The 144,179-nt window shown below is 43.8% G+C and overlaps 4 protein-coding genes across 8 annotated transcripts; 1 reads left to right on the top strand and 3 right to left on the bottom strand.

The window, feature by feature from the left end:
* Positions 1-38,302: 38,302 nt before the first annotated feature.
* LOC119649258 lies at positions 38,303-76,625 on the bottom strand. Of its 4 annotated transcripts, none has more exons than XM_038051344.1 (7): positions 76,262-76,625; positions 62,035-62,680; positions 61,820-61,923; positions 53,705-53,826; positions 53,464-53,631; positions 44,947-45,071; positions 38,303-38,993 (listed from the first exon to the last, which is right to left on the bottom strand). In XM_038051344.1, exons 2-7 carry the CDS (start codon positions 62,317-62,319, stop codon positions 38,406-38,408), a joined length of 1,392 nt encoding a protein of 463 aa, XP_037907272.1. In that variant the 5' UTR covers positions 62,320-62,680; positions 76,262-76,625; the 3' UTR covers positions 38,303-38,405. The 4 variants fall into 4 exon arrangements, with proteins under 4 accessions (XP_037907272.1, XP_037907270.1, XP_037907269.1 ...); XM_038051342.1 differs by having other exon boundaries at positions 53,464-53,635; positions 53,709-53,826; positions 76,236-76,624; XM_038051341.1 differs by having other exon boundaries at positions 53,464-53,635; positions 53,709-53,826; positions 76,262-76,624.
* Positions 76,626-86,442: 9,817 nt separating this feature from the next.
* LOC119648590 lies at positions 86,443-95,696 on the bottom strand. The gene is made up of 4 exons (XM_038050360.1): positions 95,399-95,696; positions 94,485-95,340; positions 86,926-87,068; positions 86,443-86,864 (listed from the first exon to the last, which is right to left on the bottom strand). Exons 1-4 carry the CDS (start codon positions 95,568-95,570, stop codon positions 86,443-86,445), a joined length of 1,593 nt encoding a protein of 530 aa, XP_037906288.1. The 5' UTR covers positions 95,571-95,696.
* Positions 95,691-123,226, bottom strand: LOC119650210. The gene is made up of 8 exons (XM_038052775.1): positions 122,886-123,226; positions 112,670-112,965; positions 105,261-105,377; positions 105,019-105,207; positions 104,532-104,913; positions 103,404-104,129; positions 96,035-96,520; positions 95,691-95,970 (listed from the first exon to the last, which is right to left on the bottom strand). The coding sequence occupies exons 1-8, from the start codon at positions 122,995-122,997 to the stop codon at positions 95,735-95,737; spliced, it is 2,544 nt and encodes an 847-aa protein (XP_037908703.1). The 5' UTR covers positions 122,998-123,226; the 3' UTR covers positions 95,691-95,734.
* Positions 123,227-127,978: 4,752 nt separating this feature from the next.
* LOC119648990 (leucine-rich repeat-containing protein 15) lies at positions 127,979-140,907 on the top strand. 2 transcript variants are annotated; one of them, XM_038050915.1, is made up of 7 exons: positions 127,979-128,468; positions 134,719-134,862; positions 135,121-135,431; positions 135,499-135,647; positions 135,738-135,997; positions 140,410-140,689; positions 140,773-140,893. In XM_038050915.1, exons 1-7 carry the CDS (start codon positions 128,035-128,037, stop codon positions 140,812-140,814), a joined length of 1,620 nt encoding a protein of 539 aa, XP_037906843.1. In that variant the 5' UTR covers positions 127,979-128,034; the 3' UTR covers positions 140,815-140,893. The 2 variants fall into 2 exon arrangements, with proteins under 2 accessions (XP_037906843.1, XP_037906842.1); XM_038050914.1 differs by having other exon boundaries at positions 140,410-140,907.
* Positions 140,908-144,179: the final 3,272 nt, after the last annotated feature.

Raw genomic sequence — 144,179 nt, 5'->3', positions numbered from 1 at the left:
AGGGTTGCAGCCAGTTATTATCAACTCAGTAATTAGTGGTCAAAGAAATATATTGGTCTGAACCTAAATTTCAAGAATATTTTCTCTTGTTCTCTTCTTACTCTTCTGGAAAGATTCTTTATTATCATATAAAACTTATTTCAACTGATATGTATTAGAAAATCTTTGTGGAAAGCATATGCTGCGATTGTCCAAGATTGCAATCTACCAAATTAACTTGGCACTTTGATATGGAAACAGACGAGAACAGCAATGGAAACTACATTTTTCTAAAATCATTGTAATCGCACTTAATTGTTGGAGATTAGAGCTTATATCCAAGTACATCTCTACTGGAAATAATATCTTTCGCGAAAATGAAATATTTGCAGTTTAGTACGCGCGCAATTTGGTAATTGAATAGAGAAAGTGAAAGTAAACTAGAAAAACTATTCTTTGCAAGTACTATCTCTAAGAAAATCAAAGATGAAGATGAATTTATCTAGCATCACTTCATAGTATAACTTGGTGATTCCGACCAGACGTGAAAGATAGCCGATTTGCTAAGATATTTTCGCCAATAATGGGAAAATTTTCCCACAATTTCCTACAATTCGTTTGAGTAGGCACATTATCTACATATGTTGTTTCCTCTTTTTATACATAACATTAACATTTTATAAATTCTCTCTCTCTCCTATAATTATGCAATTTTGAAGATCAATGGGGTTACCATATCTATCATATTTTGTATCAAAATTTATTTTTACTTGAATCACCTGAGAAACTTGTTTCAAAAAGGAAAATGACCATTTGGAATAATTTTTAATTAAAATAAGATTTCCATTTTCTAGCTTGTTTACGTGCAAGTCTTTATTTGGTTCAGTAGTTTTTTTATTCAAAAGTATATTCAGTTATTTTACAAACGACCGTCAAAAAAATGTATTTATTTAAATGTTTTGTGGTGACCAAAATTGTGATTAACTGGATGATCTGAACCAAAAATGTCGTTGGATTTAATTAACTAACATAAAATGACGGAGAGGTTAGATGGGTTTCGAAGGCTTAAAGCGGGTACATTTTTACGACTTTTTTTAAATATCCAATGAATTTTATTCAAACAGGTTATCATATAAAAGATTGAACATTTTGAAAATTCAGACATCGGCACCTTATCTCTTGCGACCCTTCAAAAATTTCTCTAGACGCTCTCAGGACAACTCATCATCATCATCATCATCAACGGCGCAACAACCGGTATCCGGTCTAGGCCTGCCTTAATAACGAATTCCAGGTGCATCAATTCGATATCCCTAAAAGCTGGCTAGCGTCCTGACCTACGCCATCGCTCCATCTTAGGCAGGGTCTGCCTCGTCTTCTTTTCCTACCATAGATATTGCCATTATAGACTTTACGGGTGGGATCATCCTCATCCATACGGATTAAGTGACCCACCCACCGTAACCTATTGAGCCGGATTTTATCCACAACTGGACGGTCATGGTATCGCTCATAGATTTCGACATTGTGTAGGCTACGGAATCGTCCATCCTCATGTAGGAGGCCAAAAATTCTTCGGAGGATTCTTCTCTCGAACACGGCCAAGGCTAGGAACCCAAGTTTCCGAGGAATACATGAGGACTGGCAAGATCATAGTCTTGTACAGTAAGAGCTTTGACCCTATGGTGAGACGTTTCGAGCGGAACAGTCTTTGTAAGCTGAAATAGGCTCTGTTGGCTGACAATAACCGTGCGCGGATTTCATCATCGTAGCTGTTATCGGTTGTTTTTCGACCCTAGATAAGAGAAATCATCAACGGTCTGAAAGTTGTAGTCACATATCTTTATTCTTCGCGTTTGACCAGTGCGGTTTGATGTTGTTGGTTGGTTCGTCTTCGGTGCTGACGTCGCCACCATATACTTTGTGTTGCCTTCATTGATGTGCAGCCCAACATCTCGCGCCAATCGCCGCCTGCTCGATCTGGATGAAGGCAGTTTGTACGTCGTGGGTGGTTCTTCCCATGATGTCGATATCGTCAGTATAGGCCAATAGTTGGGTGGACTTGAAGAGGATCGTACCTCTTGCATTTACATCAGCATCACGGATCACTTTCTCGAGGATCAAGTTAAAGAGGACGCATGATAGCGCCTCCCCTTGTCGTAGACCGTTGTTGATGTCGAATGGTCTTGCGAGTGATCCCGCTGCTTTTATCTGGCCTCGCACATTGGTCAGGGTCAGCCTAGTCAGTCTTATTAAATTCGTCGGGATACCGAATTCTCTCATGGCCGTGTACAGTTTTACCCTGGCTATGCTATCATAGGCGGCTTTAAAGTCGATGAACAGATGGTGCAACTGTTGTCCATATTCCAGCAGTTTTTCCATCGCTGATTTGCCTGGAGTGGAGCCTCACCAGTATGGGCCAATGATGTTCTGGGCGTATGGGGCTATGCGGCCTAGCAAGATAGTGGAGAATATCTTATAGATGGTACTCAGCAACGTGATACCTCTATAATTACTACACTGTGTGATATCTCCCTTTTTATATATGAGGCAGATAATGCCTCTTTGCCAGTCGCCAGGCATTGATTCGGTGTCCCATATCTTGAACACAAGTTGATGAACTGCTTGGTGTAATTGGTCGCCTCCATATTTAACCAATTCGGCTGTAATTCCATCGGCTCCTGGCGACTTATGATTTTTTAACCGATGAATTGCACGGGCCGTTTCTCCTAAACTTGGTGGTGGCAGTATTTGTCCGTCGGCTTCAGTTGGCGGGACCTCCAACTCACCGATGTTCTGGTTGTTCAGTAGCTCATCAAAGTACTCAACCCATCGCTCCAATATGCCCATTCTGTCGGAAATCAGATTTCCCTCTTTGTCTCGGCAGGATGAGCATCGAGGTGTATAAAGCTTCATCCTGCTGACTTGTTGGTAAAACTTCCGCCTACTGTGCCTGGTGCGGTTGCTCCCTGTACTTTTCTAGTTCACAGACTTGTTGGTTCTCCCAGGCTTCTTTTTTCCGTGTGTGAAGTCGTGTCTCCGCTCGACGGAGTTCGTGATAAGTCTCTGCGCGTGCCCGCGTTCTTTGAGAATGCAGCTCAACTATTGGCACTAAATTAATTTAGGATTAGACGCGCCATTCCTTAATGCGTGATCTATTAACGAAAGTCTCGTTTTCTGGTCAAAACTTCCCTATACCGGCCAATGTTTTCTTAATTCTGCGACGCAGAAAAGTATCAAGTAGGTAAATAAATAGGTAGGTAGTTATCACTGCGAATGAGAAGAAGAAAAAAAATAAATAATAACAAAACAGCTAGATAATGCGATAAATCCCAGCAAAAATAAGAAAAATACTAAGAAAGGAAAAGAAAAACGAGAGCAAAGGGGAAAAAGAAAAAATAATAGCCAAACAAAACCAAAAATGCAGTAAAAATGTACTCTGAGGACTCCCCCCTCCTTAAATATTAACTCCATATTCAACCCCCGCAGAACTCACGGATGACCAAAAAGCCATCCCAACCTCATAAATTTTTTTCATCTGTGTGCAGAAAACTTCCACACACAGTGTTTTTCCAAGAAGAGACAACAATCGAGTTGCTCCCCGCCGCAGAATATTAAATCAAAAGAACAAGCCAAAAAGGGAACGCGAGAATTCAATCTTCCTCGTCTGGAGTCAGCGAACAAAGTGAAGATGAATCATTGAGGACGGAACGGCACAGCATATAGCCGACTACCTCCGTATTCTATCAAGGATCCATCTCACCCATCACTTCATCCCTACGAAGAAGAAAGAATATTTAATTTTCTTCAAATTCTTAAACGAAGAGATAGCCGTTTCACATAAAGGTAGGGAAGGACACTCCTCAAAAGCTCGGACGGCAATACCTTTCAGCTTATAGCCGCAATGGCCCATAGATCCAGAGGCTTCTGGGAGGCAATCACCTACGGGACATTAAGTCGCAAGCAAACACAACAAACGACTAGCTCTTATGGTATTCTACCAAGGATAGGGCAGGAAACTCTATGTTACAAGGTGGGAAAGGAATTTGAGGCTTAGGAACACTTGTTTCCGGGGAAAAAGGCGTGAAACCTAAAACTAGAAATCTGAAGGCAAGTGTACGTGGAGCCTAGCCGGGAACAATATTGAGAATCTATTGATTCTCTATCCGACACCACCAAATGAAGTTGTGAGCCGGAATAGGCTATCTTCCACTTGATTCAGGAAACCTGCAAATAAGAAATTATGCCTGAATCCAGGAAATGTTGGGCCCCACTTTGGGCGCCATTTGTAATGATAAGTGTGATTATTGGAGATCAGGTCGATCATCCTGAGTGGCCGATAACGACCTAGAGGGCAGAGCTATCCCAAAAATCTAAACAAATTGGCTAAATTCACCGTGAAGGTCCGCCCACAAAGATTGAAGCTCCATCAAAGTGCTCGGTCGACACGTTCTTGCACGCCTCTGTACTAGCCAGGCTCGGGAATGTGGGGGGATCTTTTATATGAGGCACGGCCTCTGAGGTTCCCACCCTTCCTCGACATCCTCAAAGTGAATAACTGGCCTGAGGATGTCGAGGAAGGGTGGGAACCTCAGAGGCCGTGCCTCATACAAGATCTGAGGCGGAAGAGACAGCAATTGAGACGGTGATCCGTCGTGGATCTTCCCCTCCTTGATCGCGGCACTCGGGTCCGGAGACTTACGGCTCCACGCGCGCGGTCGAGCCGTTTTTGTTTTTTTTTTTCTTTTAATTTCCAATTTTAGTTCGTGTTCTGTTTGTCCTTCGATAGGCCGTCGCGAAATCCGTATTAATGTCGAGCTTAGGATCCGGTGCGGACCCACGCATCGGAATAGACACGCTGTTTTGAGTAATGAAGCGTGAGGGATCAAAGCGCTCAAAGGACCCCCCCCCCCACATTCCCGAGCCTAGCTAGCACAGAGGCGTGCAAGAACGTGTCGACCGAGCACTTTGATGGAGCTTCAATCTTTGTGGGCGGACCTTCACGGTCAATTTAGCCTATTTGTTTAGATTTTTGGGATAGCTCTGCCCTCTAGGTCGTTATCGGCCACTCAGGATGATCGACCTGATCTCCAATAATCACACTTATCATTACATATACTATAATTTTTAGTAATTGATTGCAAGTTCTTCTAGCACCAAGAAATTGCAGCAAGTTTAGTGGAAATCGCACTATTACTAACAAAGTTATGCCAAATTTGTTGCTTCCTTGCAAATTCAAGACTTTGAATGTCAATATCACCCGTCAATACGAACATATATTACATGATACGTTTTAATGGAACAAATACAGACTAAAAATTTCTTTACAAAAGAAATAAACAAAACCTGAAGAGTCTAGCTTTCGGTTTTCGTAATTTGGTGTGAACATACCTATTAATATAATGAATTAATTCTCTTGCCAGTTCGACGACTTCCTTCTTTTCTCCTCCTCCTGAACCCCGCAAAACATTAATTTAGGGAGATCCTCCAGAATAATGACCTTAGCATGTCAAAGAAGGGAGAGAACCTCAGAGGCCGTGCCTCAGTAAATATCTAAGGCAGAAGAAACAGGGATCGAGACTGTGATCTCCCCCCCTTCGATCGCGGCACTTGGGCCCAGAGATTTATGGCTCCACACGCGCGGTCAAACCGCCGTTTTTAAGGTTTTGTGTAAACACAAAACCTTATTAAAATCGGTTTACCGTCTGTCTGTCTGTCTGTCTGTCCGTCTGTCTGTCTGTCTGTCTGTCTGTCTGTCCGTCACACGCATTTTTCTCGGAAATGGTTGCAGCGATTGACACCAAATTTGGTAGAAAGGTGGGAACTGTGAACGCTCACGCATACAGCGAGCTACATCCTTTTGCGATGAATTTAAGGGGGGTCCCCATACATGCAAAAGAGGGGTGTAAATTTTTTTTTCATCAAATATAGTCATGTGATGAAAAAAAAAAAAAAAAAAAAAAAAAAAAAAAATTTACACCCCTCTTTGCATGTATGGGGACCCCCCTTAAATTCATCGCAAAAGGATGTAGCTCGCTGTATGCGTGAGCGTTCACAGTTCCCACCTTTCTACCAAATTTGGTGTCAATCGCTGCAACCATTTCCGAGAAAAATGCGTCATGTGGGCGGCCTGGTCTGATTATGCTTCAGGTTAAAGTTGCGTAATTAGGCAAGTCCTCACACGACCTCCGCGTGGTGGCCGCTGGAAACCGTCTTCGGGCGGGCCAAGAGTGTGTAGGGCCGGGCTGGGAGTAGGCCCATCCAACTGACGAGGATCTGCTTGTCTGCTGGTCATGTGTTAGGGGCAAGTAGATCTGGCGGGGGGATGGACTGAAGTAACAGCCCGGGGATCGTCCTCCCTGCATCGGAGAAGGTGCTAATAGGACCCCAAGCCAAGGTGGAACAGCATACGCCGAGGGCTGCGTGGCCAATGGGGAGCTTGGTCTTTAGTATGCGAACTCTGAATAACTTGGGCACCTTCAGTTTCAATTAAGACCCTTACCCTGGTGGCCGGGCCAGCCAGGGTGGACATTCTTCCCGGACTACTCGTGGGACCAAGACATGGACTCAATTAATAATAAAAAAACCAAAATGACGATAGAAGAGGAGGCGATGATGCCAGGCGCATCATCGGAGGACGAGCTGCTGGCCTCCAGCCAGGAGACAGTGGCCGTCGAGAGCAGTACACTCGGTGCCAGCCGTAGCACCGTTATGCTGAAACCAACCGCAGGGACCTCCCGGAGCGAGGCGTCAGACGGACTAGTGGATTCTAGCCTGGAATCCACTGCCGTCAGGCTGGGTGTAGCGAGTACCAGACATAGTACTCCTGACCCGAAGCCCTCAGCGTCGGGGGATCCCTCGAAAACGAAAACCGACAAGAATCGCCGGAAACCGGCTAAGAAGCGAAGGTCCACGGGTGTCCTGCTCAAGAGTCAGTACCAGAAGGCCATGCATATTCTCGGCAAGATTGCCAAGAATAAGGAGGCCGGTACTGTCGACGAGCGGGATGAAAAAGACCTCGCTAAATACCAGGCGATTGTTGATGAATACAACAGCAAACGCCGGGCTGACGAACAGAAGGCGAAGCCCATCGCTCTAAAACGTAACCGATCTCAAGACGAGGTCGAACAAGATAAAAAGCGGAGTAGAGTGGGCAAGAGCGCAGACGCCAAGCAACATACGAAGGAAATTGTTCAGCAACCGTCAGCCGGCGGGCCACGTACTGCGAAGACCTTCAGCGATGTGGCCAGGAGTCACTTATGGGTGGCGCTGGCGGATGGCAATTCTGCTAGCGGCAAACTAACGCTGGAGGTGTGGACCAGTGTTGAGGCTAGGCTGTCGGGCATGGTCTATGAACATCTCGTGGAAATCGGAGGCAAACACCCGGACTCACTCCCCACTTTGATTCATCTCATGTGGTCCGTGGGTTCCACGTAATAGCTTGCATGGACCAGTTCTCTAAGGACTTTCTAGGCTCGTGCGTCGCTAAGATCAGCGACGCTTGGGAGGGCGTTAAGCTCAAGACTATCCCTTACGACGAGATTCCCAGGAGACCGGTCGCTCGCATTTGGTTGCCGAAGATCCGCATGGAGAAGGACAAGCTGGTCCATTTCCTGCGCCTTCACAACCACGGGATTCCCATGGACGACTGGGTTGTTATAAAGGAGGAGGAACCTCAGATAAACAGCCAGCCCGTACTACTCCGCATAAACGAGGAGTGCCTGGAGGCACTGAAAAAGGCCGATTACAAAGTGTCGTTCGGAGTCAGGTATGCCAAAGTAAAAGTGTTCCGCTCCGCAAAACCGGACGACGACCTTGACCCAATCGACGCCGCCAACGAGCTGTTGGAGGAGATGACGATCGACGGTCCGACGGGGGCTGTCGAACCCACCACGAAAGCAGATCATGCTGAGGGTAACGCAGATAAATCTGCAGCACTCGAAGTGTGCCTCGGCTAATCTGCTCGTCTTCCTCTTAGAGGAAGACATCGACATCGCATTAATACAGGAGCCCTGGGTCGGAAGCGACCGAACCATCAAAGGGCTCCAAAACAAATATTTTAATCTATTCCACAGCACAGGAGACGCTGATCAGGCTAAACCTAGAGCATGTATTCTTGCGAGGAAGAGTCTGCACGCTTTTCTGTGCCCGGACCTGAGTTCCAGTGACCTAGTTGTGGTCAAGCTGGAGCAGGTGGGGGCAGAGAACGTGTATATTTCCTCGGCGTACATGGCTCACGACCGATCAGCTCCGCCACAAGAACTACAACATCTGATGAACACCATAACACCAAAGAAAGCCAACCTGCTGATAGGCTGCGACGCAAATGCAAGGCATACGCTTTGGGGCAGCTCTGAAATCAACGAAAGGGGTGAGTCATTCTTTGATTTTATTATTACTTCAAATTTATCGGTGTGTAACAGGGGCAGTACACCAACCTTTCATTTCCCCTGCTCGGAGAACTGTGACGGTTGGGAAGAGGTCCTTGATATCACCCTAATAACCAACAACGGGATTCTTAGGGTGGAGGACTGGAGAGTGTCTGACCAGAGATCCTTCTCTGACCACAGTTGGATACTCTTCAGTCTAGATCTCGCCGCAGAGGTCTCCAAGCCCTTTAGAGACCCCAGGAGGATCGACTGGAGAAAGTTTGGTCAGGTAATTAAGAACAAACTCTCCGGTGCGCAAATTGGTAAGATTGGCACGACAGACGAACTGGAGTCAAAGGTCGGGGCTCTGGAGAAGGCTTTTGATACCGCCTTCAAAGTCTCGTGCCCTGCTAAGTACAGCAAAAAGACCCTGCCACCGTGGTGGAACGAAGATCTCTCTAGTCTCAGGAAGTTGACCAGAGAAATCTTCAACATCTGCTACAGGCAAAAATACTGGCAGCCATACAAGGACTGCCTAAAGAAGTACAAGTCGGCCATCAGGACCGCCAAGAGGCGGTCTTGGCTAGACTATTGTCAGAACATTGAAAGCACTAGTGAATCCGCGAGGCTCAATAAGATTCTGTCCAAGGAACATAAGAGTCCATCCTTCCTTAAAAAGTCGGAAGGCTCCTGGACGGAATCTTCTAGTGAAACCTTGGAGCTGCTGGTGCAAACGCACTTTCCCTCCAGCGAGGAGGACTGTGAGTCAGAACCTCGCTTGGAGGGTTTGCGGCAACCCCAGCTGTGCGAGACTATCAAATCGGTAATTACCGGGGATAGGATCGGCTGGGCTATAAACAGCTTCTCCGCATACAAATCTCCGGGCCCAGATGGCATAATGCCAGTCATGCTACAGAAGCAGCAGGAAAGGGTTGTGCCGTGGCTTGTTGAGATTTACCGGAGCTGCATCACTTTAGGATACGTACCGCAGTCCTGGAGGCGCGCACGGGTGGTTTTCATACCGAAAGCGGGCAGGCGCGGTCATGAGTCCGCGAAGGACTTTCGACCAATCAGCCTGACCTCTTTCGTGCTGAAGACCCTAGAACGCGTCCTGGACATTCACTTAAGGACGATTATGGAGAGAACGCCTTTCTCTAAGTCCCAGCATGCCTACCTCAAAGGAAAATCCACAGAAACCGCCCTCCACGAGGTAATTGGCACGGTTGAGCGGTCGCTGCAGTACAAGCAGTATACCCTTGCTGCCTTCTTGGATATAGAAGGAGCCTTCAACAACGTCAGTACCAACGCCATCAAGGAAGCCTTGACCGGTATTGGATTGGAGGGGTATCTCACGCATTGGATTATATCCATGCTGAGTACCAGGATAATCCAATCCGATCTGGGAGGCAACCACTTGACCAGAGCTGTGAACAGAGGCACGCCCCAGGGTGGTGCTATCTCACCGGTGCTCTGGTTAATAGTAATGGACAAAATTTTACGTACATTAGACAGCAGCGGGGTGAAGGTGGTGGCGTATGCCGACGACTTGGTGATACTAGTATCTGGGATGTTTCTGTCCATTATGAGCGACATTATGGAAGGAGCGTTGCGAAAGGTGTGCCTGTGGGCCGCAAGATGCGGACTCAGCATAAACCCAACCAAAACGCAACTGATGCTATTCACCACCAAGACAAGGATACCTGAATTCCATCTACCACGGCTGAATGAACAAAGATTGGTTCTTTCCTCTAATGTGAAGTATTTGGGTGTAATCCTGGATCCTAAGCTAAATTGGAGGTTGAACATAGAACTGAGGGTTAAGAAGGCCTGTATAGCCTTCTATGCCTGTAAGAGAACCTTTGCCAGGAAATGGGGTCTCCAGCCGAGGATGGTTCTCTGGATGTACACCGCTGTAGTGCGTCCGATCCTGACGTACGGATCTATTGTATGGTGGCAGGCTTTGAAGAAGAAATACAATAGAACGAAGCTTAATAGGATTCAAAAAACCGCGTGTGCAGGTGCTACGGGGGCTCTGCAGTCTTGCCCGGCAGATGCTCTCAATGTACTCCTGCATCTCCTCCCCCTTGACCTCCACATCAAATATGTTGCAGCGGGCAGTGCCGTCAGACTACGTGAGTCCGGATGCTGGGCAGCGAAGTCCTACGGCCACAGCATCATTCTAGATGAAATACCTCGAGAAATCTGGGCATCCCCCACGGACTATGTCACACGCAAGCTGAACTTCACGAGAAACTTTGCTGTGGACCTTCCAACCAGGGCAAAGTGGAAGACCGGCGGCGTGTTGCAAGACTATGACACGGTATTCTTTACGGACGGATCAAAGATGGCCTATGGAGTCGGCGCGGGGGTTTTCTCGAATACACACGGTGTATCCAAGTCGTATGGTCTCCCAGGTTTCACCAGTGTATTCCAGGCGGAAGTACTGGCGATATTGGAAGTCTGTCGATGGCTGGAGCGTGATTCGAGTCCCAAGCGTAACATAGCCATTCTGACCGACAGCCAAGCGGCCATCAAGGCCTTGTACTCAACGACGACATCTTCCCGGTTGGTGGGGCAGTGCAGAGACACGCTCAACCATCTGGGCGGCACGCTCAAGATCACTCTCCTCTGGGTTCCCGGGCATAGGAACATAGAAGGGAATGAGCGGGCTGACGGATTGGCCAGGCAAGGCTCTGCTCTTGGCAGTCCCTCGGGGAACACAGTCGGTGTTCCGCTGGCGGCTGTCGGGGGCCGAGTCTACTCGCACTGCCTAGCAGCCGCGGGCCTAAGATGGCGAAGGCTTACAAGCTGTGCCAAATCAAGGAGAATTTGGCCCGCTTATAACATAGCCCGATGACGAGAGCTCCTGTGCCAGACGCGTGCAAATGCATTCAAGATTACGGCGGTCTGCACGGGGCACTGGCCCATAGGGGACCACGCCGCTAGGCTCGGCTTACCCTACAACTCGCATTGCCGAAGCTGCGGAGAAGGAAGGGAAACCCTCATGCACTTTCTCTGCGATTGCCCGGCTCTAGCTCGAGTCAGGCTGCGGACACTGGGTAAACCATTCTTTGGGGACCTCAGTGAGATTTCTAGTTACAGGGTCGGAGAGCTGCTTTCCTTCGTGAATGCTACGGGCTGGCTCTGAGGATCCGAGCCAGCTGGACTCCGCTTCCCTGTTCCTATAACAACAGTCACTGTCTTGGGAGTTTGTGGCATCAAAACGGCGCACCAAAGCGCTAATTGGGCTCCTCGGAGCGGCCACTGATACCTACCTACCTACCCATAGTCATGTGGGGTATCAAATTAAAGGTCTCGGTTAGTACTTTTCAAAGCCGGTCTTAGTTTTGACATTTGTTGGAAAGGTGGGGAGTGCGGGGGGTTGAAAGTGATCATTCCTTTAAGGGGGCCATTCTCAGAAATTACCAAACCGAAAAATCTGAAAAAAATCAGGAGGCTGCCACTATATGGTGCCTGGGCTCCGAAATCCTTCCATACTGATATCTGTACAAATAAAGTTAATAATAGTATATTGCTATAATTTCACTTCAAAACCCCCCTTAAGTTCATCCTAGCACCACGAAATGTCGCGACAATATAAGGTATAACATAGAGCAGGATCTTACCAAGTTTGGTGGAAATCGCACTATTACTAAAAAAGTTATAATACGTCAAAGTTGTTGCTTCTTTGCAAATTCAAGACTATGAATCTCAATATCATCCGAAAGTGGATATTCTCACATAATATATGCATATATTACGTGCTACATACTAAGAAATACACAAAACCTTTCGTACCTGAAGCGTCCAGCTTCCGGTTTCCCGACTTGTTTAGGTTTTTGCTCGCGTTTTGTCTTAACTCGTTAGGCTTACTTGAATCCCTATGTTCGTGCGGTTATTTTCATGATCCGGTGCTGACCCACACATCGGTATAGACACCTGAATTTTGTATAATGACACGTGAGAGAGAGCTAAACCCGCCCCCCCCCCCCCCCCCCCCCCCCCCTACACACATTCCCGGGCCAGACTAGCACAGTAGCGTGAAAATATGTATTAACCGAGCTTTAGTATTTGCAGGCAGACCTTCACGGTCAATTTCGCCAACTTTTTATGTTTCTGGGATAGCGCTTCCATCTAGGTCATCTTCGGCCACTCAGGATAGTCGTTTGGCTATCGCAATCCCCTTAATTTACTCTCTCTTGCCTCCTTGATGACCATCTTCAATAACCTGCCCTCAACAATGGTCCACACTTTTCCTATACGTGACTCGTAGCCACGTCGCTGAAGCGTTTCGCAGTGCTTATACCATCGGCTGGCCGTTGCTGTTTCACTGTTTGCAGAGGTGGCTTTATATCTAAGCCCTTGCACACTCGACTCCGTTGGCTTCGTGGTGTGACCTTGTTTTGAAATTCATTGGGCTTGAAGGCGGTTAGTTTCGCCTTCTTGTGGTTTCGAGTACGTTTCTTGTTGCATTTCCAATCGCATTGTTTTTAGCGAGGTCCATTTTATCTTGCTTGTCGACAGTTCTGACCTACTTATACTTTGCAATCTTGCAATCTTGGAATTAGAAGAAATGGTCTTCCGATGATGCGCCTGGTTGCACCACCCGTTCTTCTTCTACCATTGTGTATTTTTGTTTGTTGAGTCAATTTCTTGGTTTCACAAGGAATCCAGGAATAATGCAACTACCTCAGCCACCAGTGTAAGGCTCCTACAAGGTCCAAGGTATTCAGAGTCTGGATACGAAGTACGAGTAGGTGGTGTCCCCACCGTTCTATTTTTAATACACCCTTCGGCGTCGTTACTAGTGACGTTATAAGGTGTGACGTACTACGTGTGTAAACTTCATTTTCCAAGAAAATTGTAGCTTTAAACGCCATACGATCAAGCTACTTCTGCTACTAAGCAATTTAAAATACCTCCATAATGCCGGGTCAACGCACCGGAAAATTATCCAGCCTGTTTACATGCTACTCGCACCTAAGAGTCTGGCAGCCATTTTTGATAGTATGCTGGCTATTCTAAATCTGCCAATCATTAATTTTCAGTCGTGTCTATCAAAAACCAAATTGTTTATAATTTCGAAAAGTAGAATATTGTTAATTTCGTTAAAAATGTTCATTTCATGGGAGCTAAAAATGTATTTTGTTTAATTTTTTGAATGTTCGGCATTGACCTATTTACTTTCAAGCTTCTGAGTGCGTAAATAATTTTTTCTAATGTGCAATAAAAATAAATTAATTAATTAACATTATCTTCGGTTGATAATAATGTCAGCTTCGGACACCACTCAAATTTTTATTAGTCTCTATTTTATTGGCTTAATTTCCATTTAATTTTCCTCAAATCTACTTTTATTATAGATGCTTATTGGTATAAATGAATTATGGGTTAAATTGAAATTATGAATTTAATTAAGATCCATAAATGGTGCTGGGTTAGTTTTTACGGGCAGCAAAATAGGCCGCATTATTTTCATAATGGCTTTACTATAGGCAAATCCGGGAATCGGGTGGAACAAAGTGGTAGATTTCTCTGAAATAGCTGTTCAGTTCACAGTTTTTTGTTTGAGGTCATTGGCGCATCACCAAAGTTTTATGAGGAAAATCCTTAAAAATGAGAGCGTAACTATTTCAATTGCATTCTCACAGCGAACAAAGCAGGCATTTCTCAAATAGGTAAAGTCAACCTTGAGTAAAAAAATGTGCTTCCAGGAACTTTATTTCTTCTAAAATTGCTTGTTGAAAGGCCTCCCGCCATTTCGCTTTCGTGAATCTCAGAATATTTTCCAGATGCAGATAGTCCGGAGATCTTCGTTAAAGAAAACCTTGCCAAGATATTTTCGTTTGAGGTCTGAGAGGGCCGGGCAGAACCAAGCGAACCAGGCTGTCAGCCTTTTCGTTGCCAGCTATGTCCGGGTATCCTAGCACCCACATCACGAATGTTTCGTTCAGTCAGAAACTCCACACGTCGATGAAGATTATTGAGCTTGTAAGATATTACAGGGTCAATGAGGAGTAGAAGCTCGTGTCCATTTATCGATCATTCCAAATGAAAGAGGGGTAGATTTAATTGCTTCGAGTGTCGTGGTCGGCTTAGCACTCATTGCTCCAGTAGTACTTGGGCAACCGAACCTTTCTTGAAAAAATAAAAAAAAGCACCCTCCTTTCACATGTATTGGAGCCTCCTTAAACTTACCACATGGCGCTACTTGCTGGATGTAAAGGGATCAACAGACTACACGCTCCAACCACCTTTTGTAACAATTGGTCTAGCCGTTTCCGAATAAATCGGGTATGACAGACAGACTCGACTCTAATAAGGTTTTGTTTCACGCAAAACCTAAAAAGGCCTGGGGAGAAGTGGATTCTTCATGAATGGAATTTTAATATTTTACTCGAATTCTTCGAACTATTCTCGTTAACTATGACGTCAGCATCTTATTTGCATGGTTTAGTACGCAGTAAATTAGCACGACATTGAGAAGTTTGAATTGCTATAACTTTGACATTTATAGCCGGATTTCCATGAAACTTGGTATGCATATGTGCGATACTGTCCTCTATACCGATGCAAAATTAGAAAAATAGTACTCCCAGAATGATATTAAGGGGGTTTTCAGTCAATTTCTTAAAGTTGGTAATATACTATTAGTAAGTTTATTTGAGCAGATATCGGAGTAGGATATATTTTGAGATCTAGATGTCATATAAGTGTTTACACAAAACCTTAAAAAGAGCTGGAGAAAAGTCGATTTTTCATAAACGGGACTTCCATATTTCACGCGAATGTCAATTATTCTCACTAATTGTGGCCCCCCTTTAAACTCTAACAGCTTTGCCGTTTCGGAGAAAAGTGCCTGTGACAGATAGACAGACAGACAGACAGACACTGAATCGATGAACGTATTACACAAAACTTTAAAAATGGTATCGAAAAATCGTATGACCGCTATAATCGTTGTATCGCCCTCGGAGACGACCAATAAAATCAAATTTTATCAATATTTTTTTTCTATGTTAGGCTACGAAGTTTTTAGCCCTGCCTTGTCAAATATGAATCCTTCCTCTGGTGGTTTCAATTTTCTTCCACTCATTTTAAGCTCCAGCAACAGGTCGCCTTTCTGTGTTCATCTTATTCGCGCAATATTTCCACTCAGAGCAAACAGCGAGGTATCTGCTTTGTCGTTTCGCATGATCTTCGGGTATATAGGATCGCTGATTTTTATAGTAATGAGTCGGTCCGGCCTGGCTCTCTTTTGCAACCGTTTCTTGACTTCCACTGTAGTCCATTTAGAGCCTTCGGTGCCGTTAGTGTTTTTTTCCGCATGGCCAGATAAGTTTCTGCCTCCTGCCTTCCCAGATTGCGTCATCGTCGATTCCCCGTTTTTCAGGTTTTGTGTGAAACAAAACCTTATTAGAATCGATTCGATGTCTGTCTGTCCGTCTGTCTGTCTGTCTGTCTGTCACACCCGATTTATTCGGAAACGGCTGAACCGATTGTCACGAAAATTGGTAGGAGTATGTAATCTGCCGTTCCCTTTACATGCAGTAACTGACGCCATTTTGTGTTAAGTTTAAGGGGGGGCTCCCCATACATGTGAAAGGAGGGTGCAAAATTTTTTTTCATAAAATGTGGCCATGTGGGATATCAAATGAAAGGTCTCAATTAGTACTTTTCGAAACTGGTTCAATATTTGATATTGGGTGAAACATAGGGGAGTGAGGGCTCAAAATATGACCCCCAAAAAGTGTAACAGGTCTCGTTCTCAGAACCTATCCAACCGAAAAATCTGAAAAAAATCTCAATAGTGCATCTCTACGAAATCTAGGCCTCAAAATATATCCGGTTCCGATATCTGCACAAATAAAGTTAATAATAGTATATTTCCACATTTTAGAAATTTACCCGGCAACCCCCCTTATATTCATCGCAGAAGTACAAAATTTGACATGCGTATAATAAAGAACATAGTGCACAAGCTAGTCAAGTTTGAAGAAAATCCAACTATTATTGACAAAGTTATAGGGGGTAAAACTTTACGATTTTTTGTGAATTTCGGGCACTCTTCATGCATGACTGCATGACGTCATCATCACATACCAATTCGTCAATACCAGAACCAAATGAGTTCTTATGAATGGGGTCCCAAAGAATTATTTTGTTTTAGTTTTTTAGTCATTTGTATATGAATATCAACTGTGTATGTAGGTATATAGTATATGCGTGCTAATGAACTTTGTGGGTAGTGCCTAGTTCAAATAGATATAAGAAGTAAATCGGGAATATGGGTACGATAAATTTAGATACGTGCATATATGTGTACAGCAGGTAATAGGCAGTTTGTTTGTTTAGGGTGAGCGTGATATCTATGGCTCTAATATGAACGTATGTCTCGTAGTTTGGAAAAATATGAAGGATTTTGGATTTGTAGCTAATACGGATAGAAAAATTTGCGTTGAAATTTCTTACATAAGATGAACACAAAACCTTTATACCCGAAGCGCGAGCTTCCGGTATTCCGACTTGTTCTCTTTTGTAGTTGATTGGAGAAATTGCACCTCTACCTTAAGATCTCTTTCGGGCATTTCTGATCTGTCTTTATCACCTAAAAAACTTTTATGCCAAAGAGCTTTTTGAGAGGAGATGTCTGTAAAATATTAGGCGATGACGGCTTTACGGTTTCTTACCAGGACAGAGGCAAATCGTCAGACGCTGCCTCACCTCTGCCCTGGGAGCAGGGTGACCGAAGCGGCTCGCAGATGTTAAATGTTCTTTATATAATTCGCAGAACACAACATGACTCCAAATTATATTGAACGTAAATCCACCCTATTGACCAGAGCTTGGCCAGAGTTGAAAATATTTTTTTGAGAATTGCGGGGTCCTAAGTCCGCATCAACTTGATGTTGGAATCTTTCCCAGGTATGATATCAAAATCATACTTGCGGATTTTAACAGCCAAATAAGGACGGAGCCCGTATTCAGGCGATACGTTGGCTCCTATAGCTTACATAGGGATACTAATACAGGAATGCGGATTATTCAATTAGCAATGTCACACGAAATGGTTGTTGGAAGTACCTGGTTTGCGCGGAAAGCGTGCCACAAACAAATCTGGGCCTCTTCAAGCGGGACCACTTTCAACTGTTGATCGAACGTCGCCACCTCTCAGCCTTAATGAATGTCAGAACATATAGGGGGAGGGGGGGGGGCAATAAAGACTCGGATCACATCTTTTTGTCATGGGTGCTCTGGGCTAGAATAACAACACCTTCTAGAATCCCCTGTGACAATCAGGTGATCCCTCCGTAACACTTATACGGCTCTGGAGGTGAAGCATCATCAAATGTTCTTCACAATCACCTGAAGAAAGTTCTCATTGATACCACCATGAATATACTTGGCCCCAGTTGTAAAAAAAGTCGGAACGGCTGGTTCGACGATGAATATAAGTTAGCAACGGAGCGGAAGAATGCTGCATACCGGGTAATGTTGCATTCTCTCAGAGACTTATCACGAACTCCGTTGAGCGGAGAAGCGACTGCAGAAGACGGAAAAAGGAGAAAGGAAATTTGGGAGAACCAACAGATCTGTGAACTCGAAAAGTACAGAGAGCAACCGCACCAGGCGCGCAAGTTTTACCAACAAGTCAGCAGGATGAAGCCTTATACACCTCGATGCTCATTCTGCCGATGAGTTGATTATTTTGATGAGCTGCTCAACAACCAGAACATCTTTGAGGTGCAGGTCCCGCCAACTGAAGACGACAGACAAATGCTGCCACTACAAAGCATGGGAGAAACAGTCCGAGCAATTGATCCGCTTAAAAACCATAAGTCGTCAGGGGCCGATGGAATTACAGCCGAATTGGTTAAATATGAAGGTAACCAACTACGCCATGCGGTTCATTAACTGATGCTCACTCTGTGGGACAGTGAATCAATGCATCACGACTGGCAACGAAGCATAATTTGTCCCATACATCTATAAGATATTCTCCGATATCTTGCTAGGCAGGATAGTCCTATACGCCCAGAGGATTGTCGGCCCATACCAAAGAGGCTTCACCCCAGGTCAATCAGCAACAAATCTAGTTTTCTCTCCGTGGCAGGCGATGGAATATGGACATCAGTTGCACTATATTTTCATCGACTTTAAGGTGGCCTATGATATTATTATTATTTTGTTAAGGGAAAGTCGCACCGCGTCCTTGAAGAACTATTGTGCCCCTTTTACTGGTTATAGTGTACCTATTGATCATAGTATCTCAAGCAGGCCAGTAACCGTTAGGAACTTTAGTATGTTCCCCACTTCCAGAAGTTTCAGCTTTGCATCTGGTATTAAGTGTTCTCCCAGATGTATCGACCTACTTTGCACAAGTGCTGGACACTGTCCCAGGACGTGCATAGAGGTTTCGTCCTTCTCCTCACAGAACCTGCAGGCAGTGTCCGTAGATATCCCTAGCTTCCCTAGGTGGTAGTTCAGCCGACAATGACCAGTGAGAATTCCCACTATGATTCGGAGGTTCTTTTTGGTGAGGTTTAAGCAATCCTTTGTGCGCATGGGTTCGTATCCCCCAATAAGCACCCTGGACTGCTCCATCCCTGGTAGGCCCGCCCAATATAGTTCCCTCAACCGTTTTTCTTCGTTTCTTAGATTCATAGCCATGAAACCGTTTCCGATTCCACAGAAGGGTTCTGGCCCGTATAAAGGCATCCCTGCTCCCTTCTTGGCTAGTTCATCCGCTGCCTCATTGCCTTCCAGCCCAGCATGGCCTGGAACCCAAAGTATCCAGACCTTGTTGGACGAGCCGAGTGTATTCAGTCTCTCAAGGCATTCCCATACCAGTTTAGAGTTCACCTGGTTGGACCTAAGTGCCTTGATCGCTGCTTGGCTATCGGTGAGAATAGCTATGTTCTGCCCCCTGTAGTTCCTTTGCAGATTAAAGGAGGCACATTTGTCTATGGCGTAAATTTCCGCCTGGAATATGCTAGTGTACCTGCCCATTGGCTCAAAGTACATTTTCCTTGGACCAATGACACCGGCACCCGCTCCCTCTGCTGTGAGGGATCCGTCAGTGTACCAAGTAATCAGTTGCTGGTTTAAGCCGTATGTCACAGCCACGCTTTCCCAGTTTGTCTTGTTACTCCAACGTGTTTCAAACTTCTTATCGAAGTGAAACCTCGTTGTCATGTTGTCCCTCGGTATCAGTAATTCGGGATACCGCCTAGAAAGGATATCAATCTTCCTTCGATTTAGGCAGCTCCCCGCCTCACTCATACTGCCGGCCATCCTGAACATTGATCTCCTTGCCTGCATCTGTATGTGCAGATGGAGAGGGGCTAATCCCAGAAGGACCTCCGGGGATGCCGTTGGGCATGTCCTCATTGCCCCACTGATACACACGCAAGCCAGCCTTTGGAGCTTATGTAATTCCCTGGCTTGTGTGCTGAGTTGGGTTCTTTCTGCCCAGATTACCGCTCCATAGGTAATTATTGGTCTTACTATTGCAGTATATATCCAAAGTAGTATCTTCGGGCTACAACCCCATTTTTTTCCTGCTATGGATCTGCAAGTCATCAGAGCCCTCGTGGCTTTCCGACAAGTGTTTCCGACATGTGTCTTCCAGAGTAATTTTTGGTCTAGCGTGATTCCCAAGTATTTGACCTCTGTTTCTCGTTTCACCTCCATATCATGTAATGTTATGGCTTTCAGGTGATCCAGCTTACGCCTCCTAGTGATTGGTACTATGGTGGTTTTGGTTGGGTTGATCCGCAGTCCCACCTTCCTGCACCAGGCACTAGTAACCCTTAATCCAGTTTGGATTCTATCACATAGGGTATCTTCATATTTGCCCCTACAGATTAGAACAATGTCGTCCGCGTAGCCCTGGACTTGTATTCCAGTATTAGTTAACACGTCCAGGAGTTCATCCACTACCATACTCCACATCAGCGGCGATAGTACTCCGCCCTGTGGACAGCCTTGAGTGGTGTTCATGATAATAGAATTTGTACCTGTTTGTACCTCTATTTGCCTGCTTTCTAGCATTTTGCCCATCCAGAGTGCCAGGGTGTTTCCCACTCCTTTGCGGCTCAGGGCATCCTGTATCTCTGTGTGCGATGTGTTGTCGAATGCTCCTTCGATATCCAAAAACGCGCACAGTGCAATTTCTTTTGTTTCAATGGCGTCCCGTAGTACCTCTGTCAGCTGATACAGAGCAGTTTCAGTTGACCTTCCTGCCCGGTAAGCGTGTTGACAGTGATGTAAGGGATTACGCTTTAGAACGTTAGTTCTAATATAGTTGTCTATGACCTTCTCCACCGTTTTGAGTACGAACGATGTTAGGCAGATTGGTCTGAAAGATTTAGGGTGAAAAGGATCCTTTTTACCCGCCTTCGGAATAAAGACCACTTTTGCCCGTCTCCATGCCCTTGGTATGTAACCCAGTGCTATGCTCCCCCTTACCACCCTCAGAAGAGACTCTAGGATAATTCCTAGGCCCCTCTGGATAAGTGCAGGGAAAATGCCATCTGCTCCGGGAGATTTCATTGGTTGAAAGGTTCCCACTGCCCATCTTAGCCTAGCTTCTGAGCATACCTCTTTTGCTAGTTTCCAGCTCTCTTTCCTTCCCCTTTTATTCGTTGTTGGGGTGTCAGGCAGATTATTGTCGCCTGCCGCCGAGGGGTAGGACCCCGGGAAATGAGTTCTGAGAAGCAGGTGTACCCTGTCCTCCTCATTCTCGGTGAATGTCCCATCTTCCTTTTTCAAGCAGACAGAGGATATTCTCCCGTCTTTGGCTACAGCCTTGTACAGCCTAGTTGCTTCTGTGATCTGTTCAATCCCTTCACAGAATTCCCTAAAGCTGTTCCGTTTCGCTTCCCTGATGGCGTTGCTATACGCAGTCAGTGCATTTTTATACCTCCGCCAGTCCCCGGTTCGTTTTGCCCGGTTAAAGAGTTTTCGTACCTCCGTTCTCATTCTGGCTAAGTTTCTGTTCCACCATGGTACATCCCTTGATGACTTGACTGTCTTGGCCGGACAGCTGGCCTCATATGCGTCAATGACGATTGTGTTGAGGTCTTCCACCACCGTTTCTAATTCTAATTCGCTCCTGATGTCACCGCTCCCTTGAAGGTGGGCAATGTTGTTGCTCAGGTGCATTGTGTAGGATTCCCAATCCGTTCTCTTGGGATTCCTTATTATTCTTTTTATTTCGGAGTTACCCTCAATGTCGAATCTGATTATCCTGTGATCAGACATTGAGGGTTCATCCGACACCCTCCAATTCCTGACCATCCCGTTCATTAGGGTATTTCCTAGAGTTATATCTAGTACCTCTTGTCTGGTGCTGGTCACAAATGTTGGAGTGTTCCCTACGTTGTATATTTCTAACTTATTACTAAGAATAAATTCGAGAAGGTACTCACCTCTACGATTAGTGTCACTGCTTCCCCACACTACGTGGTGGGCGTTGGCATCGCAGCCGAGAAGAAGTGGTAACGCCCTCTCCTCGCAATACTCCGTCAGCTTTGCGACTTGTTCCGGTGGAGCCCGGCTCTCGTCTCCTGGGAAGTATCCCGATGCTACCACTACCTTTCGAGTGCTCCTCCCGGCTTCCAATGAGACTTGGATAGCCACAAGGTCCCCGGTTAAGAACTCTGAAAGACATATGTATTTTAGATTACGTTTGAGAATTATGCAAGCTCTTGGTTTTTCACAAGACGAGTCCCAAATTACCTGCATGTCTCCTCCTTGCAGACCGCGAATCTGCCCCCGGTACACCCAGGGCTCCTGAGCCAGCACTATTCCAATGTTCTCCTTGGAATTTGCCCTTGCAATCACTGCAGATGCAGCTCTCGCATGGTGGAGGTTTATCTGGGCTATCCTAGTGCTGGCCATTGGCTCCGTTATTGTTTGGAGCTCTTCTCCACTGTCGGAGTGTCACCCTCCTCCTCCGACATGGCGCTTTCCTGCGCGTCGCTGTCCACCCCGAGCCCTAGCAGTCCTAGGTCTAGGTCGTCCAGCTTCTGCTCTTCACTGGGCAGCAGGTCTATTTCCCTGGTTGATCCCGTTCTTTCCGCCTCTATGGCTTCCGCGACTTCTTCAGGGACCTCGGTAAGTTTTCCACCCGATGCCTCCTCCGAGGTCTCTTTCCTTGGCTTTTCCTTGTGCACATGCACGGGTATGTTGCCAAATCGGTAGTTGATATGACAACTCCGACGTTTAATTGCCTCTAGGGATCGGTCATCTACCCCGATCGTGAGGAGTTTACCCTTTCCCTCCACCTTGCTTCTGAAGACTCTCCATGGTCGAGTATGGAGATCTTCGTCCTGAGCAATTAGGAGTCTCATGAGGTCTTCTGTTACTATTGCCGCGGCCTTTGGGAGAAAAACTGTCACCATGTGGGCTCCTGGTATATCATCTCCAGCACATGTTGACAGTTCCACCCCTTCCCAGCCTGGCAATCTAGGAATTATGGTTCTGACCCATTCTGCGGTACCTTCCGTCGCGCAGTCCACCAGTATAAGGCCTGGTCGAAAGCGTATCCCGGTGAACACCAGTTTCGACGTCCATCCCTTGATCATCTGCTTGACGACCAGTTCTTCAATGGTTTCCTGTTCCTCCCGAGTGAGTATTTGCTCGGGAAACCTTTTTGGCAGTATGGCCAGCCGAATGCCCTTGACCGCACTAGCATAGCTAATGCCGGGCTTCCTGGGTCCTGCCTTCACTCCTGACCTGCCCGGGTTTTCTCCTCCCGTGGGTTCAGGTCTGGGTTTTTTGGGGGCATTCCCTTCATGCGGGCTGATCTCTGCTGCTCCCCGCTTTCTCGGCTCCGGTAGAGATGGCTTAGGTCTGTCCTGAGCCTTCTTAAGGGCCTCTTCTGGTTTCAGGCCTTCCTTCAGATAGCGCAGGTACCATTTAACCCCGGCGCCACTAAGACCTGTCTCCTTCCTGACGTCTGTTATATTTATCTCAGACGTGCTTTTGCTGGTCCCTGCTCTTTGAGCAGTGGTGTTCGTTGGCTGTAGTCCATGCAGTATACCAATGCTCACCTTGGATCCACTGCTTGACGTCCCAACTTCTCCCTTCTTGGGTGTAGTCACCTGGCTTTCAGTAATTCGGAGACGTGCCTCCACCTGATTAACCAGTTTTGGTGCGGTACGGGGCCCCGCTTTTTTGGTTTTTGTTTTTTTTTTTCCAATTTAGTACTCATTTGATTCCCACGAGTATGGGGGTTAAGAGGTCCGCCGTGCCATAGCCCCCCGTAGCACGGTAAGATCTAACTTACTCACTGAGGCGACCAGGTATCAGTGAGGCTCCGTTCGAATACAGTCAGTTACCCCCGACTGCAAACTATCCAATGGGCACGGTTCGCATGACACCCTGGATTGGGGGAGGTGTTTTTCGACTCCCCAGTCTAGATCCGTAGCGTTTTGTTAATAGTAGGGTCACCTCGTACAGGGTGTGGCTATCACCACTCACTAACGGTCTTGGTAGACGAGAGGCTTGGCCCCTGAAAAGGCACACACCGTCCCAGAGGAGAGACAACTCATCCTTAGACAAAGATAGGTTGGCCTCAGGGAGCTATGTTCCGCATCAGTCTATCCTGCAGTACACTGCTTGACCCCCCTATGATAGCATAGCCAGGGTAAAACTGAACACGACCATGAGAGAACTTGGTGTATGGACGAAATTGATAAGACATCATGGGGAAACGGCCCGAGATCTACAAACTCCCTTCATCCAGATCAAACAGGCATCGATTGGCGCGAGATCTTGGGCTGAATGTCAATGAAGGCCAGACGAAATACATAGTGGCAACGTCAGCACCAAAAACCAACCAACCAATAACATTAAATCGCACTGGATATCGTATCTTACTGAATATTTTAGTATAATCGTGAAGCTCGTTCCTTTTTGCTATCCATTAACATTGCATTGAACAGACTAAATTATATTAATCCATTTACGTTTTATTTTTCAGAACTATACGCATTTTTCACGCCCCCTCTAATAGGAGAATCGTTGACATTAGTTATACCAATATTCAAAGAAATCGTTCAAGTTTTATTCAAGCTACTGGATAAGTTCAATCTTCAAATGCAAAATTTAGAGTAAACCTCTTAACAGATAAAAAGCGAAGATGACTTCACGCTTTCGTACCAGGGCAGAGCCAACTCGTCAGAGACTGCCAGCAGCGTGACCGAAGCGGTTCGCCCACTTTATATAATTCGCAGAGCATGACATGACTACGAATTATATTGGGCCAAAGCTTGGCCAGAGTTGAAAATATTTTATTTGAGGGATCCTAACTCCGCATCCACTTGATCCCTCGTTTTGGCTCGGTACCCAAGCTTCATAAAATAAAAAGTAAAGACTGCTTCACGTGCCCTGGTATGAAATCGTGAAGCCGTCTCCGCTTTTTATTTTTGAAGCTTAGGTTGCTAAACCCAGGGGTCCGTGGACAAAAAAAAAGAGGAAATAAATTGCTCCCCATTTGGTCTGGTTGGACATCAAATGGATGCGGCCTTGTGATCCCTCAATCCTCAAAACAAAGTACCTCTAAATAGAATTTATATTCCATTTCAGATGTACTTCAGCAAACGATCTCTCAAGCAATTCTCGCATTTATGATAATAAAGCTGGATTCATACCAGATTCAGTTGTGAATATTATTGAAATGATATCACCTGGTAAAATATATATTTTCGAAAATAGTAAGAAAATATGTCCACATAAAGTTTTCATAATTTTCAGGATTAGTTACAAGGCCTAAGATGCTTGCCTTGGATTCTGCATATATTGAAGAGGAGAATTCAGGTAACTGGTCTTTATTTCGAATGCTAACGTACATGGTAAGTAGTTGTGTGGATGAGAACGAGTATTATCCTAGATTCTGTCATGACTTGCCTTTCCTTGGTGGTTTGGTAGTCAATTCCAGAAGAAACGCGTTGCCTTCGTCGTTTTCTTTACTTTGCATAGAACATCACTCGGGAACCGTTACCTGGCAAGGATGTTTATGAGTGTCCAGAATAGTCGAACCAGAGTTAGTGTCGAATTGGTTGGCTACCTCCTTCCTTACACTGTGCTTGTCCTTAAAGTCAAGAAGTGATAACAACCTTTCTTAACTCTGGTCCTTGTATAAAGCAGAACCTTATTAAAATCATTCCATGATCAGTCTCTCTCTCTGTCTCTATGTGCGACTGGCTGCCTTTTTGCTTTTTTCCAGAAACGGTTGCACCGAGTAACATAAAATTTTATATGATGATGATCGCCATGCTTATGCAACAATGAGTTGAACATGCAAAAGGTAGTGTACATTTTTTTTACCGAATATCGTTATATGGGAAAAGTCTATGTTAGTATTTTCGGAAGCCAGCTTAGTTTTGACGTCAATTCTAGAGAGGGGGAGCATGGGGGCTAGAAAATTATCGCTTATTTTACAGACCTATTCTCAGAAAGTACCCAATATTAGGCATTGAACCAGTTAGCATGGCTACAACGTTCGGGTAAGTGAATAGCTTCTTGAAAGTAATTCGATGATTCGGCATAACACCCAGGTATCTCCTACGTTTCCGCAATTGCTTCCTCTGCTAGATTAACCACTGAAGTGATAATATCTTTTAAACCCGTGTTATTCTTACAACCTTTTTATCTGCCTGATTTACAATCGAAAGCAGCATGTTGCATATAATGCGCTTCAAAAACTTTCCCAAGTCTAGTGAGACAATTGAGTAGCCCGAAAATAGCCCACCAGGTTATCTATCACTCTTTGATAGCAGCGTCAGTAGCTGTTTTTCCCACTTCTTTTTCTTCTTCTTCTTTTTCTTCAGCTTTTGTCCCGTTCACAAGCGGGGTCGGCTCATCGTGATCGGTTTCGCCATTTGGCTCTATCGAATGTCTGATCTGAGTGCAATCTCGCGGCTTTTAAATCCCCATCCTGCGTATCAAGTGCGTCATGCGTACACGTTGTGAATAATTACAGAGTTCACGACGGGCAGGAAAAAAATAGAAGTTCTTCTTCATTGGATATCGTCTTGGAAACCAAATTCGCAGCGGTGTACATTTCACGCTTTGTATAAAACTAGTCTGCGTACTGTTTGACATCACCTGTGGGCGTCGGTTTGGGGAGCCCTTTAGGTAGATCGAACATATCGCAACCACAGTAGATTTAGTTGTTGCTTCCTAAATATGCGTCACGAAATGGATGCTAACATCGGCTTTGAAAAGGAGAGTCGTCTGAGATAGTCGCTGTCATCGTCCATGTTGCTATTGAGTCTATTCGAGGGGAACAATGAATCAGCAATCACAAATTTAATACGGGTCCCTTCCGCGATTCGGCTGCCATTCAGCAGAATATTGATGAAAAATTCCTTTGTTCCTACGGCAGATGAAGTTGTCGCCCATGTCCCGAGAGGAAGTTACAAAGCCTGACTGGCTGTGGAAGCGTGGAGGCGAGTCGATGAACACAAGGAGCTGAGAGTTCAGTTCATGGTTGTACCTGGGATTATACGCGATGTGGTGGAACTCCGTTAGCATGAAAAAACACGAGAAATGTAGTGTAGCGTACGTGGCAAAAGAAATTCCACCACTGCGCTAGTGAGGGACACAAAGGCTACCGTAAATGGCAATGATCTCAGAGACTGAACTTCTCTATATTAACGGAAACACGAAAGTTTAAAATTTTCCAAAAGATTGGTCCATTTCCTCCAATTTTCTCAGCTCCAAGACCCCCCAACCTATATACCACCTTCCAGGACTTTTTTCCTCTAAGCTGGTGATCACGAATTTCGCTCCATTTCTTCAAATTGCCAATATTGCCGGAGAGTAGCCGTTTATCTATAATAACCGGATTTAGAAATCAGAGCAGACAGAACCGTATATAAAAGGGGTTGGTAAATATTGGATTTCAAAAGCTCAGCACTGCTTCAAAACACCAACTTTAGGGAACGAAACATTTTATTGCTTTCGTGAACACACTCATCGTAACTTTAAAAGGTTTCATTATTCATCTATGTCAATCATCTAGCAAGAATCGAGGCTATTATTTTACTGAGAATCTTAAATAGTTGTCGTCGCCGTGGTACTGTATCTGTCTCGCCTTCTTCTGGTTGTCCACCATCGCAGACACAGCCTCTTGGGCTTGGGGTGGTTGTTCGTCTTCGAGATCCTCCGCGGCAGTCTGGACAGCAGCGTTGTCCACCTTGTTGTCCACCTTGCTGTCCACCTTGCTGTCCTCCTGGTTGACCCCCTTGTTGTCGCGGTGGGGGCGGCCCCTCTTCTTCATCCTCATAATCTCCATTATTCACTTCAATGATTACTTGAGTACCGGGTCCATATTGGGGTTCTGCGAGGGAGTGAGCTTGGTAGGCGCAAGCAGCTAACACAAGGAAAACGAAAACCAACTTCATACTGAATTGTTCTATCTAGCTATCTAGCTAGTTAAAGCACTTGTTGCGACGAACTGTTATGAAAGTAAACGCTGACTGTGACTTATATATCTTTACGTTTTCGCCGTTAAAATTTGTTTTATAACGGAGTCACGACTGTATTTAGAGAAATGCCGCACAGGTTCATGAAGCAAAACTACAACATCATGGTTCAGGTAGTCTACATTTTGCATTCCGGAACTAGGGCCGCAGTGTCAGTCTACCCAAGCAAATTCTAAGATGCCTACTTCATGAATGAGTTCCTTATATATGTCGAAGTCATATAACTTAATATATGATGCTCCCGTTTATGCTTTTTTCGAAAGGAGAACCTGTTCTTACAAATGTTAAATTAATTTCCATTGCTTTCGCCAACATAACCCGCACAAAAATTTAAAAAATATGAGGTACAATAAGGTATTCACCCCCATCCTTCAAAACGCCACCTTATTTTGCCAAAGAAACAAAGAAGCAGAATCCGAATACTTTAAAAACATCAATGTATCCCTGAGAAAAAGATGCTATGGTCGTCTTACCCCACCGCCATTGCTGTCGGTTCTTGGTTACGAACTTCAACTACCCGAACGATTTTTCCACCAGCTTGCACTGCTCTATGCCAGATAGTTCTAGGGCAAGTGAGTTCCATTGCATAGCATAACCCCTAGTGGAGCTGTTGCTTATCTACTGTCATTCCCACCTTCTCATCAGCACATGTATTTGGGGGCATCCGGCCCGTCCACCAACCAATTTGTTCATTTGTTATTGTCTCAGGTTGCAGACCCTGATGACACGCCACAGACATGCACTGGTGAGACCTTAGACCGTTTGAGTCCTCCAGTGAAGGTCGCTTTCCATTCCTTATCCCTTCTAACAGGACGGAAGGAATAAGACTGAAGAAAAAGGAGGACGACGAGGAAGGAGTAAGACTGAGAACCTTCGTTTCGTTGGCAAATATCTCCAATCAAACATTTGACCAAAGTCATCAGCGTAGTCGAGGTGTTTGAAGGAAGATGTCATGGTCCCTTAACGCCCTCCACCTTCTCCAGACAAACCGGCATGAAAAACGGTACCTGGCCCGAGAAGAAAAAATATCGGTGACAGATTATAATACTAGCGGACTCTGCTCTGTAAATTCCTCAGAAATTTTACCTCTTCGTAGCATGTGAGATTTGTCGTTGTTAGTTTATCTGGAATGCACTTCCCGCGTAGAGCATTCCAAATACACTAAAGTTGCAGCTTTCAAAAGTTTTCTCCGAATTGAGGTGGAACAGAGATCTGAAACCCTCAACCCCTTCCGAAAAAATCCAAAGGAGGTTGATATGATCAGTACAGTTATATCCAGAGTCGAAACTAGCCTGTTCTTTTCGATCAAGCCTTGTAGGTGTTCTTTGATACGTTCCAAGAGTACGCAAATACAGCTCCAATTATCACACTCGAAGCAGGTACCTTTCTCCGCAATCTCAACGATCATCCCATTCCGAGAAACATCTCGAATTCCAGAATTGTATAAGTAGAAGTAGCAGGTCTGCAGAAATTGCAAGAACAACGATGACGACGATGAGCTGGTTGAGTTGATTCCAATTTTGATTGAAGGAGCAATCCGTATCCATGATACTATAGTTTAGTTAGTTTAGTTTAGTGGGGAACCCGCAGCTCAAAATACCCAGACCTTTGCTAGGCCCATTGTACTATCCTCGATCGAGATCGCCTATTCATCGGCCTCCCGCCGCGTTCGCAGACTTTCGCGAATCTGAGAAAATTCCCCAGAGGCAGAGAATGCACAGACTCGTCGTTGAAGAAAACCTTACCAAAGTATCTTCATCTGAGGTCTGAAGAGGCCGGGCAGCTGCATACGAAGTGTAGGGCCGTCTCTTCCTCCGAGACCACCACTCCGATTTTTTCCATGTGGTAATTTAAGAGGTAGTGTCCCGTTAAAAGCCCTACTAGGGTTTTCATGTCCCACTTCTTAAGGGACAACAAATATGCCGCCCCGGGTTCCTTCACAAAAATTTTCGGCCGCCGCCTCCCTTCAGAGTAGACTCGACAGTAGATGCCTAGATGCCAAAAGCTGGTTCTAGCACCACAATTGTGGATTCAGAACCTTGGTGAGCCAGACTGTCAGCTCAGCCTTATTACCAGCAATGTTTGAGTGACCCGGCACCCACATCAGGTTTTCCATGGCTGACCCGTCGGTGAAGATTATTAAATCTCCTTTTCTTTTGTTAATTACGACGGAGTATGTCTTTTCGAAAACGAAAAGAGCCACCTGATGTTTGCAAAGAAATTTGCGGATGGACGCATGACCGTATGATTGGCTGCCTTTCCACGCGCCAATGGTATCAAGGCTATTTACGTCGTTAGCTGCTTTCCGTTTTACCTCCAAATGGATTGGGAATAAGTTTAGAACAGCTTCGAGTCCCACGGTCGGCATACTAGTCATTGCCCCAGTAATACTTAGGCAACCGATCCTCCGAATCTGCATCAGCAGCTTCCCGCTGTTAGCAAAGTCCAGTCTCAGCTACCAGACGATGCGATTTTTGGTATTATCCCAGAAGATGGCGCTTCCACGTTAACTTGGAGTCAAGATGTACTGCGAAATATTTGACTGCTGCTAAATTTCTGCCCTTGCTAAGGTGGGTAGCGTGTAGCTGCCCCACTTGACGTTCCTAGTGAACATAACTAGTCCAGTTTTCCTAGCGTTCACCATGAGTTCATTACATGCGGTGTCGCATTCAGGCGATCACATACTGTGCCGGCAAACTTGCCGATAATTATTATGGCTAGATCATCCGCAAATACTTGTGCGAAGACTTTTGTGCCCTCGAGAAGCCGTAGCAAAGTGTTCATTACCAGGAGCCAACAGAGGATAGAGAACCCCTTCCAATTGGCAACCCCTAAAACACCCTCAATAGATTTCTGTCTGACCAATAAGTGGATCTTTCTCCACTCTAGCATGTGACGATTCCAACTGATGTTCATCAGTTCAGTGAATGAATTCCACGCTGTCTTGCCGCGTTACAAATCGCCGCGAATGAGGCATAATTGAACGCGCCTTCCATGTCCATAAATGTGCCTCAGGCGTATTCTTTATCGGACATTGCCTTTTTAATTTTTGCCGTTAGCTCATGTAGTGCTGTCTCCGTGGATTTGCCTTTCTGGTAGGCATGTTGCCTACATTGAAATAACCACTTAGGGATATATGTATCCCTTATGAACCGATCTACTAGTCTTTCCAGTTCTTTTAGCAGAAAGGAAGTTAGGCTGATCGGTCGGAAGCTTTTGGTGCCTATGTAGTTGGGTTTCCCTGAATATTACCTTCACATCACGCCAACTGGTTGGAATATAAACGAGTGCTAGCGCGGTATATATTCCGAATGTGTAGACTTAGTGCCTCTATTTCCTCTATTACTAGGACAGGAAAAATGCCATTCGGACCTGCAGACTTGTATCTATGGAACGAGTTAAGTGCCCATTTCACTCGTTCCAGTGGAACTACTTTGCATGCCAGAGTGCAATCTTCTGATTGAGGGATGTATGGGTCTGTCGGCCCCGAGATGAGATTTTGGATGCTGCCTGGGAAGTGCAAGCAAATGGTTGGCCATTTCCTAATCACTTTCTGTGTACTTCCCGCCCTGTAAACGTAGATAACCCAACTGCTAGCTACATTCTTTGACAAGGATCTGCTTTAGCTTTAAGGTTGCCCCAGGAGAATTGGTCTCATCGCAAAAGCGTCTCCTTGATGATCGTGCTTATGCTTGTTTCTAGAGCCTTTTGAATCTCTTTGTACTGAATCAAGCGATTGAATAAGACTTTGGAGTTCGATTGAGGAGCGTCTTTATCGTTCTCCCCTGTTTTCCCAAATCTGAGTTCCACCATGAGGTTTAACCTTCTTTGGCGCAACGAATGGACAGTTCTTTCGAAAGCTTCTGTCATACTGGTTGTTTTTTCAATTCCAGCAATGAATTTGATGCGTCTCCCAGGCATCCCTAGCATACATGGCGGGCGTTAACAACACAACCTGACATTATTCCCATACCTTTACTCTCTCACTGGTGGCAGTGGAATTTGAATCGTGATTTGACGTCGGATACCAGTCGACTCAGCTGTGAATGAGTACCTGAGTCAAATCAGGGTAATAATCTCGGGCGAGCGCAATGCTAACCACATTGCCTCTTACAATGTACTGTAGTGTACCGTTAAGGTCTTGAATGAAGTGCTCTAACACACTTCAAGGCCTTCCAATTGGATTGTTGCGCCAACGATTATCATTATTAATTGTGGTGTCACTATCACATAGGTCGGTAATCACTTTTTTCTTTCGAAACCACCCTATAGAAACGGGGTCTATCACTTCCGTTGACATACAACAAGTCAGCACGTCGGAAGTTTAAGCCCCTAATTTCCCCACCAACAACCCATGAATGTTGTACATGTCTTGCGGCTATTGATCCGCTACTTTAGAATGCTGCAAATCATGATACTGTAACTAGTCATTTCATCCATTTCACCGGATGTAATATGGTTGAAAACCGTGGTAAAGTGCTCCTTCCGTTCTTAAACTACTTATCATCATGGAGCTTCCTTCCCTCTTTCGCGCTGCAGTATACAATTCTGACCGTTACTATTTCTGGCAGCTTTTACTTCCATGGTCAGTGCGATGATAAATTCGTCTTTATCAAAGGAGCGCACTATGATGAACTTCCCGGGATTTCGTACAGTTTTGGAACTCGAAAGGGTCCTTGTGGCATCTGAGAAAAGAAGGTATTTTTAATGATGGCACCTGCCGTTTAATCAACGAAATAAGCGCCCCACTGCTGAACGCCAGCTGAATCATAAAAACGACCGGCGTTGAACTTGAAGGGTTGAATCTCTCCAATCTTGCGCGAAACAACGTATGCAGCACCTTACCGTGCGACCATTAGATAGTCATCCTTTTCGAAGTCGATGTCAGTATTTCTCTTGTTTCGCACATCTAAAAGACAACTATCATATTTACTGCAATGTAATCAGCCTTACTGCTCGTACGTTTCCAGTCAGTTGAGCCCCAAGTGACCTTATGGCAAGCGTTTTGCTCGAACAATGCGCCTCAAATAATAAGGTGGTGGTAAAGCAGACATTCAGAAACCGCCCCACTATTGCTACAATCGCCAGGACGGTGTTTCCCCATCACATGTTCAAGCAAAGTTTTTCCAGAGCACACCTTGATAATCATATCGCCCATCAATATCATAATGACGACTTGAGGAGATGTCTCTCGAACTGCATTCAGATGCTTATATGTTAAAAGGTTTTCTTGTCTACTGTATCGGAAACCTCGATTGGTGCGTAATACTGTTCTACCATAGCCTACAAAAGTCAACCCCTTTCAGCAGCCCTGATGAGACGAGTGGTTTTCACATCGAATTCAAGAGCAAGATGATGGGCATCATGAGCGCCCTTTTAATGGTTATAGAATGTCAATCAGGTCTATAGCCGACAGGAATTTTAATTTGTTCCCTATTTCCACATGTTGCAGCCTGACATCTGGTATTAAGTATTCTCACAGGTGCCATAATCTTTTTTCACAAATTCCGGAGACTGCTCCAAAGCAGATTTGGTCACTCTCTTCACAGAATATGCAGACAATGTCCGCAAATATCCGTAGCTATCCCAAGCGATAATTTAGTCTGTAATTACCAATGAGTACTTCTATTATGATCCTGGAATTCTTCTTGGTGAGATTTAAACAATCTTACGAACGCCTGGATTCATATCGCCCCATTAGCACCCTGGGTTGTTCCATCTCTGGTAAGTTCATTCAGTAGCATTTCTTCTACCGCTCCCCTTGATTCTTCAGCGTTATAGTCCACAAAAGGCTTCAGGTCTACATAGCGGCGACCATGCTCCTTTCCTGATCAGCTCATAACTATTCATTGCGTGCTAGCCCAGTGTGGCATGAAAACCAGAGTGTCCAGCCCGTATTGTGTGAGCCCAGCGTTCTCAGTCGACTGAGGTATTATTATAGCAGTTTAGAGTTCACCTAGTTGGACATAAGTGCCCTAATGACTGTCGTTCTAAATAACAATGTTCTGCCGGCTATAATTCATTTGGAGGTAGAAGATAGCACGTCTATCTATGGCATATATTTCTGCTTGAAATATATGTATTAGTGTGCCTACCCATTGGTGCAAAGTACTTTTTCGTTGGACCAATGACCCCGGCGACCGCTCCCTCTCTTGAGCATGACCTCATGGCCCCAGTGAGACACGCGATAATAATAATCGTTGGCGCAACAATCCAATTAGATCAGGGCTTTGAAATGTGTTATAACACTTTATTCAAAACCGTAACGGTGCACTACAGTACGCTGCAGGAAGCAGTGATTTAACTCAGGTACTCATTTACAGTTGAACCCACTGGTACCCGACGTCAAATCACGATTCAAATCCCACTGCCACCAGTGAGATTATTACCGCGACCTTCCGTACGAGAGCCTTGCTTTCTAACCACTCAGCTATCGGTCCACTCTTACAGCGCCGGGGTTGGTAATACATCTTACAATTCTGACGTCAAAATAGCCTCTTTTTGAGGCATCATAACTTTTTAGGCACCTCCCCATTTCCTCTCCGAGAGTTGGGTGTGAAAACTAATCCTTTATCTGTATGGTTACCATTCTCCAAACAAACAATTTACTCCTAAGCATCGCCCAAATACTTGGGAGTAATGATTGACAGAAGGCTCAACTTAACTTAACATATTGAGTGCGCCGCAATTAAAGCGTCTTCCATCGCTGCAACGATCTCCAGGATACTACCGAATATTCTTCTTTCTAGAGTAGTCAGCTCCGCGCTACTCTATACAGCTCCAGCTTGAGCAACTGTTCTGGATCAAAAGTAAACTGTAGAAAATTTGGAACGGCGTATCGGCTAAGTGCACTTCTGGTATTCAGTGCGTATCGGACAACATCAGGAGAAGCAGCGTATGTATTAGCAAGGATGCTCCCCATAGACATCTTGGCGAATGGAGGCCGGCGATTCAACGACAAAACGTATGCATCTGGGGAGTCTAGCGTATTTCGACGGCAGCTGCCACCAAAGGAATCTATCGAAGAATGACAAAAGAGATGGGACGAGTCGCACACTGGTCGATGGATATACCGCATTATTCCGAATATTCGGAGATGGTTTGAACGAAGCCATGGGGAACTAAGCTACGAGTTAACGCAATCCTTTATCTCGATTTGGTCATGTCGAGTCACCATGCTGCCCAAGATGTGATATACCGTGCACCGAACAATAATGGAAGCGCTCGCATACAGGCGCTTAACTCCCAAAAATATTGAGCTCATGCTGGATTCAATGGATGCTTGGATGCGTCCGAACGTCGGATGGTAACACGACATCCAGCCTGCTTTACACTAGCAAGAGTGCCGGCGAGAACACACCAGTAGTAAATATTGGAAGTGACCTATTCAAAAGCAGTAATAAAGTAATAAGATCCCCGAGTGCAAAGCCTGATAATGGTGATAAAATTAGGCAACGCGCCTCGGTGAAGGATGCAAGTAGTGAATCTGAGGAGATAGGAGGAGATGTCAATGTTCGTCATAAACCAAATACTGTTCCGCTCGAAACGTCTCACCATAGGGTCAAAGCTCTTATTGTACAAGACACTGATCTTGCCAGTCCTCATGTATTCCCCGGAAACTTGGATTCTTAGCAAGAAAAATTCCGAACTCTTGGCCGCGTTCAAGAGAAGCATCCTCCGAAGAACTTTTGGCCCCCTACATGATGATGGACGACTCCGCAGCCTACACAATGACGAAATCTATGAGCGATACCTTGACCGTCCGGTTGTGGATAACATCTTGAGAGTGATCCTGCTGCTTTTATCTGGCCTCGCACATTGGTCAGGGTCACTCTAGTCAGTCTTATTAATTTCGTCGGGATACCGAATTCTCTTATGGAGCAACTGTTGTCCATATTCCAACAATTTTTCCATCGCTTGCCGCACACGCTGATTTGCCTGGAGTCAAGCCTTTTTGGTATAGGCCAATGATGTTCTGGGCGTATGGGGCTATCCGACCTAGCAAGATAGAGGAGAATATCTTATAGATGGTACTCAGCAACGTGATACCTCTATAATTGCTGCACTGTGTGATATCTCCCTTTTTATGTATGAGACGGATAATGCCTCTTTGCCAATCGTCAGGCATTGATTAGCTGTCCCATACCTTGAGCACAAGTTGATGAACCACTTGGTGTAACTGGTCGCCTCAATATTTAACCAATTCGGCTGTAAGTCCATCGGCTCCTGGCTACTTATGATTTTTTAGCCGATGGATTGTACGGACTGTTTCTCCTAAACTTGTTGGTGGCAGTATTTGTCCGTCGTCTTCAGTTGGCGGGACCTTCAACTCGCCGATGTTCTGGTTGTTCAGTAGCTCATCAAAGTACTCAAACCATCGCTGCAATATGACCACTCTGTCGGAAATCATATTTCCCTTTTTGTCTGGGCAGGATGAGCATCGTGGTGTATGAGGCTTCATCCTGCTGACTTGTTGGTAAAACTTCTGCGCCTGGTGCGGTTGCTCCTTGTACTTTTCGAGTTCACAGACTTGTTGGTTCTCCCAGGCTTCCTTTTTCCGTGTGTGAAGTCGCTTCTCCGCTCGACGGAGTTCGTGATAAGTCCCTGCGCGTGCCGCGTTCTTTGAGAATGCAACATTACTCGGTATGCGGCATTCTTCCGTTCCGTTTCTAGCTTACATTCATCGTCAAACCAGCCGTTCCGACTCCTTTTGCGACTGAGGCCAAGTATGTTTGTGGCCGTATCCATGATAACGTTCTTCAGGTGGTTGTGAAGATCATTTGTTGATGCTTCATCTCCAGGTCCTCTGTTGACTGCTGTTATTGCGACATCCATTTCCCTCTTATAGGTGTCGAGGAAGACTGTGTTGTGGATGGCTTCAGTGTTCACTCTGATTGTCAGAGGGGATTCTAGGGGTGTTCTTATTCGAGCTCGGAACACCATGCCAACGAGATAATGGTCCGGGTCTATATTGGCCCCCTATATGTTCTGACATTCATCAAGTTTAAGAGCTGACGGCGTTCGATCACCACGTGGTCAATTTGGTTGAAAGTGGTCCTGTCTGGTGAGGCCCACGTATGTTGGTGGCCCGCTTTCCGCGCAAACCAGGTACTTCCAACAACCATTTCGTGCGATGCTGCTAACTGGATCATCCGCATTCCGTTATCATTTGTATTTTGATGTAAGCTATGGGAGACAACGTATTGCCTGAATATGGGCTCCGTCCCTATTTGGCTGTTAAAATCCCCAAGTATAACTTTGATATCATATCTGGGGGAGGCTTCGAGGGTATATTTCTAAACTTGCCTCGCAAACGCAGAGTACACAGCGGTTCGCTTATGTTTTCAAAGCCGATAACAGCAGATTTTTGGCTGACTAAGAAACCTACTCCGAGCACATGGTTTACTGGATGGCCACTATAATATATGGTGTAGCGGCTCTTCTCCAGGAGACCGGTCCCTGTCCAACGCATCTCCTCTAACGCTGTTATATCAGCCCTATATTGGGACAGGGTATTGGCTTCATCTCTGTACAGGGAGCGCGCGTTCCGTGAGAAAATGCGCAAATCGTTATTCCGTTGTCGTTGCCGGGTTCGTCGTTGTAAAATCCGTCCAGTCCGAGGCTCCTGTTGTGGCTTCGTAACAAGTTGTTTTCTCTCCCAACCTGGAGGACCAGTTGGTACAATTTGTCCCGATTTTAGGCGCGGGAGACTCGCCTTCATACTTCTCCGCTTTTCGTTAAGAAAGAGCTCCCAGCGGTCAGCACGTGGAGGTGGAGATAGGGTTTGGTAGTAGAGCTGTTGGTGTTGGTTCAGCAGGCATTTCCCAGGTTTTATGCTCCATGGTGGATACCAATCCACGTTTCGCCCTAGAACCTATATTTTGACCACCACCATCGGAAAAAGAGACTCACAGCCACCGATTTTTATAAGGTTAAAACCTTAAAATGGAAGATTAATTCAATATTTTGGAAATAACGTATCAAGTTCTAATAAAATCCGACCTTCAGAAGTCTAACGAGTGATGACAAACTGTGCTTTTGTTGACATTCGAAACATTCAATCAGTATTTAATGGGTTGCTAGGGTATAACGACCCAGACGAATTCCACTAAGCAAAATTGTGCAATTGGATAATGAACTTTAATAGAAAAAAGTGGAAAACAACATAGAAAACTTGACACGACCCATGTAAAAATGTTATGAAAGTTCGATGAACTAACAATTTTCCTAGTAATGACAATTATAAATGGAAGCAATGATTCAGCTGATTATATACGCGGTTTACTGCTTTTAAATGGAAAACGTGATGGCATATGTCTAAATATATTTTTGTTTATATACTTTGTTTACGTAAACATTCGATTATCGACTCCGAAAGTATAAATTCTTCCTCAAAGTTTCGTATTACAACATTCTCTTTTGGCAAATCCTTTATTAAATACAAATATGGCGAGGTTAGATCCACAAAAATACTTTATTGATTTCCAGATTACTTTAACAGAGAAAAATTAAAAATACGCAATATACTCCGAAATACTTCGCCAAGATCCTACCCTACTCACTGGAAGCTATGCCACATCGGCACTGACTTATTTCGAACGGTCATTACCGTCTGCCAATGGTCGAATGATTGTCCTGTTGTTCCAGCACCAATAAAGACGGTACCCAGGACAATTTTTCGACCCATTTTATTTTTCGTCGCGACCATTGTTTTTATCGAAACGTTATCCAAACTTGAGGAGTTGTTATTCAATGGCACATAAATTGTCGAAAAGCTGGGGTCCCACCGAGTGGATAAGGATGGCCGGAACATATCACATTTCCAGGAATTCACAAGGATGTTGTGCTCGAACACAGTAGTCTTCACGTAGATCTCGCCAGCTACACTTTCAAACTCCTCCTTGACTTTGATAGGACAGCGCATACGGGTAGTGGTAACTTTCAGGTGGAGCTCTTTTGGAGCTTTAGAGGTTTTCGACGTGATTTTTTTCTTCACTTCTGAGACCTTTGAAAGACTCCAATGCCTTTTAAGGCTTTCTTTTGAGTCGGTTTCAGCGGGTTTCTCTTCTGATGTCGATATGTTGTCAGGACATTCGTCGGAGATTTCAAGGATAATTTCGATCTGTCCTTTCGCCGATGTTGTGATCTGGAATTCGAAATTAACAGAATTAAATGTATGTACTCGAACAACGAATCGTCATCTATTATGTAAGAGGAAAGAAGTTAGAAATCTGTGGTTGGGTCCTTCAGAAATGCAATAATTATTGCGGGATGGTAGGCAACAAATACCACAACATAGTAATCTTTCCTTCTTGAATTTATTCTTCGCAATAAGTTAGAAATATACAACTTAGGGAACACTCCAACATTTATGACCAGCACCAGACAGGAGGTACTAGATATAACTCTAGGAAATCCCTAATGAACGGAATGGTCAGGAATTGGAGGGTGTCGGATGAACCCTCTATATCTGATCACAGGATAATCAGATTCGACATTGAGGGTAACTCCGAAATGGAAAGAATAATACGGAATCCCAGGAGAACGGATTGGGAATCCTACGCAACGCACTTGAACAACAACATTATCCACCTTCAAGGGGTCGGTGACATCAGGAGCGAAGTGGAATTAGAAACGGTAGTGGAAAACCTCAACACAATCGTCATTGACGCATATGAGACCAGCTGTCCGGCTAAGACAGTCAAGTCATCAAGGGATGTATCATGGTGGAACAAGAACCTAGCCAGGATGAGAACAGAGGCACGAAAACTCTTTAACCGGGCAAAACAAACCGGGGACTGGTAGAGGTATAAAAATGCACTGACTGTATAGCAACGCGATCAGGGAAGCGAAACAGAACAGCTTCAGGGAATTCTGTGAAGGGATTGAACAGATCACAGAAGCAACTAGGCTGTACAAGGCTGTAGCCAAAGACGGGAGAATATCCTCTGTCTGCTTGAAAAAGGAAGATGGGACATTCACCGAGAATGAGGAGGACAGGGTACACCTGCTTCTCAGAACTCATTTCCCGGGGTCCTACCCCTCGGCGGCAGGCGACAATAATCTGCCTGACACCCCAACAACGAATAAAAGGGGAAGGAAAGAGAGCTGGAAACTAGCAAAAGAGGTACGCTCAGAAGCTAGGCTAAGATGGGGAGTGGGAACTTTTAAACCAATGAAATCTCCCGGAGTAGATGGCATTTTCCCAGGGCTTATCCAAAGAGGCCTAGGAATTATCTTACAGTCTCTTCTGAGGGTGATAATGGGGACCATAGCACTGGGATACATACCAAGGGCATGGAGACGGACAAAAGTGGTCTTTATTCCAAAAGCGGGTAAAAAGGATCCTTTTCACCCTAAATCTTTCAGACCAATTTGCCTAACATCGTTCGTACTCAAAACGGCGGAGAAGGTCATAGACAACTATATTAGACTAACGTTCTAAAGCGTAATCCCCTACATCAATGTAGAGATGATGAAGAGGTGAGGTGAGACGGTCACTCTCAGCAAGAGTCGATCGCCACTTTTGTAAATGAGGATGATAAGAGCCTCTTTCCACAAACTAGGAAAATGATTCTCTTCAAGGTTCTTTTTGAAAATAATGGAGAGGGAGAAGGAAATAGACTGATCAGTTTTAATCGAAAAAAGGTTAGGAAGATGATCAGTGCCAACATCCACGTCAAGGTCGCCAACAAGGAATGGACTAAAGAAGAGGATATTAGAAGGTACGGGACAGCCACTCGTAGGAGAGAAGAATGGGTAGAAGGGGAAAACACATAGGAACACACAGGAAAAGTAGCGGCAGAATAAATAATAATGTGATTGGGAGGAGTTAAAAGAGAAGGTAGAGGCTATAACTGGGCGAGATTGGGGAAGTTGTGAATGTGAGACTAAAATGGTTTGAGGTTTCCGCCCTCAAGCGAGGCTTCAGTACTGTCCAGATATCAATTTTTGACCTTAAGTTTTGAATGGTTTCCCGAAAACAGCAACTTTTCCCAGCAGCAAGCTTTTGACGAAGTTTTTTGGAAGACTTCAGTGGCGAACCTGACTAGGTACGAACGCAGAGAGGAAGACGAGAAAGGAAGGTAATAAAAAAGGACATCTGATAAAATGGTGTAGAAGGTGCCATATGTTTGATCGTTACTGGTCGTTAATGGAGAGATAAGGAGCCAGGTGACTGTCGAGAGAGAGGGCTTCAAAATTCGCGTTACGAAAGTTGACTTGCAAGCTTGCGCAAAACAGAGAAGTAGTGTCTGGTGACCTGAGCATCAAACGTGAAAGCAGGATGAAGAACGTCAATAGCAACGTAAGAGGGAGCATAAAGGAATTGAAAAAAAGGACAACACAGAATAGTTGAAGGGGACAAGATCAAGAGCGCGATTTAAGTGATTTTCGGAAAGTTTAAGTTGGAGAGTGATTCGCCACAGAGGATGAAAGGAAGAGAGGGGATCAAAACGATTAGGACTTATGATAATCTGTCGGAGAAATCAGGGCACCGAAAAGGGAAGCTGAGGCAAGGAAAACATACACAGGATATCGTAAAGGGGTGTATATTTGGGAAACGACTCGCATGGGGGCAGAATCGCAGGTGCAAAAAAAGGAGGAAATCATGGCTTCGGTACGGAGTGGAGACTTAACAGCTATCAGGGCACCTCCGGCCGTTGACTTGCCAAGTGCAGCGCAGTCTCTGTCACAACGAAACACACAGAGTAATCTTCGAGGAGGGCGGAATCTGAAATCGGTTTATCCAACCAGGTTTCAGTAATGTAGACGACGTTTTGTTGGAATGCTAAGTAAGATGAATTAGAATTTAGACCACTTACATTTTAGTAAAAAAGCCTTATATTTTGAAAATCATTCAAGACAGAAGGGGGGGGGGGGAGCGCCTGAAATCTTCTGAAAGCTTGGTCTTTAGATAGTGTCCGGATGGCCCAGTGGATAGAGCGCTAGGCAGTCACACGGAAGTTTGCGGTTCAAATCTCATTAGTGACAGAGGGATTTGTATCGTGACTGGATGCTGGATACCAGGCGACTCAGCTGTGAATGAGTACGTGAGTTAAATCAGGGTAATAATCTTGGCGACGGCAATGCTGACTACATTGCCTCCTACAATGTACCGCAACGTACCATTACGATCTTAAATGAAGTGCTCTAACACGTTTCAAGGTCCAATTGGATTGTCGCGCCAACGATCATTACTATTATTGTTGGTCTTTTGATAAGGCTGATAGAAGCAGCAAAAAGGAAGGTTGGGCAATGGCGTCGAAGTCGTGGAGATATGTCACTTTGAAGGAAGTTATCACTCGATCGACAGAGGCATACTTCAGCAGCTTCACACACGAGGGAGGTGACGGAATTGAGTTAGTCTTCCCGAATAGTTTTTTTTTAGGAGAGACCGGGGGCAGGAGGCCAGGATGACGACAGGTGAGGTAGGCATCAACGCAGCTCTAAAGGAAGCGCGCGGAGGTTTCGGGTCAGCGGCAGCAGGACAAGTGTCAAAGCTACGTAGCACAGCCAATGACAATACATAAGCGAAAACTAAATAATGAACTCCGGTTTTAAGGTCACCCATCAGCTGACCGTGAAAAGACAAAGCTGTTTTTATCCCGATTCTGCAGATCGATGTATTTACGAATCGGGGAGGCAGTAAATGTAAGGAGGCAATAGGTGACATAGATTCTGTGGAAGCGACTCCAGAAGGAGACAAAATGCTCCTGGTCATCTTGTAGCATTGACATTGGAAAGCCCCGAGTAGTGAATCCGATGCAGTGCGATCTATCACCAAAGTCCGATCCCTACAAGACCATTTTACATTTCTTCTAATGCGGCTCAAATCTCGCCGGTTCTTTTTCGTCCTTAGGCTCAGAAACATTTCGCCTTTCTAGCCGCCGGAGCTGTTGTCTTTCGCAGTACTATTCCCTCTTTCACTAGTAGTTCCCCTATTTCAAGGAAGAGCTGCTGCAATGATCCACAGTTCAGGAATACTCAGCAGCGCAATTGAAAGATGGGTGACCAAGGAAGGGTTACTGTCCCAAACACCGACAGCACTCCGACATTCCGCCAGTATAACTACGATCTGAGCTTTTCTACGGAATTTTTAACGCAGGCCCATAGAAGGCAATGGAAAATTACACAGGAAACGATCGCCAATAAATTTTCTTTGAAGTAATGAACAGCTCTTCTCGATGTCAATGTCCAGCGAACATCTTTCAAGTTTCCGGAGACTTTGTCAAAAGAGGTATACAAAACATAAGACTCGGTCGCAAATAAAAGAGCCGCCACTGAATCACTAGTGGAACCCACGATGAGCGATATTGTAATAGTTTATGATGTGTTAGTGACCAAAAAGGGACCCTCTCACGGGTTATGTACTGACGGCCAATTGAAATCTCTAGCTCACGAGGGATTTGCCTCAAGCTTAGGCAGATTGCACAGCGTATGAGAAGCCTAAACGAGGAAATCCCTAAATTCACAAAACTGCGCAGAAAAACCTCCATTACGTAATCAATACTCAGCCAAAATGCAAGGCCTCGTGCAAGAACTTTTTCTGTCCGGGCTATCGAAGCCAACACTATCGACAAGGAGGGATTTACTGAAAACTACCTACTTTTCAATACGAACGAACTAGCTAAGGCATTTTTATCTATGGAGGCAAAAAAAGCACTGGAACGGAATGGTATCCTCAGCGTGCTGGAGCTTGTATTTAGACACAAACTAGACTTCCTACTCAGTGCGTATAACTCATATTTAACAAGTTTTCCCTCACATTGGAAGGCTAAGAACTCGTGCTGATGAGCAAAAGCAGATGAAATCCTGAGTTGCCGTCAACGTATCATTGTATGTTGGATATAACGGAAAAGATGCTTAAAAGGGTGATCAAACCAAGACCAGCTAATACGACGCGTCCTGCATTCGACTTGCCACCAAAACGGTATACGAAGCGCGATCGTCCGCGATGACTGGTTGAAAAGTAATCCAAATGGTCACATGAGTCTACTAATGAGAGTCGTGTTTCAGGCTCTTGCAAATATTGAAAAACTACTACTACTACCTACCGAAGAATGAACGCGTCATCAGGGCGGAGCGAATAAGGCTACAGTTGATATGTTTGATGCTCAATGTCGGAGGTCCCGCCCTTCTCTACGGTTCTGAAATGGAACCTGATATCCATCATTGAGTAGCGTCCGTTTGTTGCTCTGTTTAACAGCCCACGGTATTGTGTTAGCAGGAATTATTTTGACAATCTGCACGCGGCAAAGCGGATATATATATGTATGTCAAAAAGTTGAAGAAGAGCGAATTGAGAACTAGATATACCGTAGAACTGATCAGAAACGTGCGACTGCGTTTCAGGCGAAGGCAATACGAGACTTATTATTACCTAACTCAACTATTCAGCCGGCATGGATTTTTCAGTCTTATCTGACTGTAGTGGTAGACGATACCTACCACAAGGACAACGTACAAAGGAGAGAGGAGGAGGGGATCAGCTACCTCGAGATACATTCACACCACAATACAAAGTGAGGACATCTGAAACCGAGTGGAGGAAGAGATGGATAGGAAAAACACCCGCTGAGGCTTCCTGAACAACCGGTATCTGGTCTAGGCCTGCCTTGGTAAGAAACTCCAGACACCCGGGTTTTTCGCCGAGGTCCACCAATTCAATATCCCTAAAAGCTGTCTGGTGTCCTGAGCTACGCCATCGCGCCATCTCTGGCAAGGTCTGCCACGTCTTCTTCTTCTACCATAGATATTGCCCTTATAGACTTCTCGGCTGGATCATTCTCATCCATACGGATTAGGTGACTCGCCCACCGCAACCTGTTGAGCCGGATGTTATCCACAACCAGATGGTCGTGGTATCGTTCATAGATTTCATCGTTATGTAGTCTACGGAATCGTCCATCCTCATGTAGGGGGCCAAAAATTTGTTATACCTAGGGACTAGCAAGGTCATAGTATTGTATAGTAAGAGCGTTAAATACAAGAACGATAATGAAAGTAATTATGGATGGCCACAGAATTATAAACATGTGCATCAATGCGTCATATTAGTGAGTTGTGAAATAAATTTACTACAACTTGCAGTTACTTACATTCGACGATTTGACGGGAGTCGCAGTTAAGTCTTTCATTGGAAGCCATAGTTCGTCCGTGTAAAATTGGCCGGTTCGTGTATTTTCTTTGAAAATTTTGGGATCCAGAAAGCACGTGACTGTACCTGAATGAATGGAAAATGGTATTAGCAATCGCACAGGAAGCCGATTCACACACATATTTAGTGAAAAAAAATGCACCCTCCTTTTGCATGTACGCATGTATGAGAACTCTCACACAGTTCCCACCAAATTTGATGTCAATCGCTATAACCGTTTCCGAGAAAAATGCGTATGACAGATAGATAGACGGACAGTCTGACCTGTGAATCTCCCATCAGAGGCATCCCTTCGTGCGTATAAAGGAATACTCGGCGCATGCGTATGAATATATATTATACTTTCCCTTAAAAGGCTCAACTGCTGGTGGAAGAGTGATTTGCCTCATCTTCGGTTGGCGTGCCATCGACCATCGGGCCCAGACAGCAATGGATAGGTTTGGACAGAAGATGAAACAGAGACCTTACAAGGACGCTCGAAGAAATTTGGAGCTAGCTACACAACGAACCAAGAGGAACTGCTGCAAGCAATTCTGCGCTAAAGCAGAGGAGGGAGCGTGTTTGTAATGAGGAAATCAAAGGTCAGGCGACTCCACAAATTACATATCCCAATCTCCTACTGAAAATTATTCAGGGTTTGTTTCTTCAGCAGAGCTCAAACCGGTTAGATGTGGCTGTAACACCCCCAGTGACGACGAAAAAAGCACTGGAGATTTGCGGTAGGTTGGAAGACAACAAAGCACTGGGCTTCGATGTCATACCAAAAAAAGCCCTTAAGCTTGCCGCTAAGTCGAGGCCAAAAAATATATTTGTAGAGTTGTTTGAAGCATGTTTGGTGGATGGAATCTTTCCCAAGACATGGGAAAGACAAAGGCTAGTGTTGTTGCCTAAACCTTGTAAGCATCCTGGTGAACCATCTTTCTACAAAGCTATTGGACACTATGAGGAAAATGTTGGAGCGAATAATCTACAACGGTCTAGGAGTCTTATCAGAACGACAATTCGGCTTCCGTACGACTAGATCAACCGTCGACGCCATCAAACTGGTCTCTGGCTTGTCTGAAAATGCGATGCATGGAAGGGATGGCACTAGCAAGTATTGTGCAGTTTGTCATTTTTGAGGATGTCCCTTGCGATAGAGGTTCTGCGAGAGCACGGAAGAAAAAAGAGGGAGGAAGTCCTCAAAAATGACAAACTGGCCTGAGGATGTCAAGGAAGGGTGGGAGCCTCAAGAGCCGCGCCTCATACAAGATCTGAGGCGGAAGAGGCAATAATTGGGACTGTGATCCATCGTGGATCTTCCCCTCCTTGATCGCGGCACTCGGGTCTGGAGACTTACGGCTCCACGCGCGCGTTCGAACCGTTTTTTTTATTTTCCAATGTTAGTTCGCGTTCTGGTTGCTATTCGATAGGCCGTCGCGAATTCCCTAGTCTTGTCTATTTTGGAATCCGGTGCGGACCCACGCATCGGAATAGACACGTTGATTTTCGGTAGTAATGAAGCGTGAGGGATCAAAGCACTCAAAGGGCCCCCCCACATTCCCGAGTTTGGCTAGCACAGAGGCGTGTAAGAACGTGTCGACATAGCACTTTGATGGAGCTTCAATCTTTGCAGGCGGACCTTCACGGTCAACTTAGCCAATTTATTTAGGTTTCTGGGATTGCTCTGCCCTCCAGGTCGTTATCGGCCACTTAGGATGATCGCTCTGATCATTCTACCCAGCTAGTTCATTACAAATGGCGCCCAACGTGAGGCCAACATTTCCTGGATTCAGGCCTAATTTCTTATTTGCAGGTTTTCTGAATCAAGTGGAAGATAGCCTATTCCGGCTCACAACTTCGTTTGGTGGTTTTGGATAGAAAATTAATAGATTCTCAACATTGTTCCCGGCTAGGCTCCACGTACACTTGCCTTCAGATTTCTAGTTTTAGGTTTCACGCCTTTTTCCCCGGAAGCAAGTGTTCCTAAGCCTCAAATTCCTTTCCCACCTTCTAACATAGAGTTTCCTGCCCAATCCTTGGTAGAATACCATAAGAGCTAATCGTTTGTTGTGTTTGCTTGCGACTTAATGTCCCGTAGGTGATTGCCTTCCAGAAGCCTCTGGATCTACGGGCCTTTGCGGCTATAAGCTGAAAGGTATTGCCGTCCGAGCTTCTGAGGAGTGTCCTTCCCTACCTTTATGTAAAACGACTATCTCGACTATCTCTTCGTTTCAGCATTTGAAAAAAATAAATATTCTTTCTTCTTCGTAGGGGTGAAGTGACGGGTGAGATGAATCCTTGATGGAATACAGAGGTAGTCGGCTATATGCTGTGCCGTTCCGTCCTCAATGATTTATCTTCACTTTGCTCTCTGACTCCAAACGAGGAAGATTGAATTCTCGCGATACCTTTTTGCTTGTTTTTTTTTTATTTAATATTCTGCGACGGGGAGCAACTCGATTATTGTTTCTTCATGACCAAACACTGTGTGTGGAAGTTTTCTGCAGACAGATAAATCCATTTATTTCATTACAAATACTATAAAGAAGTGGTTGAAAGATGCAGGTGTTGCACTCGCGGAGGATAAACCAGAGGCAATGCTTATCACGAGGCGGCGTAAGGAATCTACTGCCCATATCAGAAACGGGAAGGATATCATCACTTCAAAATCAGCAATTAAATACTTCGGAGTGATGATAAATGCGAGACTGAATTTCAAGCAGCACTTAGAACATGTTTGCACCAAGACGTTCAATGTTAGTATGGCCCTGGCAAGGATGATTCAAAATGGTGCGTAGGCTAATTATAGCCAGAGTGGTCAGCTCTATACTGCTATACGCAGTGCCAATTTGGGCACCTGCATTACATATCGCATGCAATCTTCGAAAGTTGAACGCGGTTTATAGAAAAACCACCTTAAGAGTTGCTCTGATGGTCTGATTATAGAACCATCTCATACGAAGCGACCTATGCGGTAGCTGGAATAATGCAGCTCAACATTTTAGCCCATGAGATGACCCGATTCTTCCTCTGATAGACACATGAAAAACACCGAAAGGGAGGAATCGTTAAGTAGGTGGGAACAACGGTGGGAACGAGTGGAAAAGGATGAATGGACCCACAGATTAATTCCCAACATCAAGGTGTGAACGCAGAGAACGCATGTTGAGAAAAACTATGGTCTCATGCAGTTTCTTAGGAGACACGGCAGTTACCGTAAATACCTCTATAGGTTTAAACTGGTCAGTTCACCCCACTGAACTAGAATATAGTGAACGACATGACAGAGGCAAAGAAGGTGAGAAAGGCGCGGGGGGAAATAAGCGAAAGGGGAGGCTAAAGCCATGTCTACCTCGCGACGAAATACTTCGTGATGGTTCTGCGGGGCAGAGGATAGAAATTAGCGGGTGGTTTTAGTGGGGAAAAATCCCACACGCTGGTACATGAGTACCAGTGCTTTGGAAGCGTTCCACCACCGGAAAACAAAGAAAACAAGTCGGGAAACCGGAAGCTGAGCGCTTCAGGTATGAAAGGTTTTGTTTGCTTCCTGTGTGAGTATCTTTTAGAACTATCCCATTTGTACGTAGCCCGTTAAGAATATGCATTTAGCATGTCAGATTTAGTACTTCGGGTTGTAAATTTACACGGTAAAGACAACTTTGAGGTACTGTAACTTTGTTAGTAATAGTATGATTTTGATGAAAATTGGAGATAATATGCTTCATATCATAGTGTCCGGATAGCTCAGTGGTTAGAGCACTAGGCTGTCATACGGAAGGTCGCGGTTCAAATCTCACTGGTGGCAGTGGAATTTGCATCGTGATTTGACGTCGGATACCAGTCGACTCAGCTGTGAATGAGTACCTGAGTCAAATCAGGGTAATAATCTCGGGCGAGCGTAATGCTGACCACATTGCCTCCTACAGTGTACTGTAGTGTACCGTTACGGTCTTGAATGAAGTGCTCTAACACACTTCAAGGCCCTGATCCAATATGGATTGTTGCGCCAACGATTATTATTATTATGCTTCATATTATATTTTATACTGCTACCAGCTTTTATAACTCTGAGATAAACTTAAGGGGTGTTTTACTCAATTTTCCCAAAAATATGGTAATGTACTATTATTAACTTAGTTTGAAAAGATATCGAAATGGAGAGTATTTTGAAGCCTGGGCACCATATAGAGGCAGCTTCATGATTTTTTCAGATTTTTCGGTTGGGTAGTTTCTGAGAATGGCTCCGCTAAAGAAATTATCACTTGCACTCCCCGCCTTTTTAAAATCACAAAAGCTTCGAAAAGTACTACTTAAGACCTTTCAGTTGACATGACTATATTTGGTGAAAAAAAATTTTACATCCGCCTTTTACATGTGTGGGAGGCCAGGAGAGAGTAAGTCCCACGATCTACATAAGAAAATCGAGTCGTCACTGGGCAAAGTAGCTGAGGTAAAGATGAGCTAGGACTCAATGCTAATTAAATGCAAGGACCTGGATGAGATCACCACAAAAGCGGAGATCTGCGAGGCCTTAAGGGCTCAGCTTGGGCTAGATTCGATCCTTGAGTCCAATGTGATAAGGCTCCGAAAACCATATGTTGGTACTTAGACGGCCAAAATAGCCTTACCATTCGAAGCAGCAAAAAAGGCTATTACTGTTGGCGAAATACGCGTCGGCTGGGTCAGCTGTCGACTGCGAGAACAGATATCGCCAAACAGGTGTTTCAAATGCCTGGAATTTGGACACATCTCGAGAAACTGTTCAAGCAAGTACGATAGATCTAACCTGTGCCGAAAATGTGAGAAGAAGGGCATATCGCCAAAGAGTGCAATGCGAACCCTAAATGCCTGCTATGCAGAGAAACACAGGAGGGTGACGTCGATCATCTCACAGGCAGTTACAGATGTCCGGCGTTTAAAAAGGCGACTTCAGCTTTTCGTAAATGAAATTCCTACAGCTGAATTTCAACCATTGCCCGGCAGCTCAGCAGCTACTGTCTCAAAGTGTGCTGGAACATGAAATTGACGTTGCGATTATATGCGAATATTACAAAGACTTCCACAGTGGTGTCTTTGTATCAGACAGAAGCGGCAAAGCGGCAATCTGGACTTGCGGAAACCCAGCGATAAAAAATACGAACAATAGGATAGAAGACGGATTCACACGAGCGAAGGCAGGCAGCATTCATATATTCAGCTGCGCCGAGCCTCACACTAGATGAATTCGCATTGATTTTGGAAATATTAGCTTCCGAAGCAAGCGGCCACAACCCAATAATAATGGCTGGCGATTTGGGCCGAAGATTGGGGAAGTCGCGAAACAAATGCTAGAGGCCGCATATTGCTCGAAGTATTTTCACGTCTGAACGTTGTTCTGACAAATACTGGCGGCGTCAATACTTGTCGGAGACAGGATATGGGATCGGTGATAGACCTTACGTTTGTTAGCGATTTATTATCTAAGGATCTCCAATGGCAAGTGAGCGAGGAATATACGCACAGTGACCATTTGGCTATCATCTTCCAGATGGAGCGTACGACAGGAGCAAAGCGAATCAAGAACACTGCAATATCAAGTTGGACCTTCAAAAAACTTGATGAAGAAATGTTTGAGAGAATACTTCTGCAGGAAGCGATGCTGGTGGGAAATGCACGAGAAAAGGTGGCGCAGGTCCTTGAAAAGTTACAAAAAGCTTGTGACGCTTACATGCCTAGCCGCACGGTACTCAAAAAACGAATGCTCAACTTCTGGTGGAATGCCGAAATCCAAGAACTTCGTAAAGTTTACCTTAAAGCCAGAAGACACACCAACGTAGCAGCAACCGGTCTGAGTCTGAAGAGTTGCACAACCAATATAAGAAGGCGAGGAAAGAATTGCAAGCAGCGATCTCTAGATGCAAAACTGAACCCTTGAAGAGGTTATGCAAGGAAACGGACTTCGACCCATCGGGAGGTGCATACAAGGCAGTTATGGCAACAATCAAGGGAAAGCGCTCACCGCCGATCACCAACCCTGATTTGCTGCGGGAAATCATTAGCACTCTCTTCCCACAAGCTTCAAGTGAGTCGAACCTACCCACTGTCCAGGTTGATCCCGGTGAAATTCCCGAGGTAACCAAGAAAGAATTCCTGGAAGCCGTCAAGAAGATTGCCGAAAATAAAGCCCCAGGTTTAGACGGCATTCCGAATAAAGCACTGACAGTGGTCGTCGAGGCAGTTCCAAGGTGGTTCGCTGAAACATTTACGACATGCCTCATAGATGGGATTTTCCCGGAAGAGTGGAGGAAACAGGAGCTTATGCTAATCCCGATGCCAAATAAACCTTTGGATGATCCTTCGTCTTATAGACCTATATGCCTACTAAACTGCATCGGCAAACTTTTCAAACGGGTGATCTTCAATAGGCTTGTACTAATCATAGAAAAGGAGGGTGGTCTCTCAGACAGGCAATTCGGATTCCGAAAGGCAAAATCTACTGTCAACGTCATCAGCACAGCGACGGAAATTGCGGAAAAAACAATGGAGGCCAATCTTCCGGGGTAGTTACTCTCGACGTGAAGAATGCCTTTAATACGGCAAAATGGAGCAAAATAATTGCGGCAAATTGGGCACTCCTAAATATCTGTTGCACATAGTCAAGGAATTTCTCCGGGAGAGGATATTGTGTTACGATTCGGACGATGGACCTAAGACGTATACAACAACCTGCGGGGTTCCACAAGGATCAGTCCTCAGTCCTCTCCTGTGGATAATAATGTATGACGGAATTCTAAAGTTGCAACTACCCAAAGGAGTGACCATCATTGCCTTCGCAGACGATATCGGAGTAACTATCGTGGGACAAGACATTGATGAGATCGAGATACTCATAAAGGAGGCAGTTTTTGAAATCAGGTCTTGCTAGAGGAAGCCGGTCTGACACTCGCGGAGCATAAACCGAGGTAGTCTTGATTACCAAGCGAAGGAAGCAGACATCGATAAAGATCACGATTGGTGAACACATCATACAGTCGCAACCAACGCTTAAATACCTAAGAGTCATGGTTGACCAAAGACTGAAATTCAAGTCCCATCATTTAGCAACCAAGGCTTCCGGAGTGGCTACATTGTTGACAAGAATGCTACTAAATATAGGTGGTCCTAGGCAGAGCTGTCGGCTCCTGTTCTCGAATGTTGTTAGCTCCATCTTGCTTTATGCAGCTCCAGTCTGGGCATCGTCTTTGAAGGTAAAGCAAACAGAAGAAACATCGCAGCTGCATACCGATTGAGTGCATTGCGAACGTCATGCGCTTACCGTACAATTTCAGATGAAGCGGCTTGTGTGATAGCAGAGATGATCCCCATCGACATCTTGACGAACGAGGGTCGACGCCTCTATGACCCATCATATGCAATCGGCGAGTCCTATACGAATCGTGGGCAATTGGCACGAAGTGAATCTATTTTGGAATGGCAAAAAAGATGGGATGATTCACCTAAAGGACGCTAGACACACAGGATTATTCCAGATGTCTCTAAATGGATCAAGCGAAGACACGGTGAGGTTAGTTACCGCCTAACTCAATTCCTAAGCGGACACGGAGGGTACCGTGCATACCTTTATCGCTTCGGGCGTGACGACTCCCCGTATTGCCCGATATGCGTGATGATTCCGGAAGATGCGAAGCATGTTGTTTTTAACTGCCTGCGGTTCGCCGCACACAGACCGGAGGCGAAAATTGACGCCGGGGCACGGTTGACACCCGAGAATATCATAGACCACATGCTAGCCTCTGAAACATCTTGGAGGGCGGCACAATCCTCAGCAGATTGTGGATCGCCTTCAGAGGTTCAGAGGAAAGTTACAAATAACGACAGAAGCCGCAGTTCATAACTGATCCTGCCCCGCAATGTATTACCGAAATGGCAGTCCCGCGGAGTAAGCGAAGGAGAAGGAGGTGGTTTTAGTGAGTGAAAGTCTCACATAACCGTATGCAGGAGCCAGCGGTAGGTTTTGAACTCTTACACCTTCCAACGTATAAAAGGAAAAAAAAAACAAGGCAGACGGACAGACAGATATTGAACTGATTTTGATAAGGTTTTGTTTTGCAAACAAGTTCGGTTGACCACATTCAGTACGAATTGACCTTACAATCTACCTGTCGCTGAGCAAAGGACAAATTATATTTCAGTCAGCAATAGGCAGCGGCATGTCGGAAGTGTGGGAGTGAATCAATGCCGAAAAAAAGGCTAATAAAGATGGAACTTTATATTAATGACAAAAATTCACTCAATCATGGAGAATAACAATACACTCAATGCTATATATGTAAGTGATAAACCTACAGCAGAGGGACAAGCGCAAGCCAAGTAGAGACATCTATGGCGGAACAAGAATGTGAACCATAGCCCGGGAAGGAGAAGCTAACGCTGATTAATCCCGGCTGTGACATCTTCGAAAATGTTGGTAGTTTGACAGTTTAACAAAATCACTTACCGACATTCCTTTTCGATTCACTTGCTGTTAAAACCGCATTAGTTTCCTCTGTTTTTGGCACACTCTCCTTTTTCTTATCGTTACTAGACGAAGCAACCTTATTTTTTGGTATAAGACTATTGCTTTTTTCCTTCAAGGATCTATAAACGCCAGAGAAACGGTTGAAGCCTTGCTGAGTTTAAAAATAAAAAAACTATGTCATTATCAGAGTAAGGTAAAAAATGCTATGTGTATATCGTACTTACGCCTGCAGGTAGTTCCAATAATGCGTAAACAGTAAATACGAGGAATTGACCTTCGAAGAGTTTCTTTGGTAGCGGTTCATTTGGACTATATTCTTTGGTGTATCGTTTGATAGATGATCTGGAAATTAAAAAGAAAATATATTTTTAGCTAAGGGCACATAAAGGAAATTTTGATAAAAGAAACACCGAATACTAGCTGCTTGCTATACTACCAAGTGTAGAAATATTAGGATTTCATGTCACCTATTGCAACCCTTTCACGCCACCTATTATGACCACTTCACTGAATATTTCACCAAAATATGAATCCAAATTACGTTGGCATCCCATACGAAATATTATATTTAGGACCCCTAACAACTACACTTCGTAGATGGCAATATTATACCACATAGATACGTCCAATTATAATAAGACTAAGGCACTAAGTTGACGGCATATTGTTCACAATAAGCAAACTTTGCAGTCACTTCACTGAATCTCTCAACTAACACCTAATAAGTAAATAATGCATTGCGCATTGCACAAATGCACACGATTTTCAAAGCATGACCTAGTCTTTCCTCAATTTAGTCGTATATTTCTTGCTTGTACTCAGCCTCATCAAGTTGAAACTAGTTAGAATCCAAGAAATAGTACGCTACAATCACGGTGATATTTCAAACTTTACCCTTGCTTTTTTTTTCAAGTGAAAAAAATGATCTACGTTGAATTAATCATAACAATGAATATGCAGATTTACACCTCAAGATATTTGTTGATACCTTTTGAGCTGAATAAATTATATTTTTTCTGGTTATTAAAAAAAAAGCAATTCAAAGTTGTGGTTTTTCCAGATGATATGGCATTCTGAGCTAGCAGTAGGTAATCAACTACTACGATGTTCAATAAGTATCAATGTTTGGAAGCAGTTGGAGTTCATAACTGAAGCTAGGACTAACGTGTTTAACCATCTTTCAAACAATCTCATAGAAAGCTTCAAAATGACTCACAGGTTTTTGGTAGCTGTTTTTATTATGACTTTGAAGAATTATATCACCCAAATAAAGCTAGCCGAAAAGAATAAAAACAATCTTCGGTGAAAAAATCCATCTTAATTCCTAACACAGGCACCTTTTGATACTCCTTCCTCCTCTCCTCCTTCCTTCCTCTCAACCAAATAACCCAAACTGATTTTATAAAAAAATATTCCAAACTGATTTAATAAGAAAAATATGTTTTTTTGGAAGTGTTTGCCTGTGTCCTTGGGCCGTTGTGTAGGACCGTACCAGAAGCTAAAATACAAAATGAAAAATCTAGCGAAGAACACCTCAAAATTCCGGCTAGATGGCTACTCAATTGAGACCTCTCTTGCTTGAAATATTCAGGAAACCCCGTTTCTAAGATTCCCCAATTCGAACAAATGAACACTGATTTACTCGATTTAACCTGCAAAACTCAGCTCCCGACAAGCTGATTCTGCTAATCATCGGAAATCAAGCAACAGAACCTAAACCCTTCTTTCCTTGAAAAAGTTTTCATCATAGACTAAAATAATTTCATGCTGCATTTTTCGCAATTGCCTAGACCGATTCGCTAGGCAAAAATTTATTTACTAGCACGACAGCCTGGGCACATAAACGACGAGGAGGACAAAAGAAAAATTAAGTGAACATTTTGAAATTATTATGGAATTGAATAATGTTTAAATAGATTTAAGGTTTCGACGAATTTAAAGGCAAGAGTTTATGAAAACTTTAAAGTCAACGTTCATAAATGAATAACGTCGGAATTACCGGAAGCTGAGCACTTTAGATATAAAGGTATTGTATTTAACTTATGTGACGAACCTTCTATATACTTTTTTCTTTTCGCAGATGGCTATTAATTCTAAATATTTCTTCATATGTTTCCAATTAACGCCAGGTGTGGGAAAGTTGGCATGTATGTTGGGGTAAATCGGCATAACTTGACAATTATGTCATTTAAAGGTAAAGAAAAGTAGATATAGTTCGAGAAAAAACACTTCATTTCGAAATATAGTAAACAAGTCGGTAAACCGGAAGCTCGACGCTTCAGGTATAAAAGGTTTTGTGTTTCCCTATGTGAGGAGCATAACGCAGTTCCCCATTGGCTGATAGCATTGACTCGAGATATATAAATCGCTCAGTTCTGGCAATGGCAGTAACCTGCCCAGAACTGAGCGATTTAAATATTTCGGGTCAATGCTATCAGCCAATGGAAAACTGCGTAATGACAACCTGGATAAAGTGACATTCCGCAACTGGTGTTCTTTGTTATCGACGTATCAGCGCACGTCTCAAATCTAAAATTTATTGCAATATCGTCTCTCTGCCGCTCTCTATAGTTCTGAGTGTTGGTTGACTATAAAAAACAATGAACGGCGTCTTGCAGTAATGGAGAGATGTTGCATTACACTGGTGGCGTGTCACGTTTTGATCACGTCCGAAATGAGGATATCTGCGATATGGGGTTGCACCTATCGTGGAAAAACTGCGAGTGAGGCGTTTTCGATGGTGTGGTCACGTAATTCACGCTAACGAGAATTCTCTTACCAATATTGATCTGAACATCGAAGTCAACGGTAAGCAGCCAAAAAGCCGGCCGAAACAACGGTGGCTTGATACGCTGGATTCGGAGGCCTTTCATTTGATACCCTATACGACTATATCCGGTGATAAATTTTTTTGAATCCCCCTTTTGCATGTATGGGGAACCCCCCTTTAAACTCCACCTAATTTTATGCCACTCGCTGTATGCGTGGGATTTCATAGTTCCCATCTGCCCCCGAATTTCGTTTCGATCGGTTTAGTTTTGGAGAAAAGTGCGTGTGGTAGACAGACAGTAAATTGATTTTAATAAGGTTTTGTTTTACACAAAACCTTAATAAAAACAATTGAATACGAGTATTAAATATAATCAAAAACATGGTCTCTTCCTCTTATTTTCTGTTGATCTTTTCTTTTTTTATTTCTTTCAGCCGCCAGCAAGTTTCTGACTGGTGTGTCCGTTAAAAGTTCGGCTTTCTCCATTGTCTTCCACGATTAGACTCTTTTCTTGGCCCTGCTTTTGGTAATGGACATACTTCTTCAGGTGTTACAGAATGTGTAGACGTTGAAGGAAGTGCAGGAAAAGGATCATTTACTGATATCAAAGGGGGGCGATCAGTAACAGATGAAGTCATAAATTCAGAGTCATCGAATATGTCTGGATTGAAAGGAGGGAATCAAAGCAAATGGGAATGCAATGTTTACTATTGATGGAATTTGATCAATGGTCATTCTTTGTCCTGGAATGTTCCTTATCCAAGAGTCACAGGCAGAGTTAATATATTTTTTCATCGGCCCGAAAACACTCGTGTCCAAAGGAGGTTGTAACTTGTGGCTGCAGTGCGGAGGAAATGATAAAACCACAACCCCGCTTTCTTTGAACAAATCAAGAGCCTCAATAGACAAGTAGAGTTCTGATTATCAAGGAGAAGAAGAACTTGTTATATTGGAAAAATAAAGAAAGGGGGAGTCGTATTACATCCCGCTGAAATGCAAGCTTTCGGTGAAAGCCCAAAGTACACATCTGCAGCCGATTTTAAGTATTCAGACAACAGCAACTCTTGTTCTGGTGTAAATACCTGCAAGGAAATGGAAGCATAACCTAATAAGGTAGGTTAGTCAACTGTAAAATCACAATAAGTCTAACAGCTTATAGAATAGTCATCCGGATAGCTGAGTGGTTAGAGCACAAGGCTGTCGTACGGAAGGTCGCGGTTCAAATCTCACTGGTAGCAGTAGGTTTTGTATCGTGATTTGACGTCGAATACCAGTCGACTCGGCTGTGAATGAGTACCTGAGTCAAATCAGGGTAATAATCTCGGGCGAGCGCAATGCTGACCACATTGTCTCCGACAATATACTGTAGTGTACCGTAACGGTCTTGAATGAAGTGCTCTAACACACTTCAAGGCCCTGATCCAATATGGATTGTTGCGCCAACGATTATTATTATAGAATAGTGGCCAAGGACCGACTTCACACTATAGCGCCACAGAAGAAGAAGAATAGAGGATGCATATGTGTAGGTAGGTACTTGCAATTCTCGCAAGACGTATCCACAAGATAGAGATCAGGCTGCAAGAGTAGTTGCAGCATTGGATGTAGTAGCATTCCTTGAAATGAAGATCAAGGGCCTTCCGACATATTTGAACCTCCAAAAATTTTAATGACTGAGGGTTTCGTCTAGGGCAGAGACAACTCATCAGACGCTGCCTCACCTCTGCCCTGGGAGCAGCATCACCGAAAGTAGCAACAGATTTAAATGGCTCCTTTTTATATAATCGCCAACACGACAAGGATGCGAATTATATCCTACTTAAAACCGCCAGTACTTTAAGCCTGCTCATAATATGAATATTGAGGATTTTACAGTGATGACTGTTTTTATATTTTTTGAAGCTAATTCGCAAATATTATTTTGAACTAACTAAAGCGTTGTAAGTGCCATCAAGCGACAACTATTTGTATTGCAGGCCAAGGGAGCCATCTACTAATGGCGGGGTGAGCTCCTTCTCAAATTGGTGCAGCCAGCCATTAATAGAAGGCGGAATCAGGACCTTCCGAATACAATGAATTCATGTAGAATACAGAAATTTGATCTTCTATAAATTTGTTAGTAATAGTTGGATTCCATTCCAGAAACCCTATCTCCACCTCCACGTGGTGACCGCTGGGAGCTCTTTCTTAACGAAAAGCTGCAGACGGAGAAGGATGAAGGCGACTCTCCCGCGCCTAAAACCAGGAAAAATTGTACCAACTGGTCCTCCAGGTTGGAGGTTGGGTAGGGCTGACAACCCTACACGGAAAACCGATGTCACGAAGCCACGAAAAGAGCCTCGGGCAGGATGGACTTTACAACGACAAATCCGGCAACGACAACGGATTAATGATTTGCGCATTTTCCCATGGAACATGCGTTCCCTATACAGAGGTAAAGCTGATACCCTAGCCGATACCCTGTCCCAATATAGGGCTGATATAACAGCGTTACAAGAGATGTGATGGACAGGGACCGGTTTCCTGGAGAAGAGCCACTACACCATATATTATAGCGGTCATCCAGTAAACCATTTGCTCGGAGTAGGTTTCTTAGTCAGCCAAAAAAAGAAACCTGCTGTTATCGGCTTTGAAAACATATGCGAACGGCTATGCACTCTGCGCTTCCGTGGCAAGTTTAGAAATATAAGTCTCATCAACGTTCACGCCCCTACAAAGGAGACTGCAGAGTCGGAGAAGGATACCTTCTACGAGGCAGTAGAACGAACCCTCGAAGCCTGTCTAGATATGATATTAAAATCATATTTGGGGATTTTAACAGCCAAATAGGGAAGGAGCCCGTATTCAGACGATACGTTGGCTCCTATAGCTTACATGAAAAAACAAATGATAACGGACTGCGGATTATTCAATTAGCAGGGTCACACGAAATGGTTGGTGGAAGTACCTGGTTTGCGCGGAAAGCGGTCCACAAACATACGTGGGCCTCTCCAGACGGGATCACTTTCAACCAAATTGACCACGTGTTGATCGAACGCCGCCACTTCTCAGCCTTGATGAATGTCAGAACATAGAGGGGGCCAATATAGACTCGGATCACTATCTCGTTGGCATGGTACTCCGAGCTCGAATAACAATACCACCTAGAATCCCCTCTGACAATCAGGTGAGAGTGAACACTGAAGCCATCCACAACACAACCCTCCGCGACACCTATAAGAGGGAAATGGATGCCGCAATAACCGCAGTCAACAGAGGACCTGGAGATGAAGCATCAACAAATGATCTTCACAACCATCTGAAGAACGCTATTATTGATACGGCCACAAACATACTTGGCCCCAGCCGCAAAAGGAATCGGAACAGCTGGTTCGTCGATGAATGTAAGCTAGCAACGGAATGGAAGAATGCCGCATACCGAGTAATGTTGCATTCTCAAAAAACGCGGGCACGCGCAGAGACTTATCACGAACTCCGTCGAGCGGAGAAACGACTTCACACACGGAAAAAGGAAGCCTGGGAGAACCAACAAATCTGTGAACTCGAAAAGTACAGGGAGCAACCGCACCAGGCAACAAGTCAGCAGGATGAAGCCTTATACACCTCGATGCTCATCCTGCCGAGACAAAGAGGGAAATCTGATTTTCGTCAGCATATTAGAGCGATGGGTTGAGTACTTTGATGAGCTACTGAACAACCAGAACATCGGCGAGTTGGAGGTCCCGTCAACTGAAGACTACGGAGAAATATTGCCACCACTTAGTATAGGAGAAACAGTCTGTCCAATTCATCGGCTAAAAAATCATAAGTCGCCAGAAGCCGATGGAATTACAGCCGAATTGGTTAAATATGGAGGCGACCAGTTAAAACAAGTGGTTCATCAACTGATGCTCAAGATATGGAACAGCGCATCACAACGACGATTGACAACGAGGTATTATTTGTGTAATACATAAGAAGGGAGATATCACACAGTGCAGCAATTATAGCGGTATCACGTTGCTGAGTACCATTTATAAGATATTCTCCGCTATCTTGCTAGGCCGGACAGCCCAGAACATCATTGACCTGTACCAGAGAGGCTTCACTCCAGGCAAATCAGCAACAGATCAGATTTTCTCTGTGCGGAAAGCGATGGAAAAACTTTTGGAATATGGACAACAGTTGCACCATCTTTTCATCGATTCACCTATGACAGCATAGCCAGGGTAAAACTGTAGGCGGCCATGAGAGAATTCGGTATCCCAACGAGACTTATAAGACTGACTAGGCTGACCCGGATCAATGTGCGAGGCCAGATAAAAGCAGCAGGATCATTCACAATCGCATTCCACATCAACAACGGTCTACGACAAGGGAATGCGTCCTCTTTAACCTGGCCCTCGAGAAAGTGATCCGTGATGCTGAGGTAAATGCAAAAGGTACGATCCTTTTTAAGTCCACCTAATTACTGGCTTACGCTGACAATATTGATATTATGGGAAGAACAACCCAGCCTACCTTTATCCGGATCGAGAAGGAGGTGCGAGATTTCGGGCTGCACATTAATGAAGGCAAGACATGTAGTACTTCGTCTTGCGTTGTTGGCAGCCAACAGAGTCTATTTCAGCTTACAAAGGCTGTTCCGCTCGAAACGTCTCACCATAGGGTCAAAGCTCTTACTGTACAAGACAATGATCTTGCCAGTCATCATGTATTCCTCTGAAACTTGGGTTCTTAGCAAGAAAAATTGCGAACTCTTGGCCGCGTTCGAGAGAAGAATCCTCCGAAAAATGTTTGGCCCCTACATGAGGATGGACGATTGCGTAGCCTACACAATGACTAAATCTATGAGCGATACCATGACCGTCCGGTTGTGGATAAAATCCGGCTCAATAGGTTATGGTGGGCGGGTCGCTTAGTCCGTATGGATCAGGATGATCCCACCCGGAAAGTCTGTAAGGGCAATATCTATGGTAGAAAAAGAAGACGAGGCAGACCCTGCCTAAAATGGAGCGATGGCGCAGGTCAGGACACCAGACAGCTTTTAGGGATATCGAATTGGTGGACCTCGGCGTAAAACCGGGATGTCTGAAGTTCCTTATTAAGGCAGGCCTAGACTGTATACCAGTTGTTGCGCCGTTTATGATGATGATCTCATAAAATTTAAGTTTATTCGCAGCATTTTCAGTTCAGTGAAAAGTATCTCAAATCAACCCAACTTCGCAAATATTCACCCTTCTTACTCCTAGGAAAATTTCACTATACGATTTATAGGTTTAGCTAAAGTAATTATATTTCTTCTGAGTACCGCCTCAAATCATTAGTCACCCCTCGCGGTTGATTGGAAAGGAAAATTTCATCGGTTCAAAAAAATGTACACGCAGTCATTTTTATTAAAAACCGGGAAATATCTTCCGATTCTGGTTTTCCTCAAAAAAGATTGCATTTATATCTAAGCTGATTAAAGTTCCAATGGAATTTCCGACCTTGCCCATCACACATTCAAACCTATTGACCTTGTGTAGTAGCTATCGCTAAACTGAATTTAATTTGTATCTAAATTTCCGTATGGGCTGTACTTACTTTGTTTCAGAACCCATTGGGAACTTGAAGTTCTCGTTGAATTTCGGCCACGTGCAAGTTTGTATTGTGCTCTCGTAACGAGTCGACCCAGGGAAGACTTTCACCTGAAAACAGAAACATAACCATTGGAACTCACTGGAAGGAAATCCGTTAAGCCGATTGATTTGTTTTTACTAGAACTTAGTAAGGAACTGAGGCTCCACTGTTGATGTTACCTTGATAACGTACCCCTGAACTGTTTTCAATCCGAATAACGAGGGCAGATGCCGAGCGCCAATAAGATGCACGTTGAGCTCGGGTATTCCATTCGAGTACTTGTTGGATTCGCCACTGGCACCATCGCTGACCTGGGCCCCATTAGCCCTGCATGGGCCCGGATCAAGGGTCAGCTGAAAACCCACCTCCGGCTCGAGGCTGACCGAATGTCTGTTGTCGTACCGACCTCCAGACGCCCGGTGGCCCGGCAGTAATGACTTCAATTTGTTCAATGAAAATGACATCTTGTTCGTGGGTATCCAATACGAGCCACTTTCGATTTTTAGGTTTTCCGATTCCGATTCCGAATCCAAGCGTCCGCCAGCCGTTCGCGTATTGTCTTCTAATTTGTAAACTTAAAGCGTCACAGTGACTACGCTATGCTCACATTGTTCTAGCGCGGCCTTAGTACTACTTAAACCGCCACACTCACTGTCGAATACTAAGTAGTGCGGTCACGATTTTGCACTGTGCTTAATTCTTAACCCCACGGCGGTCGTACATCGATTCTAGTCACTGGTATCTATTGGATGCGGATCCCCAACCACTCAGTCTACGGATTTAGGTGTGTTTCCTATTGAGACTTTCAGTGAATGTCTTCTAGGCCTGTAAGACGAAAGATACACAAGATAAGGCACAGCAAATAATAAATTAAGAATGATTCGTTTTAACAATGATTAGCGTCATTAAGCTATCGTCGTCGATTGCAAAATGCACGAACTTCTTATTGAGAAAACACTCGAGGAAAATTTCATGAATTCAGCTCGAAAATTGAGGGTGAATTTAAGCTTATTGACTAATTCTGGTATGTTAAATGAAATGAATTATTCGGTTGTAATCAGTGTCAATTAAGATATATTTCCCCTTACGCCTAAAAGAGATTCTGATGTCCATCTGACGAAAAAATTTTGAAGCAACTGGGACCTCAGTTGGATTTTTATGATGAGAAACTGTCTTGTCTACATGTGACAATTTACAGTTGTTAAAATAATTACATAAAGCAGCTTTAAAAAACGACTTCGGAGTAGCATCCATAAGGGAATCAGGGTAATGAGCCAAGGGTTCTAAGGATCTTTGAAATAACTGATACGAGGGGGGCCCATAAGTTCCGGGAATTACGCTATGGTGGGGGGGGAGAGTGGGGGAACCTATTGTGTGACCACATGTCCGTTAGTGTTACGCCACCTGCGTCAGTGTGCGAAGTTGTGTCGCTGCGAGTGCATCGGTTCGCCTGTGAGATTTTTTTTAGTAAAACATAATGGCAGATTGTCGAGAACAACGCACGGCTGTGAAATTTGGTTTTCTGTTGGGGAAATCGGCCCCGGAAACAATTTTAATGCTTAAGACTGCTTATGGGGATGCTGCCTTAAGTAAAACCAGAGTTTTCGATTGGTTTTCACGTTTTAAAAATGGAGAAATATCTATTGAAGACCAACTTCGTTCAGGACGCCCATCAACGTCAAGAACTGATAAAATGTCGCCAAAGTCACTGCCCTCGTTCGTGAAAACCGTCGCTGAACCATTGATCAACTCTGTGAGATGTCGGGAAAGTCATGGAGTCCAATTCAGAGAATTTTATCCAAAGATTTGCACATGAGAAGGGTTGCAGCCAGAGCGTCGACTTCAGGCATGTTTTGAACTTCAAAATCAGCTCGAACCGGACCCTGAAATTTTTTTCAAGGTGATTACTGGTGATGAATCATGGTACTATGGATACAACTCAAAAGGAATATGAAAGGAACGTGTTTTGCCGCTATGGAGGAGGTGAAACAAAAATCGCTGGAAGGCTCAAAGGACATCCCGATGAGTGATTTTAAAAAATGTTTTGAACAATGGAAGAATCGTTTGGAGAAGTGGGTTGTAGTCCAAGGCGAATACTTTGAAGGTGATTAAAATTTGGTGCAAAAATATTGAGAAATAAAGAAGTTATGACGAAATTCCCGTTTCTCTTGGGTCTCCCCCTGTTAAATCTAGTCGTAATGAAAGGAAAAGCACAAATTACAACTCACAAATTCGATCTTGAAGTAACGAAATGTTGCTACTAGAAGCTTCTTATTTCGGTCTTCAACGTAAATTTGTTACTTTCATTCATAGTCCGGGAACCGGCAGTATCCAAACCTTCTGGATAAAACACAGAAACAAAATTTTGTGTGTAAAAAGCACTACCCCAAAACTGAGCGAAATGGGGAGGGCCGCGCCCCTATTATCTCTTTAACTTAAGGTGTTTGTGTGTCTCTTCTCAAGCCTGAGTAACCTAAAAGGAAAGCATATATCTCCTCCGTTCCATATCATCCACAATTGGGCAATACGCGTGAGCACTTTCTTCAAAGCCCTTAAAGGATATGTGGGACAATAAGAGTAAAGCTTGCCAGAATGTTTACTAGCTACACCCCTAAGACTGGGAAGATCTTCTTTACAAAGCAAACTCCCCATAATTTGGCAAACATGTCGGGCTTTGTCTTTACCGCGATTTTGGAACGTAAGCGCTGGTATCAGGATGATCACGCGCTAGGTGTCAGGCAGAATACTAGCTGTATGATTCTGGCGCAGGATGAGGAACTTACCAATAGTGCGATATTACGCACCAACTGAGACTTTGTTGCAAACGTGAAACAATGGTATTCAGGAGAGGCTTCCTAAAGGTAATATTGCGATCGTGATGGGACAACATAATGTAAGGTGGGGTCTGATAAAACCTTACTCGAACATATTATGGAGAGATAAGGTCTTGAGGACCGTCACGATAATGGTGAAAGGTTTGTGGCTTCTTTATGCAGCTTCCACCACCTCGACATTGGTGACTCATTGTTTGAGCACAGAGCTTACTATAAGGTAAGTTGGGTCTCAACTGACCGGCAACATATATCTAATAACATCGACGACATCGCGATCAGCAGAAGATTTAGAAACTATCTTTTCAGTGTCCGACAAAGAAGAGGCGCTAGCATCTACCTCAAGCGAGACCACAATTTGATGCGTTCGCATTTTCTCGCAAGGGTGGCGAGCTTCAATAATCAAAGTCAATACCATTCATTTACGGGACCCGATTGTCGTTCGACAGTACGTCCCCCTATGCCGGTATTTGATTCGGCTATGCACATATAAAAGTTTGTTAGACCACCGCATTCGCTGCGCAACTTAAAAGCCAACCTATTCTTGGGGTTACCGATATCATACAGACTCCCTCCTTACCTGAAAGGGAATTACTTGGCAGTTAATCACCATTATCATCACTGGTGCAACAGCCGGTATCTACACTACGCCTGTCTTGATAAAAAACTCCAGACATCGCTATTTTGTGGCGAGGTCCACCAATTCGATATCCCTAAAAGCTGTCTGAAGTTTTGGCCTACTCTATCTGCGGCAATGGCTGCCATATCTTCTTTTCTACCATATATATTTCCGCCTGCCTAGTTAAAAAAGAGCTTCCAGTTGCACTGCCGTATGACTTATTCCCCGGTCGCTCTTGGTGTGGTTCCATTAGTCAAATGATCTACACAAAGATTCTTCTAGGGTTTACTTCGGATATAGTCTGGGAATACAAACCCTAAGTAGCTTTTCAAAAATTGAGATGAAATTAACTTTATTTTTCGGTTTCGGCCAACACACAGCCTGGTTATTTGGCGCCAGCAGCAGTATGGCTATTATTTAGACCCTATTTCTTCCGAGGTCGTGTCGTATTCCTTGGCAGTATGTCGCTTATTCTCCAAACTTTTTCAATTTTACGAGCAAGTTGGTTATCATTTTTATGCTTTCACGAAGTATTTATACATGACGCGAGTGACACCAAAGAGTGTATGAAGGTTAAGAACGTCAACCTGCGTTCAAACCCTGACCCGGAATGGATGTTGTGTTTCTTTTAATGCTGTCCCGCTTTTGTAGGCACACAGCTTTAAATGTGATATTGGAGAAAACTGAAGTACAATCACTTTGAAAACTAAATGAAAAAAATAATGCAAAAACGGGAGACCGACATGCATATCCAATTTTGTAAAACACCGGCCTGGGGGAACCTTTTTGCTACCCGTTTTCGCTAAAAGCTAAGTGCTTAGGGCTATTTAGGACTACGAAATCGAAGAGCCAATATCCTTCTAAACTTCTGCAAGTTTGAATTGAGCACAGTGTGTAGCTATTCTGGCATATATAAGTATTGAATATTGGTCCTCAGTACTCATCTCTCGATTCCACAGAAAAGAGACTCAATGTACTTAGTAATGGCATTATTCTAATAAACCCAGCAGGAGGAATCATGGTAAATATTCAAGCAGGAGTAAGATAGCTGAGTAATGAGACCGAAGGTAAAGCCAGCCCCGGGATAAGAAAAATTATCAAAGAAAACAGACCACAATAATCCACAATGGGTCAAGGAGATAAGAACTCCCTACGCCAGCTCAATAAACTAGACTATGACTCTGTAATGCTAGATAAACTCCCAAATGGGAATTACTTCAAGCTGCTAAATGATTCGTAACTGGACTCAATCAAAGGACAATTGGATGTCAACGGAAGATCCACGGAGCTAATGATGAGCTAAGGGAGATCATTGTCAATCTAAAATCATCCATATATCATATTACATGATATGTTAGTTAGACAATCAAGACCGTAAAATACTGTAACCAATAAAGCCAATTCACCTTAAAGAATTCCCTTTAAATAATAATAAACAAGCAGTAGAATTAGAAGTATCGTTCTGAATATGCGCAGCAAAAATACGATATCGGCCTCGGAAGGGAACATTATTTGATGGTAATTTAGCTTCTCTTGCATGTCGTTACTGCGTCTGCTCACAAGGGTGCAAAGCATTGATTTCCCAATTTCCGCCTCCGACTCCACAATCTATCCGGCCGCCTGTTGAACTAAAACCACCATTCACGCACTGACAAGCCGGACAACATTATCTGTACAATTCTGATCGTGAAAGGCGTTGAGACACATTTGAGATAGTTTTGTGATTGAGATGCACGTAGAATCCGGCCACACTACTTAATCGGCCTGAGTGGCTACCGCGTTGGCTGGGCGTATTTACGCACACAGGTACTGATTTGTCTAATCTCCTTTCCGATGGCCGGCTTGGTTTTGAATCGATAATCAGTCAATCCAGATTTACGAGCCAGCCATATTCTACCCATGATCCGGCTTCCGGTTAACGTTGGACTGTTCAGGCATTACTGACTGATTGTGTGTGGCCAGCTATACAGGCCATTTCTACGATCCGGGTTTTGTTCAGCTACGCAAAAAACATAAGCAATTAGTTCTAAAATATTGATGAAGTTATAGGCGTTGCTCCGAAATGCTACAAGATCTGGCTGACAACGGAAACTTGGATTTTAATGATAATCAACTATAATGAGCAGCGAGAGAGGTGGAAAAAGCAATTCACCGCAATCCTACATCCGGAAACACTTCTTGTAAATACTGTATTTACCACCTATAACATACTAGTAAGGACTGCTCCCTCAAATAGAAGAACGCCTTAAAAAGTAACGAAGTAATGAAAACTTGTCAGTGATGGTTTTGCCCCAAGAGCTCTAGGTACTATTCGCCTTTAATTCATTAACATATTCTGCAAGGTCCTATTTTTCAGATTAAGATTGTGTCAACGAACGTACCCTGCTGTTCTAATAAGAACACTGCCACTTTTACACCTTAAGTTTCCTTACTCTTGCATGTGGAGAACTCGGCAAGTAGGACCGGATCCAATCCGGAAAATCTGCTGATCATTGATTTGAAAAGCTATAATCCGGGCCTAAGCGAAAATTTTCCGGGCTCCCCGTAATCCTTTTATTTCATGAAAGTCTATATTCCCGACCCTTCAAAAGATTCTGGACCCAAGGGGGATCTTCCTTTCTCTTCCTCTGAACATCTTCTGTGCAGCCTTGAATTATCTCCGGATCATTACGGACTTTTATGCCCCATAAAACCTTGATCAAAAGCTACTGCAATCCTGGAGGAGGCCACGTATATAGAATTGCGTCGGTCTATGTGTCAGATATCTGTTGATTAGAAGGCGAAAGTCACAGTGAATAGGTCACATTTTCTGAAAGGAATAAAACTTCGTTGCTAGGTATGGCATATAATAAAATCCATTATCCTGGAGTAGCCTACGAGTAGGTCGCTTTCGGGAAGGCCTGCAATGAACTGAAGCAAACTTCAGTGAACCGGCAACGACAGCGTGTTAGCACGGTTAACGCGCTACGTCCCACTCAATAAGCTACGATCATATTGCAGTTTGCCCGTGTGAAAACTTTGTCCTGACTTTGGAAAGTCCCTTATATTCTGCGGTTTAAACTTTAACTTCTTTTTAAACCTCGTCTATTCAACATTAAATCACTTGCAGTTAAATATGCTTCGGGTCTAACTTCTACGAATAAAAGTGATTTCATCCAATTTCCGTCGAGTGTAGTCACGACATTATAGCATTGTAAATGTGCAAAGCCTCTCTTACATCATTGACATCGAATCAGTCTTAAATTGATTTTGAAACGTATTCCGCTATCTTTTAATCGAGAGGTAGATAGAAGTCTGGAAAGGCGCTAGCAGGGGCCGATCGTAATGCATGCAAAATTTTAATTATTTTAATGACGGGAATTATTTGTGCAGAGCAGTTAACAGAAAAACAGTTTTAAGATAAATTTGTATATATTATACGATTATGATGGAGATGCAATTATGGACAATGAATAGAAGGCAAAATTACAAAATGACTATACCCGGAATAGCAACACATTCTAAGGCATCCATGCACCGCCATGGTACTTTTTGAAATTAGAGCTTCCAAATTAATTAAAGAAAAACAGTTCAACGTGTTAAGTATGAAAGGGTTTATGGTTCCTTTATTGATCCTTCTTTTGGTATGAATACCCTCACGTGCACCATTCGAGTGTGCTTAGTTATTTATAAATGAAAATACAATTTGAGTTTAGTCGAACTCCGATAATAATGATGAAGTTCCGACTAAAATTTCTATTTTTGTATCCGACTTTCCGACTTTTCAGTTAAAGCTTGGATTTTTCCCTATATATATATTATATTATATATATATTTTCTGAGAGTGCATATGCATGGAATGGATAGAAAACAGTAACAAACATGAAGTATCATTTTCACTGAAGTATAAGCAAAGGGAGTTGTCAAGAAAGAGAGAAGGACGAGTGCATGCTGGTCAACTGTTGGCGAAAAGACTTGTCACTCACTCCTGGAGAAACTCTGTTCTTCTGATTGGTGAAATTGCAACGTAGTAAATGGACGTCCGCTTCTAGTGCCAAGCAAAATATTCAAAAGGATAAATCAATGTTAAGCCAACAATGAATCTAACTTTCAAATTAAAAAATCGAGAAAATCAAGTTCAGAAAAGTTTAATGACGAACTGAAAAGTTCACTTCCAGAGAATGTTACACAGTAACCCAATATCGATCTGAAATTTGATACAACAAGCTCTGAGTCTAGTAGAAGAGTAGTCAGAATGAAGCGGTTTCACGATAAAACCCAAGAAGATCAGTGTCCTCCCATTCAACAATAGAGAAAGTTGGAAGAACTCCCCTGGCGCCCATCCCTTCCCGGTTAACAGCTTCCGCAGAGGTGCACTAGAACAACCATTTGGAGTATGCACTGAACAAAAGCAAGCGGACACGCAACAAAAAAAGGACGAAAGGAAAACATGGATTCGATACCACACATGGTGTGTTGGATATACCAAGTCATGGTGAAGCCCGTGCCTGACTATGAAAGACATGGAGCATAGGCAAGCTGTTAAGAGACTATCCTAGCTACAAACGCTCTGCTACCTATGCAGTATAGATGCCATGAAGGGAACAATTATTATTGACCTGGAGTCGCTACTCGCCACATACGGACCTCATAGTAAAAAAAGAGGCAAGACTTGTGCTTGGTGGCGAGGACTGGAGCTTTCATCTAAATGAACGTTAGCATAAAATGCAATTAACTAATAGGTTAATTGGTTAAGAGCATAGGACAACATAATCGAATCTTGCACACTATCCATATATAGCATTTCCAAATCAAATACGTGGTCAAATGATAGGATCACAGGGCGACACCGTGACCTGGTACACGGTAAGCACAAATCCTGTGAAACGTCTCCTATATTTCAAAATCGACGGCTCTGATATCGAATCATACCTCCACCTTCACACAGTGACCACTGGGTGTTTTGCCATCAAAACAGCACATGGAGAAGGCTGAAGGCGGCTTTTCCGCATCTTAAAATAGGAAAAACCATCCAGACGGGCCCTCCTGGAGAAGGGTTGAGCAAAGCGCTGACAAAACTTTCTCGGAAAAAATTAACGTGTCCAAGATCTCAGGATACAACTTCAGATTGGACCGATCAAACGGCAACGAATTCGCCAGGGTCACACGGACTAGTCTTTTGGGTCATGGAATGTTCGACCCATTTTTCGAACGGATGCACTGTGAGAGTTTTTCTTGGAAGTATTCCGTAGCAACATTAGCATCCTTGCGCTCCAAGAAACGAAATGGCTCCGGAGCGAAGTAAATGATTGCGAGCCTTACACAATATTTACCAGCGACAAAAAGCGAAGAAGCAGAGAATTCAGTGACTCCTTTGTCATAAACCACACATTTAGGCAGCTGATAACTGATTTCTAATCGATTAATGAACGAATCTGCTTGTAACAGGAGCTGGACTCCTAAAATCAATATGGAAAAGTTGAAAGACGACACAGACAAAGTGGCGTACATGTTCACAATCCAAGCACATTTCGGCACACTACCTCGTGCTGGTCCTGAAGAAAATAGTGACGAAATGTGGCAAAAAATTGAAGATGGGGCCCAGAGTGCAGCTAGAACGGAAGAACCGTTACAACCGTTCAACGAGGTTTGCTTGGAGGCGATTAACAAGAAAAACGAAGCTTATGAAGCTTCTATAGAGAGCGGAATGGCAATATCACATGAGCCAATAATCACGAAAAGCCCGAGCAACAATGAGTCCGGCGAAAGAGTAGGACTTTGCTCAGACAAGCTTAACCTCTCGCAAGATATCCTACTCGCGAATTAAGTGCATACATTTTTTGAGAAATATAATTTTCTGATTTTGAAAATAGTAAGAAATTACTACACTGGACATTACAACCCCGAGTGAACGAGCAACCCTGAGCTCATCGATGGAGAACATGAGTCTAGACTCAGATTCTCCACTTACTCTGGTGGGAACCAATCCAATTGGGACCCAGTCCTTACCGTACGAGCCGAAGCAGGCCCCTTCTGTCAGCACTCCTGACCCCAGGCTCCAATCGGCGCACCTGCTGAGGCTAAAGTCTTGCCCATGGGTAAGCAGCTGTCCACGATAAGTAAACTGCCTTCGGGCAAACCGCCTCCGGGCAAGCCGCCTCTGGGCAAACCGCCTTCGGGAAAACCGCCTCCGGGCAACGCACAACCCAAGAGCTGTGCCAGGGTTGAGGGGAAAGGAGCGTTCGGGGCACCTGCGGCTAGGAGGAAACCGAAGCGGCAGCGGTCCTCGGACAATCCTATCTTTTCGACACAAAAGGCAGCAAAGAGAGCTCGGCCCACAACGTCTAGACCGTCATTTCCAGCCAAGGCTATCAAAGCCGAAGGATGGGTCCTGTACGACGACTCTTAGCCATCCGGCTACGATACCGAGCAATGCGAACAGCTTAAGAGGAATCTCCTCCTAGCTGTAAGGGCTGCATCCGCGCAAGGCATTAAGCTTTGCTTTGAGTCGGTAGGTGTATATCGTAAAATGTCACAGCTGAATTTTGCCGACGAGGACGCGAACGAGTGGCTCAGGCAGTACTGCTCCTCCCTCAAGGATGTCGATGCGGAAGGGTGCGCGACTAACCTTGAAAAGGGTCTCTGAGCATCCATCGATCAAAAAGTGCTTCCTCTGGCTTCCAGAAGAAGAGCAGAATGGTGCTGGGGTTCTGAAACAACTTGGTGTGCAGAACAACCTCATCACTTCCACCTGGTTGCTGCTAGGCAGCAAAACAGGAGAGAGAGCCAATAGGCCTAGAACTTTTCTCACTATCGGCGTTCCCGAACCCGATATTAAGAAGATTCGTGAAAAATCGGGCTGCCGGCTCTACTATGGGCTAGGGACCGTCACGTTACAAGTGTCGGCTCCTAAAATCATCTTCATCTGAAACGTAAATGAAGTGCGACATTTCCCAAATAAATTTGCAGCGTTGTAAAGCGGATCAACAGCTGCAAGACATTTATATACCTCATACAAGAACCGTGGGTTGTTCGTGGGGTAGTCAGGGGCCTATTTACAACATGCTGACCTGTTGTATGTCAATAGAAGTGATCGACGCCGCTCCTCATGGTAGTCTCAAAAGACTTCCAGGCTAATTTGGTGAACAACCTATGTGATAGCGACACCACATCGGCTAAACTAACCACAAAAAGTCAACAGGGAGATAAAGAGATACTATGGTGCTCTGCATATTTTCCGTATGACACAGAAGGTGGAACATTCATCAGAACTATCCAATATGCCAAAAGTAGAGGCATAGGGGTAATAGGATGTGATGTCAACGCTCACCACATATGCTGGGGAAGTTCCAACATCAATGCAAGAGAACCGAGACTACTGGAGTATCTAGTAGGGAACTAATTTGCAGATCCTTAATTTGGGTAATGGACCCACTTTTTTCAAAGTGGTCAGGCGAGAGGTCATCGACATTACGGTGGCATCTCCTAACATCGCGGCTCTGATCGAAAAGTGGAGAGTATTAAACGATATCATGCTATCGGATCACAGGCGCATTGATTTCGTAATGGGCATGGATCCACCTCCACCCACTCCATCTCGGAATCTGTGGAAGACAGATTGAGTGATGTATCAAATAGAATTGAGCACCCGAGTCACTATCCCTACAAAGCCCATCAAATCCATTTCTGAAATTGAGAAGACAACCCAGATGATAACAACTAGCATGAAAGAAGCTTTTGAAGAAAGCTGTATACTCAAGATGCCAAAGAAGGGTAAAACACCATGGTGGAACTCGGATAAAACAGAGGAGAACGACATCACTGTCGTCCTTGCAAGGATGCTCCTCAATCGTGCTCTGAAGTGTGATTCAGGCACTAGCTGGAATCGCTATAAAGAGGCAAAGAAGGCTCTAAAGAAGAGCATAAAATCGGCTAAACGATCATCATGGACACACTTTTGCGATTCTGGTCAAAAAACGTAGCTAGCAGTTGGGTTATCTATGTTTACAGAACAGGACACAGAAAGCGATGAAGAAATGGCAAACCATTTGCTTGAAGTGTACTTCCAGGCAGCATTCAAAAGCTAATCTTGGGGCCAACAGGTGTATATAACCCTCAAATGGGAGACTGGAATCTGGCATGCAAAGTAGTATCACTAGAGCGAATAAAATGGACATTTAAACCGTTCCATAGATACAAGTCTGCAGGTTCGGATGGCATCATCCCTGCGCTAGAAATAGAGGGATGGATGCCCTGGGTCTACATATTCGAAATATATATTGCGCATGCCTAGCATACGTTAACATTCCAATTAAATGGCGTGATGTGAAGGTGTTATTCATTCCAAACCAGGGGAACCCACCTACACAGACGCAAAAAGCTTCCGACCGATCAGTCTAACGTGCTTTCTGCTAATATAAAATATATATATTCCTAAGTGGCCACTTCGCCATAGGCAACACGCCTACCAGAAAGGCAAATCCACGGAGATAGCACTCCATGAACTTACAGCAAAAATTGAAAATACGATGTCGACGATTTATGGACATCGAAGGTGCCTTCAATTATGCCTCCTTCGCGGCAATTTGTGATGCGGCAAGACAGCATGGAATTGAACCGCTTCTAATCAGTTGGATCCTTCACATGCTAGAGTGGAGAAAAATCCACATATCGGTCGGTAGAAGTCTATTGAAGCAGGATGCCTCAGGGGCTGCCCACAGGAAGGTGTTATCTCTCTGCTGTTATGGCTCTTGGTAATGGATACCTTGCTGTGGCTCCTGGAGAACAAAAAAGTCTTCGCGCAAGTATTGCAGACGACCTAGCCATAATAATTGCCGGCAAGTTTGCGGACACAGTATGTGACGGCTCGCATGCAACTCTGCATGAAATCCACAGTTGGTGCCTCCGCAATGGACTCACGGTGAACGCTAGGAAGACTGGACTAGTTATGTTCACTAGGAACGTCAAGTGGGGCACCCATGCTACCCACCTTAGCAGGGGTGGAAATCCAGCTGGCACAAACAGTCAAGTACTTAGGAGTACATTTCGACTCTAAGCTAAGGTGGAAGCACCATATCCAGGAACAATATCAGAAATCCTGCAGATTGCTCTGGTGCTGTAGGAATGCGATAGGTAAGACCTGGTGACTTTCACCAAAACGGATATACTGGATGTATGCATCCATAATAAAACCCATTTTGATGTATGCATGCATGGTCTGGTGGCCAAGACTGAACTTTGCTAACAGTAGGAAGCTGCTAACGCAGATTCAGAGACTTGGTTGCCTAAGTGTTACTGGAGCAATGGGTACTACGCCGACTGCGGCACTTGAAACTATCCTAAATTTACCCCCCATTTCACTTGGAGGTGAAACGGAAAGCAGCCAACGACGCATATAGGCTCGATACCATTGGGGCGTGGAAAGGCGGCCAATTAAACGGGCATGCGCTTATCTGGAAATTCCTTGAAAAACATCCGGTAGCCATGATGCCGACCGATCATATGGTTTCTAGATTCGTCTTTGGAAAGGCATACACTATCGTAATCACCGAAAGAATGGTCGACAAGTGGCCATGAGTCTTTTCAGATTACAGACTTAATAATCTTTACCGACGGGTTCGTCATGTAGGGTGGATCGGGCGCAGGGGTGTTCTCGGAGAATCCGATTATTGAACTGGCCCGACCCCTAGGAAAAATGACGACCATATTCCAGGCGGAGATATATACCATTTCATTGGCAGCAGAATAATGTCTGCGACAAAAATGGAGGGGTCGCACCATTCGAATCTTTTCCGACAGTCGGGCGGCATTATTAGCACTAAATAGTAACGACATTTCAACCCAACTGGCGTGGAGTTGTCATCAGGTGTTGCTGAAACTTGACCGATTGAACGAAACATTCCTGATGTGGGTGCCCGACTCGCCGAAACAGACTGGCTCGCCGAAGGTGTGGATCCACAATGGTGGGGCCAGAACCAGCTCTTGGAATCCGACCATCTACTGACAAGTCTACTCTGAAGGGTGAAATTGTAAGGATTCACACAGCCGAGTGGAGAAATTTGGACTCTTGCCAGCATGCGAAAATCCTTGTGAAAGAGCCTAGGGCCACTAGAGCGGCATTTTTGTTGTCCTTTAAGAACTGGGACATGAAAACCCTAGTAGGGCTTTTAACGGGACACTGCTCCTTAAACTATCATGTGGAAAATATTGGGGTAGTGGTTTCGGCTATGTGCAGCCAACGTGACGAGGAGGAGGAGGAGATGGACCTGCACTTTTTATGCAGCTGCCCGGCATCCTCAGATCTCAGACGGAGACACCTTGGCAAGGTTTTCTTCAATGAAGAACTTGCACACTCACTGCCTCCGGAGAATGTTCTCAGATTTGCTAAAGCTTGCGAACACCGTAGGCGGGAAGCCATTGAATAGGCGATTTACGCGGGTAGTACAATGGACCTAACAATGGCCTGAGTGCTTGGAGCTGCGGCTCCCCCCTGTTAAACTAACTAAACTAGGAGATAATGGCAACTATAATAAGCTAGAAAAATATCGCAATTATCATTGCACATCTACAGATCTACAGAATATGTTCCCCCGTCGTTTGAAGTTAATGAAACACCACCAGAGCGAACCTTGTATACAATGGCACGGGAATGAAGTGTAGAGGACGCATTGCATTCCATGAAAGATAATTTAAAATCGAAGTCTTGTAGAAGATATTGACGAAGAAGGTAGAAACTCAAGATAATTCCATTTTCCACAAAAAATAGAAGCGGGGGGACACACATTTTTAGGGTTTAGTAGTACATACACACATCTAGACCACACTCTTACCCCCTCTGCCATCCAATGATACTATCGGTTACCCCTAACCGCACAAACACACACAATAATATATGAATAATACTTGATCAAATATCGGCCAATGTAAACACAGCTCATTAGAAATGACTCACTAATTGCATTAACAATAATTACGCACTTCTCGCTCTTCTAATTCGATCACTCGCAAACAATTTCAGTTTACTGATCCCGCATTGGGCCGCTTTCACATGCTCCAATTTAACAGTCCCATTGAGGCAAAATTTTCGATTTTTAATCCGCGAAAAGATACCAACGCACTTTTGGACAGATAATAATTTTACGTGAATTATTTTCGCTTTCCGAACCTAAAACTGAAATATAGAGCAACGCTGGCTTCTAGCAAATCGAAAATATCACTCGTATCTGGAGGGACATACGACGGAACTCATGTGGCAAATTGCCTAGCACAACACGAACCACTCAAGCGAGCAATCTGCCGCTCTGGGGACAGGTGACACCTCTACGTCTGACTAATCTGTTATCAGTCCTAGCAAGCGACTGATAAGATAATTGAGATACTTACGTTTGCTATGCTCCCCCGATCGCAAAGTGGCTGTGGAAGTACTACATTCATGCATGTGTGAGATGCTTTTATTTAAATAAATTGCTCTCCATACGTTTGTAGGCTTAGACCCCGCAATATGTGCGAGTACAATGTTCGCGTTGGGGAGGAAGAATAAATTTAAAGTAATCAGCGGAAGATTGCATTCTTGTAGAAATAGTCACAATGACTAAATGAAGCGAAATAATTTTAATGTGGTATTTTTAGTAAGTATCAACCCGTTTTGTTGGAGGTTCGACGCCCAAAGTGCAGCTAGTGCTTTTGATTTGTGTACTTTATGTTTCTAATCATTTCTGTCCCGATTATCATCGTAAACAGCCTCGTTTTAGTTTAGTGCCTTTTCCTTATTGATAAGACAATGTCTCTGTCCAAAGCGTCTTTATATTTAACCCTTCACAAGTGTTATTGCATTCTCCGAGACGTTGTTTTCACAGGTGGCATGGCATCTACCTTGAACAATTCAGTTTCTCAAAATCTTTATCAAAGGGACTACAATACCAGCGCTTCCTCTGACATCAATCAAGTGATCCTGAAAGAGTTTCGTGGATTGCGGCTTCTTTGATTCGAACACTCACCTCATGGTGTTTTCCCAAAGGACACATAGAAATGCTAATACATCCCCCTTTACTCATTAGAATTATTATATTATGCGATAATCTCGGGCATTAGTAGCGAGTAAAGCAACTAAATGCCTTCTACATATCTAGTAACCAAATACAAATTGGATTCGATAAGATAATGATATCAAAATTTGTTCAATGAAAAACTTTAATGGACAGTTGTGTCAGCTACAGTCAATGTAAAATTCCCCGTGAGAAGGTCAAGACCTACCAATTTTGTTGTGAAATTATGTAGCTACCATTTCAATGATAACGTTAGAAAATCAGATCAATGAACAGCATGACGTAACCTTGTTGAGCTTTGGTGTTTTTTGGGGATTGAGCATTTCAAGAATTGCTTACAAATGCTGTTGGGCACAAAAGTTTTTAGGACGCATTGCAAGTTCTCTTCATAGTGCAATTGTAGTTTAAGGTCTCTTCACAGAGAGATTGAGGTAAGTTAAGATACATATATTTCGAATCGACTCATAAAAACCCAGTCAACATAAAACTGTCCAGAAGCTACCAGCTGCCCCCGATATCGTTTAGATACTTAAAACTTTAGCTACGCGGAATTGAAACACTACTCTTGTTTTCTATTAAATCATATATTAAAATTTTATCTTCTTCCCCTTACAAGAAATGCACCACTTATTCATGAAGTAAAATAATTAAAAATATAAAATAATTAAAAGTTCTAAAATTATATAAACTTTCGGCGGACGATACCGTCAATGGTGGTCACCAGACGAATCTGATGCTTCGCGGGCGTTCTTTCGAAGCAGCCGCAGGCTCGTCGAAGGCCTTCAGCCTCGACAAGGACACCCACTTGGGTTCGCCGCGGACGTCAAGTTTGAACGAGTGCTCGCCTCGTTCCAGAACTCTAAAGGGCCCTCGTTTGGTGGTTGCAACGGCTTCCGAGGGGCGTCCACCCTGATGAGGACCTAGTCACATGCCTCGAGACACTTGGGGGTGTTCACCTCCAATGTCGCGTGTCTGAACGGTGGAGTCGGCCGCATCTTCGAAATCGCGTCCCTAAGCAGACGCAGCATTCCCGAGTCGTTTAGCCCAGCTCTGATGTCCAGAACAGGATCGGCGAGGAGGCGTAGACTCTTCCCGTAAACCATCTCCGCTGGGTTGGCCGCGAACTCCTCTCGCTGGGCTGTACGGATGCCGAGGAGGACGAAAAGTAGGGACCGCAACCACGACGGATCGTCGCAGGCCATTAGAGCGGTCTTCAACGTTAGATGCCATCCTTCCAGCATATTATTGGACTGTGGATGGTATGTAGTAGCCCAATGCCGTTTAAAACCAAGGAGCTCTCCTAGCTCCGCAAATTGCATTCCCTGGTCCGTGATGATGACGGCTGGAACACCAAAGCGCCGAATCCATTTTCGACAGAGGGCCTCGACACATGATTGCGCCGTAATGTCAGACAGAAGTATTGCTTCAGGCCATCGCGTAAACCCGTCGATGATTGTGAGGCAATACTTGAATCCCTACGAATCTCGCAAAGGGCCGATGATGTGAAAGCGCTTGGTTGACCGAGGGAACACACCTACTTCTTTTCGAACGTGCTTTTTAATCTTGCACTTCTGGCACGCGATGCACTGTCTGGCCCAAGAATTTACGTCCTTGTTCATGGACGGCCAAAAGTATTTTTCTGTGACTAACGGGTTCGCCGTCTTGATGCCTGGGTGGACAAGATCATGAGTCGCGTGGAATACTTCCCTGCGAAAATCGACCGGAATGAATGGCCTGGGTCCCTTATTTGAGGTCTCGCAGAGTAAGTAACAGTTTAAGCCGAAAATAGGAAACTCCTTGAATTTATATTTGGAATTTGCCTTCAGGCTCTGAAACTTTGCGTCGTCTTTTTGTGTCTCGGCGTCAAAGCGTCTGTAACAACGTTGTCTTTACCAGACATATGTTGAATATCAGAAGTAATCTGGCTGATATAACTCAAGTGGCTAGGTTGGTGACGGAACCCTTTGTCGGGCTTTTGTCTGAGCGCGAATGGCAAAAATGGAAGTATTTTATAGCAAGGACGCGGCGAGTAATTCACGATCGTTGGCGCTGTAGTTGCGTTGAGCTGGGTTGAGCTGTTTTGAAAAGAAGCTTAACGGTTGCCAGATTTGATTCACCCATTGATGCAGGCGCGCCTACCTCAGTATCTGAGGCATCGACGAACACAGTTAGGGGAACATCTAGCTGAGGAAATGCCAGCAATGTTGCCTCAACAAGCTGTTGTTTGACTATCTCAAAACGTATGGACGCCTCAGTAGACGGCGCAACCTCGTGGGAGTCTTAGTTTTGGGCTTAATAATGAGCGACCCTGGGCAAGAAACGACGATAGAAATTTAGCATGGCCAAGAACCTTCGCAGATCCTTCACCGTGGTTGGAAGTGGGAAGCTCTTAATCGCCTCAACCTAGTCTGGGTCAGGTTGAAATTTCATCTGCTTCTGTAGAAATCTGCATTTTTCCACGTTTAAGACAAGTCCGGCCTCAAGGAGACGTTGAAAAATGCACTCGAGATGCTCTAAGTGCTCAGATTCGGAAACGAAAGCGACCAAAACATCATCAATGTAAACGAAACAAAAGTTTAAGCTTCGTAAAACAGAGTGGATGAACCTCTGGAAAGTCTACGCAGCGTTACACAAGCCGAAAGTCATCCTAGTGAACTCGTAGAGTCCGAAATGTGTGCAAATAGCCATCTTGAGAATGTCTTCGGGAGCTACAGGGATTTGGTGGTACGCCTTAGCTAGATCCGGGAGCTACAGAGATTTGGTGGTACGCCTTAGCTAGATCCAAAGTCGTAAAAACACGGCAATTCGTTAACGTGTCCGCGAAATCATGGATGAGCGGTATGGGATATCGGTCTGGAACTGTCTGAGCATTCAGACGCTTATAATCTCCGCAAGGCCTCCATTCGCCGTTTGGCTTAGGGACCATATGACAAACAACTATTTGATGGTCCGCATCAAATTTTCAAACTCTATCTTCACAACAGCAAGCTCTCTGAGTGAAAGAGGACGAGATGATTGGAAGAGGTTCGACATGATTGGAAAACCGGTGGTATTGATATGGTGCTGCACATCGTGCTTAACCGGCTTGGAGAAACTACTTTCCGTAATGATGTTGCAGAACTTTCGGAGGAATGCGCGAATGCGATGGTTGGCAACGTCCTCAAAAATTATCGAGAGAGTGTCATCTCGGCAGGCAGAAATCCCCCCTGACATTTATAACGAGGTTGCGGTGTCTATCAATGTTCTGTTCTGCAAGTCAAACAACCCATAGTGACACAGGAAGTCTGCGCCTAATATGGGGTTGCTGATATCCGCTAAAATGAAGCGCCACGAAAAATTTCAGCGGAGTCCGAGACTCACGTCCATCTGCCTCTAGCCATAGGTGCTGATGGGGGATGAGTTCGCAGCCGCTAAACGCAGGTTTTCGGTGTGTTCGGACGTGGTACTGCGCTTCGGGTAGCCGTCGCCGAGGCACCGAGCGAGCCTAACTTTTTACTACGCTAAACGTGCATCCGGTGGTACTTTTAGTCGCTTGAGCTCCATATTTCTGGTGGTGCCAACAAACCGTCGAGGTCGATGAGGTCCCGGCATATGACTACCGCTCCTTCAGGAAGCAGACCTCGATCGTGATTACGATTAAGATCTACCTCCCGAAAGCAAAGTACCTACCGTCCCAGTGAGCTTGGTGATGTCGTCACTATCGACTTCAGTTCGTCGATTTCCCAAGTTGTGTCTCGGGAAAATTGCGCGACTACGGGGTGCATGTACACCTCGTGCACTGCCACTACCGTGGCGGACAAGACCCCCAGCCATCCCGAGTCCGCCCAGACCAAGATGGCGCGTGTGCTCTCCGGGAGGAACTGCAGCCAGAAAGACTTTAACAGCTCCAAGCTGCTCCATTTCTCGTAAAAAAGAAAACCGAAAAAAAAACTTCCGCCGACCGTAGCGAAAAATAAATACAAATGCTAACAATAATAATAAATGAATTTGTAAATTGAAGTGAAACTGATAAATAGAAAGTAATAATAAAACAATATAGTTAATAAAAGGAAATGGAAAAATTAAAATAAAGTGAAGAAAATGACGTTGACTTATGTTCTTATGTTCACGACTTCGAACTGATTTAGTCACGTCTCATCGAAGTACGGAAAACGTCTGTCGAAACTCTTCCAGACTTTGCAAACTTCTAAGCCCTTGTGGGGGTTTCTAAATACCAATTGCCCGTCTGACCGAGCGTCGTAAGCTTCCGGTAGCCACCGAATTCGCTCGCTATCTCGTGAAAACTGACTTACGGAATCTTTTCCGAAATTTTTATCAAAGCAACAGACAGAAAACACACAAGCCCAGAGGACTATGGAATTTACGAAACGGTTGTCTTGGCATAAACTGCAATGCTATGCCTTTCATCAGATTCAATGCTTCAATAAATATTCGATATTTTGCAATTGGGAATTGCCGACAATCCGAATAAATTGCACGCCCGACTTCTCGAATCTTAACTAATTTTTCTTTCCTGTAGATGGTTATCTCTTTGCTTCCACTATTCTCTGGATTGTCTGAAAAGTACACACACTTTCTGAACTCTTCTGTGTCATCTATTGAACAAGCTCACGAAAGCCCGCGATCAAAGAGTAGTATAAGTCCCGAAGCGAAACGTTGATTAATACCCATAACAGAACATTAAACCTGGGAAACGCCTGCTGAATCAACACTTCACACTTCACTTCACTGACTAGGTACTACTGTTAAACCCTATCGCCACCTTCACGTGATGATCGCTGGAAGCTCGTTCTCAACGAAAAGCTACAGACGGAAAAGGATGAAGGCGAGTCTCCCGCACCTAAAAAACGGGACAAAATGTAGCAACTGGTCCTCCAGGATGGGGGTTGGATAGGGCTGACAAACCTTCACGGAAAACCGAAATTACGAAGAAGCCATAAGGGGAGCCTCGGACTGGACAAATTTGACATCGATGGACCCGGCAGTGAAAACGGACAAACGATTTACGCATTTGCTCATTGAACGTGCACTTCCTGTACAGGCCAAAGGTTGCCAAGCAGCTAGTCCTAACCCTGTCCCAATATAAGTATGATGTAACAGCGTTGCAAGAGATGCACTGAATAGGGATCGGTTTTTTGGACAAGAGCCACTACACCTTATAGTGGCGATCCAGTAAGTGCTCGGAGTAGGTTTCTTAGCCAGCCAAAAAATGTCCTGCCTCTATCGGCTTCGAAAATATAAGCGAACGGCTAAGCCCTCTGCGTTTTTGAGGCAAATTTCGAAAAATAAGCCTCATTAACGTTCACACCGTTACAGAGGAGACTGCAGAGTCTGGGAAGGATACCATCTACGAGACAGTAGAACGGACCCTTAAAGTATGCCCCGAATTCAATATCAAAGTCAAACTTGGAGATTTCAACAGTCAAGTAGGGACGCAGCCCGTATTCAGGCGATTTAGTTGGCCCCCATAGCTTACATAAAAAGACCAATGAGTTAGGTATATTGCATGAAATGGTTATTGAAAGTACCTGGTTAGACGGACGGGACCACTTTCATTAAAATAGACCACGTGTTGATTGAACGCCGCCACCTCTCATCCTTAATGAATATCAGAACATATACGGAGGCAAATATAGATAGACTTGGATCATTGTTTCATTGGCATAGTGCTCCGGGCTCGAATTACAACAGCACCTGCAATCCCCTCTGACAATCAGGTGAGAGTGAATACTGACGCCATCCACAACAAAGCCCTTCTTAGCACCTATAATGGGGGAATAGATGCCGCGTTAACGGTACGTAACAGAAGTCTTGGAGACGAAACATTGAAAAATGATCTTGACAATCACCTGAAGAACGTTATAATTGATATGACCACAAACAAATTTGTTCTCAGCCAGAAAAAATCTTGGAACATCTAGTTCGACGATGAATGTAAGTTAACAACGGAACGGAAGGTTGCTGCTCTTTCAAAGAACGCGGCACACGCGGAGCCTATCCCGAACTCCGTCCGGCGGAGAAGACAGAAAATGAAAGCCTGGGACAGCCAACAAGTCTGTGAACGCTTAAATCACAGGGAACCACCGTTAGCAGGATGAAGTCTTATGCTCGATGCTCATCCTGCCGAGACAAAGAGGTAAATCTGATTTTTGGCCGTATAGGCATATTAGAGAAATGGGTTGAGTATTTCGATGAACGACTTAAAAACCAAAATATTGGCGAGTTGTAGGTCCAAACAACTGAAGACGACAGAGAAATGCTGCCACAACCGATGCTTAAAGTGCGGGACAGCGAATCAATGCCTAACGATTTGCAATGAGGCATTACTTGTCCCATACAAAAACAGGTAGAGGTTCCAGGCTGCTGAAAACCATTTACAAGATATTCGTCGCTTTCTTGCTAAGCTCATACCAAAAAGGCTTCACTCAGATCAGATTTTTTTCTTTACAGCAAGCGATAGAAAAACTTTTGGAATATGGCCACCAGTTGCACCATCTTTTTATCGACCTCAAGGCCACCTACGATACCATAATAATAATAATTGTTGGCGCAACAATCCATATTGGTTCAGAGATTTGAAGTGTGTTGGAGTATTTCATTCAATACCGTAACGGTACACAACAGTACACTGTAGGAAGCAAAGTGGTCAGCATTGCGCTCGATAAGATAAGATAATTACCCTGATTTGACTCAGGTACTCATTCACAGCTGAGTCGACCGGTGTATGACGTCAAATCACGATACAACTTCCACTGCCACCAGTGAGATTTGGATAGCATAGTCAGGGTAAAATTAGAAGCGGCCATGAGAAAATTCGATATTCCATCGAAATTGATAAAATTGGCTAGGTTGACCCTGGCCAATGTGCGAGACTAGATAAAAGAAACAGGATTACTCTTGAGACCATTCGACATCAAAAATTGTCTAAGACAAGAGGATGCCCTATCATGCCTCCTCTTTAACCTGACCCTGGAAAAAGTGATCCATGATGCTGAGGTAAATGTAAGAGGTACGATTCTCTTTAAGTCCACCCAACTACTGGCATATGCTGACGATATCGATATCATGGGAAGAACGACTCGAGACGTCCAAACTGCCTTCATCCAAATTGAGCAGGCGGCGCGAGATCTGGGCTGCACATTATTGAAGACAAGACAAAGTGCATAGTGGTAACGTTACCACCAAAAACCAAAGAAGCGGCAACAGCAAATGGCGCTGATCAAATAAGAACAATAAAACTATGAGACTACAAGTTTGAAATCGTTCATAATTTCTCCTACAAGAGCTATGACGATGAAATCTGCGCACAGGTGTTGGCAGCTTACTGTACAAGACAATTATTTTTCCAGTTCTTATTTATTCCTCGGAGACTTGACTTCTTTGCAAGAAAAATTGGGAACTCTTGGCTGCGTTCGGAGGAAGACTCCTCCGAAATATGTTTGGCCCCCCTACATGAGAATGGACGACTTCATACCTTACATAATGATCAAATCTGTGAGTGGTATCACGATTGTCTGGTTGTGGATAAAATCTGGCCCAATTGGTTGCGGTGGGCGGGTCACTTTTTCCATATTGGTAAGGATGATTCCACCCGGAAAGTACGTACCCGGCCTTGTCTCAGATAGTGCAATGACGTAGGCGAGAACGCCAGACAGCTTTTAGAGATATTGAATTAATGGACCTCGATCCAAGACCCGTATGTCCGGAATTTCTCACTAAGGCAGACCTAGACCGGATACCAGTTGGCGCGCCGTTGATGATGATGTAAACCTTTACAAGAAGGCGGGCTCAATTTCCAGGAAGGTCGTAGCTCGCATTTATATATAATTTTCTTAGACGTAAGCAGGTGGAAACTTGCACCTTTTGCATGAGATAATTTTCAAGTATTGCTGCCAAAACTTGCATTGGTAACTACGGTTGCAAACTGCTTACATCTTGGTACTGGATAATGCATTTTAATATTTAAACATGGTAACGAACGAATGCAAAACTCATTTCACTTTCTCAAAACAGCCTCTCTGCAAAGAAATGTATTTGTGGGTGGTACCTGTGACGTGAGCACTGTATATGTATATTCACTGAAGCGAGCGCAGCCCATAGACTAGATATACGAAGAACTCAAACCAGGTCGATTTGGTAGAAGATGTAAAGTTAGTTAGAGGAAACTGAGACAAACCAGAAGAATGCGTGGTGGGATATACTCATGTCTTCTTCCGCTCAATTCTAGCCCTTCCCCCCTTCTTTTCGAGTCTTCATCGCCACTCATTGAAAAACAATTGTCAGTTGATAGTTCTATTTTTAACTTAGTCTGGAATGAAATTTTCGACCTTCTTCAATGTGTTCACTATCCCCATAAAAAACTGTTTTGCATCCCTGTCAGCATTCATCAAAAAAGCACCCTCTCACCACTCGTCGTTGTTCTTGTTATGGACACTTTCACGCGGTACAAAATTGACCTAGAGCAACTTATTCAAAAATGGAATGATCGCCTCATGTAGCACGGTTTCAGATTGAATCTAAGTAAAACTGCATCGTTGACGACCAATGCTAATGAAAAAGGCGTTATCACTTTACCCAAGACTAAGCTGTAAAATTGCTTCACGCATTAGCGCAATCCGGATGAGATGAGGTTCCACGACTAGCGTTCTTTGTGGTCAGCGCATCAACGAATGTCCCAAATTCAAAATTTATCGCAATGTCGTTCGGACTGTCGCCCTGGTTCTTAATGTTGGCCGACTGTAAAAGACAATGAACAGCGCCCCACGGTAATGGAGACGAAGATGCTGCGTTGGACTATTGGCGTAAAACGCCGTGATTACATCTGAAATTTGGATATCCGCGATCAATATGAGGTTCCATCGATCATGAGAGAAAGGCGTCTTGTTGACCTTTGGCCTTACAATTTTGAACCACAATTAAAAAGAAAATCATATTTTATGGCTCACAAAACTTTATTGATATTAAATTATATAATTTTCATAACATAACTTAATATAACGAAACACAAAATAATGCGAATCAAGAGAGGTATAAATGTCTGAGCTTATTATTTACATCACAATAAGTAAACTAAGAAAATCCATCAAAATTTACCATCAAAACTCTTCCTACAAACTACAACCTTACATTGTCATTATTGTTATTCTTGTGGTGCCGGAAATTACTCTCGCTTATCTCAATATCTATCCTTTCAACAAGTTCGTTGAATGTGACAATAGATTTGCGTCTCTCATTTTGCCCACGAGAACCTTCAGAGCTATCTGAGTTATTGCTATAACCCTCAAAGCTGTTTGTGTTGCTTTCATCGGAGGTATCCATGCTAGTAGCTCCTGATACCGCCATGGAAGCTTTCTTCTTGTATTGCTGGCCAGCTTCATATGTATCGCCATCTTCATAATAAAAATTATTTCCAACTTTATATTTCATTTCGTGGTCCATGCTATCCTCTGAGGAAATTGTCTCTGAAGTTGTTTCGTTTGAAATTGACTTGAAATTGTATGGTCGCAGCCAAAACCACCAAAAAGCAAATGCAGCAGCTGAAAATGGAGATTTAAGATGTAAGTGTATATTAAATTGTTGATAAATTGAAGACCCAACTTAATGTAGCGAAAAGCAATACTCCCAACACCGATATTCCTGCCACGAGTCCCGATGTGTCCGCAACAAGCTCATCACTCTTGGCTTCAGATGCATAAGGAGAAGTTTCCAAGTCGTATTCACCGTGTAAGTTATTCAGTCTCCTGAGAGAGGGATGAAAAGTTATAAAGTATAGTATAGTATTGAAAACCGAATAACTGAAATAATTCCTTCGAATAAAATCCGAAAATAGTACTACCATAAAAGCACTAACTTTACCAAAATTGAAGGAGTTGGTAAGCACTTATCGTACTGCCAACAATGCCTGTGGCTTAGCCACCATATAGTGGCAGCCTCTTAATTTTTTTCAGATTTTTTGGTTGGAGAGTTTCTGAGAATAATAATAATAATAAATTACGGACAACTATGTCCAAATTCCGAATGCATCACCCAAAGTCTGCCGTGGAGCGGATGAACCTGCCTCGTGACATCGGAGGTAGGGGCGTGGTTGACGTGGCGGCACAACATCATCGCCAAGTCGACTCGCTGCGCGCTTATTTTTACAGTAAAGAGCAGGCGAGCCCCTTGCATGCGGCTGTCTGTAAGGCAGACTGTGGACTGACTCCACTTAACTTGAAGGATCGATCTTTCAATCCTCTGAGTGGGGTGAAGTCGGACCAGGAGCGGATCGAGGAATGGAAGTCGAAGGCAATGCACGGTAAACACGTGAATTGTCTTTGGCAGCCATTTGTCGATTTGCATCTGTCGAACAGATGGCTGTGTGCTGGGGAGCTCTTTGCTGAGACGGAGGGGTTCATGTGTGCCATTCAGGATGGCGTGGTCGCCACCCGAGCTTATAAAAAGCTCATCATGAAAGAACGGGTGGAGAACGACCAGTGCAGAATGTGTGGTTCGGCGTTAGAGACGTTGGACCATCTCATTTCTGGCTGTACTGTTATGGCACCGGTGCAATACATCACCAGGCATAATGCTGTATGTAAGGTTATCCATCAAAACCTTGCATATAAGCATGGGCTGATCACGGGGACATGTCCGGTTTACCGATATGAGCCGCAAGCAGTACTTGATAGTTCTGCTTACAGCATGTATTGGGACCGGCAAGTTCTGACTGATCGCCATACCGCACACAACAAGCCTGAAGTACTGCTAGTTGACAAGACGGGTCGCTCCGCGTATATTATTGATGTTGCTATCCCCCATAATAGCAACATTGAACGGAAATACGTGGAGAAGAAGGTGAACTATGAGCCATTGGCTCGGGAAATCAAAGAAATTTGGCGTCTCGAGCGGGTGGTTGTAGTTCCCATAATATTGTCAGCTACAGGTATTGTACCTAAATCCCTCACGGCTTCCCTTGATGTCCTGGGACTTTCGCACAGTCTGGTTCAAACCATGCAGAAGTACACCATTCTGCATACGTGCTCGATGTTGCGGGGGGTACTCGACGGATTCTCCCACTGACCTACCACCGGCCACCACCACCAGTGCCCCTTTAGTTTTTAAGTAGGTAGGATCGTCCGAGCCTAAATGCTTGGCACTTAGTGCTAGTATTAGGTAAAATCCGGCATCTGCCGAGATTGTGATAACTCGGAAATAATAATCGTTGGCGCAACAATCCATATTGGATCAGGGCCTTGAAGTGTGTTAGAGCACTTCATTCAAGACCGTAACGGTACACCACAGTACACTGTGGGAGGCAATGTGGTCAGCATTGCGCTCGCCCGAGATTATTACCCTGATTTGACTCAGGTACTCATTCACAGCTGAGTCGACTGGTGTCCGACATCCAATCACGATAACAAATTCCTCTGCCCCCAGCGAGATTTGAACCGCGACCTTCCGCTACGACAGCCCAGCGCTCTAACCACTTGAGCCATCCGGACAGTTTCTGAGAATGGCCCCGTTAAATAAATGATCAATTTCGATCCCCCGAACTCCCCGCTTTTTCAACAAATATCAAAACTAACACCAGGTTCGAAAAGTACTAACTGAGACCTTTCATTTGATACCTCACATGACTATATTTGATGAAAACAATTTACATCCCCCTTTAGCTTGTATGGGGCCCCCCTCAAATTCGACGTAACAGAATCTAACTTATTGTATGTGTGAGCGTTCATAGTCCCCACCTTTCCACCAAATTTGGTGTCAATCACTGCTACAGTCTCCGAGAAAAATGCGTGTGACTGACAGACGGCCTGCGAGGAGTGGTCAGATCTCCCATCAGTCGCGACCCCAGCTGGCGCATTGGGGCATACAATCTGTTCATGTACTTTTCTTTTCTGACTGTGGGTGGGCTAGTGTTTGCTCATCTCTGGTGTCTGGACCACAATGGCTATGAAAAGAATACCTAGAATATAAAACCACAATGGAAAACGATAGAAGAAGGAAATTACGGTGCAGGGGCCTGAATCATTGCAGGGTCGCTCAGGATTTACTTGAGTTGACCACGTTCGAATCTGAAATGGAAATTGCCATCCTAAGTGATCCGTATAGAAACCGTCGCGGTGCCATATGGGTCACAAATTCAACTGGTGGAACGCCGATATGGGCTTACAGTCGACAGGCCATACAATGTACTGCAAGTCAGGCAGCCAGTGGCTTTGTGTGAGCGAAAATAAGTGGTGTATATATATACAGCTGCTACGCCCCACCAAGTTTGACACTGTCAGAATTCGAGCAAATGTTTGATAATCTTATTCTCAACGCAAGGGGACGAAGTGCAAACGTGATTGCTGGTGATTTCAATGCTTGGGCCCTAGAGTGAGGTAGCAGAGAATCAAATGCTAGGGGCCGCAGTTTATTAGAAGCGCAGATGGACATAGTTTTGACTAACGAAGGTGCTGTAAACACTTTTCAGAAAGATGGGTCAGCCTCGGTTGTAGACCTGACCTTTGCCAGCCGTACGCTGGCGGGTGGTATGTCCTGGTGCATCAACGAACGCTACACGAACAGCGATCACCAGGCAATCTTCTTTGAGACATATGTCGAGCCACAGGGCAAAGAGCCATAATGTCCGAAACTGAAAAAGATTTCAGGGTGATCTGGAAAATCTTTGGAAGAGCAGACTTTCATAGAGATGTGGTTAGATCAACCTAATAAAGCAGGCGCCTCTACGGAAAGAGCCGTCCATCTGACTCAATGCATTGCCAAAGCATGTGACGCGTCCATACCTAGGAGGCGCTCATTCCTCAGTAGAAGACCAGACTACTGGTGAAATGATGAACCGACCTGCCAGAAGCGCAGCTCAAAGAGCGATAGGTAGAGTCGATCAGGGGCAGAAGGAGTGCGCCTATAAGGCAGGCTGCAAAACCCTCAAGCTCGCCATCTAGCGCAGCAAGCGAAAATTCTTTAAGAAGCTGTGCTGAGAAGCGGACGTAAGCCCGTCGGGGAGTGCTTATAGAATTGTGATGGGGTGATTCACAGGCCGTTCATCTCCGAAGTTCACGTGTCCCACTCTGTTGCTGAAAATCATCCAGGGGTTATTCCCCCAGCAAGAGAAGAGCACCCACACTTTCCAACCACCTCTGAATGTGACGCCAATTCCGCCAGTCACCAGAGACGAGCTGCTGGAGATCTGCGGTAGAATGGAAGACAATAACCCGCCGGGCCTGGCGGAGTACCGAACTTGTCATGAAATCCAGGTCGGACATGTTTGCTGAATTGTTCGAAGCGAACATGTCCGAGGGAATATTTCCAGCGGCATGGAAGCGGCAGAAGTTGGTACTTCTGCCTAAGCCTGGTAAACCTCCAGGTGAACCATTCTTATACCGACCCAAATGTCTTTTGGACACTGTGGAGAAAACATTAGAGCGGGTAATCTATAATAGATTACTTCCGGGTGTTGAGAGCCAAGGCGGTCTTTCAGATCGGTAGTATGGGTTCCGTAAAGTCAGAACAACCATTGATACCATCAAAGTGGTTACTGGCTTGGCCGAAGATGCAATCCACGGAAAGAGTAGTACTAGCAAATATTGCGTGGTAGTAATCCTGGATGTGAAAAATGCATTCAATTGTGCCAATTGGAATCGAATACGCAAATCTCCAGCGAAGGTTCTATTCCCACCTATCTCGCTGCTATCATCGATAGTTATTTAATTGAAAGGAGGCTGTGGTATGACACTGATGGCGGACCCCAGGAGTACATTATTTCCGCGGGTGTCCAGCAGGGCTCCGTATTGGGCCCAATACTGTGGAACATCATGTGCAACGATGTACTTAATCTTCCCCTTCCGGAGGAAGCCACAGTGGTGGGTTACGCTGAGGACATAGCGCTAGTTGTTGTCACAAAGCATTTCGAAGATGCTGAGTTATACCAAAGCGAGGCAATCGATGCTGTTAAAAGTTGGCTAGAGAGCTTTGGTTTGACACTTGCGGAGGAAAAAACGGAAGCGGTCCTCATCACTAAGCGCCGGAAGAGAAACTACGCCTGTATTAGAATCGGGAATCTTATCATCACTTCCAAGCCCACCATCAAATACTTGGGAGTGGTGATAGACAGGAAGCTCAGCTACAATCTGCCTTCATCCAGGCGGCGCGAGATTTTGGGCTGGACATGAAGGCAAGGTGAAATGCATGGTGGCAACATCAGCGGCAAAAACCAAAGAAGCAATACCAAATGGCAATGGTCAGATGAAAACAATAAAGGCAGAAGACTACAACTTTAAAATCGTTGATAAGTTCTCCTAAATACGGCTGAAAATAAAAACCGGATGTTGGCAGCCAACAGCAGCTTCTTCACCCTACAAAAACTGTTCTGCTTGCCATAGAAGAGAATCGTCTACAACAGACTGCTACCCATCATCGAAAGCAGCAATGACCAGAACGTCAGGGTAGTTTTCAACGTGCCCACTCGACGATGAATGCAATAAGTAAACTCTTATTCCCTCCCTCAATCATTTCCTGGCTTTCCTTCTATCTCTCATACCGTTCCTGAAAAGTTTCTTTCCGTGGTTACTCATCTCGTTGCTTCTCTCCTTCCTCCGGCGTTCCCCAAGGTTCTATACTTGCCCAGGCATATCATTACTCTTACTCTTCCTGTTTTTATCAAAGATATCCTCACCTGCCCGTATCTGCCCGTATTTAAGGCCACCTTTAAATTATTTACCTCAATTTCGTCTCCGCTGGACTGTGCTCCCTTGAAGTCCAACCTTGATAATTTGATCCGTTGGTATTCGGTCAACAAGCTAACACTGAATGCCAACAAATGCCACCGGATGTGCTATTCACTTAAACCCTCCACATCATCCTTTTCCTATTCTCTTAGTGGACAACCCCTCTCACTACCGACCTCCTTCCAAGACCTGGGTGTAATATTCGACGACAAACTTCGTTTTAATTCCCACTTCGTTGACATCATCAATAGAGCTTCTAAAATGTCTGGTTTTATCCCACGTTCCTCCTCCGACTTTACCTGAATTCAGTCCTCCTTAACACTCTTCAACTCCCTTGTCAGAAACATTCTTAAATATTGCTGTGTAGTCTTGTCTCTCTTTCGTATCCGTGACTGTCTCGCCATGGAATGCCATGTATAATGAGGTGCTTGCTTCCCGTCCAGGGGGGGCTACGGTTGTTGTCTTTACGGATGATCTAGCTACGATTGTTACAGAAAAGCATCTAGAGGATGAGGTCTACGCAATGGGAACAGTAAAAACGGTAAGGTCCTGGCTAGGAAGAACCGGGCTGACCTTGGCATACGAGAAAACGGAAACAAACCTCCGAAAAACAAAATGCAAAGACGGAGTTACAGGTTCGTACCAGGGCAGAGGCAACTCGTCAGACGATGCCACAACGGTCGTGTAAAAATCGACTATCAAATACCTGGGGGTTATAATTGAAGCTAAACTGAAGTTTAGGGAGCACCTAAAGTACGCCTGCCAAAAGGTAGTCAGTGCCACTACGGCACTTTCAAAAATGTTGACGAATATTGACGAACCGAAACACTACCCGAGGTTGCTTAAAAGGCACCGGCTAAAGCCGGTGTGGTGCGATCTATTCTGCTTTACTCGTGAAAGGCGCTTGTAAACTCTCAAAGACGGAAGCAGTTGAATTCGGTTTATCGGCTGATGGCTTCGAGGTTTCGCAGGGTTTTCAGAACCATATAAGATGAGGCAGTACTGGTAATGACGGCATCAAATGAAAGGGCGTCCAGAACGTAGCATTGCGGCAAGATCAGAGTCTCTGACAGCACAAATGGGACCAATCTACGGAGGGTCGGTGAACGTACAGACTCGTTTCCAACATTAGGATACGGCTTGAGCGGAAATGTAGGGAAACCAAATACCGCAGTACCTAGTTCCTAACGGGACACGGTGGTTGCTACAGGCAGTATCTGCAACGCTTTGAGCGCAGTAACGTGAGCCCGTAGAATATAGTTGCGGAGATGCTGTGGTCGAGGGAAAACTGACCTACAATTTCCTCTGCAATTGTAAAAATATAGCAGGAGTTGCCGAGAGAACCAAGAAGGAGTAAAGCAGAAAGGAGCAAAAGGACAAGTGCCTAAAGGCAAAGTCACCCCGCGAAGTAGAAATAAACGCCGATCTCGAGGGGATGAAACTGGAGAAACGGGGATGGGGTCTAGTGGGTGCTTATCCCACACGCGCCTGTTCTACTTCCGCCGGTGGTCGGAACTGGAGCGAACATGATTTTCAACCTCCACGTCCCAACCAACAAAAAGTTGTGGTGTGGGATGGTCATGTTATCCCTATAAGCGTGATCCACTCCGGAATGTCTATAAGGGTAATATCTGTAGAAGTAGTAGATGACATAGGGGATCCTGCCTAAAATGGAGCGATGATATAGACCAGGGTTGTAGACAGCTATGAGGGATATCAAATTAAAAGACCTCGGAGCCAATTCGGGCTGTCAAGAGCTCCTTTCTAAGGCAAGCGGCAACCGGATACCAACACCCTTCAACCGGGGATAGAAAATTTTTCAAATATTAAATCAAAGCTGAGGTTACAGAGCTAAATTTAATGGATAAAATTTTTGCTTGTGGAAGAGTATTATGTAAATGCTAAACTCTTTTCATCATCATCAACGGCGCAACAACCGGTATCCGGTCTAGGCCAAACTCTTTTGCCCAATTAAACAAGTATGAGTAGTTTGAGTATGTAGAAATACTCTCCCGAACTTAAGGTTAGCCACTCTATGATGGCAAAAGCACTCGAGTTTTGGTGTCGGGTGCGTGGAGACCTGGGCGTACCTTCCTTTTTTAACTCGGTCCCCTATGCTTAACAACATGATTTGAATTTAGTGAGCCACCACTTTAAGCAACAACATTGTAGACATACAAACTGCGTAAACTGCTATCCCAGCAACGTGGCTTTAGCATCACATGATATGCTCACAAAACCAGTTTAAATTAAGTCGAGTTTGGATAGCTAGAACCCTGATAATAGCATTTTCCCGATATAAATATTAAATATGAATATCAGCTCAGAAAAAAATCCGTGAAATATCGGCGTTAATACTATGCCAAACATTTAGCCAAAAGTCTGGTATGCATAGCCGAACCAGTTGAACTTCCCGAAAAAGTATTTGATTTTATCTTTACTTACTCTTCTACATCAGATCCTCCGACAAATTGTCCTTCTTCGTCAACCGCATATATCCAAGCTCTCAATATGATTCTATGATCTGCTGTCCCCAACATTCCATCAGACCTTTCAAAAGTCTCCTGAGAATTTTCTTCGTCTCTACGAGCGGGTAACATCGCATACCTTAAACTATAAACTTCTGCCCCTACTTCCAAGCTAACGTTTTTCAAAACGCTCTCAAAATTTTCCGCAGGTTGATCATTAATTGTCAACATAGTCACATAGTTAGACGTCAAAACCTTCACAATTAAATTTACTCTGGTCTTCCTTCCATAAAAAGAGCCATCTCGATCTGCTGCTACCACCACCAGTTCAATACTTTCAAGCCCGTAAGGTAACGCCGCGATTGGATATATAATCCCCGAAGTTGGATCGATTTGGAAATAATCGTTTTCGTTCATGCTGTATCGGATTTTTGCATTGAGTCCTACATCTCGATCAGTAGCTTCAACTTTGATTAGATATTCAGGCATAAGGTTGTAGTACACGTCGACTTCTGGGTAACCAATTATGTAGTCTCCATGCGGAGGATGTACAAATTCTGGACTATGATCATTCACGTCTTCTATGATCAAGGATAAGGTGGTCAGGTATGGGTTGAATGGTATGTCATCTATAAGGACTAATGAACGAGAGGAGTTGTCTGTTGAGTATCTACTCCAGGTGGATCTCCGTTGCCTTGAGTTAGCCACTCCTGGGCAATTCAGCTTCAGTTGCACAAGGACCTGTGCTACTGGCATTGACTCAAAAATAGGGTCTTCACGATCAATAGCGATTGTTGTTAATTGGTAAGTGCGACTGTCAATCTTCACATATACTAGAAAAAAGATATTATTAGGGTTGATCCCAGTTCAAATAATGATTAATTTGTATACCTTTATCATTAGGTTCCATACTGAATATTGTGAACACACACTGACCGTACTTTGCATTCAGCAGGTCCGTGTGAGACTCTTCCTCCACAATATGTTTGACGAGCAAAGTAGACGAAACCGTTGTCATTCCATTAGGACATTCATTAGCGGCATCTACCGTAAGCCGAACCATGGCATATCCTTTGGCATTCGTCGTTGGATTCACCGCAACCGCCTGAAAAGTATATAAGCCGGGGCTGACACTATCATGAGCAACAAGTTGTCCAGTAGTTGGATGCACAGTGATACGTGACTTAAGATGAGCTGGAAAAGTGAAAATTCTGAATCGATTGCAGCCTAAACTATTTTGGAAGACTTGCCGTTAGTAATATCTAAAGAATAGTTCACTGAGGTAGTTGGCTCCCGGATTTTGGCTGAAATAATTCCTATAATTCCGACATAGTTAGGTTCAATGCGGTATAAATATAGTTTTCTGTCAAACGTGGGTGGATCGGACGGCTCAGGAGTGGTCGTTTGCGGACACATGTCATTCGGAGGAATAACGCAAGGCGGACAGGTACCATTACCAGCACCTAAACCAGGGAATACCGTTTTGAAGATCAAATATTCGTTGAGTGAACTGAACTCAATACTCACCACATGTAACTGGAATTTCAACCACAACAGCCGTTCTTCCGGACAAACCATCTTTGTTCTCCGCAACTATCGTCAAATCCAGTGATGTTCTCCCACTAAGTTCATCTGGATTAAGGTTTTCGTCGTTTATCTCCAACATAATGTTAACGGTACTCGATCTCAGTCTAAAGAATTTTGCGTCTTTTCCACCTAAGATAACCTCGATTCCATCTTGATAAGTATCTGTTTTAATGCGGATATCCTCGATGTCTAATTGATAGTACCGATCAAGTGTGCCTTTGTAGAAATTTTTGACAAATTCAGGAGGCGTGAAAACTGGGACATTGAGAATGATCGATGTGGATGCTGAGTCACCATCAATGTTGCGTGCCGTTATTATGAAATTTAGATACTTTTCACTTTGTAGAACGGATGAAGGTAGTCGTTGAATAACTTTTAGTTTGATTATGTTCTCAATTATGTGCAAGTCGAAATTTTGTTTGAATTCTGTAGAGAGACAACAAAGATAATACATACAAATAAAGGTAAGGCTTGGATTGAAATATCGTAATTTTTGAGTTCAGTATACAGCTGTCTAACGTCTCTAGCGATATTCATCAAGGAATCACCTAGTATTCTATTCCTCTGCGTTCTTATCATGAACACTGTCACGTTGGGCATTCAACATCCAGGGCCCAGGCTCTATGTAGATTATGTCTTCCCAGATTTTCACACAACATAGTTGATCTCAAGTAGCTCGTCCAAAAGTGGAATGATTGCTTCATACAGTACGATCTCCGATTAAAATGAAGTTTCTGACAGACTCCAAAAAAACTGGCGAAACTACTGTTTGTGAGAGTGATCTGGTGAAAACTCAGTGATTTGAGCATTTCGGATTGAGACTCTCAATTAATTGTGAATTGCCGCATAGAAGTGCTTCACGTATCAGCACAGTAGTGGCATTCCACCACTGGTGTTCTACCACAGCATCGTTGACTCTATAATCTCTATGGTTCCGAAGGCTGCTCGGCTACAAAAGACAATCAACATCGCCTTGCAATAGGGAGACGAAGATGCTGCGTTGGATCAGTGATTGCGATTTAATTGCGAGAGAGGCATCTTTGATTGTGTGGTCATCTAATCCGCCCTTACGAGAGCTCAATATCTTTTGAACATCCAAATCCAAAACAGTGATATCTTGATACACGCAGTAATTTAAGACACTCTTGACCCCCGACCGGAGGGGGGAGGGACCGAACTTATTAGCGAGATAAGGAAAAACGCGATGTAGACGTGCCGACCCTAATATCGGCTGGGAGAAAGGCAGTGTGCAGTGGGGAGGGGTGATAATCCTGTTAGGATATTGTTCTACAGATGTTTGGCATAGGTCTGGAAGGAATTTTTCTGTATGGACTGGAAAGGAAAGAGATTGACCATATTTCAAACAACCGGAATGGCACTTCATATTTTTTTGTGTATTTCTCTTATAAAAACATTTCAGTCAACGTTTGTCCCATTTGTACCTTGCACGTAATATATGCATATATTATGTAAGGATATCCACTTTCGCGTGATACTAACATTCATGGTCTTAAATTGGCACAGAAACCACAACTTTGTCCTGTTATAACTTGGTTAGTAATAGCGCGATTTCCACGAACCTTGGAATATGCTCTATTGTCTATATTACTGCAAAATTTCATACTTCTAGTATGAACTTGAGAGGGGTTTTGCAGTCAATTACTAAAAATGATAGTAATATACTATTATTTACTTTATTTGAATAGATATCGATATGGAAGGGTATTTCAGAGCCTAGCCGACGTATAGTGGCAGCATCTAGATTTTTTCAGATTTTTCGGTTGGATCATTTCTGGGAATGGGTCCGTTAAAGAAATGATCAGTTTCGAACCCCCGCACTCCACACTTTTTCAACAAATGTCAAAACTAAGACCAGCTTCAGCATATTCTAACTGAGACCTTTCATTTGATATCCCATCTGACTATGTTTGGTGAAAAAAAATGTACGCCAACCCCGCTCTAAAATTCGGTATAGAATGGTGTAACTCGCTGTATGCGTGAGCGTTCACAATATACACATTTTCCTCAAATTCAGTGTCAGTTTCAGTTTCCGAGAAAAATTCGTGTAGCAGCCAGACGGAGTGAGGAGTTGCCAGATCTCCCATCAGGCGCGACTCCAGTTGGCGCATAGGGGCATACCTATTGGTGTGTAAATATATGTTCATGCACTTTCTTTTCTGACTGTGCATGGACCTAGGGTTCACTCATCTCTGGCGCGAGGACCAATATGGCTATGGCAAGGATACCCAAAATATAAAACCATGGAAGACGAGAGAAAGAGGAAACTTACAGTGCAGGGACTTAGAACTCCAGTACCGGCGGCTTTTGAGGGTAAGGCCGTCGATATCCCTCGTCCGCATTGCCTCGGTGGTGGACAACTTGGCCACCGTGGTATATAATGCTACAAGTGATTTGGATCTGGAGAAGGAGGTGTTCAAGCGAAGTACGACCTTACCGAGAACACCGGGACCAAGAGCAAACAAAGCAGATCGTTGGTCGACAAAAACCTTGATAACACCACCACAAATATTCAAGATGCGCGACAGCAAGAGGTAGTCCAGGAACAAAAAAGAGACTACAGGGTCTCCTCCAATGTCAAAGACGGTAAAGGATAAGGTACAGGCAAGGTCAATAAACGCCAAAAACGATGAAGCGTATAAAAGAGTAATCTAGTCGTGACTCATTGAGACCAGAGTCCCGATCCGGAAGAATTAGCCTTCACCCAGCTTGGAGCAAAAATAGTTGAGCTGTCCGAGTTTATCAAGGACAAGCACAACGTGCACCAAACCATAAAGAATATGGTGAGGGCTATTAAAAAAGAAAAGATCCAGCGTTGGCTAAACTGATGACTCACGCTTTAAAAGCTCACTTAGGCAGAGTGCGTGCCCAAAAACATGAGATCTACATACAATGTAAGGACCTCGATAAAGTGACATCGAAAGGAGAAATTTGTACTGCTCTGAAGGAGCAATTCAAGTTGGAAGAACTTGCCGAGGAGTCTGTTGTAGGTTTACGAAAAGCCTAAGGCGATACTCAAACGGCCACAATACGAGTACCAGTGGAGGCAGTGCAGAAGTTGTTGGCGGCCGGAAAAGTTCGCATTGGATGAGTTGTCCATTTAAGCGAGCAAACTTCACTCAAGAGGTGGTTTAAATTCCTCACGTTTAGGCACTTCGTGAAGGTACGCACCAGCGGCATTGATCGATTCGATCGATGCAGAAGGTGTGGGGAGAAAGACCATGTTGCCAGGGAGCATGATAGGGACCCCAAACGCCTATTGTGTGAAGTAAAAGAGGGACAGGATAACCGGCATATTGCCGGAAGTGGTAAATGTCCGGAATTTTGGGGGTGCTGACTGCATTAAGAAAATGAGGTTTATTCAAATAAACCTCAATCATTGCAGAGTCGCTCAGGATTTACTTGAGCAGACAACGTTCGAATCTGACTTGGAAATCGCCCTCATAAGTGAACCGTATAGAAGCCGTCACGGTGGCATATGGGTTACAGATTCTACTGATGGAGCGGTGATATGGGCTTGCGGTCAACAGGCCATACAATGTATTGCAAGTCAGGCAGAAAGTGGTTTTATGTGGGCGAAAATAAGTGGTGTATATGTATACAGCTGCTACGCCCCCAGAAGTACAAAGAATGTGGTGCTGGTAAGCCAGAGCAGGTATATTGAAGCACAACTACTGGGTATTAAACCTCTCACTTTTTGATAAAATGGTTCAAGGATAATGAATAATTTGCTTATGTTGGAGGGCGCTTGGAAAATTCCAGCGAGCGGAACGGTAATTTCCGCTTGATTTGTTCCTCTGGTAAGGTTTAATGATATCCCTGTGATAATAAAGAAGGCTGGGCAACGTCGAGTTCCCGGGGATACGTTACAGCTCACACACGAGAGAAGTTCTCCTGATGCAGTGGAGAATTTCGTCCGAGAAGGTAGAATAAGCCAACCTGAATAAAAAAGGTTGCAGCAGGGTCGGTGGAATATGTAGAAGAAGAGGAAGAGCCAAGGAGATGGCAGTTGTACCTTCAGGTACTGCAGAAGCTATTGTCGGTGGAGCTTTGGAGGGAAAGCACATTGCGACCGGTTCGACGTCAGCAGGGTGGTCTGCGGTGCTGCCTGGCGCTATGATCGCCGGGTGACGAAACTTAGATGCTGGACAAGCTTAATTTTAAGAGTCAGTTAGGTTGACACTAGTATTTGAATTCCCATGTAGACTAGGCAGGGATGGTTTGGCGCCCGGGGGTACTAAAGTATAGCGCCAGTGTTAACCCCAACGGTGACTGGGTACCAGATGGGAAACAAAGCGCCTCAGTGACCGAAGAAATATGCACAGCGTGTGTCGTACATCAGCAAAAACGATGTCATAATGTTTGAAGTCAGATGCCGTCAACCCCATCATGAAAAAACCGGTAGGTGTCCGCAAATTTTCCAATGGTCCGATCCAGATCAAGGATCAACTCCTTATTCACGATGAAGGGGATGATGGTTAAGATTCTGACAAGGCGCATCTTGAATGCAACAACTGAAGGGATATTTGAATACTTCTTACTGTCGCGATGATACTAGCTAAAATTATCCTAAAATGCATCACAAAATAACAGCAGGTCACGATTTTGATGCCTAATCAAACCAACACCCTGCGACTGGTTTTAGAACAGTGCGCGGTGTTTACATCTGCGCGTCACTAGCTTTCCATCGATTTCCAGAACGCTCTCCCCAAAATCAACAATGAGCGTATCTGGAATGCTCTGCAAATATCTAATATCAGTTGTATCGATTCATCGGTTCGTATGAATTCAAAATCAGCCCGGGTTGCGTTATGTCACCGATATTATTTCTTTCGTTTTCGGATGCCTCTTGGAGCCACAGACCTTGATCAAATGACTTTTGATTTGAAGAAGATGGAAATCAGAGTAAAACAACAAAACTAAGGTTTTCAGTGTATCGATAGGATGGCGAATGGTCGGTGGATCGCCCTAAAACTGCATAAAGTAAAACAGGGCAGGAGAAATACGTGCTCCTCGGGAAGTCCTGCAGGGAGCTACAGTACATTTAATGAAACTGACAACGATGATATACAAGTGTTGTGCTTATGCTCCATTTAGACCATATACATAGCTACTCTGGATAACGTACGTCGAAAATATATGTAGGAAAGCTGCAGGAACTGATGAATTACACTCTTAATCTACAGGCCAGAACGGGGATCGGAGCAATGACACTTAAGAAGGAAGACGAAGTATTGCAGCATTGCTTGAACTTCATTTGTAAGAGTAGTTCATAGTAGAAATACTCGCAGGTCATCTCAGGCTACTCTTCCTCTTGGGGGACGATGAGGATATTTGAGGACATTATCTGAAGGGTAGTATAGGTCCCAGGGCGAATCGTGGGTTGGTACCCACGATGGAGCACAAAACCTGTGAAATGCCTGTTGAACCAACACCAATAGCTCTACTACCAAACCCTATATCCACCTCCTTGTGGTGACCGCTGGAGCTCTTTCTTAACGAAAAACTGCAGACGGAGAAGGATGAAGGCGAGTCTCCCGCGCCTAAAAACCGGACAAATTCTACCAACTGGTCCTCCAGGTTACGAGTTGGGTAGGGCTGACAACCCTACACGGAAAACAACTTGTTACGAAGCCACAACAGGATCCTCGGACTGGACGGATAACACAACGACGAACCCGGCAACGACAACGGAATAACGATTTGCGCATTTTCTCATGGAACATGCGCTTCCTGTCCAGAGATGAAGCTGATAAGCAGCTAGCCGATACCCTGTCCCAATATAGGGCTGATGTAACAGCGTTATAGGAGATGCGTTGTACAGGGACCGGTTTCCTGGAGAAGAGCCGCTACACCATATATTATAGTGGCCATCCAGTAAACCATGTGCTCGGAGTAGGTTTCTTAGTCAGCCAAAAATGAAAACTGCTGTTATCGGCCTTGAAAACATAAGCGAACGGCTATGCACTCTGCGTTTGCGAGGCAAGTTTAGAAATATAAGCCTCATTAACGTTCACGCCCCTACAGAAGAGACTGCAGAGTCGGAGAGGAAGGAAGGATACCTTCTACGAGGCAGTAGAAGGAACCCTCGAAGCATGGTAACGGACTGCGGACTATTCAACTAGCAGGGTCACACGAAATGGTTGTTGAAAGTACCTGGTTTGCGCGGAAAGCGGTCCACAAACATACGTGGGCCTCTCCAGACGGGACCCCTTTCAACCAAATTGAACACGTGTTGATCGAACGCCGCCACCTCTCAGCCTTGATGAATGTCAGAACATATAGGGGGGCCAATATAGACTCAAACCACTATCTCTTTGGCATGGTGCTCCTCTTTAACCTGGCCCTCGAGAAAGTGATTCGTGATGCTGATGTAAATGCAAGAGGTACGATCCTCTTTAAGTCCACCCAACTACTGACCTATGCTGGCGATATCGACATCATGGGAAGAACCACCCGAGACGTACAAACTGGCGTTATCCAGATCGAGCAGGCGGAGATCTTGGGCTGCACATCAATGAAGGCAAGACAAAATATATGGTGGCAACGTCAGCACCGAAAACGAACCAACCAACAACATTAAACCGCACTGGTCAAACAGGAAGAATAAGGATAGGAGAAAACAACTTTGAGACCGTTGATAATTTCTTCTATCTAGGGTCGAAAATCACAACCGATGATGAAATCCGCGCACGGTTGTTGTCAGCCAACAGAGCCTACTTCCGCTTTCAAAAACTGTTCCGCTCGAAACGTCTCACCACAGGGTCAAAACTCTTACTGTACAAAACAATGATCTTGCCAGTCCTCATGTATTCCTCGCAGACTTGGGTTCTTAGCCCCCTACATGAGGATGGACGATTCCGTAGCCTACACAATGGCAAAATCTATTAGCAATACCATGACCGTCAGGTTGTGGATAAAATCCGGGTCAATAGGTTACGGTGGGCGGGTCACTTAATCCGTATGGATGAGAATGATCCCACCCGGAAAGTCTATAAGAGCAATATCGATGGTAGAAAAAGAAGACAAGGCACACCCTGTCTAAGCTGGCGCGATGACGTAGGCCAGGACGCCAGGCAGCTTTTAGCGACATCGAATTGGTAGACCTCGGTGCAAAACCGAGATGTCTGGAGTTCCTTATTAAGGCAGGCCTAGACCGGATACCGGTTGTTGCGCCGTTGATGATGATGAGAATGCAAGTCTGACTCGATATTAATTACATCCCAGAGGAAAAGCTTAGCCCTAAGAGGGTGGTACACTATATAAAACATATTCTTAATCTTAAGCTTACCTCCAAGTAGTTCGAACTCCATTCCTTCAGTGTATGTTGTATTCATCAAAATAATATCCTCCAGGAACAGAGTTCCATTCTTGTCGACATACCCTTTATAAACGGAACGCTCAAATACAGGCATGGCTGAGAAATCAGGAAATTCAATTAGAACCTCGGCACTTCCCTCAAGATCGGCTCTCGATATTGCAACAACTGTCAACTGAATATAAGACAATGCACGAAGTTCTGTTTCATTGAAGGGTATAGTAAGCTCCAAACGTAGTTCAGTCCTGGATCCTCTTATTATAAAATTTTCGGCATAATCACCTCGAATCAGGACCGATTTCACATTCGACCCCACATTACCATCAAAGTGAATACCTTCGAAGATCAAACTACTGTCCTTGTCAATTCTTCCGTAGTATACAGTCTGACTGAATTTGGGAATCATTGGGAGGAGTACTGCAACTCCTGCATTAGCTATTTCGATACCCTCGCGGTTTGCTGAGAGAATAACAAAAAGATATCGACGATCTTGAAAGTTAATGTCGTTGATATCACTGAAAAAATCAATTCGAATAAGAGATTCGTTGTTTGAGACTCTGAAAAGATTCGCATCAGGGCCTGATAGGGTGAAAACAATCTCAGGAGAATAGTCCTCGAAATCATATGCTATATTTTCTATTGATAGATTGCCGAATTTGTCTAGGCTCCCGCTATAGTAATGCTTGTTGAAACGATGCTCTGAAAGGAGAAGTTGAAGGGATGATAAAAAATATTTTGAAGCTTTGAAACGGATAAGCAGGAGTTGTTTAGAGGTTAATTTTTTCTTTGCCAAAAGTGAGGTAAGAGACCAACTATAAATTTTTGAATTAAAATTTATTAGTCTTGGAGCCAAAATCGTATATCAAGCAGCAAACAAAACTTTTTTATTTAGAAAAAGCAGCGAAGAAAAGCTTCTGAAATTGAGCGTACAAAAGAATATCGGGTGAGGCTATTAAGGCAGGCATTAGTGCAATAATCACTGATCCTTGCTCTGTAAAGGGAAATCTTTATTTTCATGCGCAAAGCCAAAAACATAGCATTGTCAATTATTGCAAAAGCGAAAAGCAGGGCAAGATTAGAAACATAATTTCAATAATATACCTGACGACTTCTGTGGTATCTTCACAATAACCGAGCACGATCCATCCATAGTATCATTTCTATATGCAACTACTGCAAAACTAAAGAATGTCCTTTCTTCAATATCTTCGTCCACCAAAGGCCGAGCCAAACTGATTCGAACACGATTGTTCGAAGATGCTAAGTCAAAAAAGTACGCATCTTCTCCGCTCATAGCAAAATTCACGTCAGAAGTCCAAGTATCCAAGGTTAATACTAAAAGTTCCAAGTTCAGATAAAGCGTTTCGTTCAGGCTCCCTAAATAAACGTTTTTCTCAAAACGAGGTGGAGGAGTGAATGTTATGTTTTTATCAGGAGTTATCCGGATGAGGGCTGTCGAACTTCTAGGAGGCTGGCCGTTATCCTGGAATGAATTTTCAATATTGATAATTTATCCACACTTCCTTATATTGACAGACACATTTGAAAAACTTATGATTTTAGGACCAAAGGGTAAATGCCTACTTACCGTAGCGGTCAAGGTAAACTCAACAGGTTGAACCAGCTTTATCAAAGGGGCTGTCAACGTCAACATCGAGTAAAATGTTTTACCATCACTTCCAGTTTCTGGTTTAGTGCTGACTGCGACAATTCCCGCGAAATTTGTTGAAAATGTTACTTTATTGTCAAAAATGTCGATATCCCGAGCAGATACTTCCTAAAAGGAAAAAGGGTTCGGAAAAGATAGGAGAAAGTAAAGCCTACGAATACCTCTAACACGGTTAGATCGAAACCCCGGTACAATGGCAATGGTATGGAAAAGTTGTAGAATGGTTTCGAAAATTGTGGGTCGTATAAGTTTTCTTTTTTGATGTTTATCCGGAATACCTGTAAGTAGAAAAGACGGTAAAAAAAAATTGTGTAAAGTGCAAAACTGAAGAGTTTGAGACCAAACTTGTCAAGGCTCTATTTCATGTAATCATCACTTCGATTGGTAGACTTGGGCGCATAACTGGGATGTCTGGAGTTTCTTACTAAGGCAGACCTAGACCGGATACCGGTTGCTACGCCGTTGATGATAATGATAATAACTGCAAATATTGTTTCGAACATTTTTGAAAAATAGCCCAACCTTCATCAAAGTAACGCTGATTTGCTCGAAATTGTTGACTTACACGATAAACCTTTTTAGAGGTTTGAATAAATTAATAAACACGGGGGTTTTCTCTTCCCCACCAGATCAATGGATGTATGAAGCCATTACGAAAAAGTTCCTCAACGCTTTCAGAAAATCTTGGAGACCAGAGAACGATGCGATTTCCAAGATAAAGGCAAGGGATAAAAACATTATATTTTCTTCAGGAACCCCGTGAACAGCCAGGATCCAAAATCAGTGAGGTATGTAATCCTCAAGCCCATCTTTCTGATGTAGCTTCCTAGGAAAGTAAGCTATGTTCCTCCACACAAAATAAGAAATATCTGAACAGAATAGAACATTTTGCAAATAAAATGATGGGGAGTCTTCAAGTAGCAGCAACGCAGCGTTCATAAGCGTAAAGAGAGAGTCATCGAACAAATAGACTAATCGGAGTTCATCTTCGATCCACATTAGCGAGACCGCAAAATGGACATTCCAAATCTCAAAATTGCTCTTCAGATGTTGTACTTTGGCTTTAGCAATGTAGTTTTGCTCAGAACGTCAGAAACTGCACCAAGCCCTCCAACTGGGAAAGGCACCTATTTCGGGAAGCTGGACTCATTCATCGTGGACATCTGCAGCAAAAGGTTGAGACACCGGAAGACTGAATTCTGTACCATGGCAAATAATATTGAAAGTGAGAGGTATATTGAACCTGCACTCAGTATAAACTAGTTCGCAGTGCTAGGCACGGCTCTGTTTATGGTCTTCAAATAAATCTGTAGCCCAAGAAGACCGTGGGATTATGCATATTCGGGAGGTACTCACGTTAAAACCCAAGACCCTCCCCAATTGATCCTGATTCAAGTTAAACCTCTGGGAAGTTCCGTCCCCATGTACTCGAAGAGGGCGATCAGACCCGAGTCTAGAGCGGCGCACATCTGTAGTGACGAAGCTTTACTGTAGGTCATCTAGTACCATGGGAGCAGGGACGGCCCTTTCTATATTTTCCTGGAGAATTCATGGGGGATGTGCTCTTGGCCTGGTTACTTGCAATTGGCAATTTTTTGGGAGTTTCACGTTGGTTGTGATTGTGTCCAAATCGCAAGCAGAGCTCCTTGTAGACTCAGACGTGGAGTTGTCCAACTCGAGCACCGTACCTTTTAGTTGCGACAGGAGTGCTAGATGGGTTTCGCATCCGCTGGCATGTATTCTGCGCCTCAACTCAGTCTAAACCAGTACCGCAATATCAGTCATGGCAGGACTCTGCTTTTGGACTGCAAGTCGATCCGTGACCAATGAAATCCGCTGGATTAGGTTTGCATGGCAGCTACTCACGTTGAACCCCCTGGCCCTACCCCAATTGGTCTAGTCCGCGTCATTAAGTAGCTTTGTAGTCGTTTAAAGGATATTAAAAAATCTTGATTTAGTTGGGGTTGAGGGGTTTTATTGCTGTAAAAATTGAAACAGCAGATGGTGTCCTAGAGGATATCAGCTAGACTGATGTAATAAGAGGACAATTGCTGGTGAATTTTCGCTTACATATTATTGACTGTTTCCTACAAATATCTTGTTTGGCTGACAAATCAGTCTATATCAATTGCCATGTAGAGTCCAAAGCTTTCCTTATGTCAAGGAGACAGGCCATTGTAGGTATATTGTCATTAATTCTGAACAAAATGTCGGTTTTCAGGACTAGTTTCATGACCCCTTGGAAGTTCAGGATAGATGTATTTTTATCGCAGTACTCATATACCATTGGCTTGATAGTCCGCTCAAAAATTTTGGCGAAGGCTGGAAGTATAGAGACAAGCTAGCCGGGTCATTCCATTTTTTTTTTCTTTGCTATATCTTATCTGAGAAGACTTCTAGATCGAAGGGAATTGGGCCCCCGATGACTGTGGAGTATTTCAAGAGGATTTTGGGGGCGATCTTGTCAAACCCTGCCGGCCTTCTGCTCTTGCTTTATTTTTGATAAGCATTGCAATCATTTTGCGGTTGACGAAATGATTAGTGGGATTGAACCATTGAGTCTGTTTGTGGGGAAGAAGGTACTGGGCAGGTCCAGTCTGGCTGGTTTTTTGAGAGTAGGATAATTAGTGTCTAAGGAAAATAATTGGCACATTAGCATCAGCTTCAAAACTTCCTCAAATACCTCCTCGATCATTTCAGCATATTACCAAACCGCACCGTGATTTGTATCGTTAGAGTCGCTGATGCTGCGGAGTTGATGAATTGATTTATGAGCCATCATATATATGGTTTCCAATAACCGGTATCCGGTCTAGGCCTGCCTTAATAAGGAACCCCAGACATCCCGGTTTTGAACCGAGGTCCACCAATTCGATATCCCTAAAAGCTGTCTGGCGTGCTAGCCTACGCCATCGCTCCATCTTAAGCAGGGTCTACCACGTCTTCTTTTTCTACCATAGATATTGTCCTTATAGACTTCCCAGGCTAGATCATCCTCATCCATACGGATTAAGTGACCCGCCCACCGTAACCTATTGAGCCGGATTTTATCCACAACCTGACGGTCATGGTATCGCTCATAGATTTCGTCATTGTGTAGGCTACGGAATCGTCCATCCTCATGCAGGGGGCCAAAAATTCTTTGGAGGATTCTTCTCTCGAAGGCGGCCAAGAGTTCGCAATTTTTCTTGCTAAGAACCCAAGTTTCCGAAGAATACATGAGGACTGGCCAGATCATTGTCTTGTACAGTAAGAGCTTTGACCCTATGGTCATCGTAGCTGTTATCGGTTGTGATTTTCGACCCTAGATAGGAGAAATTATCAACGATCTCAAAGCTGTAGTATTTATTCTTCCCGTTTGACCAGTGCGGTTTGATGTTGTTCGTTCTTTGATTTTTCGTGCTGACGTTGCCACCATATATTTTATCTTGCCTTCTTTGATGTGCACCCCAAGATCTCGTGCCGCCTGATCGATCTGGATGAAGATATATTATACGTCTCGGGTCGTTCTTCCCATGATGTCGATATCGCCAGCATACCCCAGTAGTTGGGTGGACTTAAAGAGGATCGTACCCCTCGCATTTACCTCAGCATCATGGATCACATTAAGGAGGACGCATGATAGGGCATCCCCTTGTATATTTTCATTAGTTCCAACAAAACGTCGGTTTTCAAGACTAGTTTGGTAGCCACTTGGAAGTCCGAGATACTCATATACCATTGACTTGATGATAAACAAACTATTTCAAGGTTGGCAATGTGGATTAGTAGGATTGAACCATTGAGTCTATTTGTGAGGAGAAGATAGGATAATTAATATCTAAGGAAAATAATTGACGCATTAGCACCAGCTTCAAAATTTCCTCATATACCTCCTCAATTACTTCAGCATATTACCGAACCGCACCGTCATTTGTATCATTAGAGCTGCTGATTCCGCAGAGTCGGAGTTAGAGCAGTCTGGCTTGATGAAGTGATTTGTCAGCCATCAGATATATGGTTTGCATTCAACCCTGAGTTGGGTATAGTGTGTCAACCACGCCCACATTGTTTGCGGTTACCTGAAATACCCCCCAGCTCCCCACACGACTTCCCGAGACACTCGCACTTCTGCTCTACTGTTCTGCGCCCTTAGGGCGACCCACTCTTGTAACTCTTCACTGTCGCCTTCAGGTGTTGACAAAGGCTTGGAGCTTTTGAGTAACAGTGGAGTTCACTTTCCATGCACTACTCCCATATAGTAACAATGAAAGAACACTAGTACAGAACAGCCTCAAGTTGATCTTGCTGTTGAAATAACTGTATTTCCAAATTTTAGGCAGGGCAACATAAGCGGATCTAGCACTGTTAATGCGTCCAATTCGTCAGCAGAAACCACGCTTCCTAGAAATACAAATCGGTCGACCCCTTCCATACTCTGCCCATTGATACAGACAGGGAAAAAGCAATAGCCATTCAGGCTAGCTTTGTTCGTGTTTACCTTCTCTACTTGCCTCTCATTCCAAATTCAGAGCCATTTTGCCAAGGTCCCGGTGAGAGAGCAAACAAATGTCAGCCATCAGATGGCGAAGGGTCTTAGAGGCGTTGGGCGAATGGCTCGATGGAAGAGTTAGATATCAACGACACTGTGGTTACTGATGCCAGAGACGATTTCAAGGAATAGAAAGGTGTTAGAATTCGAAATTTATCAGGAAACGGCCAAGTGTGGATGGATGTCCCTTACATTGTAATTAGGGAGTTCCAGTCTGAAATTACAAATATTAGATTCAACAGAAGAGCACTATTTGTGAGTTATGTTCACTTAGGAATAGTTCGAGTTCCTGCTTACGAGCCCGATCGATTATAGAGTTGTTGTTCAACTCAATGACCCTAATATCCATGATTGGTTGCCATATGGTTGATCATTGTGTTGAACATTATCATGAACTCGGTTGGCCCGGGATGGAGGCGGCTTTTCTTTCGGCGTTCCTAATCGCCATTATTTAATAAAGGTGGAGCACTTGCGGTAGCTAGCAAGGTGATCGCTTGCCCCACAATTTATGCTCTTGGGACTTTCATCTGGTGTCCAAGAAAACTGTGTGTGTGTGTTATAATCTTTCATGCAGTGGAAGTTTAGTGTCGCATGACCGAGTTGCTACCAGTTTTTCCACTTCGCGCTCGAAGCATATCAAGGTGCAATTTATCACTTTTATTAGGGTGAAATCATCGATCTCAGAGGCAGCATCAAAAGTCAACGGTCCTCTTGCTTGGCCTTCGATCTGAGAAACGGTTTGCGGATAACACGCTACAAATGCCTTGGGTTTTCATATCCTCGACAAAGTCTTGTCAGGGTAGGGGTCATCCAGACCATGAATAATTAGTGACGTGGTTTTCTGCGAAGGGAGAGTATATGTGCGAAACTTCGCCTTGATCTCCACGAGAGGATTTTTCATCGCGATGTAGTCACGCTTAAATTTTAAGATTACTCGGTGATTTGAGCTTCCTAATTGGATGGTAACCTTCACAACCCTGAAATTCCCAGCGGACTCGACTATAACCAGGGTATATGTGGTTGTTGTTTTTGAGATCTTCATTGCAAGAGGATCTGCTCTTGCTAACAGGTTCGGCTCCAGAATTGACACAACGTGTCTGTTTTTACGATTGTCTCAGAATGAATACTCTAGGGACTTATTCTTATTTAGGGGCCTCAGTAGGTCTTCGTTCTTCTTAGAGAAACTATTTCATCGTTTATGTTTGTTGACTCCCCTTAATGGTATCGTCAAAGTCACGGCCTGCGTTAGGCACCTGACGGCTGACGACTAACTTCATTCACTTCTACTGGAAAGTAATAACTCAAACTTCAATCAACGAGCATAGAAAGCGCAACATTATAGACGACATACCACCAATTTTCCAGATCTCCGAAGCAAGGAGACCATTTGCACTTTATAAAGTCCTGCAGTAAGACTTGGTAACCATTTGATTTTACTCTAAGAATTTATATTTCAAACAGATAGAATAAGCTGCCAATGATTGGGAAATTCAAGGCATTCTTAGTCCACATTCTATTGGATACATGAGGGGACGACAAGGCTATCGTCTCAACTTATCAAAAGAGAAGACGGATGAGACTTTGTTGCCACATCTACTCAACGAGTTCACTAGTTCATCTAGCTAACCAACGCGGAACATAAGAGGAATTAAGTCTAGTAGCTGCGAAAGTTCCCTTGATGTGTGCATCTGCCTGACAAACAGATGGCCGTCCCAGCGGATGTTCAGACCATCTTCACGTGAATATTGTTGGACCAATGCACATCTCAAGAGAGTATCGACACGTCCAAATAATATCGATCGACGCAGAGGCTAGCCAAAAGCAATTACAAGAGAATTTCAAAGCTCAACTATCAGTAGTACACTCCACGTAGGATTATTTATCCTTTCAACATAGATCTCTTCAAGGCATTATTGCAGATGATACTGTGACAATCACTCAGCGTCAAGTAGAATGGTTGACAGGCATTGATAAATAAAAATAGTGATCGGTGCCACAGTTTGAAAGAATAAATTGGACTACAAGCGCATAAACTCCTGTACAATGGAGTTCCTAGAATTCCTTTTTTTATGAAGGCACACATACGTGTTTGTACGCGTAGGCAATATAAGGGAGCTATTAGAAGGTCATCGCATTCAATATAGATGTCAGGGCAAACCCTAATCTCATTGAGGTTATCCTGGTACTGGTAACAACTCAAGCGCCAATTCCACAGACATCTACAACACATCCAAGATATTTTTTTTTTCGAAAAAGGGGAAGCCGTAGTTCCAGCACTCCGCATTTTGTACTAACCCTTTTAGACAAACACAAACATCCATGACTAGAGCAGGGATTCGAACCCGGGTAGCGACGTCGAGATTTTGACTAATACCCCAACCATCTCGACCATCGTACCTTCAAGTTAATGCTACTCAACGGGCAATAACTAGAAAAGTTTCTCTTGCATTAAGGCTTAAAAAATCAAAGTTCTTCAGCTTCAATAACTACTTTATTCCAGAACCTAAAAACACAAAAAAAATCAATATTCTTAATCCTGTTTCCAAATTCCTTTCTCAAGAGCTACAGAGAAGCTCCAGTCAGAAAAGCAATATCCTTTTTGGTGCGCTGCAAAAACAAAATTGATACCAACCAATTTTCGAGATTCCAGGTCCTTAAGAGGTGATGAGGTATGGAGGAGTCCAGCGGAAAGAGCCAATCAGGGTTGACCGTTGCCGGAGAGATAAGGGCTGTGATTCCCGTGGTTAGTTTTATATTCTCAAAGGTTGAATGATGCGCAATTAACGTTTAATCTTTTGTAATAAAGGAATCTAAAGAAAACCCGGCAGCTGCTTGTTACTATCTATGATCTGGTAGGCTGAAACCCTCATTAAGGATAGTGGAATTAAACTTTGCACTGAAATAAAGGACGGCGTTTAAAACGTCAACGGCGTTGACCCTTATTAACGTTTATTCCGCATTATTTTATTACAGATATGTTTCATTCGATTAAATATGAAATGCTCTTTTTTTTAATAAAAATGTATTTTTCATACTCACCAAAATTGGACGCGACTGATCCTCGCATACTAGCGTGACTTGTAAGTTGATCCTTGAGCTACTTTGCTCCTCAACATATCTCCTAAAACTTGCAGTTGTGTAAACCTCCAGAAGACCTCTCGCATATCGTGCGTCAATGTAGTTCTCTGCCCAATTATTATTTGAAGTCGTTAGAATCCTTTCAGTGCCCGTCATTTGAAACGATTCAATCACCCCATAGAAGGTTAAGCTTAAATCCTTGTTGAAAGTGTAGCCATATTCGAATTGAGAACTCGTTATGTTTGGACTGGCACATTCTGAAAAAAAAAGAGTGGTTTATTATTAATACTTTTTTTGGTGATTTTTAAAACAAAACCGTGTTGAAATCGAAATTCATTTTAAATTTATCACATGCAATTCATTAAGAAATTATTGAACCTGTTTTCACGAAATTTGATAAAGCCATGAGAAAGGGATATGTCCTTTTCGCTCTAACTGTTTTTATATTGTCTTCCAAAGAAGATATTAGAATCAACAACCTATATATCGGTCCGATAAAACTATATATAGTCGCCATTCATCCCTTGGTGGAGTATAGTGCGTCAACCACACCTGCGCGCCATCGCTCGCGGTTACTTAAAATGCATTTCAGACCCCCAACGACTTCCCGAGACCCCCGCACTATTTTACACCGAATATAATAATGTGGGGTGGCAAATGAAAGGTCTTGATTAGTACTTTCCAAATCAGGTCTTAGTTTTGTAGCCAATTGCGAAACGGGAGATTGAGGTTGTCGTTAAGGGCTCACTTAAATCAAGGGGATACACATGAGAAAAATTTGAAAAAAATCATAAAGATTCCTCTATATGACGTCCGGGCTCCAAAAAGCCTCCATACCAATATCTGCTCAAATAAAGCTAATAATAACATATTAATATATATTTAAAATTTACTATGGAGCCGCCTACTGGAAAGTTTGGTGGAAATTCTACTATTATTAACAAAGTTACAATCGATCAAAGTTGCAAACGTTCAAAGTTTATACCCTACGGGCTATGTATAAAGGAAACCATCGAGTACCCGAATATCATTACATCAAAGATTAACAACACCTTTCATACCTGAAGCGCCGAGTTCCCGGTTTCCCACTTGTTCATCTTTAATAAAGAAACAGAAGACACACGTAAATAGTAAATGACCTTAATGTATAAGAAAATTCCCACACATAGTCAAAAACGAAAGGAAGAAAAAAATACAATCGAAGCAATTAGGTTGCGAAGATCCTATTCAAGGTTGAAACGCAGTTCCTTATTGGACGCGGGTTTGACCTGTGAAAAAAGGCAACTTATACAAAATAAGACTCCGAACTCCAAAATAAGCCTCCATCCTCCTACATGGAAGACCAAAGTTACAAGGTCACCAAAGGAGCCTCGCACAGGATGGACTTTACAACGACGGACCCGGCAACGACAACGATTCCCGTGGAACGTGCGCTCCCCTGTACAGACCGAATGCTGCTTAGCAGTCCAGGGACCGGTTTCCTGGAGAAGAGCCACTACAACATATATATTGTAACCGCTCCCCAGTAATCTATACGCTCGGAGTAGGTTTCCTAGTCAGCCAAAAAATGAAAGCTACTTTTATCGGTTTTGAAAACATAAGCGAAAGGCTATGGACTCTGCGTTTGCGAGACAAATTTAGAAATATAAGCCTCATTGACGTTCACGCCCCTACAGAAGACTCTGCAGAGCTGAAGAAAGATGCCTTCTACGAGGCAGTCGAACGGACCCTCCAAGCTTGTCCCAAGTTAAACTATCATAATCATACTTGGGGATTCTAACAGTCAAGTAGGGAGTCCATATTCAAGCGATCCTGACTACCATTGTTTACATAAAAGCACAAATGATAACGGAATGCAAATTATAGAGTTAGCAGTATCGCACGAAGTTAATTTGGAAGTACCAGTCCAAATTGAACGATTTTCAACCAAATTCATCACATATTGACTGAACCCCGCTACCTTTCAACCTTGATGAATGTCAGAACATATGTGGGGGCCAATATAGAGTCACACGAAATGGTTGTTGGAAGTACCTGGTTTGCGCGGAAAGCGGTCCACAAACATACGTGGGCCTCTCCAGACGGGATCACTTTCAACCAAATTGACCACGTGCTGATCGAACGCCGTCAGCTCTTAAACTTGATGAATGTCAGAATATATAGGGGGGCCAATATAGACTCGGATCACTATCTCTTTGGCATGATGCTCCGAGCTCGAATAACAACACCACCTAGAATCCCCTCTGACAATCAGAGTGAACACTGAAGCCATCCACAACACAACCCTCCGCGACACCTATAAGAGGGAAAGGGATGCCGCAATAACTGCAGTCAACAGAGGACCTGGAGATGAAGCATCAACAAATGATCTTCACAATCACCTGAAGAACGTTATCATGGATACGGCCACAAGCATACTTGGCCCCAGCCGCAAAAGGAGTCGGAACGGCTGGTTTGACGATGAATGTAAGCTAGCAGCGGAACGGAAGAACGCTGCATACCGAGTAATGTTGCATTCTCATAGAACGCGGACACGCGCAGAGACTTATCATGAACTCCGTCGAGCGGAGAAGCGACTTCACAGACGGAAAAAGGAAGCCTGGGAGAACTAACAAGTCTGTAAACTCGAAAAGTACAGGGAGCAACCGCACCAGGCACAGTAGGCGGAAGTTTTACCAACAAGTCAGCAGGATGAAGCCTTATACACCTCGATGCTCATCCTGCCGAGACAAAGAGGGAAATCTGATTTCCGACAGAATGGGCATATTGGAGCGATGGGTTGAGTATTTTGATGAGCTACTGAACAACCAGAACATCGGCGAGTTGGAGGTCCCGCCAACTGAAGACGACGGACAAATACTGCCACCACCAAGTTTAGGAGAAACAGTCCGTACAATTCATCGGCTAAAAAATGATAAGTCGCCAGGAGCCGATGGAATTACAGCCGAATTGGTTACATATGGAGGCGACCAGTTACACCAAGTGGTTCATCAACTTGTGCTCAAGGTATAGGACAGCGAATCAATACCTGATGATTAGCAATGAGGCATTATCTGTATCATACATAAAAAGGGAGATATCACACAGTGCAGCAATTATAGAGGTATCACGTTGCTGAGTACCATCTATAAGATATTCTCCACTATCTTGCCAGGCCGGATAGCCCCATACGCCCAGAACATCATTGGCCCATAACAAAGAGGGTTCACTCCAGACAAATCAGCAACAGATTAGATTTTCTCTCTGCGGCAAGCGATGGAAAAACTGTTGGAATATGGACAACAGTTGCACCATCTATTCATCGACTTTAAAGCCGCCTATGATAGCATAGCCAGGATAAAACTGTACACGGCCATGGGAGAATTCGGTATCCCGACGAAATTAATTAACAACGGTCTACGACAAGGGGATGCGCTATCATGCATCCTCTTTAACCTGGCCCTCGAGAAAGTGATCCGTGATGCTGAGGTAAATGCAAGAGGTACGATCCTCTTCAAGTCCACCCAACTACTGGCCTATGCTGACGATATCGACGTCATGGGAAGAACCACCCGAGACGTACAAACAGCCTTAATCCAGATCGAGCAGGCGACACGAGATCTCGGGCTGCACTTCAATGAAGGCAAGACAAAGTATATGGTGGCAACGTCAGGACCGAAGACGAATCAACCAACAACATCAAACCGCACTAGTCAAACACGAAGAACAATAAGGATAGGAGAATACAACTTTGAGACCGTTGACAATTTCTCCTATCTAGGTTCGAAAATCACAACCGATAACAACTACGATGATGAAATCCGCACACGGTTGTTGTCAGCCAACAGAGCCTATTTCAGCTTACAAAAACTGCTCCGCTCCAAACGTCTCACCATAGGGTCAAAGCTCTTACTGTACAAGACTATGATCCTGCCAGTCCTCATGTATTCCTCAGAAACTTGGGTTCTTAGCAAGAAAAATTGCGAACTCTTGGCCGCGTTCGAGAGAAGAATCCTCCGAAGAATTTTTGGCCCCCTACATGAGGATGGACGATCCCGTAGTCTATACAATGACGAAATCTATGAGCGATACCATGACCGCCCGGTTGTGGATAAAATCCGGCTCAATAGGTTACGGTGGGCGGGTCACTTAATCCGTATGGATGAGGATGATCCCACCCGGAAAGTCTATAAGGGCAACATCTATGGGGGAAAAAGAAGACTAGGCAGACCCTGCCTAAGATGAAGCGATGACGTAGGTCAAGACGCCAGACAGCTTTTAGGGATATCGAATCGGTGGACCTCGCCGCAAAACCGGGATGTCTGGAGTTCCTTACTAAGGCAGGCCTAGACCGGATACCAGTTGTTGCGCCGTTGATGATAATGAATATAGACTCATACCACAACCTAACAGATGTTCTGGAGATAGAGCATCAACTAATGCTCTTCACAACCACCAGAAGAGCGTTACCATTGATACGGAAAAAGGAAGCCTGGGAGAACCAACAAGTCTGTGAACTTTAAAAGTACAACGAGCAGCCGTACCAGACGCGCAAGTTTTACCATGAAGTCAGCAGGATGAAACCTTACACACCTCAATGCTCATCCTCCCGAAACAAAGAAGGAAATCTGATTTCCGACAGAAGGGGATATTGGAACGATGCCTTGAGTATTTTGATTAACTGCTGAACAACCAGAACATTGGCGAGTATGAGATCATGCCAACTCAAGACAGTGAACAAATACTGCAACCAACAAGCATAGAAGAAACAGTCCGTGCAATTCATCGGCTTAAAAATTGCCAGGAGTCGATGAAATTACAGCCGAATTCGTTTAATATGGACCAATTATACCAAGCGGTTCATCAACTTATGCTCAAGGTGTGGGACTACGAATTAATGCCTGACGACTTGCAACGAGGCATTGTCTGTCCCATACAGAAAAGGGAGGTATCACCCAGTGCAGCAATTATAGAGGTATCTCGTTGCTGATAACCATCTATAAAATATTCTCCGCTATCTTGCTAGCCCGGATAGCCCCATATGAACATCATTGGCCCATACCAAAGAAGCTGCACCATTTGGCCATTAGTTACACCATTTTTCATCGACTTTATTCAAGACCGAGACGGTACATTACAGAATACAGTCGGAGGCAATGTGGTCAGTATTGCGCTCGCCCGAGATTATTACCCTGATTTGACTCAGGTACTCATTCACAGCTGAGTCGACTGGTATCCGACGTCAAATCACGATACAAATCCCACTGCCACCAGCGAGATTTGAACCGCGACCTTCCATACGATAGCCTTGTGCTCTAACCACTCCTCTATCCGGATACCTATGACAGCATGGCCAGGTTAAAACAGCACACGGCCAGAAAGAGAGAGAGAGAGAGAATTCGATGTCCCGACGAATTTGGTAACACTGACTAGGCTGACCCTGGCGAATGTGCGAGGCTAAATAAAAGCAGCAGAATCACTCACGAGACCATTCAACATCAACAACGATCTAAAGCAAGGAGATGCCCTATCATGCGTCCTCTTCAACCTGGCCCTGCAGAAAGTGGTCCATGATACAAGAGGCACCATCTTCTTCAAGTGCACCCAACTACTGGCCTATGCTGACGATATTGACGTTAGGGGAAGAACAACCCGAGACGTACGGTCAACCTTCATCCAGATCAAGTAAGCGGCGCGGGATGTTGGGATGGACATTACTGAAGGCAAGATAAAGTACACGGTGGCAATGTCAGCGCCAAATACCAAATAGCCAACAACATTGAATCACACTGGTCAAACGAAAACAATAAAGATATGAGACTACAAGTTTGAGACGGTTGAAAATTTCTCCTATCTAGGGTCGCGAATCACAACCGATTACACCTATCATGAAATCCCCGCACGGTTGTCGGCTGCCAATAAAACCTATTTCAGCTTACGGAAACTGTTTCGCTCGAAACGTCTCACCATAGGGTTACAGCTCTCACTATACAAGACAATGCCAATCCTTATGTATTCCTCGGAGATCGGGGTTCTTAGCAAGAAAAATTGCGAACTCTTGGCGGCGTTCGTGAAAAGAATCCGCCGAAGAAGACGCCAGACAGCTTTGAAGGATATCGAATTGGTGGACCTCGCGCAAAACCGGGGTGTCTGGAGTTTCTAAGGCAGGTCGAGAACGGATACCGGTTATTGCCCCGTTGATTACGATAATAATTTTAGAACGGGATGCAGGGATTTACAGGGTTCAACGCCTAGGAAAGACAGAAGCTCATTGTGACGTCTAGGTAGCTGACCTCATTCACAGTGGAAATGAAAGTATCATGGATTTTGAGGTAATGTCTCTCCTGGCGTAATCTTCATGTCGTCGCGAAACAAGGTGGCTGGAAGAACTAAACTTTGGAGAATGCCTGCTGGACATGGGGATGAAAGGTTTTATTCGATGTTGACTTACCTTTTCCGCCCATCTAGAAAGCTAAGGATTAGTTTACAGAGGTGCGGATGAAGGTTGAGAATATCAGAGAGCTTAAAAGCGAGCGCGGTCTTGGAGGCGGACTATGGTTGGGTCGTTTTAATGACAAATAGCAAACTGGAAGCCAAAAAGTGCTCGTCGATAAAGAACTTAACGGTCCGCTGGAAGATCCTGATGGAGGAAGAAAGGAGAGAGATAGGCATGTAGCTATCGAGATTAAAAGGGTTTTCATTCTCTTGTTTTTTATGGGGTAGGAGCTATACCAGCACTCTTCTAATCAGTTGGGAAATGGGCCTTGAGGAAAGCCAGTCGATAATCGAGGAAATGATGTTGTGAATGTTTGCAGCACATTCTTTCGGGACTCTGGATGGAATTTTATTGGATGATGTTCGATGTAACAAAATGGATTGGGGGGATGGGTGAAGAGGTTAGGATTTAGGGGCGGTGGAAAGATGAGATCAATTGATGTCGGGAAATTGATTCGTGGACCTGGGTTACGAAAACCGAATGTGCAAGAATCAATGGTGTGCTTGTGTGATGCTAAGATGTTAGCCGGGTAGGAAAATGGTTTGGGATAGCTTCAATCAGTTACTTGCATACTTGATGAATTACTTCAGTGTACTGGCGAACCCTTCAGTGAATGGTAATGCCGGCTACCAAGCTGCCGGATGGGAGCAGGAATGGATCAAGTCTAGACTTGAAGATTGGGTTAATGAATTTTTAGTTTGCCTTTTGGTAATCCACAACTGAGAGGCAGGACCGACAGCTCTTTCAGGAAGTTTAACATCAAGGATTAAAACATCATGGACATTGACACTGATCACGGTTTTCAGGAAACGATATGTATGTACATATTGAAGTTGGGGTTAACAGTAATGTTACCAATAATGGTGAAGTGGTTCACATGCAAGTGATAATAATCTTTAAAGCAAGTGGGAAGGGCTGAGCTGAAGTGGGATAGACCTGTGCTTAGATGAATGTTTGCTAGAAAACGGTGAAGTCTTTCCCCATTCTGATGGGACCAAACCAAGCCCATTTACGTAATTTTGCGCCTGCTCCGGTGTTTTGGAGTATTCGCCCAGACCACGAACTTGGTCACATTTGACGCAGCGGTAGCTTTAGCAAGTTGCAATTTGTTGTTGCTGCTTATTTTTAATTTGTTCGAAGCTAACAATGGTAGCATATAAAGCTTTAAGATTCTGAGATGTGTTTTGCAGAATGTGGAGTCAAACGTCACCAGCTAAAGGTCCAATTGTGTATTCATTGTTTTTTTCCTAGGTAGCAAGGAAGGGTTTAACGCCGGACGTCCCCTATACCTTCAGTTCTTCATCGGTTTGTTAAACTGAGAAAGAAGAATCAAGGCCTCAGATGATAAAACTGGTCGTTTGTCCGCAGGGAAGGGTATCAGTGAAGAACTCATTTTGGTGATGATTTGATAACAATTAGCCGACTTTTCAATTAGGTAATTATCGGAAAAAGCACGAAAATAGTTCTGTATGATTTATTTGAAATCATTCGGAAATTTTACTACAGCGAGTGGCCGAACTCTTCGACCCACCTTCTTGCTCTTTGTCACTAGCGGTGGTATTGCTCTGACTTTTGCAGTGACCTCTGCACAGGGCATTTGCTCCATTTTTTTTTTTAGTTTTTGCCCCAGAGTAGCTGACATCGTTTGAGGGTTGGGTCCCTCAAACGTCTGTCTAATTATCGCTTCAAGGGAGACGACAGTCACTTAGAGCCCTCGAATTTGCAAACAACTTCAACTTTCACCGAGGAGGTTGCATTAATTCTAAGGCGATCTAACCCCATCGGCCATCCTAAGAGAATGAATTCCAATGCATGGTATAATCGCGTTTCTTCAAGTGTTAATTTTTTTTTACCAAATATAGTCATGTGGAGTATCAAATGAAAGGTCTCGGTTAGTACACTCCGAACTGGTCTTAGTTTTGGCATTTATTGGAAAGATTGGGAATTAGGGTGCCGAAAGTGGTCACTTCTTTCACGGACCCATACCAAAAACTACCCAACCGAAAAATCAGAAAAAGAAACCAAGAGGCTGCCACTATATGGTATAGGCCTAGACCTCAAAGTGCCCTTCATACCGATATCTGTTCAAATAAAGCTAATAATACTATAACTATATTACTATTATTTTTAGCAATTGACTGCAAAATCCCCCTTATGTTCATCCTAATTGCAACAATGTACGCTATAATATAGAGCATGACCCTACCAAGTTTGGTGGAAATCGCAATACTGCTAGCAAAGTCATAATAGGCCAAAGTTGTCGCCTCTGTGCAAATTCAAGACTTTGAATGTCAGTATCACGTGAAAGTGGATATTCTCACATAATATATGCATTTATTACGTGCTACGTATTAATGGGACAAATCTTCACTCAAATGTTTTTATAAATGAAATACACAAAACATTTCATACCTGACGCGTCAGGCTTACGGTTTCCCGACTGTTTGAACTAATGAAAAAGAAATTTATATGAGCCATTTGCACATTGCTTTTGCGTGACATATTTCGATACACGGTCTATGCCGACGGGTAATCTTTCTATAATAACACTGTACAGAAAAAATGCGGAAACTGACATGTCACTCTAGGGATTTAATTATAATAATCGGTTGAAGAATAGAGTCATTTGAATCTTGGACTTGAAGCGTGTTAGAGCAAAACTGGGATGGTCGAGTTAGTTCGAATTCCGGTTAGTCATGAATGTTTGTGGTCCCCATTGCTCTCCACTGGATTTACCACTCTGGTTTTACGCAAGCAATCATTCAGAACCGTATCTGCCGATGTCTAACATCCAGCCTATAGTACGTTTCCCTCTGCCATCAACACGATTTTTACTTCGACCCAGACCCGACCCACTTAGGATGGATATAACCCAATGCGTGAGATACCCCTTCAATCCAATACCGGTCAAGGCATCCTTGATGGCGTTGGAACTAAGTTTGTTAAAAGCTCCCTCTATATCCAAGAAGGCAGCTAGGATATACTGCTTGTACTGCAGCTACTGCTCAACCGTGCCAATTACCTCGTGGAGGGCGGTTTCAGTGTATTTTCGTTTGAGGTAGACATGCTGGGACTTAGAGAAAGCCACTCTTTCCATAATCGTCCTTAAATGAATGTCCAGGACGCGCTCTAGGGTCTTCAACACGAAAGAGGCCAGGCTGATTGGTCGAAAGTCCTTCGCGGACCCATGACCGCGCCTGCCCGCTTTCAGTATGAAAACCACTTGTGCGCGGTTCCAGGACTGTGGTACGTATCCTAAGGAGAGGCAGCTCCGGTAAATCTCAACAAGCCACGGCACAACCCTTTCCTGCTGCTTCTGTGGCATGACTGGCATTACGCCGTCTGGGCCTGGAGATTTATATACGGAGAAGCTGTTTATAGCCCAGCCGATCTTATCCTCGGTAAGTACTATTCAATACAAGACTTTGATTATGATCCCCAAATCAATCCCTGTCCAGACAAGATCTGCCTGTATGGCAGGCACTCAAGTTAAACCCCCAAATCCATCATATAAGTCATGATCGGTTGTGTCATGTACAAACAGTACAACTGAAGTGAATCTATCCTCCTTTTTATCAACAAAATTTTGGCCCTTGTTTGCAGAGCTTCTAGCTCCCATTCTTTCAAAATCCAGCGTTTCCTTAAAATGCTCAACTCATTGGCGTTGAAAGAATATCAAAAACTCAACAAAAAAATACTAACTTTGTGAAGCGGTTATTCCAAGGAATCCAAATGCCAAAAAAACTATGAACACTATTTTAGATTGATTTCCACATCCAAGATCACCTGGCATGATCACTATTTTTAGTTTCATCTTTCAAATGTAATTTCACAAAAAGATTCACAAAAATAGTAAAGCAGTTGATTTAACTTATTTTCCGATCACATTACACCCAAACTAATTTCATAATCATTTCACCAAATCAGTTATAAAGTTGTAACTATTTTAAATACTCTCTTTCAGCACCGAAAGTATCTTTAATTTCGAACTTAAATCTTCCAGACAATTCGACGTTTTTAACTAAATTTTTTCTAACCGTTTAGTTTGGAATTCCGACCACTACTGGGAGAAAATTTTAACAAAGAACTTCCATTTCCAACTTGTGTACCATTTTTTCAATATTTATCGTATCATCTTCAAATTTATTGCTATCTGATAAGTTGATAAATATAGTACACCCTTGCATTCCCCTGTAGGTTCTATATATGTACGTGTACATCATCGGTGGGCACCTTCCTCTACGAGTAATTGCCGGGTTTGAGGTAGGACGCAATCATTTTGTAATTATGTGACTTGCTATTGTAGCAATCAGAGACCGTCAATGGTGATAAGAAAAGTTGGAATTACTTTCATCTGTCTTTCACACTTTTTCTTCAAAGTACGCGATGATTTTGAAACAATCAATCTGTTATCAGAAAGGATGAGTTATGGTTCGATGGGAAATTATCAGTTCTGTTGGCTTCACAGTTTCCGAAGAAAATTTAGATAAACTTTTGTTGTATGGAGTTGAATCATACTTCTTCTTTTTCTTCAGTCTTTGTCCCGTTCACAAGCGGGGTCAGCTCGTCGTGATCGGTTTCGCCATTTAGCTCTATCGAATGCCTGATCTGGGTGAAATCTCGAGGCTTTTAAATCCCCATCCAGCGTATCAAGCCACCATTGTTTAGGCCTGCCTTTTGGTCGTTCTGACCAATCTTGGCAAGTGAGTGCTCGTTAGCACGAATTGCGTGACCATACCATCGAAGGCGCCTCTCTCACAACTTTTCCACAATTGATGCAACCCCATAACGATCGCGGATATCCTCATTTCGGATGTGATCAAAACGTGTCACGCCACTAGTCCAACGTAACATCTTCGTCTCCATTACCGCAAGACGCCGTCATTGTCTTTGATAGTTGGCCAACACTCAGAACCATATAGAGCGACAGGATGGACAACATTGCATTAAATTTCCGATTTGAGACGTTCGTTGATACGTCAATAACAAAAAATACCAGTTGTGGAACTCATCCATGGATGAATGAATGATGAATACCAACAAAGATACGAAGCAGTTTTAACACAGCGCCCAGTTTTTGACAAATCCGACTTGATCCGGTTATTTCAATGATTTCGCGAATACGGCTGTCAAGAATGCGTTCACAAAACTTCATGGTATGGGATCGGACAGTAATTTGAACATTCTGCTGGAGTGCCTTTCTTTTTCCATATTGGAACAGTGGTACTTTCCAGGCAGTCAAATGGTATTGTTCCTTCCTGAATAACCCGATTAAAGAATTCACTGAGCCACAGTGTTCGCTTTCCAGAGCTCAGATGCCATGTCGTCAGGTCCTGTGGCTTTCCCAAATTTCATTCGTTTTATTGCATCCTCGACCTCAGTTGCGCTGAAAGTGAGTCCTTGAGTGTTTTACGTAGGTACCTGTCGTGGAGACTTAATCCTACGATCTTCATAAGACACGGATTGATTTTGTGACCACAACCAGAGCCCCGTTGAGACAAACAACAACAGTACAAGTCTATACCAAGTACATGGCTTAGCATTCATACTGGTGGATGCAAGAATTACCTAAATCTCTACCGAACTATGGGATACGGCACCCGTATTGAAACGCGACATCACGCCGAGGCCCGAAGGTCTCTTCTCGCTTGAGCACAACCACAACCCCCATGAAACTCCCACTAGGGGGCCTACCGCAAATAACCGAGCTGTACTCACATACAACAGGAATTCTCCCGAAGTATGAGAGTCCACGGGCTATCCCGGTTCCCTGGTACCATGGTACCAGTATACCCCTGGTAAGGTTTCGTGACCAATTTGCCACTTCAGATGAGTCCCCGTGCAGACTCGGGTCTGATCGCCCTGATTAGGCCTTTGGAGCATTCGCCTACTGAATCACGGCCGGCAAACCAAAGTGAGTACAGCGTCTCCCGGTGCCACCACTATGGAGGTTATCCTCGGCCACTTGGTTTTGGTTTGGCCAACAGTGTTTTATCGTCGAGAAATTTATGGTAGAGGCGCCTTTTTTTCACGGGCCTTCATTTCAACATCGTCATTCCAAAGCCAAGTATCTCGGTTGATGTACCGCTTACCCGGCTTGGTGACCCCGAGGGTTGCAAAGGCCACTTTGTGGATCGTGTCTTTCATTTAGTTCCACGATTCTTCCCATTCGTAATGGTCGGCAATCGTATGAGTGAGATCATTTCTTCTTCCTTCTCACGAAATCGCCACCATTGAATGCGCCGCGGGCCAGTGCGTTCTTCAAGCTGTTTTATCAGTGGCTTAATTCGATGGACGGCAATCAATGGCCGATGTTGAGGTGCGATGGTCTCATAGAGAGTGGCTTTACAATCAGTGTCAGTGGTAAAATATTGGCGTCTTATGAGAATATAGTCGATTTGTGTTTTACTCTTTCCACTATAAAATGTAGGAAGATGAGACGATCGTTTGATGAACCATAGTATTCATAAGTACAACGTCATGATCCGCCAAAATAATTCTGCAGGTTAGCCCCGATAATAGGCTGGATAGCATCCGTGATAGAGAAAATCTACTTTAAAGAATATCTAAAGTCAAGGTGCAAACACTCGAATTTCTCTCTGAAACTATCGCATTTTGTTAAAAAAAAAAGTGGGAAATAAGAGAAATATTAGGCAAGAAATCTGAACCGGTTGCCTTGTGTGCGATGATTCGACAATTCCTACTTAGCGATCTTCAATTGTCTAAATGTCGGAGATGTCTGTAGATGTCAGAATTCAAGCCCTTTTTAGTTGCAAAGCATCGCGCAGTTTCGTACTTTCTGATTAAAACGAGAGTTGTGAAAATAACCATTTCATTTTCGACGCAATTTTGTGAAAGCCTGCACATCATGAAATTAGGCAGTGGTCTCAACAATTTTAACTTCATTTTATTTTTGCCCTTGAGATCCTGAAGCTAAACTAGTATACGAGCCTTAAAACCTCTCCGTTGACGAATTTTTTTCTAATTGCTCAACTAATATGACGTTTAAGATTATTTCACCGTCACTGAGCCCTCCTTGGTTACCTAATTCCTGATTAAAGGCCTTGTTGGATGCCCTGTACTCTCTCTCTCTCTCTCTCTCTCTCTCGCTTTGCTCGCCAAAGCAGGGGGAACTAAGCTCACCAGTCGAATATTCAAACTAACCAGCAGAATCTGGACAACCCAACAAATCCAAAATGAACAGACACAAAGCTTTCCTATTGTGTCAGGACTTAAGCAAGGAGATGGTTTCGCGCCGCCCTCTTTAACTTAGTGTACGCAGACGACGTGGATATTTTTGCCCGATCGATGCTTCTTGCGAAGGCGTTCGAATAGGAGTAAAGTTGGGCTCAGGGTCGATGAACATTAGATACATAACCAAAACTCGAAAGGCAACTGCTAGTATGCAGAACGTTGCAATGTACGAGCATAATTTCAAACAAATGGACCAATTCATCTACCTAGGAGCCCTACTCTCGAATGACGGAAACGAAAAAGACGGATTACTAGTGCTCATAAAGCATTTTATGCGATCCTCCCCATACGCATCTATAAGATATTAATTCGTTCCGTACCGCTGTATAGATGCAAGACGTACACCTTGACGCAAGGTCAAACATTAGTCAAAATCCGGAAATGCACGAGGGAAAAATTCCGAAACGAATGCTGAAAGGTAAAGCCAATCGTAGCCGACCAAAATTTGAATTTCCTTTCTTCCTGTGGAGATCCTTCCTTAATTTCGTTCCCATTGTTTCGAACTCTATCGGAACGTCCAACTTATGACAAATGCACATTTCTGTTTCCTCCCTATCGAAATAATGTCGCAGGGAAAACTGTACTACTTGTTTGGTTTGTTCAAATCTGATTAATTTTTTTGCAGCGCTGAACTGTCATCGCATTCACATTGAAAAAGAGGTTCCTAATTTCCCAATTTCTAAAGGTCCCAGCTATCGTATGCGTAGGGTACGTGGAGTAGGGTAGAGAAAGTAGGAAAGTTGGGATTGGAGTAAAAAAATTGGAAGTAGGTTTTGGCATGTCTCGTTTTTTCCTCCCTTGCACGAAATTCAATTCATTTTTGCCCTTCCTCGTAAATTAGTACCTCTGGAGCCAGCCACACCTTATTCAGTTTCATGGCGCTGCTACCTAGCTTTCCAATGGCTTCATGCATTGCATTGCGTAACCTATTTTCAGAAGCTTACTTCAATCATATCCTGGCAGATCTAATTTGGTTTTGCCGTTCGCTTATAAGTTCTGGGTGACGTTATTTTCCGGTTGAAAATCGAATACAAGTCAACTGAACATGTTTGTAATATTCTTGTTGGTTTTATAAAAAATCGAAGGCATCCACTACCATCCATTCAAACTTCTCGACTGTAAACTTCTTTGAATCGACACTTCTAAGTGACGAGTCCATACCTTCCAACACTCGTATCTTCTATGCTTTACACATCTTTATTGTACTTATAGATAATAGTTTGTTGACGTTTTCAATTTGCAGAAATTAAATTAGCGTTTTAAGAGTTAAAAGCTATCCGTTTATTTGGATCTACGTAAATGGAAACCGACAGCGCTTCTGAATGCTTCTATGGCCGCATATAGCACTTATGGGCCCAATCATATTATGCAAATCTCCAACCAATCCAATAACCTCATCCATGCACTAGAGCGGCTGAGTGAATTAGCCGTGACCGTAACTGCAGGAAAAAATTAAGATTCGACTACGTAAAGCCAATTTTTCATTTAACAATCACAAATCTGGAATAGCTCTGTTGGGTGAGGAAATTCAAATTCAGTTGGAACTTTCGCATTGCGCAATTCGGATTAAGCTTAAACTTTTGAAAATTCTCAGAAAATGGTGATCCTTTTCTTTATAATTACCGCCTCATTCCTAGTCTCCGTTCAGACTAAAGAATTGGTCTTGCCGCGGATGCTAATTAATACCGAAGAGTGTACTTTGAATCCATGTGAAGTGTTGAAACTCATGTCTCAGTATTTCCTCATAGTACATGCGGCCAGTCGGCCTCAACAGGAAAAGCCTGATCAGGAAAAGGCAGCTCCTTTTGTTGTTGAAATGAGTTTTGAGAAACGACTCCGTCAGGCTGAACGGCGACTCCAAGCTGTCGAGCAACCAGTGTGGAAGCTTCGTGAAGGTGTTAAGGCTGAATGGAATCATTGCACTGAAGGGATGTGTCGTTGCATCCCAGATACAAAAAGCTTTATCTGTTGGAATGCTCATTTGAAATCGATTCCGTCAACTCAGATTATCCCAATGGATATCGTTAATATGTAGGTCATTTTTAGGTTTTGGTCTAAATGTGTTTTATCAAAGAAATCCTTTTCAGCTTTGGAACTATCTTGGTTCTTCCCATTGCAAGTGCAAAACAATAATGTTTGGGGCACTACGTACACATTTCTATGAGCTTCTCATTCAAGGAAGTATTCTTTTATTGTAAAATTTGAGATAATTACTAAACGAGGGTCCTGGGGTTGTACGTGAGTACCTGTCTCGTGGACTTAATCCCACGGTCTTCTTAAGACACGGATTGATTTTGTGACCACAATCAAAGCCTCGCTGCAGCAAGCTACGACGGTACCATTCTATACCGAGTGCATGGCTCAGCATTCATACTGGTGAATGCAAGACCTACCAAAATCTTTACCGAACTAAGGAGTACGGCACCCGTGTTGAAACGCAACACCACGCTGAGACCCGAAGGTCTCTCTTCGCTTGAACACAACCCCCATGAAGCTCCCACTAGGGGGCCAAACGCAAACAACCGAGCTGAACTCACATACAACACGAATTCTCCTGAAGTATGCGAGTTCAGGGGCTATCCCGGTTCTCATGATACCAGTATACCCCTGGTAAGGTTTCGTGACCAATTTGCCACTTCAGATGAGTCCCCGTACAGACTCGGGTCTGATCGCCCTAATTAGGCCTTTGGAGCACTTGCTTACTTCATCACGGCCGGCAAACCAATGCGATACAGCGTCTTCCGGTGCCACCACTATGGAGGTTCTCCTCGGCCACTTGGTTTTGGTTCGGCTGACAGGGCTGCCGCGCCGTCTTCCTCCCCGCCACCTCGGAACACCAGATAATTACTAAAGGGGAAAAGAAGGAGTCTTCAGATTGAGTGATGAATTAATCTATCTCTTGGCACCCTACGTTTCACAGATATAATTTTATACATTGCCGAGGACATACACACTAAAATTTGTCCGGATTGAAGAATTGTTTTGTCGTTTGTTTGTTAAGTCTATATATAAACGTCGTTGTGGCTTCCACATTATGATGTTAAACTTAAGGACGCTAACCGACGATTGAACCATTAGTGTTCAACTCTTTCATTTTTGTGGTAACATTAATTTCTCGCACTATTAAAAGCAACAAAAATATTGATAGAGGTAAGTCCTAATTTAGGGGTTTTCATACATGGCTCTGAGATGAGGGAAGCTATCAACGTCTGCACAAAAATATTACTCTAGCGGCCGATTTGAACATTTTGTCGAGAGCTTGATTAAGGCTGCAGAGTTTCTATGTTAAATAGCGTCTCTCCTTCTTTTCAACACCTGAACCCTAACCTTAAGTTCTCAGTTAAATGAATTACTACCTCGCTACAATTTCAAGCTGGACATTCCGGATCTACCTAAAAGGTTTCGCATATATATATTCAATATTGAACTACTATAAAGGTTCATTCACGCGCCATCGTTGTAGGTTTTTGGTAACGCGCTCCATTATTTTCCGAGCAGATTGCAGTCCTTCTTCACTGTTCTGACAACGTATTTCTAGTGCAACCCGCTCATCCACCACCTTGGGGCAGCCGTTATCTGCATGACATAACCTGTAATGGAGGTTTCGCCCTTCCTTGATGTGTATCCTATCCAGTGCTACTTCTGCTTTCTAATCAACACATTCACAGGTATCAGGCTCGTACATCGACACTGTTCATCATTAGTCATTGTCTTAGACCAGAATACCCCGAAGACTTAGTAACTCCATCAAAACTGGAGTTTCCGCTTTACTCCATTTGTGAGCATTAATGGTAAATATAATCTCGCTTTTATTTGAAGTCCGCACCTGCTAGAGGTGAAACTTCACTGAATGTTACACGGTTCAGATTTGTAAGTGAAGGGCACCTTCCTTCTCTTCAGCTGCTCAACAAAGTGCATGGGAGGCCTATCATTAAGGTTTGTCATAGTGTTATTGAAAGGCTTATGGCCACCTCCAGTTTTTTTTGTGATACGGCATACGGTGGCCTCTGTTTCACTCACCAGTGCACTGATGGGATTCTTTTGTCAAGGGGCACACCACGTTGCACTTCTAGTGCTTTTCTGGGATCTTTACGTTCGTCATTTCGCCACCATATTTCCACAGCCAGCCAGATCTTGTCACGTCTTTTTAAGACATGATCGGCATGTTCAACCGCATCAGAAACAAAGTCACTTTTGATGATGTTTCAGGCTCGTCAGAGGCAAGGTGTTTAAAGTAGGTGTTGCTTGCGCGGAAGGAAAATTTTCCTATTGCTAAAGAATAGTCGAATCGCGAATGGGCGACCGTCAGTTTATGCTCCTCTTCAAAGTGCTGATACCTGATACCTACTGTTAATCGTGATATGGTTGATCTGAGCAGATGTTCGTAATTGGTTAGTCGAAACCCAGCTGACCTTGGGGTAAACTCTTCGTTCGAACAGCATGCCACAGTTGACGATGCGATGAAAATTACGGAAATTCACAAACTTTTCACCGTTGTTGTTACAATCACCAAAACCATTTTTCCCCATTACTTGTCCGTATGAACACGCAATGTAATATCACAGTACCTTGGTATTCAGATCACCCATCTCAATCATGGTGTCACCTTTAGGAAGCCTCTTATGAACCTCTTGTTGTTGCTGATACAAAGCATTCCTTTCTATTATATTGGAAATTGGAATAGCACTGCATAATTGGGATGTTCTCTAACCTAGACCTGAATCTGCTGTCAGAAACCGGCTCCCAGGTCAAGAAAAATCGCCTCGCAGTAATTGACAATAGCAGTCTGATATCAGATTCCCGTCCGCTGCAACATGATGTTCCAGGCTATCGAAGTATAGTGCCACACTTTTCTAAGAGCCAGGGAGTCTAGCTAATATTACCGAAATTCTCACCCTAGTTATTATTGCTTTTTGGCGGACGATATGATTTGTAAACTATGAAAAGCCCCAATTCGTAGGCAATGTGATGACCAGATCCAATCCGCGAGATTTACATAATAGGATAAACCCAGAACTAAAAGGATCCATTATTCTAACTGTGGCTTTGGCTGTCAAGTTTTTTGCAAAAACTATACATGCTAAGGCACTTCGTTTGTAATTTGAACACTTTTGATATTTGTTCACTCATCATCATCAATGACGCAACAACAGGCATTCGGTCTGGGCCTACTTTAATAAGGAACTCCAAACATCCCGGTTTTGCGCCGAGGTACACCAATTCGATATCCCTAAAAGTCATCTAGCGTCCTGGCCTAAGTCATCGCTTCATCTCAGGCAGGTTCTGCCTGTCTACCATAGATATTGCCCTTAAAGACCTACCATAGATATTACCCTCATAGACTTTTCGTTTGAAATCATCCTTATCCGACTTATCTCACCCACCCACCGCAACCAATTCAGCCGAATTTTATCGCTCATAGATTTCGTCGTTATGTAGGCTACGGAATCGTCCATCCTCATGTATGGCGCCAAAAATTCATCGCAAGATTCTTCTCTCAAACGCGGCCAAAAGTTCGCAATTTTTCTTGCTAAGAACCCAAGTCTCCGAAGAATACATGAGGACTGGCAAAATCATTATCCTGTTCGACCTTACGGTGGAACGTTTCGAGCGGAACAGTTTTGTAAGCTGAAATAGGCTCTGTTGGCTGACAACAACCGTGCGCGGATTTCATCACCGTAGCTGTTATCGGTTGAGATTTTCGACCCTAGGTAGGCGAAATTATCAACGATCTCAAAGTTGTAGTCTTCTATCTTTATTCTTCCCGTTTGGCCAATGCGGTTTGACGTTGTTGGTTGGTTGGTTTTTGGTGCTGGCGTTGCCACCATATATTTTGTCTTGCCTTCACTGATGTGCAGCCCAAGTTCTCGCGCTAGTCAACGCCTGCTCGATCTGGATGAAGGCAGTTTATACGTCTTGGGTCGTTCTTCCCATAATGTCGATATCGTCAGCGTGGGCCAACAGTTGGGTGGACTTAAAGAGGATCGTACCTCCCGCATTTACCTCAATCACAGATCACTTTTTCCAGGGTCAGGTTGAAGAGGACGTATGATAAGGTATTCCCTTGTCTTAAACCATTGTTGATGTTGGATGGTCTTGAAAGTGATCCTGCTGCTTTTATCTAGCCCAGCGCATTGGTCCAGGTCAGTCTAGTCAGTCTTATCTTGGGATACCGAATACTCTCATGGTCGTGTACCGTTTTACCCTGGCTGTACTACCATAGGCGGCTTTAAGTCGATGAAAAGACGGTGCAACTCATGACCATATTCCAACAGTTTTTCCATCACTTACCGCCCAGAGAAAACCTGATATGTTGCTGATTTGCCTGGAGTGAAACCTCTTTGGTATGGGCCAATGTTGTTCTGAGCGTATGGGACTATCCGACCCAGCAAGATAGCGGAAAATATCTTATAGCTACCTCTATAATTGCTGCACTGTGTAATATCTCCCTTTTTATGTATGAGACAGATAATGCCTCTTTCCCAGTCGTCAGGCATTGATTCGTTATCCCACACCTTGAGCACAAGTTGATGAACCACTTGGTGTAATTGGTCGTTCCATCAGCTCCTGCGACTTATGATTTTTTAGCCGATGGATTGCACAGACTGTTTCTTCTTTACATGGTGGTGGCAGTATTTGTCCGTCATCTTCAGTTGGTGGGACCTTCAACACGCCGATATTCTGATTGTTGAGCAGTTCATCAAAGTACTCAACCCATCCCTCCAATATGCCCATTCTGTCGGAAATCAAATTTCCCTCTTTGTCTCGGGATGATGAGCTTCGAGGTGTATAAGACTTCATCCTGCTGACTTGTTGGTAAAACTTCCGCGCCTGGTGCGGTTGCTCCCTGTACTTTTCGAGTCCACAGACTTGTTGGTTCTCCCAGGCTTCCTTTTTCCATCTGTGAAGTCGCTTCTCCACTCGACGGAGTTCGTGATAAGTCCCTGAGCGTGCCTGCGTTCTTTGAGAATGCAACATTACTCGGTATGCAGCATTCTTCCGTTCCCTTGCTAGATTGCATTCATCGTCAAACCAGCCGTTCCCCCTTTTTTTGCGGCTAGGGCAAGTATGTTTGTGGCCGTATTTATGATAACATTCTTCAGGTGATTGTGAAGATCATTTGTTGATGCTTCATCTCCAAGATATCTGCTAACTGCGGTTATTTCGGCATCCATTTCCCCCTTATTGATGGTCAATTTGGTTGAAAGTGGTGTCGTCTGTAGAGGCCCACGTTTGTTTGCGGATCTCTTTCCGCGCAAACCAGGTACCTCCAACAACCATCTCCTGTGACACTGCTAATTAAATGTCGTTGGTATCCCTATGTAAGCTATGGGAGCCAACGTAATGTCTGAATGCGGGCTTCGTCTGTATGATTTTGATATCATACCTCGAGCAGGCTTCGAGGGTTCATTCTACTGCTTCGTAGAAGGTATCCTTCTCCAACTCTGCATTCTCCTCTGTGGAGCATTAACATTAATGAGGCTTATATTTCTAAATTTGACTCGCAAGCGCGGAGTGCATAACCTTTTGTTTTTGTTTTCAAAGCCGACAACATCAGATAGTTCTCCAGGAAACCGGCCCCTGTCCAACATATCTCTTGTACCGCGGTTACATCAGCCTTATATTGGGGCAGGGTATTGGCTAGCTGTGGGTAGCATTCGATCTGTACAGGGAGCGCACATTCAATGATAAAATGCACAAATCGTTATTCCGTTTACGTTGCCAGGTTCGTCATTGTAAAATCCTGTCCGTGGCTCCTTTTGTGGCTTCGTAACTTCAGTTTCCCGTGTAAGGTAGTCGGCCCTACCTGAAGGACCAGTTGATACAATTTGTCCTGTTCTTAGGCGCGGGAAACTCGCCTTCATCCTTCTCCGTCTGCAGCTCTTCGTTAAGAAAGAACTCTCAGTGGTCACCACGTAGAGTTGAAGATAGGGTTTGGTAGTAGAGGTGTTGGTGTTAGTTCAACAGGCGTTTCCCAGGTTTTATGTTCTATTGTGGGTACCAATCCCTACTGGGACCTATACTTCCCTTTGACCGTCCGCCGTAGAATATAATGATGACTTGAAAATCTTACCCATAAAAGACGGAATTATTCAGTTGAAGGGGACATATTTTGATAAACGTGAACATCATCGCCTAAATTTGTTTGCCTCCAAAACAGGAACAACAAAAAGATAAGGTCTTAACTTTATCTAAGCTTAGAGCTTACCTATCTTTAAGAAAAATTGACAAATCTTTATCATAAATATTAAAAATTCATTATTATTTCTGTGTTTTTTAGAGACATATCGGGAAATCAGTTGGAGACTTTACATAAGGACACCTTCCGAGGATTAACACATCTCCATGAGTTGGATTTGTCAAACAATAAAATTAATTTTTTGCCCTTCGATTTGCTTGAAGATCTAGACAGTTTAGTGCAGTTGTAAGTACATGGAAGGAAATGAGTAGTTTATAATGGAACCAATCTAGTTCGACTGCAAAGAATACAGGATTTTTTTATTTACAATAAAATTTATAAGAATTCTTAAGAAACCAAATGAAAGCCTTCTCATGTTGGGCGGCGAATAAGGGTACGACAGTAAGAGCTCATTTTAAGGCTCAGTGCCTTTTTATATTGAATAGCTCAGATCGTAGAAAAATTTGTGAATTTAAAAAATTAGTCATTATCATATAATTTCAGGCGCTTACAAAGCAACGAACTGGACGAATTACACCCCCAAATATTTTTCAAACTGCGTAATCTAAACTTGCTAGATATCAGCAAAAACTCTTTGGTTTTGCTGCCAAACGTAATTTTCCACAATAATCCCAAATTGACTGTTATAAACTTATCTGACAATAAACTGGAAGAACTCGACATTGGCTTCTTCAGGGAGCAAACGGAGCTAGAGGAACTAGATTTATCCCGGAATGAAATACAACGATTGAAGGTCGATTGTTTCAAAAACTTACTCAAGCTGAAGATATTAGATTTGTCCAAAAATCAAATATGTGAGTAGAAAATTCTTTATTGTCAATTATATATTACTCAGAAATCCTAATATTTATTTATTTATAGCAAACATAAGTGACAACACATTTATGGACTTGGTCAACCTCGAAATATTAAAACTTCATAACAACAAAATCGTCAACATTTCCAACTATCTTTTTGCAAATCAAACGCAGCTCGTCTTTCTGGATTTGACCATGAATAAGATATCAAGGGTACAATTGCGTTTTTTATATTTTTATATGTCAAATATTTCTTGTAGAAAGTCTACCAAACTAAAACTAAAATATCTTTTGTATTTCCAGATAGAGAGCCATGCCTTCACATCCCTTACAAATGTGCAGGAGCTTCTTCTTGGACAGAATTCTTTATCGTCTATTCCAGTAGGCTTATTCCTGAAGCTAGAGAAATTGAAACGACTCATGCTCTTTTCGAATAATTTAGCTACGCTAGATAGTAATAGTTTCATTGGGCTTAAGAACCTGAAACATCTGCTCCTAAATAACAATATTTTGAAGAATTTCGCCATAGACGTGTTTCGGCCACTACAGAAATTAGAAAAATTGTGAGTATTTCCCTTTGGCCAATTGAATATTGAGAAATTCCGTCCATAAAGCTGAGCTGCATTCATTAACTATAGCTAGCAACTTACGGTGTAAATATTGCAAATAGGCCTTTATTAAACTGTCAAAAAACCATACCATTATATCTAGCCTGGTTTCTTATTACATCATTTCCACCCCAACTCTATCGCTATCTATCTATCTATCATTAAAAGTTTTGTCTGATACTGGAAGCGAAGAAAGATTTTGGCAACTTTAAAACTGTGCGACCTTCAGTAAAGTCACCGATGACTAACTCCGGGCAAGATATCTGGCCTATGTCCAGGTCGCGTTAGCATTCAGAAACTTCAAGCCTTTTTAGGCTCATATTCGTACTACGCGCAACCCTGACCAACTCTCTCCCACTTCCATTAAGTTCACAGGCTCCTCTACCTTTTCGCCTCAATTATCGTGCGATTAACTATGTAATTACTTTTCCTCCGTACATAACTCCTCTCACGCTTCTTCTTCTCTCCACTGATTGGATGCAACTTATTCCGCATCTTCCGCAATAATCTTTCTTGTCTCCTTGACATCAGTATGGGATCAGTCCTAATGGTTTTCCTAAATTCTTTTTGTTGAAACCAATCAATATGCATTCTTACATCTATAGAAAGAGGGTCTCATTATCGAAGAAGTATGATCATAGCCTAGCCGATCATGCCCTTGCCCAGAATTACTGTCCTATTTCGCTAGTCCCCTCTTGTTCCAAAATGGTTAAAAAATAGGTCAACTGATTAACAACGCCCTTCAGCTATTTTATAGCTAAAGAGCAAGACGGTTTTGTTTCATCACTCCCCTGATATTAAGCTACTAGATTCCATCAACTTCGCGACCAAATATCTCTGCGGGAAGTGCATAATTTCAACACAAATTTCACTGTTACCTTTGGCTCTGTAGATCACACCCTACTACTGTCCAAACTCACCTCATTGAGCATTTTCCTGTCATTCATTATGCGGCTCGCCTGTTTGTGTGTCCAATTCCTTTTCTCCTTTCTCTGGTGTACCACAAAGATCAATTCTGGGTCCACTACTATTTTTATTTTTTCTCAACGATCCTTCCTCTCTTTCAGCTTATATTTGCTTTTTGAACTCTTTTCCTGTGTAGTTACATTGACACTGTGACGTTCTGGGTCACTAGCGCTCTGTTAATGAGTTGACGCTAAACGTCAGCGAACATGCACTCTGTCCAACTCGCTCTTAATTATGTTAGCATCCTTGTAACACAAGAATCATATGGTTTCCCTTCACCACTTGGTGTACTATATCGCGTCAACTACACCTACGCATCATCGCTTGGGGTTACCTTAAATGCTCTTCAGCTTCCCTCACGACGTTCGCACTCTTCCTCCACTTTTCTGTGCCAAGCGCCCTTGGGGCGACCCACTCATCGACCATCTTGAGAGAGTAGATTCCACTACAAGGCATAGATCGCAATACAATTGTCGCCCCTCCTTAAAGTGTGACTTATCCACTACCATCTTTGTCTTCCTGTCACATCGCGTACGAGTGCCAAGCTTGCGCGCCGACCGAATTCTTTGTTTGTGATAGTATCGGGCCAGCGTACTCTAATAATACGACGCAGACAGGTATTGACGAAAGCTTGGAGCGTTTGAGTAACAGTGAAGTTCCATGCGGTACTCCCATATAGCACACGGAAAGAACACTAGCACAGGACAGCCTCAACTTGATCTAAATGTTGAGATAACTGCATTTCTAGATTTCAGGCAGGACAGTGCAAGCGGATCTAGTGTTATTAAAGCGTCGGGCAACATCTAGTTCGGTGCCACCGTCGGCAGACAACATGCTTCCTAAATAAATAGGGATGACCCCCTTGGTTTTGTCTCTCTGTCAACTGCAGGGTAATTTGTTCGAATTCCATGACCCAGTGAGAGAGCAAACAGATGTCTTCAGCATAGTCGAGTCGTTTGAGGAGAAATGTCACTGTCCATTAAGTTGCTCCATTATCCCCATACAAGGCAGGACGGAAGAGTTCCCCGATAAAAGAAGAACAATTCGAGTGCGTCTCACCCGCCTTCACTCCCAACAGGCAGTACAGCCTTCAACCCCTTCCGTTTATCGATCCACTTCCACGACTCCGCAGTCATCCAGATCTTATAACACCCTTCGAAACGTGAACGACGACCCGCGCAATACCCAAGAAAATAGCATTTTTGATGGCAGCCTAATGCTCATGATATTCTCAGGTAAACTACTCACAATATATCTGACGACCGATCAGCAAGATAGCTCTCCCACTGCTGAGCGACCACTGCATCATACAATCGATCGATGTTGAACTTGGAGGGTCGCAGCTCGTCAACCCAGTGAGAAGTGACGCAAGGGAACGTAAGCGAACATCAGATGGTGATCCTTTTTGAGGCCGATGTCAGCACCGCTCTTGCCACTCATATCCAGAAGACAACTCCTAAATCTGTCGGTTAGTTGAATCCCAACTGACCTTGGCCTTTGCTCCGCCCGAGTTCTTCATTTGAGATAGTGCAAAGCCAGCGTACCCCGATGGTACAACGCAGACAGGTATTCACGAACTCTTGTAGCTTTTGAATAACGGTGGGGGTCACTTTCCACTAGCACAACTTAACTCAACTTGATTTTGGTATTGAAATAACTGCATTTCCAGATTTAAGATAAGGCAGCAAAGGCGGATCTAGCGTTGTTAATGTGTCGGCTAACATCCAGTTCCTAGATATACAAATTGGTGAACGCTTTCGATGTTCTGCCCATTAATGCAGTTAGGGAAAGCATGATAATCCGTCAGACTGAAAACCTTAGTTTTGTTGGTGTCAATCTTCAGTCCAACTCTACTTCTACTTCCCTCTCTTTCCAAATTCAGAGCCATTTAGCTACATCAGTCCAGTGAAGGTGTTTGAAGGAAGATGACACCGTCCATTGAAATCCTCCGTGACCTCCGGGCAAAGAAGAATGAAAAACGTCATCGATAACGAGAGGAAATAATGTCGGTAGCAAAATGTAACCCTAGCGGACTCTGCTTTGGACTTAAAACCTCCGGGATTTCACCTCGATACAGTACGTGACATTTTCCATTGATCGGAATCATATATCGCTATGATAATAGCTATTAATTTCTCTGGAATGCCCCTTCAGTTTAGAGCATGCCAGATATTCTTCCCATTTACACTACCGAAAGCTTTTTCGAAATCGATGAAGAGCATGTGCAGCAAAGGTGTGAACTCCACGCACGGTGTTAATGTAGTCATTGCATGAGAATCCAGAGCGGAAACCAGAAAGCAGCCTCCTCTCTGTCAATCAACCTTTCAAGATATTCTTTGATGCGTTCAAGGATTATTTTAGCTATTGTTTTGCAACAGCAGGGATCACTCAGATAACACTCCATTTGTGACATTCAACACGGGAGTCTTACTTGAGAATCTTAACGATCATCCCTTTCTAGAAATAGCAGATCCGTAGTAACTGCAGGTGCAGTGATAAATAACTCGGCGAGGAATTGTCCAGCACGGCGGCTTTACTCCGTGTGAGTGCAACGATGGCCGAAACGATGTCTCTTCTATAATACTTGGAAGAACAGTTCGTATGCGAATCTTGCGGTGACTGCCCACTTTATCCACAAGAGGCTGAACCTCACCGGATGTGATATAGTTAGGAACCACGCTTAAGTGTACTATCCACCTCTTCAGTTGCTCGTCATCGTGGATGAGAAATTAAATTTTACTGAGAAAGAGAAGAGGAGACAGTACTCCTTAAAGGCAGACCTGACAGAAAACTGTTTGCAATCTTTTAGGCCCATGGCAATAATACCGTTATAGATAATTATGATGTAGTATTTGCTGGATGATTCTATTTTAGCCAAAGGACTTTTTGCTTGAAAAGCTCTGATAACCAGGAAAGCAATGGTAATATCTGGTTGCACCTTTATAGTGAAGCGTTGATGTTTGAGGATCATATCAGCGACTTAAAAATCCATAAGAAATATAGATCGCGTATAGCTTCCTCCTTATATCCCTAACAGTTATGTAGATTGATACGATTAAACACTTGTTATCTGTTTTCAAGATTGCTCTGGAGTTTGCACACAGGTTTTATAAAGGAACCTGAGGCTTCTGGAACATTCTTAAAATACCTCAAAAAAGGTGAGACGAAACTATAGTAGTGCCTCTAACAGAGCACTATTCCTTAAAATAACTCTTTGAGAAAAAGGAACTAATGGAATCGGCTATTTATAGCCAATATAAAAGAAACAGGGTAGATGACTCTTCTTCTTCTCTTTCATGTATTTTACTTCCGTTAAAGTAAAACGGAATTATTCGGCTCGTCTTCAACAAGAAAACGTACGCACAATGGGCCTATTCACACATGTTTCTCTTCCTTTCCAGACGAATCGATTCCAACAAGCTACAATCTCTGCCCACCGGATGCCTGGAGCACCTGCCAAAGTTGGTCGCTGTTAAATTGGAAAAGAATCCTTGGCACTGTGATTGTCGAGCATTATATTTGGCACGATGGTTACGAGCTTCTCCCCATAAACTTTGGGATGGTCAAGCTGTTTGTCGGGGACCAGGTGATTTAGGAGGAGTCGATGTTGGCCTACTTCGATATGATGACCTCTGTGAAGGACAATGGGCCAGCATGTTATCGTTGTCACCACGACTTCCAGTACGTAAAAATCAAATAGCTCAACCGAAAAATTTCACGGATTATGTAAATTTATATTTGAAACATTTAATCACTACAACTAGTTCTACCACGGAGAGTTTGTTTGGCGAAACTACAACGTTTAGATATTTCGACGAATCATAGAGAAGAATTGAATGGTTGAATTTGACATTATTTTACTTGCAGTAGTATGCATTTTATAAAAACTACTAGTTGGTTAATAATTACTGTTCAATGTTTTTTATTATTTGTCCGTACCCTACCTTATCCTGACCTTTATGAAGAGAGAAAGGAATTGGTGTCATTTTTTACTAGAAAAATAATTTTGGAAACTTGACTGTCGAATAAGGAAACCAGTTCTCATAGTGAGGTCTTTACAGGACGACTACCACTGCTCCTCAAAATAATGATTCTACTTTTTTTTCATTGGAGTTTCATGATTTCATGAGTAACCTACTTCTTACATGCCCACACCTATCCATCTTCTAATTCTGCCGGCATTTCCATAAGTGCTACGCAGTTCGCTGTTGTCGCCACGTCAATGTCCTTTCAAATAATCACATCATAATGAGTGAATCGCGTCACATATGATTTCTTTTCGAAGCTCTCTTAACTCGATTTCTTTACATCCGCAGCTCGAAATCCAATCAATTCTCGGTAGGGCCTCAAAAAAGGAAAAAGCAAAGTTAATCAACCACGTGTATCGGCATGGCCTATTTCAAAATCCGGATAATTCTGGCGTTCCCATGAACGAATTCGCCAGGAATCATACCTTCACTTGACATATTTTATAATATAATATCATCATAAGTCGTGACCTAAACCGTAAAATAAATAAAAACTCAATATGAGCAGAGAGCACAGTAAAATAAACCCTGATCCTGGTGATTGATAAAAATCAGATGACTATTGATTTGATCACCTCCATCTGCTTTTGTTATACCTGAAGGTCCTGAAGAATAAAAAACTCCAATCATCACCGTGAATACAGGTATTCATGCCGACAGATGCGGAGCCTATCGACTATCTATCTCGCATTTAGGGGGTAAAACCCCTAAATTTTAATACACTACGCCACACATTAGACCCATAACTAACCGGGCCTGCAATATGTGCGTAAACTCAACGACCATGAAACTACCATTTGCCATAAAAAGGTCATCCCGGTTCCCTTGGCGTCAAATAACCTCCAATGAGGCGTCGTGACAAAGGCCCCCTCAGATGAGCCCTTGCAAACTCGGGCCTGATCACCCTCCACAAGTACGTGAGGAAATCTGTATGCTAACATAAAACACGCCATAATTTCATTTTGGTACTGTAGTTTCAAGGTAGACAAAGGCCTAATAACTGCATTCCTTTTCCTTCAGTTAATTAGGTCTCATTTGTTTTCATCTAGCTAAATCTAATCTAATTATGATATGACAATATAAAAGCTCAGCGAAAGCGATCCTGACATCATGGTGAGGATCATCAGAAATTCTTCACGCAACCATGTACTCATAGTCCGACTTCTACCTCGTATTTGTAAATGTAAATAAGTAATGTGAAGATTCACCACCACATGGCAGTAATCAAACGTCACCAGACTGTGTCCGCTCCTAGATATGCTCTCGACATTTGCTCTTGCCGCAAATGGAACACAGCTTCGCCTTAGCCCATACTGTTGCTCTGATATGAATGAAGGTTCAATACTAGACTCTCTGCTGTGGGGTGTTATGTATTAGGGCATTCTTGGGCTTTCTGTCCCGGAAAAGAACACGATTGTGATTAAGCCGCAGCATAATTCCCTTTTCTCGTACTTAACTTCTTTCAATACCTCCATTGCCCTCCATCCTTTAAATTTCCTCCTTTTCATCCCGACATTCACTTATTTTAAAATCTCAATTTAAGAATTATTTTTTATTTTCCTTGTCATGATTTTATTTACAAAACCCTACCACCTTTTAACTCACCCCAAAACCGTAAAATATTTCCAAATGTTAATATAGAAAATTTATAATACTCCGAAAACGATCATTAACCTTTTGTTGTTGCTTTCCCATAGGCCTGCTCTGGCTACATATTATTGGATGCATTTGTAGCGTTTGTTTTTGGTTAAGGCGAATGAATGCGAGTGCGAATGATACTGGAGATTTTGTTTTTGTAATGAAGCGGTTTCGAGGCAGGACGACTCCGTACAAATTATAGAAAAAATCGAAGCAGCTTTTGTTATTGTCCCAGGTGAAGAGGAATTTTGGGTTAAAGGTCTGGGCGCGAGGCATTGGGCAGCTAAGAAAAGTGAACCAAGAACACGGCATATGAGTTTTTCGAGATGGTTTTGAAGCAAGAGTCTACCTCTCGTATAAAAACGAGAAGTGGGGTTTCCCTTTGGGACAATATACAACGGTCTTTCAGGCTGAAGTGTATGCGATCATAAGGGCGGCAATCTGAATGATTGACGAACGGATGAAGGGCAGGCGCATCGCAATCTTTAGCGATACTGAAGCTGCATTGAGGGCGTTGAGTAGTACTTTGATCACTTCAAAAATCGTTCAGGAATATAGAAACCGATTGAATTTTATTTATAAATTCAATAGGGTGGATTTACCCTGGGTGCCTGGTCATTGTGGTGTAGAGGAAAATTAAATCTCGGATGCCTTAGCAAAAGAGGTTTCAACTTTCCCCATGCCCGGACCGGAACCAGCAATTGGGGTGTCAATAACATTAGCTAATGCTGCTATCAAAAACTAATAATGACAAGTGGTGGAGCCTTAATGCTGCTGAACAGACCAAACTTTCCTTGTCAGAACCAAACAAACATACTGCAAAGTTTATCCTGTCGAAAAGCAGGAAAACTTGCAGAAGTATTGTGGGCATTTTGAATGGCCATAATTCACTAGCTGGGCATATTTCAGAATAGGAATTATCCAAGATAATAAGTGTCCATCCTGTAATGAGAAAGCGGAATCCACGGAACATTTTCTATGCGAGTGCCCCACCTACGGACGCATCAGACATCAGATTTTTGATGCTGATGTGCTCCAACTGCAGCGGGTAGCATCACGTCCACTAACGGAAATCCTGCGACACATAAACGACTCCGGGATATTCTGTTAGGGGAATCGAGTACAATGGACCACTAAGGTCTGAGTGCTCAGAGATTTTGCCTCTCCCCCACCTCAAACACACACACACATATTTGTTCGGACCGTCACAGTCGATTTGGCCAGCTTTTTAGGTTTTTCATCTTTTGACATCGAAAAATCTCCAAATTTGTCACACCTAGCCGGAAAGGATTGGGTTGCCTTCTCTGTGTTAGACCCTCCTGGCGGTACACTGTCGAACTACCAACTAAACACATCAAAGAACTAGCCCGAAACCATTCAATACATTAATTCAACCTAGTCCTCCCCTTCTCCAAACTTAGAGAGCCTTCCTTAGTAAGGAGGCTACTTATGCAAGGCGCTAACGATATACCTTTTCGCTAAGAATATCACCGCATACCTCAACT

Source organism: Hermetia illucens, chromosome 2 (genome assembly GCF_905115235.1).
Source record: "Hermetia illucens chromosome 2, iHerIll2.2.curated.20191125, whole genome shotgun sequence".
NCBI lineage: Eukaryota > Metazoa > Arthropoda > Insecta > Diptera > Stratiomyidae > Hermetia > Hermetia illucens.
Note: the sequence above shows the minus strand (reverse complement) of the source record. Positions and strands in the feature narration are given on the sequence as shown.

Bases quoted from the DNA above. Each gene is read 5' to 3' on its own strand.
- LOC119650210 (XM_038052775.1), bottom strand. From the start codon at position 122,997: ATGAAACTAAAAATAGTGATCATGCCAGGTGATCTTGGATGTGGAAAT. The intron at 112,966-122,885 runs GTTAGTATTTTT...TTTTTTTTTCAG, and splicing joins TGGAATAACCGCTTCACAAA to AATGTGCCAGTCCAAACATA. The intron at 104,130-104,531 runs GTATATTATTGA...TTCTCCTTTCAG, and splicing joins GATACCACAGAAGTCGTCAG to AGCATCGTTTCAACAAGCAT.
- LOC119648990 (XM_038050914.1), top strand. From the start codon at position 128,035: ATGGTGATCCTTTTCTTTATAATTACCGCCTCATTCCTAGTCTCCGTT. The intron at 135,432-135,498 runs GTGAGTAGAAAA...ATTTATTTATAG, and splicing joins TTTGTCCAAAAATCAAATAT to CAAACATAAGTGACAACACA. The intron at 135,998-140,409 runs GTGAGTATTTCC...CTTCCTTTCCAG, and splicing joins CTACAGAAATTAGAAAAATT to ACGAATCGATTCCAACAAGC.
- LOC119649258 (XM_038051344.1), bottom strand. From the start codon at position 62,319: ATGTCATTTTCATTGAACAAATTGAAGTCATTACTGCCGGGCCACCGG. The intron at 61,924-62,034 runs GTAACATCAACA...TTCTGTTTTCAG, and splicing joins TTCAGGGGTACGTTATCAAG to GTGAAAGTCTTCCCTGGGTC. The intron at 38,994-44,946 runs GTAAGTAACTGC...TTCGAATTCCAG, and splicing joins CTCCCGTCAAATCGTCGAAT to ATCACAACATCGGCGAAAGG.
- LOC119648590 (XM_038050360.1), bottom strand. From the start codon at position 95,570: ATGGTTCGGCTTACGGTAGATGCCGCTAATGAATGTCCTAATGGAATG. The intron at 95,341-95,398 runs GTATACAAATTA...TCTTTTTTCTAG, and splicing joins TATGGAACCTAATGATAAAG to TATATGTGAAGATTGACAGT. The intron at 87,069-94,484 runs GTAAGTAAAGAT...TCCCTCTCTCAG, and splicing joins GGAGGATCTGATGTAGAAGA to GAGACTGAATAACTTACACG.